The sequence below is a fragment of the Emydura macquarii genome, unplaced genomic scaffold (assembly GCF_026122565.2).
Source record: "Emydura macquarii macquarii isolate MOO-44397 ecotype Brisbane River unplaced genomic scaffold, CSIRO-AGI_Emac_v2 contig_2676, whole genome shotgun sequence".
Classification (NCBI taxonomy): Eukaryota; Metazoa; Chordata; order Testudines; family Chelidae; genus Emydura; species Emydura macquarii.
Genome location: NW_027132813.1, coordinates 38,361,106 through 38,505,284, shown reverse-complemented (window position 1 = coordinate 38,505,284; position 144,179 = coordinate 38,361,106). Strand labels below are relative to the sequence as shown.

The 144,179-nt window shown below is 42.3% G+C and overlaps 1 protein-coding gene and 1 long non-coding RNA gene across 5 annotated transcripts; both read left to right on the top strand.

Annotated features, from left to right (window-relative positions):
* Positions 1 to 42,574: 42,574 nt before the first annotated feature.
* Positions 42,575 to 45,114, top strand: LOC137164062 (uncharacterized). Its single transcript, XR_010922907.1, has 3 exons — positions 42,575 to 42,703; positions 44,476 to 44,585; positions 44,801 to 45,114. It is a non-coding gene; the product is annotated as an uncharacterized lncRNA (long non-coding RNA).
* A 32,991-nt stretch (positions 45,115 to 78,105) lies between these two features.
* On the top strand, positions 78,106 to 139,733 carry PELI1 (pellino E3 ubiquitin protein ligase 1). Of its 4 annotated transcripts, none has more exons than XM_067565244.1 (7): positions 78,106 to 78,128; positions 124,777 to 124,918; positions 126,671 to 126,800; positions 129,767 to 129,868; positions 135,700 to 135,897; positions 136,005 to 136,193; positions 137,156 to 139,733. In XM_067565244.1, exons 2-7 carry the CDS (start codon positions 124,848 to 124,850, stop codon positions 137,720 to 137,722), a joined length of 1,257 nt encoding a protein of 418 aa, XP_067421345.1. In that variant the 5' UTR covers positions 78,106 to 78,128; positions 124,777 to 124,847; the 3' UTR covers positions 137,723 to 139,733. The 4 variants fall into 4 exon arrangements, with proteins under 4 accessions (XP_067421345.1, XP_067421342.1, XP_067421343.1 ...); XM_067565241.1 differs by lacking the exon at positions 78,106 to 78,128 and adding an exon at positions 79,536 to 79,806; XM_067565242.1 differs by lacking the exon at positions 78,106 to 78,128 and adding an exon at positions 111,263 to 111,291.
* Positions 139,734 to 144,179: the final 4,446 nt, after the last annotated feature.

Genomic DNA, 144,179 nt, shown 5'->3' with positions numbered 1-144,179 from the left:
GGACCAGGCGAATACTGGCTGTCAGGAGCTGACCACTGAGACACGGCCATCTTTCCATGACTATTTTCACCTTTCTTATACCATGTAGATCTACAAATAGCTGTCGTTTTGGTGACTTCTTTCACAATCTTCCCTCCTTTCCTGTCAGAGGAACTGCATATCCTTGTCACTAAAATGCTGTTCTGCACAGTATGCGAGAGAAACATACAAAGCTAGTTCCTGGCACCCTTTGAAGATTTTTTCTTACACACATCAGTCCTAGAGATGAGACAGAATCAGTACAGCCAAGAGTCACTGAGAGCTCACAGTGTTACAGAAACTTCAGTTCACTGTCTCTCCAATGTAACATCTGCCTCCTGTGAGCAACCCTCCCACCCACTTCCCATGTGCTAGAGCTCACTACTCCTTCATTAGGCTAGCAACAGTTTAAACCAATCAGCTACGCACCTATAACTGGTGCCAACCCACTGAATAATAAATCACTTCAAGCCAAACTGAGTCAGTCAGTAGGAGAGAGATGCAAACCTGTGAGCCTGACTCAAAACACCACCTACCTTTTTGTGTACTGCCAGAGAAAAAGCAAAAAAGCTGCATGCTCCCCTGAATGTGATGAGCACATTTTCATGTCCACGAACAGGAAAAATACACACCATGCTGAGCAGACAAGATGGGTGAAACGCTGGCCCCCTTGAAGCACTGTGGGAGCTTTGACACTCTGTGTGCAGTACCCAAAGACACTCATCTTCCATTTTGTCCTTGTCCTAGTAAGACACACCCTTGAGTTTTGTATCGCGTCTCTCCCCAGTCACAGTAAACAGGATAGATTCTTTCTGCCTCAGACACATTTGTCTTCCTGGGCCCAGTTCTGCGAGGTGCTGAGCAACCTCAGCTCCAACTGACTCGACAATTGGGCCCTCCATAGAGGTGGACAAACCAAAATCTCTGATCCATGGACTGAGGGAAGTTCCTTAAGCCTGAAGGAAGTTCCAAATGTGGTGAGTCAAGCCTCTCGCTAGCCTTCCTGTCTCTCTTGACAATACAGGGAAATGGTAGTGATCATTCAGAGAACTGGATGTGCTGGGAATATCAGAGAGCTCGATCCTGCCAGGTGCAGAGCACACTGGCTGCACTACAGCAAAGCATTTGAGCTCCAGCTTAACTTTAAACATGTGTTGTCCCGTTCATTGACGTCAATGGGAGTATTTTTGTGCTTAGTTTTAAGCACAAGGCTGGATCAAAGCCAGCATGCTCAGCACCTTGCAGAATGGAGCCCATGTAGTGCAATCTCTTCTTTTCTGAACTCCCTTTGCAAAAGGTTCTAGCTTTCACTCATCCATGTGCAGTGCAATGGTTGCCATTAAAAGGGATTTGAGACACCACAGTCATTTTCCTGTTTTTAACTATAGGGAAATGCCTGCAGTATCTGTAACACCACACTCAGTGTAGTCACTTGATAGATGGTGACATTTTAATGGCAATCACAGCATTACTTTCTTTCTGTACCCTCTTAGGGACATAGGGATGGCCAGACTGGATCAGACCTGAGGTCCAGTATCCTGTCACTGACACTGGCCAGTACCAGATACTTCAGAGGAAGTTGTAAGAGCCCCTCAGGAGGCAGATGTGGGATAATCTGCCATCCCCTCCCCCCAGTCTGTCTCCACTTAATCTCTAATAGTTAGAGGTGGCATAAACCCTGAAGCATGAGGTTTAATATCCCTTCCAAAACTGTTATAATTAATTATGAGGAGTCTGGATAGGCTTGTTCATATAAATATCCAATCCCTTTTTTAATCTTGTTACATTCTTGGCCTCAACATCTTCCTGTGAGTTCCATAATCTAGTTCTATGTTGTAGGGGACAAGTATAATTCATTCTTAAAGGAGAGAAGTGTTCTTCACAACCCCACATTTCTGGAGGGCCCCTTCCTGTAATTCTCCCTCCCCCGTCTCTTCCCTCCCACTGCCATTCCTACAGCCCCTTAACAATCTTTTCCTCCCATTTGGGTCTTTAAGCTTTAGCCCTTTTCTCTCTCTTTTTTGTCCTAGAACCAGGCATCCAGCTAACTAGTGTTGATGCAGAGAAGGACACATTGTGATCCAGAAAGCTGACCAGGCAACAGGATGTTTTCTCTTTCCTGCTGGTTCTTGTCCTTTAATGTAGGCTTCTTTCCTCTCCTCTACAGTCAGCATCCCTCAGCTACCTGTTCAGGGTGTAGTGATTGTTAGGGCTCCCCTGCCTAGTCCCCACTCAGTTCCTGGACACTGTTCGCTGGAAAGCAACAGTCCAGGGTACAATCTGCAGGCACTCCACAATGGGTTTATTGGGGGTTACACTGACAAGCTTAAAACCATAACTGTACCTCCAAGCCCTTCACACCAGCTGGGCTTATTTCTCTATATGCTGATGGAGTTCCATTCCCCACAACCATAGTTCTGTACACCCATAGAACTCCCTCTATCCCTGACCATGGTTCCGTACGCCGACAAAACCCCCTCCCCGCTCCCTCTTCTTGGTAGCCTTAATTATACCTGTAGTGCCCCCCTCCTGCTCCCCTGGTATCACCCCTTCCAATATATGGTCATGTTCTGTTTTGGGGGGTGTGGGTCTGGGGGCTTTAGTACAACCCTTTTTATAGCCTATGGGAGGGGCAGGGAGCGGGGTCACATCTTGGCCATGGTCAGTTTATGGCCCCTATGTTTATTTTTCTTTTTAACACCTCCCTTCACCTCCCTTGCTTTCCCAGCAGGTTGCGTGGCCTTGCTTCGGCATCTGTCTTGAAGAGGAGTCAAAGCTTTCCCTTATTTGTGCATTCGTATATCACACCTTCACTATGCTTTGAAACATTTTAACTACATGCCTTATCTTTTCCACAGTAATAAATTAAAACCCATCTAATTGCAAATAGGCAAAAGGAATGACACTTTGTCTTTGTCATATGTCATAGGAATGAGACAATGTCTTTGTTCTTTGCTTACATGTGTATCTCAGAGACTTTGGCTTTCAGGCAGGCACACATGCTCCAAAAGCAGGCACAGAATACCATCTCAGGCAGATACACAGGCCTAAATACTTATACAAACTTAAATTGTATTCTTATGCTCTAAGAGCAATACTTTCAGAAGTGCAGAACATTTAGGAGAAGCCATGGGTCAGTGTTCTGTCTTTAGAAATGCTAGGAGGTACAGTAGATTTTACAGACCTTGGATCTGAGAAACCTCAGTGTAAATCAGAGGTAGCTAACTTCTGTATGTTAATGGAATGGCAAGGAACCCCTGATGTGAGACCAGAATTAGGCCCAATGCATGTAGCTTTAGACATACCTACAGCCACTTTGTTCAACAAGTGTGTTGTACCATATGCCAGATCCCCCTGTGTGATTCACTGGAAAGCCAGGCGGGGGGGAGGGAGGGAGCTAAGAAAGATTCTAATCAGAAGTTCTATAATGAGAGAGACAGAATGAGGTTTAGGGATAATATTGATTCCTTAATCTAATAGAGTTCCTTGTTCAGTGTTAGATTAAAGTAACCCTTGCTGAGCTTCTAGATCCTTGTTGCATGGCAGCTATAAGTACAGTATTTAGTGGGGTGTAAGAGTTGAAAATACTGAGCTTTTATTCTCCATTGATCTCCAGCTCCTTCTCTCTGACATTTAAAAAAGAGTTAAATACAGTTTTTTTTAAAATGCTCAAACCATAGGCCTAGTTTGACTTCTATATTGTTTTAACTTAATTATTTGACATGTTTACCAGCTACCACTTAAAAATCAACATTAGCATAAATATAAATTCTTGAATAAAGAGAATCAAGCACTTGCATGTAACTATGAATCATGTATCCTTGATTTTAGAGCTACATAAACATTGTCTTAATATAGAAATAGTGTATTTACTCTAATATAGATTCAATTGTCTTTCCCTTCGGTTAGTGAAAACGTCCACAATGTTCTCTGGAATCGGCTTTGCAGTTAAATCGTCTTCTGTTGGAAGACAAATCAGTGAAGAAAATCTTTCTTCTCCCATGGCTGAATGCAACCAGTTTCTAATCTATCTCATTGCAGAAAAGCTTCACTCTCATGTGGCCATCCCAACTGGCAATGTGAGAGCTAACTAGTCTGTAATAGTTTGGGTACATAATCTGAGACATTTCTTCTTGAAGTCTTTGAAGGGTAACAGGAGATTCTGTTCTTGTAAAAATTTCTCCAGCTGCAAGGTGATGATTTATGTTGAATGGCTCTGCATATTTCTACAAGAGTGGAGGAGTGCCATTTTTGTCACACCTTAACACTGAATCACATGCTCCAGCAATTTCCATTGATTCTTTTGAGAATCGTCTCTTTAACTCTGCAATTATGGCATCCAAAATAGAAAGGTCATGGGTGGCTCGTGAACCACCTGTTCGGGGAGGCTAGTCCCCTGGCCCTGCCCCTTCTGCCCCCTCTTCTGTCACAGCTCTGCCCAGGCCAAGCTGGAGGCAGCCACATAAGCACCACCCAGACCAGCCGGGTGCACCCCCATCCCAGTGCTGGAGTGCCCCAGCACCACTGGTGGGTGGCCCAAATGACCCCAGAGCCCATGCCCCAGCACTGCCCTGCCCCAACCCACCCCAGCCGTAGCCCAGCTGGTCCGCCCCAGCCCCTGGAGTGCCGCCGGCCCGTGCCACGCCACAGCACCAGCCCGTCCCCTGGCTGGTCCTGGCTGGTCCGCCCCAGCCCCCCGGAGCGCTGCCGGCCCAAGCGCTTCAGCCGCCAGAGCGCTGCCAGCCCGTACCACGCTGGCCAGCCCAAGCATCTCCTCACCCCCTGTCCCCAGGCTACCTTGTGGCTGGCTGGCCTGATGACCCATCCCAGGCCCGGGGTATCCAGTCCGCCCCCTAGATGCCAGCCTAAGTGCCCTCAGCCCCCAGAGTGCCTCCCACCCATGCTGTACCGCAGGGCTGGCCCTGGCCGATCCACCCCAGCTGCCAGAGCGCCGCTGGCCCAAGCTCTCCCAGTTGCTGGAGCGCCGCCGGCCCACATCATGCCGGCCTGCCCGAGCACTGGCCCCCTCCCACTCCCAGGCTGGCCAGTCTGCCCCATCCCCCAGAGTGCCGCCGTCCTGCGACGCACCCCAGTGCCAGCCCACCTGAGCACCAGCCTCCCCCACCCTTAGGCTGGCCTGTGGCCAGCTGGCCCATCAACCTACCCCAACCCCAGGCTGGCTGGTTCACTCTCAGGCCTCCGGAGTGCCACAAGCCCACGACGCGCCACAGCGCCAGCCCACCCCGCCTCCAGGCTGGCCGGTGGGTGGCCCGGCCCCACTGTTGGAGTGGCTGCTGGCCCATGCTGCTTCAGCAGAGAGGCCAGGGCCAGGCTGGCTAAGACTGCCTGCCACCACTGCCAAGTCCATGCGATACAGCAGGAGGGGGTGGAGTGTGGGTGAGGCCAGCCTGGCTGTCAGGGAAGGCTAAGCCTTCCCTGGCCTTACATACTGGGTGCCCATGAGAAAGGTACAACTGCTGATGCCACCTGTTTTTTGTTCAGGTCCAGTTACAGTCTTGGGCACTTCACATGCATTTGTTGCCTCTTCTACACGCTCTCTGTGACCCAAAGTTATTGGGACAATGAAGCCCCCTAAGAGCTGCCGAGGCTTTTACTGCTCTTTTTCTCTTTGGTGAGCGAATTGTGTCTTCATCTGGCACTGCAATGTCATAGTCTTGACAAAATTCGGTAATTTCTTTCCATATTTCATTCCAGCCTTCTTCACTTCTGTGTTTCTCAAGGTACACTTTCCTTTTCTCTATGATAGAGGAAGCTTTTGCAAGCGTGGTATCGATGCCTTGACATCTTTTGTGAGCAACATGAATAACTTTCATAATATGTTGAAAGATAATCGAGCATGCAATGAATGAAATTCCAGTCATGTGATGATAAAGGCCGTTTTCTTCCACAGCCCATTTTTCGCCTTGTTTACTCGGATCTTTTAGACACCGCATGAGGGCAGTACATTGCGTTTTTACAGCAAATGCACTTCTCCACTTACGTGCTCAATGTGTATCATTGGGCTACATGATCTCTTGATGCATAAGGCCCAAAGCTGTCTGCATGTCAAGAAACATCTGATGATTGGTCAGCGCCACAACTTCTCAAGTACATTTAGAGAGCCCACAGTACTTGACTTACTTTACAGCACTTCACAAGGAGAAAGTGGAGTTTCTGTGCTATGAAATGTACATGCATTGCAAATGGATGGTCTCCTTTCATTCGCTAGTGAACCCCAGCTACGTGTCCTAACATCACAGACGCACCATCATAAGACTGAGCAACTATTGGCATATTTTGCAAGCCACTTGTCTCCAAAGCGGTCTTTATGGCAGTATAAATGCCATTTGCGTTTAGGGAAGATGAACAATCGATGAAGTACAGGAACCTTTCTTTAATCTCTAGGTTTTCTGCATATCTGATACAATCTGCTCTGTTTTAAATGACCTGGCCTCATCTGCAATTATAGTAAAAAAACAGTCCTTTTCACTGCCTGTACAGTTTCTTTGCAAACCAAATCTGCAGCACTTTTTTTGAAATTCAGGGCTTGTGTAATTAAAATAACTTGCCTGCATTTTCTTGAAAGTTTCATCATACTTAGAAAAGAAATCACAAAATTCATGGAAATTCCCTTTCAATTTAGATTCCTTTCCCTCATTGTGCCCTCGAAACGGTAAACCAAGTTTTGAAAGTAACTTGACAATATCACAAACCTTAGTAAGGTAATCCCAGGTTCTCTCAATGGTACTTTTCTGATTTGCCAAAAGCTTCACTGATACCAATCCAATTTCTTCTTCAAAGCATTGCCATTTTTCCATACATTTCACATGATCCTGGGAAACAGCCTGTTTAGACAGTTTTTCAGAGATTTTCTTCCAATCCCTCACATTTTTTTGATAAATGAATTGTCCACATAGCCTATTTCAGAGTGGAAGTGATGGCAGAGAAAGCAGAATACACCGTCATGTTGAACAGAATATGCAACCCAAGGAAATTTGTGGTCATGGAAAACTGAAAAAGAATGGTTGTGTTTCCCAAACATTCACTTTGGAAAATCAGGCAGATGTGGTTGATTAGGCCATTGCTTTTTTTTCTCTCTGAGGAACAGTTACACTTCTCACATCATCTTCAGTCGTTTCTGTGCTGAGAGAACCCGTACTCCCTGCATCCAAAGCTTCTAGATCCTCTTGTTGCACTTGCGATGATAAGGTGTCCAGAGCCAATACAGGCAATGGCAGGTCCAGCCTGGAGGTGTTGTAAAACCCTGCAGTGAATCAGCCACCAACAGTTCAACAGTCACTTTCACAAAAAAAACTTCTGAATGTCCATTTTAGCTTTTCTCTGTTTTAGATAGGTCCATCCCATTAGGCATGGTGGTTTGGGTAGAAAATGTTTGTTTTTTTAATCTGAATTGTAAACTGCTGAAAAAAATCAATGTATAATTTTTTTGGGGGGAAACAACACCCCTACATGTCCGCCCCCTCCACCACCATCAATCTCCACCCCGGCCCAAACTCTGATAGCATCACTTATTTCCATGAGTAAGTACTGAATGAAAACTCTTCCCTTGGCTTCAGTGAAGGTGTTGTTTAAGTAAGGTCCTGAGACCAATATACATCTCCTGTGTCCCTTGACTATTAACAGTGTCAGGCTCAAGACTTCCAGGATTGTTGTCTTTGTGGACTGCCTGGTTGCTGATTCTCTCCCCACTCTTATCCCTTTACTCTTCATCCAGTCCTGTGAATTTACAGTGTGACATCTGATTTCCATCAGCCTGGACTGGCAGCTTGACAGTTTTCTCATGGTCTTTGTGATCTTGGGCTCTGGTTCTCTACGAAGCACACTGTAGATTTTTCTGCACTGATTTACCTCTCAAATAATGGAATATACAGTAAGAGACAAAGTGGCTGGGAGCTCAGCTGACTCCAAGTAGAAAACCAAAGAACAGTGTGATGTACTCTAACTATTTTCTTAGTGACTTTCCTCTTAGAGACTGAAATATGTTAATAGAGACCTCCAGCAAGAAAAGGAAAAGGGTCCCTCCGATCTGTTAAAGACATTTCTTCACTTTCCTTTGAAGATGCATTTGTCAGGCTGTTGGATTTGCAGAAATTATCTGTGAAGATTCCCCCCCGCTTCACTCCTCTCAGTCCTTGCTTCTTTTTATTTCACTCCCTTTGTGCTGTAGTCAGTGGCATCACTGATAAGCCAGCATGGGAGATGAAGATGATGCCTTCTGCACCACCTGTTTGTTGTCTTGCAGCACTTTTTAGCAGCAATGAGGGTGGTGCAGAGTCAATGAGGTGCAACACTGAGCCAGCTCTGCAAGGTGGAAATGCAGCTTTTTCATTTAAAAAGGTTTGAAGAGGATGATGGGGTTGGGAAGAAAGACCCTTAGCTCTTCTGTCTCCTCAGTCAGGTCCTTTCGCCCCACACCTCTTCTCTGGTTGTTTATTTCCCCTTCTCTAGTTCTAAGTGATGCTACTGGCTCTGGTTGTAACAGCTTCTCTTCTAAGTTCTGCCTTGTCCCAGTCTCTTCTTCCCCAAAAGAGCCTGCCAGTCAAACCATCGTTCTGCCTCCAGAAATCCTGCCTGTGGGCCAGTGTCAGACTGGACCTTGACTAAACATGTTGCGAGATGGCTTCCTGTAACATAAGCAGCTCCTGTCATCTCTCAGCCCTCAGAGCTAGCTGCGGTGGGTCACTTTAAACCAATGATTTCTTCCTCTATTGCTTCCATTTTCTCGAAGGTGTCATTGCTGTTTTGCTGAGAATTGCTGCTGATAGCAGCTTGCCCTTACTACTGAATGTTTGCCTCCTGCCCACAGTGCTTTCACCCCTCTTAGTTGCTCTTGTCACCACCCACTTGATGCATGTTGCAAGATTCATTCTTGTGTTCTTAGAACTTACAGTATTGTGTTAAAGATGACCAGAAAGGAAAAACAATGTTTCTGATTTATGATGTATAAAGAAAATCCTGAACAGTTTTCCCCGCTGTTTATAAGTCTTCCCCTGGAAGACTTTATGGCTAGCTGGGGAGCTATTAGGACTAGGCCCTAGCCTGCTCTGCCCTATATTCAAAGTGCAGTCATACTAGTACTAAAAACTGTAAAGTCAGCAACCTTCCTAAAAGGGAAAAAGAAACTCACTCCAGGCACAAATCTGTTTTTCAGTACAGACATCCCATTCCTCAGCGCATTCCTCTCTCTCTAAAAGTCTGGGACCAGACATGGGAGTCAACAGACCTGAGCTATTTCAGACTGGGAGTTGGGGGTGGGGAGGGAGTGAATTCCAGAGCTCAAACATCCTCATGGAGACAGACCACTTTGCCAGCATCTCCCTCGTGTTTTAAACTGAGGAAGATCCATCTCTCTGGTAAAATATTCCCAACCCATGCAGGGTTTTATAGATCAAAACTGACTGTCACGCTGTCTACAGTGGCTCACAATTGTGAGTGCCAATCTCAGGTCAGACTGTCAGAAAACAGGGAAGACACCCCAAACTAGTAGTATATTCTATAATTAGATTTCACCAAGCCAGTAACAAATGTGAATGCCTGGATCACTATATCAGTCATACCATGGAGTCACAGACAGTCCCTTTAGGTACTCCAGCCTATCCTGCCACCCAGATAAACTGGATTTAGTGATAGTGGTCACATAAACCAAAAACCACACCACATCAGGTTTGACTGATCCTTTGGGATTGGCACTCTTACCCCACATAAATTGGTACTTTGGATCTCACACCAAAAACAACACTGGCAGCCAGTTCTCTAGTAAACTAATTAAAGATTGATTAGCTAAGAAAAAAAGAATGAGAGTTACTGAGAGGCTAAAGCAGGTAAAATATAATAACAGGTGAGTCAAAGTTTGTAAATCAAAAATGATACCAGTTGATGTAACACACTGCTAGTTTCCCAAAAGTCTTTTCAGGGAACCCAGGTGTTTCAGGTGATCTCCACTTTGCATTTGGTGTCTTCCCTGTAAGAGTCCAAACAGTCAGAGATAAGGATTGTTCCTTTAAATCAGTATTTATAGTTTATGCTCACAGAAAAGAATCTGAACAATGTCTTCACCTACATGGGCCAGTAAATTTCCATTGTCAAACACAATGGCCCTTGCCTTGAAGTTAGCACTCTTCTTCATTTGCATTTCCAAAGCTCCAATCGCGTTTGATTAGTAATTTAGTTACAGGGATATATACAATCTAACAGGTAATGTAATAACAAACAACAATCCTTCGTTAGTTTTCATGAAGTTTATACATCAAGTACATTTTCACCTTAATACTAACACACACTTTTGATCTAGGACTAACTTGTTACAGAGATATACATAATGTAATGTGATAGCAACCAACAGGATATAGATAAGAGAAGACAATACCATTAACATTTCCTTTGAACTAAACAAACACACAAGTGAATTGACCTGATTACACTACAATACCTTTTCACACTCCTCTGTCCTGAGCTGGTACCAGTGTAAATAGCATCAGACTGACCCCTTAGATTTCACCTGCAAACCAGCAGCCAGTCAGTGCATCTCACGGAGCATCGGTGCCATGTACTCTTAGTAAGGAGTAATAAGCAAATTGATGCTTTGGTTTCTGAGCTGATTTACAACTCAAGCTCATATGGAGCACACTGCAAAGTCCTGGTAGCAAGGCCCACCTCCAAACGAGATGATTGCAAACAACTTCTGATCAGACAGAGGTGGATAAAGCTACCCTGATTACCGCTGCTGTTACACAATCATCTAACTGTAGCTAGAGATCCAGTGGAATCCCTCTTGCACAAGAACCCAGTTGACAAATAGTGGGCATGCATCTTCATGAAGAGAGGTAGGTATCATTCCTACCACGTCTTCTCATTGCTTTCCAGCCTTCCACCTTCCTTCTCTCATCCAGGTTGTTCATCAAGCCCTCATCTATGTCCCCATCTCTGCCAAAAAAATCAAGTGAGAGTGCTGGGTGGATTGGATGGAATAGCAGTGGTGGGCGGGGTGTCATCAATACACTGAAAAAATACCATAGGCTATCCTTCTTACCCCTGTAGTGTCCCATATACACCCAGAATAAAACAGGGGTGAAGATGGAGCTCTATGCAATTCCATCTGAGAAAACCCATAGGACAGAAGAGTGATTGACTGCGCTGAGCAGAAACAATTCAAAATCTAAACCCATTATATCCCTATCCCATCAACCTAACCTTCTCCAGCCAGCCAGGAAAAAACAAGTCAAACTTGGAGTGAAGAGTGTTGACCCTGTGACTTCAAATCTCATAGATGCTCCAAGCCCCAGGTCCCTGTTTTCTCTACTTAGTTACTGCCCCAAAAGGCTTACAATGTATCGTTTTGTTCTGTGTTCGTACAGTGCCTAGAACAAGGGGGTTCTGGTTCATGACTGGGGATCCTAGACGCAATGATAATACAAATAAATAACTGCTACTACTCCTGTCTGCAATCCCAGCATTCACCACTTGTTCTGCCCTTTTTGGCAGGCTAACCTTAATTCCAGATTTACTCCCTTACTGTGAGAAAGTTTAGCTCAGTCTCAGCTCTGACTCATGATTTTAGGGTATGTGTTTTGATCATACAGGGGAACGGCACATGTTGCATAGGTTGAAAGAAGTCAGAGCTGGATCACCTCTACTAACTCATGTACTAGTCTGTCCCAAGGCAGCTGTCAGATCTAGTACATATCAGTTATTAACTACGCTCAGCCTTGGTTAAAGCATAACTGCACACTGAATCTTCACATGCTAGAATACGGATAATGAACTTCCATCACTTCTCTCACCCTCAACTATTTTTAAAAAGGGCAGAGCTCCATGGCCTTAGAGTCATGACAGTGGGATCCTCCAAAAAGCCCAAGAAGAGTGTGACATGGAGACTGAGAGGGCTATCCACAGATACCTCTCAGGGGGGGACACACAAAGAATCTTAAAACCTAATCAAATGCTGAGGTATTCCTTGTATTGAACACACAAGTATTTATGGAGGAAAACAGATTCCTGCCTTAACTTGGAGTGTTCTATTCTTGCAGTGCAGAGGATTCTAATCAACCCTTTAATTTTCCCTCTTCTTAAAAGCTCTAGGTTGGGATGGGCCAACTGGTATTGTTTTGAAGTTGGCCAAAGGGGTCAATAAAGTGCAACACATGATGCACCTCACCCTACATTCTGAGCATGCAACACTCTGTCTGGCTTCATGCTAACTCTCCTCCTTCCTCCAATAGCCTTGTGCCCTTGTTTCTGTTTTGTTTATAGTTTCAAACATCCTGCCCAGTACACACAGCATGCAAGCAGTTGTACCGAATGTTTTTTCCAAATATATTTATTCACAGTACATAACCTCTCAAAGATACAAGACTATCTGGTTACCAGCTTCAGGATGACCGATGACGTGCAAACCATCATACTGAGCTTCAGCTGCAACTGCTGCACTTCTCTCTGCTGAAGAAATACAAAGTGGGGGACCTGGATGCTGGAATTACACTCAGATTCTCAGGCATTAGGACAGTGGAAGCTGTCTTTTTTGGAAAAGTGACATATGCCATCCTAAAGCAGTAGGGATTAAGGCAGTTCCCAAAGGCACTTTAAGGCATTTTAAAGAATAAAATAAACTAAGCCTAAAAAATAAATCTGAATCTGAAATCATCAACATTTAGAGCTGAACAAATAACTCCCAATAAAAGCTGGAGGATTTTAGCTATTTTCTGCTTGGAGATCTTCAAACAGATTGCAGCTGCTCACATTTCCTCAGTGTTCAATTATCATTTTACTTTAAGGTTACCATATTTCAGGTTCCCCGAAAGAGGACACTAGGAGAGGGGGAGTTGAAGAGGAGAGGGGAGCTGGGGGAGTACAGTTGGGGGTTTTGGAGGGGGGCTGCACTGGGAGGAGTACCTGGGGGGAGTTATTGCCGCAGGGGTACTCACTGGAGGTGTAGGGGGCAGTGTCGCTCCCTATCATGGTCGCAGGGTGGCTGGCACAAGCCCAGGACACAGTGCCAGCTGTCAGTCAGCGCCTCCCAGCAGGTTCCTCTTCCAGGGCTGGGAACTGGTTCTGTAGGAGAATGGACCAATCAACTGCGGATGCAGATGCAGGCCCAATTGGGAAGCGGACCAATCAGGGCTTTTTCTAAGCTGCAACCTCTGCTCTGCAAAAACCCCAGACTGACTCTTATTTCAAAAATCCACTCGGACAGAGAGCAGACTACCAAAAAAGAGGTTATGTCCAGGAAAATCCGGATGTATGGTAAACCTGCTTTCTGGATCAGTTGCTGACATTCTAAATTCAAGCTGGTTGTTTTGCTGAGACTGGTCAAATGAGTCACAAGGTTAAATTTGATGTTATCAATTGCTCATGGATGTGTCTTTATAAATATTAATTTCCCCCAAACATTCCTCCCAGCAAAACCCTCTCACTCAGAAGTTTGCAGAAACCCTCTCACTCAGAAGTTTGCATGAACACACAAGGGTCATGAGCACAGCAAAGCATGTGCATACTTTTAAAAAGCAAACAACTAGTTGAGGAAATCTTTTCCACTGAGTTGTATTATTTTACTACACAGGAATACAAAACAGTAAAGGTGTTTTAATCCCACTACTTTGGCCAAATGCCAAACTGAGTCCCTATCTACTTTTTCATCCGCATTTTCTATCCCATCAGATGCTCCTCCCTTCCTTCCGGAAGCCATTCTGCAGTTTTGCTGAGCCTAGCTAGGTAGCTACTCATTTTCAGAGGTAGTTGCATTTCAGTGGTTGGTGAATGAAGGCCCTCTCTATTCTACAATTGCAACCAAGTCAGAGACCCACTTACAACATGATTCCAATGTGCAGTTTGGGCTGGAAAATGAGCCATGTCCTTTAAGTGGGCTATAGCCTGGGGCATGCTGTAGATACGGGATTGGTGCTGTGTATTCTAGTCAGACATTTACAGTCTCCCGCATGCCAGTTGCATCAGCTGCAATGCCCGCTGTGTAAACAGATCTGAGCAGCTCCCAGCCTAGCCCATTCACAGCACTCTATGAAAGCCTGTGCTGTGCCAGTACAGCCAAACCTAACACAGTGTGTGTGCATGCTCATGTGGCTGCCCTGCCTATGAAACCCCCTATGTGAGGCTTAAGACTGTAGCTTACCAAATTATTTTGTAAGCAGTGAATGTTGCCGTCTCATTTCCAGTTCGCAGCACAAGTCAGTGCAGTTCCCCCACATAAACTGGGGGTCTTGCTGTCTAATTTAGGTCTATTGTGCCTCAAAGGAGCCTACCTCTGGCTTGGGAGCTGAAGTAAGCAACACTCAGCTGGGAGTTGCATCCTTCTTACACAGGCCTGTTTTCTGTGGGCTGGAAAGCAAGAAGAGCAGGACTCACTTGCCTATTAAATTCTGGACTCTGTAACACAAATGACAGAGCCATTATTCAGGCTGAGGAGGTACAGGAGTGAGCATTTACTGACCTTTTACACCAACAGTCACCAGTCTTGCTGCTGCATCATTATATTGTATCATTTAAAATATAATGCAATTATTAAGTACCACTTCACTGAGCCAGCAAACCTGAGCTTTGTTCAATGCCCTGCTGTTTTCTTTATAATTTCTAAAGCGCCCCTCGCATGATTCACTCATAAACTCACAGCACAGACGATGCATAAGTGGTTAGAAGTGACTAAGCCATTTAGGATATTAGCACTTCGGTTTCTCAAATTGTGAATCTGATTGTGTTTTCACATCCCAGCATTCACTTCAACGCCATCTGAAACTAACCCTCTGGGCTAGCAGGGCTGCAGAAGAAGACTCCCACAGCCCTGTGGGCGGCTAATTGTTCTTGGATTTTTGTTCTTGCTTTGATCTTGTATCTGTAATGACTTCTTTTCTAGGACCTATACCTTTAAATCAAAAGATGTCTTCCCCCACTACTACTGTGGCAGCTGCCAGAGACACTGTCTGTTACAGAAGAGATGCAAACACTGCATGCTCTGTCATGGAGATCCTACTTTTGTTCTTTTTTGTTTTGTTTTTGTCTTACTAGAAAGCCAGGCTGAAAGTACACAGTTTCTCTTTGTGTGTAGAAATCATAGCAGAACTGAATATTTATAACCCTACAAAGGCTGTTTCATGACTATGCTACCTGAAAAAGCAAAGCCATGCTATTAAACCAACTTACTACTGCAGAACATTCCAAACTGCCTTTTCTGGCTGCTGGTCTGTCATCGTGCCTCAATGAGTCACAGCTGAGGATGCCAAATTCATGACACACTGCTGAGAAACAGGGCAGACTCATCCCAAACTGGTGGTTATTCTATCATTCGATTATACCAAGCCAATAACAAATGTGAACTTCTGTCTCACCACACTGGTTAACAAGGAGTCCAAAATGCAGTCTCCTTATGCATTCCAGTCCTAATCTCACCACCCAGACACTGGACTTCATGATGAGTTGTTACTGAAAACCTATTTCATCAGATATAGGGACCTTCTAATCCCATGAGATCAGCCACACAGCCAGGTCAATATATAACTCAGATCTTACCCAATATTCACACAGATGCCAACCCTTTAGTAACTAAAATCTAAAGGTTTAATAATAAAATAAAAGAAGAAAGTTAAAATAGTTAATAGATCATATACATACAAATATTTGCACAGTCCTTTTCTTGGGTTTGTAGCAACGGTGGAATAAACTGCTGGCTTGTACATTCTCCCTGGTAACTTCCAGAAGATTGGAAGTTCAAAATGCTCCTTTTAGTTGTAAATCCACAGTCCAGAGAATCTGGGCAGAAAAGAGGCAAGATAGAGATGTTTCCAGGATTTTTTATATCCTCTGCCATGTGCATGGAATTTTACTGTCTCAAACACAGCTCACAGCCTCTGTTTGTGGAAAGTTACACTGACCCAAGATGGAGTCTAAGGTCTCATGAACATATGATATGTCCTTACATGCTTTGATGACTCACAGGGGCAGCCATTGTCCATATTCTTGCTAAGGCATCCACAAGAAGAGCTATCTGGACAGCTGATTCTTCTTAATGGCCCGTCAAGCTTGAATAGTCCATTCACAATGGGCTGGCGAGAATGGATGTAAACTCCCTTGTGAATGTTATCCCAGGAACAAACACATTTGAGATACAGATACATAGCCAATATTCATAATTTCAGACACGGTGATAATACATGGATTTAACCAGGATAATCATATTTGATAGACTGTAATCTTTTCATTGACACCTTACATGATACACTTCGTATAAGATTTGTTGCAACTGAGGAACAGTGGTAGCAACAATGATGCTACAAATGGTCATTTTCAATCAGACAGCATCACATGGTCTTCTCTAGATCTTGTTATTCTTGAGTAACAAATAACTTTAACAATGACTAATAATATTTTCTGAGCTAATTATATTTTCCATTAATAGCTGTCACCCTCATCCTGTACCATTTGTTTCTCCTCTGTGGCCTTGAGGAGTCTTGTGGCTGCCAACCAGAACCATAGCCGCACTAGTGGGTGCCTTCCAGCAGAGGACTCCATTTTTTTAGGCTTTTCTGCTGAGAACCCAAGGGAGGAGAAGCAGCAGACACCTTCTTTGCTGATGTGGTTTTCTGACTTTGGGTTGGTGTGTGAGAATTTTCCCAGTTGCCACAGTCTAAAGTCCCCAGACCAAGATATTTTTAAGGAGAGAATTAGAAAAACATTTTCAACCCACATTTGCATCTTCTGCTCCTTTTGGGCGATTATCTTAATGAAAGTGGATAACACTGAAACCAAATCACTTTTGGGCACTTAAGGAGACAGAGGATATGTTCCCCTCCTCATCATTCCCTCATATCATTACACCTACTTTATGTGACATATGAATTACTGACCCATACCAAATCATCTCTGTTTCATAGAGCAGATGCCTCAGAGACACTAAGGCCTCTAAGAAAAGCAGCTCCGCATCTAGCTTTCAGGCCCCCATCAGCCCCCTTCCCCACTTTGAAATAACCAGACCAGCCTCCATGTTCTTCCTCCACTAGCCACAATGGAAATACGTGTGTATCTGTGGCAGCAGCCAGGTACTACACTTATGTAGGGCTAAATCCTGAGAGGTGCAGGGAGAGTGGGTTCTGTGGCCGCTGGGACTGCTAAGAATTAGTGAAAGGCAAACTCAAAAGTCAGGAATTCAGGTTTGGTTCAGATAAGGGCCCAAGTAGTTGGATGCTTATGTGACATGTTCCAGCAAAACTCACATTGTAATAAAGAGTGGAGGGTCAGGGCCTCAGGACAAGGTCCTGTCCCACATGCCAACCCCAGGTTTGGCACGGGGACATTCCTCAGAAGCTGGGGCTGTGAGGGGAGGAATCTTCACCTCATGGTTGCACAGTGGCAGCAAAACCACACCGTGCCTATGGCCAGTTCTGAAGTAACTGAACCACTGCTGTCCCACAGTGCGCCATTCACTGCAGAAGTGATCGGTCTGGTCACCTTTCCACACTCTTGACCCCAGTGCATTGTGATCATTTTAGCCAGAAGTCACCTGCCTCTGATCTTTCTTTTTTCCACCTCACCTTTGGGGACTGTAGAGGGGTGTCTGTCACTCCTCCCCTTTTGGGATGGCGGGAGGCCACACCGCCTCACTCAATCACTGCCTACTGACAGGGGGTGAGCCAGCTGGCAGTTAAGGGAGTTGGGCCCTAGCCCTCAGGCAGGGCAGGGCAGGCTAGCAGTCTGTAGCCCCAGGCTCTCAGGCAGGGAGGGGGTTTGAGCACCTCTGCAGTCTAAGTAGGGGTTGCTGTCCCCCAGGGTGGGGGGCAGGGTGTAGGGGGACGCAGGCTCACCTGACTCCACCATGTCCCAGCCCAGGACCCTAACACCGGGGGAATGCTTCATCAGTGGGTCAGTGGGGAATCCCACCATAACATGCTGACCAGGGCGCAGGCCCCAACACAGCCAAATTAGTTGGTCACCTCTGGGCTACTTCCTACCCACTCTCCAGGTTATACCTGGGTCCACAGGGCATCTTCAGTTATTCTGGTGTAGATGACCAGCGTAGACTCCCCAGCAGGCAGGGCATCTCTGGGCATGTCAGTGAAGGCAGTGGCCTGGGTCCACGAAGTGTCCTTGGTTACCCTGGGGTAAGTGGCCAGTGGTAGTCCCGGCAGTTCCCCTGCAGGCACAGATTCCTCAGTGGGCAGGGTGCCTCTGGGCACGTCAGCAAAGGCAGCAGCCTGGAACAAGCCAGATGCATCTATCTCCCTCACTGTCCCCACCCCTACTGAGTTGGAGGCCCTGCCTTTTATACTTCCTGTCCCGCCCAACAATTTTTGGTGGAAGGGGCAAGGTTGGTCTAGCTCTTTCCACTTAGGTAGTGATGGTGGCTCCTCCGCCTCTGACTTGGAGAGAGGCCACACCACCTCACTACAGGCACATACTGTTTCTGCCCCATTAGGCTATCTCATTGCTTGAACCAACCACCTCAGTGCCACCAAAACCACATTTGGTCATCAGAGTGAGTCCCACACAAACGTTCTATGTTGTTCTCTCAGCCTAGAATAGATATACTGCATATATTAGCCAAGCAACAGAATTCAGAGTAAGAATGAGTTCATCTGTGATGGCTGGAGCCAGATTGAGAGGTTTTTCAGCTCTTCAGTTTCAGTTTGGCCTGTGATACAGGTCAGAGGTGAAACATGGAATGGATCAAGGTTCTGATTCCCAGGGGGGATGAATCCAGGGTTTTGATCCACTTAAACTCTCATTTAGAGCTAAAATGAAAACACTAAAAGGAGAAGGGGATGGGGCAGGAAAGGAAAAAGGATGGGGGAGAGGTGGGGAAAAGAAAATCAATAAAAAACTCCAAAGGAAAAACAGACTCATGGGTGGAACAATGTCTAAAGTCCCGCCTACATGCAAAAGTTGTACCATTTTAACTATACCAGTATAATTAAAGCAGCATACTCCGTGTAAAAGTGCTGATACCAGTATAACAGCATCCACACTGAAGTTGTACCAGTGTAAATATATTGGTTAAAAACCACACCCCTAAATGAAATAACTATACCAGTACAAAAGCTGCGTGTACATCAGGCCAAGGAGAATAGTGATGAAAGAGAAGCACTAGAGGGAAACAAGCAGCCTTTTAAAAAATGTTCAAAATTTTTAGAACAAAAATAATTGCAGCTGAAAATGAGGTACGAAGCTCCACTGGTGGATAGATTTCAGGACCCGAGAGCAGCCAGTGTTGTGCTATTGCAACCCAACCTAGGAAAGGTCAAAATGGAACATTTCAGAACCTCAATGGTTCAGGTAAAATAGTAGTCTTGGCCGCAGTGGTATTGTTTTTTTACTATTCTTATGGCCTTTTTGGTTCATATGGATTCTAAATCACTGTGTCTGTCCCTACCAAGAATGAAGGAAATAATATTATTCCCAGCTTCAAGTCTATTTTCTAAAGATGCATCCCTCCTGTATCACCAGATGTATGATTTTAAAAATAGGTATTGTAATTATGTGTTGTATTAAGAGATGTCACTCACTTAACTATTTGACTTTGCAGATGGAGGTTTATAAAGTATCACATAATTACTCTAATGGATTCTTCCCTCAATGAAAAAATCTATACTAAAAGGCAAAGCTCGCATTTTAGAACAGGTTATGAAAACACTAGGAAACTGCAGGCTAGATTCTACCCTTCTTCACTATGAAACAAACTCTAATAACAATAACAAAATGATAACGAAAGGTGCCAAGATGACAAAAGATTAATGAAACCTACAGATAGCTCAGTGAAGCCACTTCACTGGCCATTCAGTAACCAGGAGATAGACAAGGTGGGTGAGGTAATATCTTTTATTGGACCAACTTCTGTTGGTGGAAGGGACAAGACCTGAAGAAGAGCTCTGTGAAGCTCGAAAACTTGTCCCTTTCACCAACAGAGGTTGGTTCAGTAAAAGATACTACTGCACCCACTTTGTCTCTCTCATATTCTGGGACCAACATGGCTACAATAACACTGCAAACAACATCCAGTAACCACGGCTTTTTTTTTTTTTTTTTGCAGGCAGGTTGATGTGATTTTAACCTCAACACTAGTTTGTGACCCAGGAAAGAAACCATGCTAATAAATGAATTTCAGCTGAGCTGGTGACCTATTAGTGCTTGGTACTACCATGCAGGAAACCCACTGATAGGTTTAAACAACGAGAGGCCTGTGGCACTTTGAAGACTAACAAATTTAATTTCTGCAGGCATAAGCTTTTGTGGGCTGCAACCCACTTTGTCAAATGCAAGAAATAGAAATCAGATAGGGGGTATATATATACATCCATGGGTAAGGAACAACAATGGGAAAGGTAGGTGTTAGCAAAGTCCATTCAGTTAGAGTAGTTGAGGCCTATTCACAACCATTGATTAGAAGGTGAGAATGTGTGAACAGTGACAATTTTTTGTAATGAGATAACCATTCCAAGTCCCTATTCAGACTCAGTTTGATTGTGTCAAGTTTCCATATGAGTTCCAGCTCTGCAGTTTCTTGCTGAAGCCCATGACAGCTTATGCCTGCAGAAATTAAATGTGTTAATCTTTAAAGTGCTACAGGACTCTTGTTGTTTTTGCTGTATACAGACTAACACGGCTACCCCTCTGGAACTTTTCACACTGATAGGTTTGTCTGCCAGTCATAGCCTCCTGCTGGTAGTGGTTTAGAGTACTGAAGAGTTGTATGCTTTGTCTTTGTAGGGAGGCAGTGCCTCCCAGGCCTCATTAGCAATCCCTAGCAGCCTCGAAATTAAAAGCACTGACAGCATCTAGTGTGAAGGTGGCAGAGATGCAAAGCACCATCTGTAATTACTCCATTATTTTGGCTGGTTTAATAGCTGCTGAACATCTACTCTACCCCAGTGTGAAAAAGAGAGCATCATTTACACAACTGTTTGTTTTCACCCATTTTCAAACCATTTTCTCTATGTTGTGTGCAGGTAAACACCCGTATTTAAATGTGCAAATCGTGCCCTTTGCTCACCTTAGCACAGATTCTGCAGGAGTGTTTGGTACACACACAGAGGTGTATGTACATGTACAGACTAGAAATCCCTTGAAAATGTCCTTCATATGCTTTTATTTTCGTTATTATAGGCAGAGCTGATAGTGCTACCCCGATTAAAGTTGTCTTCTCATTACAAGATACTATTTTCAATTGCTTATAACTTTTCCAGATTTAAACCATTTGGGCTGAAATTTTCCATGGCAGAGTCTGCAACATGGGTTTGGTGGAAAAAGAGTATATGCTCATGTGATTAAAGACTGTATCATAATGCATACATACAAAAGAGGCCAAACTAAAGTTGCATGGGCACAACCTTACTTTTGGCATTTCCTAACTTTTGAGTGCTTGACTTTACAACTTTAATGACGTTTTTTTACATTTGTATGTGTAATTTAACATTTACGTTGCAGTAGTGCCTAGAGGCCAAGCAAGTTGCAGCCCCATTGGGCTAGGTGCTGTACAGACTTATAGTAAGTGACAGTCCCTGCCCCAAAGAGCTTCCAATCTACATTCTGAAGATGAGCTATTGAAAGAAACTGAGCTTAATGATTGCAGGGAGATGGAGTGGCCAGGAGAACTTAAGGAAATAAATCACAAACACACAAAGTAGAATATTTTTATAACTATTTCAGTGCTGCCTCATGTGTCTGGGACAGGAAGCAGCAGACAGCATCAGTGCTACCCCTGGTCACTATCATGTTCCCACCCTAATGCTGCATAGAGGCTGCTCAAGAACCATTTGTGAAAGGATTAAGAAGAACCTTGTTTTTGTTACAACCTCCACCCCCGATCCCCACATTACAACTAAGAATAAACACAGTCTATCAGCTACCATTGATCAGGATTTTTTTTTTTTTTAAATAGTTGTTTATTTCAAGCATAACTTCAAGGAACGTCAAAAAAACTTTGATCTCCAAAGGCTTTCTACAGTGCAATTTTAAGTGTCAGAAATGTTCAGTTTACATTTTGTTGGATGCAGATGTTATAGAGTTAGAAAAGTCTATATGTTCAGGGCAAAAAATATTGTCAGCTTAATCCCTCATAAAAGCAGATAGTTTGATTGTTATATATTTAATTATAGTGGGATGGCAGAACTAATTCTTTAGCCATTAGTAAATGTATGTATAACTGATTAATAAAAGAATAGTGACTTTAAAAAAGCATGTAACTGCAAACTCAGGCTCAGAGAGCCAAAGGGGCCTGCTTTTCAGAGCTGAGTGCTCACAGCTCCAATTAAAGTCAATGAACAATCTATGTGGTCAGCATCTTTGTAAAATCAGGGTTTAGTTGACTCTGCACCGCAGAGTGAGTTAGGACAAAGCTGGAAATAGAACCTAGGTCTCCTGTTGTGGCTTATGGAATAAAAAGGAACCACAAAGGCATCGTGGGGTTCAAATAACTGCATTTACTAAACACATATAACATGCCAGGCCTAGCTATATATATACATACTACTGCTTAGGCAGGGTTCTGATGGCTTCCAAAACACAGAAGACAGTGGATATGTCTACACTGCACACAAAGCCCGGGGTCAGCTCCACTTCCATCCACACACAAATCCATCTGACTTGGGTCAGCAAGAACTCAGGAATCTGGTTCTAGGACCATGCTAAGGGCAGGGAGGTCAGAGCCCAAGTTCCACTGAGACTCAGGTCCAAGCCCTGTCAATTTGCAGTATGGATGCAGCTGAAGCTGCAGACCTAAGTCAGAAGATTTGTGTAGTGCAGTATGGACATGTTAGCACAGCTATGAGGCTGGGTCCAGCAATTGTAAACCCAGATTTACGATGCAGTGTGGATGCTCAAGCATGGGTTTGGAAACAATGAGTCCACAAGGCTGGGTCCCATAGACAGACAGCTTAGTGTGCAGTGTAGACATACCTAATAAGGGCCTTTAGAGAGCTCAAAAGCTATTTACTCAATTGATAGGTCTCAAAATGTAACTGTAAACGGGGAATTGTCATCAAGCGGCTCAGTTTCCAGTGGGGTACTATAGGGAGTGGTTCTTGGCCCTATGCTATTTAACATCTTTAGCAATGACCTGGAAGAAACAAAAAATCATCACTGATAAAGTTTGCAGATGACACAAAAATTGGGAGCGGTAAATAATGAAGAGGAAAGGTCAATGATCTGCATCACTTGGTAAACTGGGTGCAAACAAATAATATGCCTTTTAACATGGCTAAATGTAAATGCATACATCTGAGAACAAAAACGGTAGACCATACTTACAAGGGAAGTAATGTCTCTGAAAAAGATTTGGAGATTTGGTGGATAATCAGCTGAACATGAGCTCCCAGTGTGATGATGTGGCCAAAAGAGCTAATGCAATCCTGGGATGCAGACACAGGAGAATCTTGAGTGGCAGAGAGGTTATTTTACTCTATATATGGTGCTGGCATAGGTGCTTGAACTAGAGGTGCTAGTACCCTATCCCCATGGCTTGAAGTGGTTTCCATTATATACAGGGTTTACAGTTTGATTCAATGGCTCTCAGCACCCTCACTATAAAAATTGTTCCAGCATCCTTGGGTGCTGGTGTGACTGCTGCTGAAATACTGTGTCCAGTTCTGGTGTCAACAGTTCAGAAAGGATGTTGGTAAATTGGAGAGTGTTCAGAGAAGAGTTCCAAGAAAGATTAAGTGTTTAGAAAACATGCCTTATAGTGGTAGACTCAATGAGCTCAATGTCTTTATCTTAACAAAGAGAAGGTTAAGGGGATGACTTGATTGCAGGCAAGCGTACCTACATGCGGAACAAATATTCAACCATGGCTCTTCAAATCTAGTAGAAAAGGTATAACACAATCTAATGGCTGTAAATTTAAGCTAGACAAGTTCACCCTGGAAATTAACTGTACATTTTAAATTATGTAATTAATCGTTGGAACAATTTACCAAAGATTGCCATGGATTCTCCAGCACTGACAATTTTTAAATCAAGATTGAATGTTTTCCAAAGATGTGGTCTGGGAATTGTGTTGGGGAAGTTCTGTGGCCTGTGTTACACAGGAGGTCAGATTATATGAGCACAATTGTCCCTTCTGGCCTTAGACTCTATGAATTTATGAATTCCTGTACATTACATCTCCTTACTGCCAGCTTCCAGTTCTAATGCTGCCTCCATTTAGTGGTTTGTTTGTGAGTTTGAGTCCTGAGGACTCAAATATATAGTGTTGAGGGTGGGAAGGATATTTAAAAAAATATTTTTAACATTAGATTCAATAGAACATTTTAGGATCTGACTCTGGTTCATTTTTTGCTATTTGATTTCAGAATCTGGTTTGCTTTTTACAGGTTGCTTTAAGAATTTAATAGAGTTTTCGTGATTTGGTTAATTGGAGCTTAAAGACTTGTTTTTCAAGTGTTAAGGCAACAGACTTGTCTAGTCCTTAACAGATGCAGAGATAACTCTATAATGCAGTCTTATAAAAAGAACTCTTTGAATATGCGTGGGCATCTTTACATCAGAAGTGCAGACTCTGCTGTGGCACAAATAGAACGCAGGAGAAAGGGAAATTGAGGACAGAAAGTTGGCAGGGTCTCAGTCTTTGATATTCACTTAAGTAGGGGATGCAACAGGCTCTCAGGTTCTCTGCTACCCAAGCGATGGAATGATACCTCTTTCCCAATTTCTCTTTTTACAGAGAACTTCTCAGCAACTTAATCCATCTGTTTTGTGTAGCAGGTTGATAAAAGATAAACTTCAATAAATACGGTAACTAGAATGTCACCACTTAGTCCATTTTTTCGGCACAAGTAGGGAGTATGCTGTAGTAGTTAGAGCAGGGAAATGCCTCGGGACGTCTATGTATCCACCTCACATAGGTGGTTTGATTGTTTTTAAATGGTCTCTGGTCCTTGGATGAAAGTATCTGTATTCTTAGTGCTCCTTGAGGGCGAGAGGAATTGTCCGAGCACTAGACTGGACACCAAGAACCCCTGAGTTCTAATCCAGTCTGAGGCTGATCTTCTGTGTGACTTTAGACAAGCTATTTAGTCGCTCTGCCTTGGTTTCCTCACTTGTGATGTGGAGATAATAGCACTTACCTACCACACAAGAGTGTTGTGGGGATTAGTTAAAGTTCGTGTCTAGTTGGGATCCTTGGAGATGAGGTGTAAATATTAGTTGTGTTGTGTGGGTGGCTATATATTAGGAGTGATAGGATGGGATCTAGATTCTGAGTGAGTGATGGGGGGACATGGCAACGCCTGTTTAGGGGGAGGTTGGAATGTCTTATTTCCATCCTAGTTCATTAGGTACAAGTTTTCTGTGACTTCAAAAGGTTCATGTGCTGAGTTCCTTTCCCCTCCTCTCCCATCCTAAGTCTTACCCAAATTTTCTGAGGTCCTTCCTTTCCCCTACGTCCTCTCCCCTCACTACATCTTGCTTTTTCCCTCTCTTTCCTTCCAACTCACCAAGAACTCTCTCCTTGTCTTTAACTCATGGTTCTCCCTTCCCACCACCTAATAGCTCCTTGAGTGACCCTCTACAGACTAGTTCCCAACATTGTTTCTAGGCTCAAACCTTTCTTGACTCCCATCTCCTTCTCCACAGTCCTTGCAAGCTCCCTACCTTTGGTGATAATCCAGCAGAGGTTGGGGTGGGGTCTCAGGTCTAGCACTTACTCCTTTGAACTCTAGTTGCTTTAGTCAAACCTCATCTGCTCCTGAGTGTCCCTTGTTCAGGGGTGCCCCCAAATACATTATACGTCACTCCCTCTCTCTCTGAAAATCTCAGACTCATGAGATTTGAAAATAGCCAGCCCTGCTGAGACCCTGAGACGGAATTCAGCCTATATGAGGTTAGGAAGCAATGGAAGGTCTTTCTTTTGAGCACCCTCCTCCCCCAAATCTAAAATGTCTTGGGTTCAGTTTAGTTACCAATCTAAGCTGAGGTTCAGGTAGGGTGACCAGATGGCAAGTGTGCAAAATCAGGACCAGGGGTGGGGGGTAAAAGACTTATATATGACAAAGCCCTGAATATTGGGACTATCCCTATAAAATTGGGACATCTGGTCATCCTACGTTCAGGCCACTTCTCATTGTTCCCCAGATTGTCTGCCCATTTTCCCCCAGGAAGTCTGGCTCTAAGTGACAAAGACTTTTTTGAGGTACACAGGATTTTTTTTTTTGGACAGTCACAACTTCAGCACGCCCACATGAGGTGTTGCTGGTCTAGAGAATCACCTCCTACATGTAAGAAAAGGTACCGCCAGTGGTGATGCTGGCTCAGAATTGCCTGCCTGCACGACTCTTTCACACATTGCCTTCTGCACTCAGCCCTTGCTAAAGGAGACAAAGCATGTGACATGCTAACACAAGCCAGAAATACAAAAACATTTGCAGTGAGATCAAGTGTAGAGAATACCTGCTTTTACCAAGCACAGTTTGAAAGTTAAACTGATGGGCAGAAATTAAGAGAATAAATTTCTGACCATGGGGGAAAGAAAAATGCCAGCCAAACCCAAGCAGTGCTTATGATATTTTCCCACAACAAGCTTTAAGAAAGGTGCAGATTCATAGTGTAGGAAGGTATTTCTCTCTACATGTCACAGACTTACACCTACCATATTAGAAATCATAGGTATCCCCGTTTATTGGCTACACACCAACAGATATATAGGCCAAAACTGAGAGATACAGACAGCACAAGTCTGATACTCAGAGTCAGATTGTGAATGACCCTTGCTCAGATGAGAGCATGCAGCCTCTCCCTCAATGTACACCCAGCACAATGACCAGGGGCAATCACAGTCCCTGCCCTCAGGTGGGAGCAGAGACTTCTCCTGCCAGGCTCCTCCGAGAGCACACAACACCCCAAAGTGGGTAGGGAGGAACTGGAGCCATGGCACTGCCCACTCACTCAACCTCAGCCCACAAAGCAGAGAGGGCCAGGCACAATTATTCCATGAGTGCTTCCTGGGACCGTGCAACTCCTCATTGTTTCCACTCAGGGCAGTGACTAAACACCAGAATATAGCCTCTGATGATAATACTTAGTGCTTTATCTCAGATCTCAGAGCACGCTACAAAAGAGCCAGGTATTATCCGCAGCTAATATAAACAGAAGTGCAGAGGCTTTCCCAAAATTATAACATGAGACAGGGACTGAGCTGTGAATAGAGCCCAGGGTTCCTGACTCCCTGGTCTAGGGCCTGTCCACTAGACCAGCCTGCCTCCTGGATAATTCCCTTTCGTTATTATTATTTTATTATATTGTGAGACCAGCCAGAGGCCTCAGTCAGGATCAGGGTGCCAGTGGGCTGGATGGTGGACAAACACGTAGGATGCCACAACCCCTTCCCCACAGAGCTTAAAACCAAACGTAGGACAAGATGCGACGAGTGGTTGCCACAAACAATAGGGAGGAGAAAGAATGAGGCTAAAAGTGATAAGAGCACGTGGTTACATGGTCTAGGTATGTGCGCAGCATGATAGTTCAAGGCATTTATTATATATACACAGGTAAACCCCAGGAGGTCCCTCCCAAGCCATTATCAGCTGGCATTTTCCTATAGCATCATGGCAGAAGTTGGTGTTAAGGAGGGATTTGAAGGAAGAGGCTGGTGCCTTCAAGACTAATTCAGGGAGAGTGTCTCATGCATAATGGAAGAGGAAAAGAAGATGCTTCTGGGATAAATGGACAAAAGGGTTGTTCCAGGTTGGCATCACTGGCAGAGTAGAAGGGATGAGGGAATGACTTGATAAATTGCAAGAGTGGATGAGTAGGGAGGGGCAAGGTTACATGGAGCTGAAAAGGTGAGCACTAGAACCTTCAATCTGATGTGTTGGAGAAGGTGAGTCAGGGAAGGGGAACAAAGAGACGGGTGAGGAAGGTGATTTTAGCAAGTGCATTATGAATGGATTGGAAGTGGACAGCGTGAGTGGGAGACAGGAGATGAGGAGGGCTTGGCCAACAGATTTAGATGTGCAGAGAGAGAAAAGGCCAAACCGCAGAAAATGTTAAGAAGGAAGGAGCAGCAAGATTTGGACACAGCCTACAGGATGTCCAGTGTAAGAGAGAAGGAGAAGTTAAAAGTGACCCTCAGGCTGCAGGCCTAGTGACGGTGTTGTCGACAGTGACAGAGAGAGAGGGGAGGAGTGAGGAGGCTTCAGCAGAGAAGATGAGGAGCTGAGTTTCATCCAAGAGAGATGGTCCAAGGTGTCAGAGAGATGGGCCGAGATGCAGGATTGGATAGAAAGAGACAGGGTAGGGATTGAAGAGATTTGGGGGTTGTTGGCACATAGAAGGTAGGTGAAGTTGTGACAGCAGATGAGATTGCCCAATGACAGGGTGAGAAGGTGAAGGACTAAAGGTCAGATGGACTCAATGTAGAAGTGTAAGTGTTTGAGGATGTTGGAGGGGGACTGTGAAGAGAGAAACAGGGAGATTTCAGTGTCAAAAGGAGGAGATTTCAGATGAGTCATGGGGGTGGTAGATGGCACCTACCTGGAGGGAGAAAGGAGTCACATGGAGTATTGATTAAAGGAGGCGTGGGAAGGGGGAAGAGCTGGAATTGGCAGGAGATGGAGGCAAGAAGCCCATTTCCAACTCCAAGGTTCCTTTGAGGATGAACTGTGGCCAGAGGGGTGAGGCAAGGAGAGAGCATTGTAAGAGAGAACAGCTGCACAGCAACAAATCCGGAGTAGGAGGTTGCTGGTAGTTCCCTTGTATTGCAACAGCTCAGCAAAGAGGTAGTTGATTGCAGTCCATTTCTCCACACTGTGTCTTTGGTGGCAGGAGACCCCACTGGCCCTGGTATCCACATCCCATGGTCTCCATTAGAAGCTGCAGAAAAATTGGTGCTGGGTACCACTGTGTTCCACAGACCCTGTAAATGGTTGGCCATGGAAGCTTCAGTAAGTACCAAGACATCTCTTGAGCAGGGGTTAGCCTAGCTATGAAGAACCAGAAGGGAGTCTGTCATGGGGTGATACTGGCCCCTTTAAGAGTCTTCACCACATCCCCGTCCCATGACCCTACTGCTTTTCAGCTCACTCCAGTTGGGCTTAAAAGAGGGCACCTGAGCCCTAGAGAAAAGAGAGACCCAGTGAGTGCTTTAAAACATTGCTTCCTGGGGGAAGGTTGAAGGCAGGAAAGCAAGAAGGGTTTGCTGGCTGCTGCCCCAAACAAGAGAACCAGGGCTGGAGAGCTGGGTGGGCTAAAGGCAGGAGGAGTGGCAGAGGGAGTTGTCTGAAGGGTGTAAGATGAAGAGCTGGAGCCGAGGGCTGGAGGCAGGGGAGCAGCGGAGGGGCCTACTCTCTAACATGTCCACATTGAGAGCTGGGCCCGGGGATCAGAGAGAGGGGCCAGGGGAAGTGAAGGATGCTCCCCTGGGGAGGCCAATCTCCCAGCAGAGAGGCTGTGGGAGTTCCCACTCGGAAGAGCAGCATTGCACTCCAGCTGGAAGGGCTGGGGTGGCTGTCCTGGCCCAAGGACAGGAGAGGGCTGACACAGAGCCTAGGTGTGGCAGAGGACAGTGGAGTACGGTGAGGATGCACTCCCAGCAGAGTGGGGTTTTAAGGACTACATGCATTGGGGTGAGGAATGGACTTTTGTTGGTGACTTTCGGTTATGGACTGATTTGCACTATGTTTGATACTAAACTGGGCCTGTCCCTCTTAAAAGGCCAGTGTTGCCCTGTGACACTCTCCCCCCTTTCCAGAAGCCACTGTAAGGTGGAGCAGGGCCATTACCCAAGTGCCCTCTGTTAAGCCGAAATGGAGGGAGCTCATGAGACAGAAATGTATTGGCTCTGCTTCTCTTAAAGAGCCAGTGTCACCCTGTGACAGAATCCATGGAGCCAGGTAAAGAGACAACAGGAATATCCCCTAGCAGGAAAAGGGTTCTGGTCAATTTATGTCTTATCAGGAAAGAGAGAGAAAAATGTATGACACACAGAGTTGCCAAAGACAATCCTGCTGACTAAAACAAAATTATATGAGCTAAATAGTTTCACACTATTATCCTCCTAGTTGGGCCAGCCTCATCCCTGCTATAACCCCACTGAACTCAACCTCAGGGATAGATCAGGATTAGTCTAGAGATGAATGTGGCTCAATAGATTGTGATATATCGAGGGTGGCAGGAGAATACACGAAGGGAGGTATATCAGCCCCAGGATGATCAGGGCTTTATTCCCTGTAGCCTAATTGGAGTCATGAGGGGGCAATTAGGAGCCAGCTGAGGCCAATTAGTGATCAGCCAGGTGCTCCATAAAAGGGCTCCGCCCCAAACACACAGTGCACAAGTTGGAGGGAGCAGAGGTATTTGCGGTGCGGTGCGGTGCGGTGCGAAGCAGCAGACTGAGGAGTGTGGGAGAGTGGAGGAACCCCAAAAGGAGGTACTGAGCCCAGCAAGGGGCAGCAAGAACATAGGGCCTGAGAGGCCAGGAGGACTGAGGGGGGAAAGTAACCCAGGGGAAGAGGCTGCAGCTCAAACAATACAGAGCCAGCAGTATACCGCTGCGGTTCATAGGGCCCCTGGGCTGGGACCCGGAGAAGCGGGTGGGCCCGGGTCCCTCCCCCCCTCCCCCAGGGAAGATGGGGTGATGGGCACTTTCCTGGCCCCCAACAGGAGCAAAGCACGAGATCCACTAGAGGGGAGCCGGCCATCGGCCACAAGATAATAAATATTAATATTACCTTGTATTTACATAGCACTTTCTATCAAGGAACTCAAAGTCCACTATTGATATTAATAAAATGATGTTGCAATACTTCTGTGATGCCTGTATAATTATTCTCATTTTACAGACATGGAAACTGAGGCATGGAGAAGGCAAGTAACATTTCTGGCCTGGTCTACACTGGCAATGGAGGTCAACATAATGCTGCTTCCCACTATCAACCTCAGCCTGGACCAGTCCACGCAATAAATCCATTTCCTGGATACTACAATAAAAATAAAGGACGGTCACATTAATACCACCCTATACCTAAAACCAACTGACCGCAATAAATATCTTCATGCCTCCAGCTTTCACCCTGGACACATTACATGATCCATTGTCTACAGCCAAGCCTTAAGATACAACCGGATTTGCTCCGATCCCTCAGACAGAGACAAACACCTACAGGATCTCTATGAAACATTCCTAAAACTACAATACCCACCTGGAGAAGTAAAGAAACAAATTGACAGAGCCAGATGGGTACCCAGAACTGACCTACTACAGGACAGACCCAACAAAGAAAACAACAAAACCTCACTGGTCATCACCTACAGTCCCCAACTAAAATCTCTCCAACACATCATTAAAGATCTACAACCTATCCTAGCAGATAATCCGTCTCTCGCTCAGGCAGTGGGTGACAGATCCATCCTAGCTTACAGACAGCCCCCCAACCTGAAACAAATACTCACCAGCAACCATACACCCTACAAAAAGTCCAACCCAGGAACCTATCCCTGCAACAAACCCCATTGTCAGCTCTGCCCACACATCAACTCTAGTGACAACATCACTGGTCCTAACCACATGAATCACACCATAAGGGGCTCACTCACCTGTACATCCACTAATGTTATGTATGCTATCATGTGCCAGCAATGCCCCTCTGCAATGTACATTGGCCAAACTGGACTATCACTACGCAAAAGGATAAATGGACACAAATCAGAAATAAAAAATAACATCCATAAACCAGTGGGAGAACACTTTAATCTCCCAGGGCACACTGTCACTGACCTGAAAGTCACCGTACTTCTACAAAAAAACCCTCCAAAAACAGACTTAAAAGAGAAACTGCTGAGTTAGAAATGATCTGCAAACTTGACACATTCAAACTGGGTTTAAACAGAGATTTGGAATGGCTCTCTCATTACAAGAGGTAAATTGCTTTGCTCACCCATTCTCACCTCCTACTCAATGACTGTCATTAGCCCTCAAGTACCCGGCTTTCATCCATCTCCCCCATTGTTCTCTATGCACTTGTATATCTATGTTTCCTATTTACTGTATCATTCTATTTCTGCATCTGACGAAGTGAGCTGAGTCTCACGAAAGCTTATGCCTACAAAAATTAAAATTAAATTTGTTAGTCTTTAAAGTGCCACAGAACTCTCATTGTTTTTGCTGTATACAGACTAACACGGCTACCCCTCTGGAACTGTTCCCCTAAAGTATACATCTCTACTGGCACTTAAGTTCCGCCAATCTAAATCACGGTAAAAGTTGACCTAATAAAACCACCTCCGCAAGTGGTGTAGCGCTGAATTCGAATTCCATGGGCTGAATTTGCATCAGTGTAGGCAGAGCGCAACCTAAATCGGTGCCATTGGCCTCCGGGAGGTATCCCATAATACCCTGTTGTGACCGCTCTGGACAGTCACACTCTGCTGTAACGTGGCCACGGGAAATTTTGAATTTCCATTTCCAGTTTAGACAGCGTGGAGAGAGCTTTGTAGCTGAACCGCTCATGGCAATTGCACGGCCCAAACGTGCTCCAGCATGTAGTCGACTAGAGGTCTTGGATCTCATTGGTCTGTGGGGTGAAGAGTCTGCTCTGGCTCAGTTCCGAGCCAGCAAAAGAAATTTAGATATCTATGAGAAGATATCTCATGGCATGTTGGAGAAGGGGCTCAACAGGGATGCGCAGTAGTGCCGCGTTAAGATCAAAGAGCTAAGGCAGGCTTATCAGAAAACTAGGGAAGCTAAGAGCCATGCTAGCTCCTCACCCAAAATATTCCAATTTTACGGGGAGCTACATGCGATTGTCGGCAGTGATCCCACCACTGTGCCACCACGCAACACCGATACCTCCGTAGAATCCCAGTCCAGAACAAATGAGGTGGACTCTGTGGATGAGGAGGATGAGGACAAGGAGAGCAGGGTGCAGGAGAGTGGGGTATCCGTTCTCCCTGAGAGCCAGGACCTGTTTGTTACCCCAGAGAAGCCCTGCCACACACAAGACAGTGGGACTGATCAAGATGCACAGGAAGGCACATCTTGTGAGTGTATGCGGCAAATCTAATTTTTATGGTTATGTCCCCAGTCCAGCTTCTTAAAAGGAGTTTGTGTTTTTGAGTGGATGGGCTTCCTGGGTGTTGCCAAATTTCAGTGAAGGATTACTCCCGGAACAGACTATTTATATGCAGAGGTATGCTTTGAGAATCCTCTGTAGATATCTCAAGGAAACTTTCATGTAGGTAATCTGTAATCCTTTGCAGAAGATTTCTGGGAAGGGCAGCCTTATTTCTTCCAACATGGTAGGAGACTTTACCCCGCCACTCTGCTATTAAATGAGCAGGCATCATCGCAGAACACAGCATAGCAGCATAAGGGTCAGGCCTGTACCCCGATGCTTGCTGCAAATCTTTCCTTTCCTCCTGTGTTACTCTCAGGAGACTGATATCACACATGTCACCTAGGGAAGATGGCACAAGTTTAAAACACCCGACCAATACAGTCACTCCGAGTTATTCCTCTGCCGTGGCCAGTGTCCCTGGTCGCCTCCCCAAGACAATTCCTAGTACTGGTATTGTCGCTATGTGCTTTATGGGTCGGGACACTGGTTGCCTTATGTTTTCTGCTGTTACACTTCTCCCAAAGCGCCCTCTAATCTGTTTTGCCCACCTCCTCCCAAACCTGACCTTGGAATGTTACAGGGGAGCCTGGTAATCCCTCTGCTTGCTCAAGTGGATTGTGGATTTTAGTGCTAATTAAACCTCTCCATAATGGATGCAAGGTCCCCTTGCTTACCATGTCTGGCACACCACTCCAACCCATCCGCTACTTACACATTGGAATGTGGGTCTGACTTAGCCTTGTGAACATGAAGGGGAGTTCTTTTTATGTTGTAACATTTCTTTTACTACTTTGGGTCAGCTAACAATGGCACCTTTGTGCTTTGCTTTTCTTACAGTCGACACTTTGGCCTTCAGCCCACCTTGCAGAACTCCAGCTAAAAGACTTTCTCAGATTAGGAAACGGGAAAAAAAAAATGTGGGATGACATGTTCAGCAAACTAATGAATGCCTCCATGGCTGCTGACACAGAGCTCAGAGTCTGGAGGATGTCCTTGTCTGAAAAACTAGACATGGACATGGAACACAAAAGATCTGCACAGGAGCAGGAGCGTGATACGGAACAGGAGATGTTGAGTATTATGAGGGATCAGTCCGACATGCTAAGGTGTCTGGTAGAGCTCCAGGAAGAGCAGCGGCAGGACAGACTCCCTCTGCAGCCCCTCCAAAACGCTCCGCTGCTTACTGCTTTGTTATCAGCCCCCACCTCCAAGCAGACTAGGAGGAGACTGAGCAGGGTGCAGTATGTGCTGCACTCCACACCGGTGGAGGCAAGCATAAATACATAACGGCCCCTTTATGAACTGCACGCAACCACAGTTGCTTGCACAGTAACACTTTACAATGTTTACTTATCCTCTTCCCCCGACTGAAACGGGTCACAAATAAAGCTTTGCAGCTTTAAAAAACATCTGTATTTATTCATCCATAGTTTGGGCAGGGAGAAAATGGGGTGGGGGCCACTGGTGTGGGGATGGGAGATGGGAAAGAGAAAGGCACAGCAGAGACATACATTACTGAGGTTCATTGCAAAACCGTTTTTTCAATGCTTTCTGTAGGCGAAGCGCTCCGCAGTTGGCTCTGAGTGTAGTGTTGGAATCTGGCTGCTCAAAATTTGTGGCCAGCCTATCAGTCTCCACGGCTCAACCCTAGGGGAATTTTTTACTGTTTGTTTCACACAAATTATGGAGCACACAGCATGCAGATATAACCGATGGGATGTTCTTTTCACTGATGTCAAGCCTAGTAAGCAGACATCTCCATCTGGCCTTTAAACACCCAAATGCACATTCCACCACCATTCTGCACTTGCTGAGCCTGTTATTGAAATGCTCCTTCTCGCTGTCCAGGTGCCCAGTGTAGGGCTTCATTAGCCAAGGGAGCAAGGGCTAGACAGGATCCCCCAGGATTTCCATATCCCCAATGTTTATTTTTTGGTCAGGGAAGAAAGTGCCTGCCTGCATCTTATTGAACAGACCCGAGTTCCTAAAGATGCGTGCGTCATGCACCTTTCCTGACCATCCCACATAGATGTTGGTGAAATGTCCCTTGTGATCCACAAGGGCCTGCAACACCATTGAGAAGTATCCCTTCCAGTTTATGTACTCTGTGGCAAGGTGGTCAGGTGCTAGGATAGAGATATGCATGCCATCTATTGCCTCCCCACAGTTTGGGAACCCTATTGCGGAAAACCCATCCACTATGTCCTGCACGTTTCCAAAATCACTACCCTTCTTAGCAGAAGCTTATTGATGGCCCTACACACTTGAATCACAACAGCTTCAACGGTGGATTTACCGACTCCAAATTGATTCCCAGCTGACCGGTAGCAGTCTGGGGTTGCCAACTTCCACAGAATGATGGCCACTCACTTCTCTACTATCAGAGCTGGTCTCAAGCGAGTATTCATGCACTTCAGGGCTGGGGACAGCTCCGCGCAAAGTTCAAAGAAAGTTCAAAGTTCATACAAAAGTTCTGCAGCCACTGCTCATCATCCCACATAATGATGTGATCCCACCAATCTGTGCTTGTTTCCCAGGAACAGAACTGGTGCTCCACGGACTGAAGATGATGAAGGACAGCCTTCAGCAAACGGGAATTGTTTTGCTCTATGGCTTGTTGCAGGGGGGCCTCCATAACATCGCTATTTTCCATGCTGCGGCTCCTGTCTTGCCTTTGAAAATATTGCAGGATAAGCTGTGAGGTATTTGTGATGCTCACAATGATGGTGTAGAGCTGAGTGGGCTCCATTCCTCTCCAGCAACGGCATGCGTGCGGCATAGAAAAATGGCGTGAAAAAGCGTTTGCAGTTTGTTTGGGGCAAGAAAGGAGGGGGAGGAAACACATTGCATCATGGGAGGACAACAAGCTTCCCAAAAGCCTCTGCAGCTAGTTGCACTGTAGGATAGCTACACACGGTGCACTGCTTTGAATGTCGACCCAAGCGTGGCAAGTGGGGACGCAATAGCCCGACGCAAGGAGCGTGGTGTGATCACGCTCCTGTGACTTCTACAATTTGGCAGGTGAAAGTCAATTGAAAGTAAATTGACTTCACTCTGCAGTGTAGACATACCTTCTGTGTCAGAACTGAGAACACACTCCAGATCTCCTATCTCCCAGGCTTGTGATTTAACAATGAAACAATCCTTTTCTCCTAGTCCATTGTTGGCTACTTTTGTCAGTCCATAAAGTTTTCCCATTATAAATCACAACTCTGACACTAATGAGTTATGAAATATCACACTGTTCATTATCATGTATTTCAGACATACCCATGCCAAGTGAATGTATTTTGCATGTTATTTTAAAATTGCAGTCATCTTCAAATATCTGTACAGCTGGTGTCTTGCAAAAATAAAATTACAACTGTATGGCATGAAGCGCCTGAATTTATTTTTCTGTCCTCTTCCCTCTGCCATCCCCCCTTTATTTACCTGAACATAATTAACTCCACCTGATGGCCTATTTCTAAAATCCACCAATCAAATGAAATTATTATATGATTCACCCTAGTAACATCCCTGTAGTTGCTGGTATGAGTATAGCACAATATGAGAGTTACTAACCAATTGAATTCTCACACAGACACACACACACAAATCCCATAGCAACACAAACAACAGTATAGCAACAACATCTGCTGCGCAACAGAAAAAAAATAGAAAATTCTTCTCTGAAATAATACATGCCTGGTTAAATAAGTTTTAGTCATAATAAGTGAGAAAATATCTAAGAATAATGTAAAATCTTACAATTACATAATACCTTTCATCCAGAAAGATCCACTAAGGCTTTCTAAATTGTAGGGATAGCAGTTCCTTTACACATACAACTGAATGGCAACCACTTCTGGGATGGAATGCGGCAGCTGTTTTAGCAGTGCACAGCAACAAAAATGAACAGTTCAGAACAAGAACCGAATACTGAAGTGGTGTCTAAGGCTCAACCCAGCTTACATTGAAGTCAGCAAAAATCTTTCCACTAGCTTCAATGGAAGTTGATCAAGCCCTAAATGCTATGGTGATTGGCACCTTACTAATATTTAAATAAAATACAACAATACAGCATGGCAATATGGGTGGAAATCTTGGTCCCATTCAAGTCTGTGGCAAAACTCCCATTGACTTCAGTGGGGCCAGGATTTCACCCAGGATATCCAATTGAAATTCCAGGGGAAATGTAGGCAGCCAGAATGTAATTACTCAGGTTGGAATTTGGCTAGGACAAACACCCTTACTTTGTAAGAAGTGCTATGAGATCCTTAATGATGACAGGTGGTCAAAAACTTACTTCAGTGTCTCATGTGAATCAGGCATCTCTAACCGCATAGTACCCCTAACATGCAATGCTGGACCATTGGTTTAGGTTTGACTCAAACTGAATAATACCATCCAATGAATCACTGACATTAGAAGTGGCAAATCCCGAGTTAAGGTGGTAATTCACTTTTTCTTATAAACTTGATTTTAAAATCCCATTTCCCAAATTTGCTTTAAAAGCCTCCTTTCCAGCTGAAATTTTGCTCATGTGTCTCTAAACAGCTGGAATGTTGCTTGTGTGTTCTCTAACCAAAAAAAAAAAATTCTGGGAAAGTTTAAGGTCAATAATGTGAGGCACTTTTGAGATACAGGACTATTATTTTTCACTTTCTGAAGTTTTTTTGGTCATGTATGTGAAGCCATATTTAAAACAATAGTTTAGTCTAGAAACTCCAAATTTGCTTTATTCAGTAGTGGGGAATGCAAATCTGTGTGAAGTGCAGGTGCTATTTACCATGAAACTTTGAAGTTCTCAGAATTCTGTCAGGAATTGATGGAATATTTAACTTTCATATTTCAGACCCGTTCTAGAAACTCCATCAACTGAACTGCTTGGGTTCAAGGAGTTTGCTTTAAGCATGGGAGATGACCCACTCTGCTGGCAGAGTATTTGATCTAAATACTTGTGTTCCACTGGATATCATGCATTGACTTTATATCACATCTGTAATGACAGCAAAAGATAGTCTCTCTGTGAAACAGAAATATAACAACCTATAGCAAGTTTTCTGTTTGTCTAAGTATTTATACCATGTTCATAATTATGTCTGAGTTTTCACATATAAATGTTTTTAAATAATTTCAAAAAACATAATACAAATAATAGCTTTCACTTACATAGCAGCTTTCATCAAAGTACTTTACAAAGTTGGACCCCAATCCAGCAATGTGCTTATCTCTAAGTATGTGAGTAGTCTTCAATGGGACTGCTCATGTGCTTAAAGTGAAGCATGTGCTTAAATGCTTTGCTGGACAGGGCCTTAGATATTATTTCTATTTTCCTGATGGAGGAACAGAGGAACAAAACAGGTAAACAACTTGCTCAGAGTCAAACAGCATGTCAGCAGCAGAGTTGTATTATCACAACCCAGGTCTCTCGATTCCCAGTCCTTTTCTCTACTCACTATACCATACTATCACCAAGGCAACAAATTTCTTTTAGTTGGATATGAGGATGGTTGTAAAGCTTTCTGTTGTTCATCCAGAATGAATCTCCAAACCTAATGAAATTTGCCCATCACTGGAATTTTGAAGGGAATGTCTCTGACCATGTCTGGTTCTAATAAATGAGTGAGTTGTACAATACACAAGAAGCAAGTGAAAATGCTTGAGAATCGAGCCAAAGCCCTGAGCATCCAGCCCTTATGGATCAAAGAAAGGAAGGAAGCAGGGAACCAATGGCTTTCTCCTCCCTCTCTGCCTCCCCTCCTACCAAAAAAGCAGCTGTCAAAGCTCCTGGTTCCAGGTGATTGTGTAGATCTGGAGTTAAGAAATTTAGGTTATGTACATTTCTAACTCACAAATAAAATGTTAAATAGCACAGTGTGCCTCAGGTTCCCCCCTCGCATCAAAAAGTATGGAAGTGTTTAAAACAAGTTATAGCTTATGACTTTCCTGCAGGCATAAATTTTCTAGAGGTATTGTTTGCTCCCTGTTTCTTGTGTCTTTTTATTCTGACAGTAAAGTAACATTACTTTTTATCTCCTTGTTTTGTTTTCTTTCCTGTTTAAGATCAGTAGCCTGTTCTGATAAATAATGCAGTATCTGTCTGGGCAGTTGTTTGCAATATAATCTTACATGATGCTGTGTGTGTAGTAAGAGGATAAAGAAAAACCTCCTTTACACATTTTTAAAGGTATTTTTAAGTCCTTTGTAGTCTACATACTGTTAGAAAAGTTTGTGCCAATGTTTTCACTGAGAACACCTATTTTCAGGAATGTAACTCATACCCATTCATAGAAATTTGGTTTAGTTGCAATGGTAAACTGTATGGGGGTACATTTTCAGAGTCTATGCACTGGGATCTCAATTCAGAAAAAGCACATGGGAGTCAATGGAATACATAAAATCAATGGGATTTAAGCACATTTAAGCATTTAAGTTTTTTAAATGCTATTTTGCAGCTGCATTAAATCCCAAGCAAACGCTTAAGTGTGTTCCTGAATCAGGGCCTGGGAGATCCATGCAAAATCCTATGTTTATATGAACAAGTGTGGTCACTGATCTTCTAAACACCTGTTTCCAGGAGCAATGACCCTATTTGTGTCTCAAAATGTGGGATTCTCCCTGTGCACTAGATATGTGAATATGTATGTGGGTTTCCAGTGTCACAGGGCTTGGTACATTTGTCTCAGGAGGTCTCAGGCTAGGTGCTAATTTTACCAATTGTAAAAATTAGATATTTGACCATATTGAAACAACATGAACCTAAATATTGAACCCAGTCCTGCATTCCTTGGGAACCCAGAATTCACAATAAACTCACATCAGTGACCCAGAGGTTCATCCACTGTTAAACACCTGACCCATCAGTCCAGATCATGTGTTAAGTGGAAAACCAACCAATACACTTTTTGACACCAGCAAATCTTCTATATGTTAATATAAGCCATTTTCCCCTTGGCCATATCCTTGGTCCTTTGGAAATTCCATTATCATCAAAGAAATTCAAGGCCCCTTTCCATTATATGTATGGGTAAGATAGAAGGATGATAAGAGCTCTGAGATTCTCTTCCTTCCCATTAAACTCAATGGAACGCATGATTGTGTAGAAGCATATGGCTTCAGATGCCTTTTTGCACATATGTCAAATTCCTGGGGGGGAGGGGGTGGTGTTTTAAATGGTATTTTGCAGCTGTATTAAGGAGAGCTCAGTCTGTTTTGCTTATTGAAGTGAAGAGTAATGGGTGATGGTGTGATCACTGTGTAGAAGTACCTACAAAAGCAGAATATACTTGAGACTAGAGAGTTCTTCAGTCTAGCCTGAAGGTAATTAACCATGGGGAGAGGTGTGGTGGATTCTTCCTCAATTGGAGTCTTCAGCTAAGGACTGGATATCTCTCTAAAAGCTACCCTGTAGTTTACCCAGATGTTATGGGCTTGAGACAGGAATTACTGGGTGAAAATCTCTGCCTCATGTTGTGCCAGAGGTCAGTTTAGCTAGTCCCAGTGGCCCCGTCTGGCCTTAAAATCCTTGAATCTCCTTGGGCTGTAATGGCTCCTTTGGCCCAGTAGTTTCAGCTGCAAGCAAGGATGGTGACAAGCCATGTGATCAACTAACACTTGATATGGACTCCATTGGCTCAAAGAAATACAGAATACCTTGGTCTGCAAGTGTGTCACAGCATGCTCTCTCTGTGTAAAATTATTCATGGCTAGAAGCCTTGACATTTAGAAAATCTTCTCTCATTATTTCTTCTCACAGAATTGTTGCCTCTGGGGATATCATTAATATCTTGACTGATTGTGCTTTGACCTATGAAAGAACTGGAATGATAGCAGCTCTGCTTGCAAAGTTAACTTCCAAATTTCATAGGAAGTCATGACCACAGTATGGGAAAGGTCTTGTTCATTGCTGTTTGATGACTTTGCCTTACCCCATTAATTGGTTCTAGAGTTCTGTTGTTAGTGAATGTAGCTAACAGAAGTATACCCTGCTGGCTTATTATGTAAAGGAATCCCTTTGCCCCCATACATTTTTTTATAATTTATCTCAATGGTAAATGTCTTTTCTGCACAACCCTAGTTGCTCTCATGTTCCAAGTGGCCCGGGAAGATAAGAGTAAAAGATGGTAGAAGCTTTTCTGCTCAGAGTCCATCCAGAATGATTTCCTTCTTTTCTCATTTTGTTCACATATACAACTCAATAGAAATAATACAGAATATAATTCAATGTAGTCTACATGTTTCCTCAGACAGGTGCTGTTGGTACCTCGGATCTCAATGTTTATGAAAGGAAGCACATTCCTTCTCATTTGCACAACCCTAGCAGTTAATGAAATATTGTCAGCAGGCTCCCTTTGGCTTATTTCTTGTTTGCATATGTGTAAAAACTGGGCTGCTTCTCTTTCTTTTAGGTGCTTATTGCATATGTATGTGAAAAGATTATATTTTCTTTATTTAAAACCACCAATAAGTTGTTTTTTTGACATCGACAGGTTCTGGCAGCATCACAAAACATTGAAAACAGAAGTCTGAGTAGCTGATCATATAAACCACCATCACCTGAGTAATAAGGAACAAATGTTATCAAGGTTATTTTATCCAAAGTAAAATCTTTCCACAAGCAGTGAGAGAAGCATAATGAGTGTGGAATATATATTCAGACAGACTAATTAGAAATGTGGAATAAAAATGCATTAAAAGGACATCGTCACATGATATTTAGCTCTTGTATGGCACTTTTCATATATAGATCTCCTAGTACTTTACATGGGAGAGATGGTATTGCTATCCACATGTGATAGGACTTACTCCCATCACCTGTTGGACAAGGGGGTTGGGGCCAATTAGTACACTTTGGATTGACTGACTGCCTGTTGTGTAGAGGGGGTGGAGCAGGTAAGGCTCTTTAGGCACCTGGGCCTCATAAGGAAGCAGGAATTGTCTGTGGAAAAACTCCCAGAGACTGCAGGCTTGACTTATAGAGGGGAAGCCCTGAGATAAGGCTAAAGCAGGCAAGAAGCCAGATAGGAGAATCTATGGGGAATAGGGTTAGACTACAGTGGGGGAAGCCATGAGATAGGATTAGTGAAAGGCCTTCAGTGGAGCCTGGAAGGGGTAGAAGAGTGGTTAGTTCAGCAGAGATGAGACATGCTGGAAGGTTCTGGGCAGGGGCCTGGGAACCAAAGGGAGGTTGTGTTAAGCATAAATGTGGGGGAAGCAGCACTGGGGGCCTTGGTGGAACCAATCCAGGGAAACAGTGGCAGGTCTGAAATAGACCTAGCTACTTAATACAGGGTACCTGGGCTGTAACCCAGAGTAGAGTAGAGTATGGGTGGGATTTCCCCCACCAGCCCCTGAGGAAGCCCACTGTAAGGAATATGAAGCCTAGCCTAGGGTGAGGCTGAAAAATGACCCCAAAGGACAGACTGAGGATTAGCCTGTGGGAGGGAGTTGAAGGCTCTCTTGTTTTGGGATGTTTTGTGAACTTTCAGTGGGACCTTCTTGTTGCCCTAGAAGGGGACTGAACTTCACGTGAGTTGGTTTGAGGACTGAGTCATGGTCAGAGGCAAGATTGCCAACAGGTGGCATTGGCGATGAGGACTCTTTGCAGTGCTGTCTCCTGACACAAGAGGGCACTGTGGGTGGTGAGTACACTAGCTTCCACCCTACTATACAGACTGGGAAAGCGAGGCATAGCGAGGCAAAGGGACTTTCCCAATGTGACCTGCAGCTCTGTAACACAGCCAGGAATGGAACGCAGATCTTCTGACTTTTAAACCAGAAACTTAGTACAGTGTGGGTATCTACATATATGCTGATCCCAGAGGGATCTGAGTATCTGACCAAGTGCTGTGTTACCCAAAAAGTAAAGGAGGGGAGAGATGTTCCTGTGCACAAAATGTTAAAGTCCTAGTGTCCTGGTTTTCAGAAATGCTGAGCATCCTTTTAGCACCGCTTGACTTCTCAGCACCTCTGAAAATCAAGGCCTGGCCTAAATCCAGTTAAATGACAAGCAAATCACTTCTGTGACCTCTTTCTATGCCATTGTGGACCTGACCATCATACAAAGTCATGCCATCTGCCACCTCCAGGGAAAGATCAGTACTAGACTAGCCGGTCAAGATTGAGACACTGGCAGAGCAAAACCTAGAGGCTGGTTCTCCTAAGTAATGAGAATCAGGCCCAAAGATTTGTGAATGCTCTAGCCATCATTATCAACTTTCTCCTTCATGAGTACCACAAGCTGCCAACATCTACAAGATAGCTTTCTAAAGAGACCCAAGTGTTAGCTACTTAGAAGTTGCCTTTGTAGGTCTGACCTGAATACCTTCCCAATGGCTTGGGTGCCTGGGCCCTTACAAAATATGGAGCAGTGCAATGTGAGAGTAGTCTGCTTTCTCTCCTGGCTACCAGTCACTGCTGCACTGAGAGGAAGAGTTTTTGCTTTAATCTTTAGCAGCTTGAAGAGTGCCACTGGCTTGGTTTTTTTTAAATCACCTCTTTAAGAGTGAATCTCTACCTATATGCTGTCTGACGCACTTGGTGCATGTTCCCCCACATTATGGTAAGGTGGGGAAGATGATTGCTTTCATGACAAAACAGAGCCTGAATGGAGGGATGTGCCTGATAAACCATCTATTGTTCGGTGCATGCAAATGGATCTCTTGGTGTTTAGGACTAGGGGGCTGTCATATAAAAGCTTATGAGAAATACAATGGCCAGATTCTCTGCCAAGCTGTTTCCTCTTGGCACAGTAGCTGGAAATGGGGGGGGGCACTTAAATCTCAGTGATTTTGAGAGTGGATCTACACTCTGGCAGAGACTGCTTTAACCAGTGCCAGCTGGCAATGGTTTCCAAGGGACAGAATGCCAGCTGGGGATAGCCAGAATGCAATCTTAACATCCACCCCTGCACTCCAGCACCAGGTGAGGAAGATGGCAGAAGAGCTGGGTGTGCTGGCTCTGCCATCTGAGAGCTCCCCCAATTCTCAACTGGATGGGTCTGGCTGCTTCCTGGCCCAATGGGTTTGAGAAGCTGCAATCTAATCCGTTTCAATAATCTTCAGATTGTTTTATCAGCTTCTGACATGCACCTTTGTTGCCAAAGCTCTTGTAAAAATGTTTCAAAAACTTAAGGGTGAGTAAATTTCCAGTTTAAGAATGATGCGCCTTTGGTGGTGGAGGGGTGTGGGGGGAAATTTTCATGCCATCCAAAATCAACTTGAAATTTCGTCTGTCAGCTCTAAACTATTGTTGGGATTGATTTCAGTGGCTTTTAGGACTCTTAGGTGCAACACATAAAAAGGCCTTTGAATGCACATGCAGTCCTAGGGACTAGGTCTTGCTTGTCCATTTTTGTAATTTGATATAAACAAATTACGCACACAAACTTACTCCAATGGGATCCCTTTTTCAGTGCTTGGAATGGAGACAGCTCTATGGATGGAGCCAATACTGTCAGTCCTTTTGCTGTCTTACAGACAGTCAGTGTCCTTTGACATCAGTTACTTGTGGAACAGTGCGCAGGTAAGCTTTACAGGGTTGGATCCTAACATGTCTATCTGATCTTTCTGTACTTTTGCAGAATGTTGCTAGTTATTAGCCCTCTTTAAAAGGATAGTAACTAGTTTAATTCCTGTCTAGATTATTATAATTTATTCCTTCCTTGTCTTCCCTTCAAGTTGATTCTAAAGCTACAGCAATTGCAAAAGGCATTTACTCACTTGCTCCTTTGTATAAAGGAATGGGGATCAGTGACATCCATGCTGAACTGCGCTGGTTGCTGCCATTAGAATGACCGTTACATTCAGATCTTATTAATGATGACCTACCTAGGCCTGAAGTATTTCCGGGACAGCTCCTGCTCATGCCACTAATATCAGACTGATTGTCTTTATCTGCCATCCTGAGGTTCATTAAGTATCTGAGTGAAATTTTCAAAGAGGTTAGTGGAGTAACTCCTGACTCACTAGTGAAAGTAAGAGCAGAATCAGATCTTGTAACTTGTTTGGTGTTTTAATTTTCATGCTTTTACAGGGATTAAAGTTTAAATGAATGTGGAGTATTTTTGTGAACAATTGCTTTTACTATCAAAGGATTTGTGTGGCCAAAAAATCTTAAATCGAGGAAAAGTGGGTTACTGATTGGAAGAAGGCTACATGATTGATAATCCTAATGCACCAAACAATACAATAGGTATCTGGCTCTAAACTGACTAGTGAAAACTGCTCAGTGTCCAGTTACAGACCCTGCTAGGTTCAAACCTCTTTCCCTCTACCTGTAAGCAGAGACAAGGAAGGAGATCTCTATGCTAGAGACTTACTACAGCTATGGAAGGGGTTCTTCCATCACTAGTAAACCCACCTCTCCAAGAGGCAGTGGTAGGTAAACAGAAGAATTCTTCCATTGACCTAGCAGTGTTTACGCTGGGGCTTAGGTCGGCTTAACTACATCACACAATGCATGAAAAATTTCACAGCCCTGTAGTGTGGACCAGCTCTAAATCTCAAGAAAAGATCAACTCTTAATACCCTGAAGTCAATTCAGGATACAACACAACCCAAAGTAGTTTGAGTCCCAATTTCTTAATGACCACATCTTGCCTACAGTTACCAGGGTATAAATCTGTACTAACAGCAGAACTCAATAGTAATGAACACAGAACCCACTCCTCATGCTGGATGGGGTGTGGTTGAAGCACAGCTTTCACAGAAACTGAAAATAGGAGACAGATCAGCAAATGCACTTCCTAATAAAATAGCTTGTAGGGCCAAAAGGTGGGATTGGGTAGAAAACAAGTGTCTGCAAGTTAAGGCCCCCTGATCCTGCAATTGACAGTGGGCTCACCCCTGCAGCCACATGGAACCCCAATGAAATCAAGGGGGCACCCACAGGGATGCCACTACAACACTGTGACCCATGGCCCAATCCTGCAAACTTTACTCATTCCCTGGTTAGCCAGGGTACTCTTGATGTCAATAAGAGTCCTCACCCAAACTGTAAGTGTTGCATGCCTGAGACCTTTGCCACATTTGTTTAAACTGGACATACACCCCCACCCCTGCAGTGTTTGCAACCCAAACTTTACAGAGCTATGTAGCACAATAAAAAACTGACAGAACAGGCCCGCCAACTTCCACTGGTATTTCACTGTCCATGAGCTGAGCTAAATATAAAAAGGAAGCTAAGCATCAATGGAGAAAAGGAAATATGGATTTTTATCTTTACATGTTAAAAATTCTTTCTGCTTAGCTTGCTTTTAAGTGAGCAAAACAGACCTTTATAATAAACTCAAGCAATTGTAACATACTGAAGTGACAATTCTAAGAAATGGGGTCATGTTTTATCCTTGTGGAAATTAATGTTCGTCTATGTCGGACAGCAGGATTAGGACCACATTTTTTAACCTGCCAGTGCCCTTGGAAAAGTAATAATTTTCTAAGATGGTGAAAGAAACCAGATGCCATTAGTATAGTTAGACAACCAACAACTGTTGCTAGCTACAGTCAGAAGGCCCAGCTTGGAAGGACACTGGACACACAGCTCCCATTGAAGGTGGTGGAAGTTCAGGATCAGGCCCATATTTTTCTGCCTTTCCAAAATATGTCTGCTCCGCACAACCATAAGAATGAGGAAATAGTGCACACAGCTGTGTTCCCACTAGCCATGTTAACGAAGTATCTACAAAGCAGAGTTACATATATGCTGCTGCTCTGTTAGGTTCTGATGGCTTCTGCAATAAAAGACAAGGAGGCTCAGTAGAGGGCCCCTGAACTAGTAAAGGACTATTACCCAACTCCTGTATGCTATCAAGGCTGTTGGCCTCTCCCTGGTTGTTACATGTTATGTAGAAATAAGAAAATAGGCTTTGTCTGACTGAAAATATTAGAAAGGTCTGTGCAAATCCTTCTGTGGTGCCTTTATAGGCCCTAATTCAGCAAACCACATGCATGTGATTAACTTGGAGCATATCAGTTGCCCCATGCATGCTCAATGCATGTAAGAGTCGTATTCAAGCCAAATCTCTCTCCATGCAAAGCAAAAGTTCTTGCTCTTTGAGGATTGTGTCCTTGTCAAGTTTCAGATTTCAGTCATGCTTTACTGTAGTTCTGTTCATTTTCTGTTAGAATTTTTCTTCTAACAATGGGGACAATGTGTTACTTTCCACTCTCCCAACATGAGTATTCAGATTTTCAAAAGAATTCCCTTCTGGCCAGAGACTAAGCATGGAACAATTTGGTGTAAAAAGTGGAAGTGTTAGAAATCCATGGGAAAGAAAGAGTTAGAATGGAAACTTCCTCCACCTTATCTGTATAATGGAACCTGTTGTAGTGTATTAGATCATTCTAAAATTCTCACTTTATTTCACTGAACCTGACTCTGATTGCACACTTGGACTGATAAACAAACGAATAGATCCAAAGCCGGAAGGGGTGATTGTGGTCTAGTTTGACCTCCTGGGTAATACAGGACATAGAACTTCCCCAAAATAATTCCTTTTGAATTAGGTCATTTTTAAAAAGTCCAGTCTTGAGTCTTAAAATTGCAAGCGATGGAGAATCTGCCATGACATTTGTAAATGTTTGCTTAATCCAGAGGTCCTGATTCTCCTCATCCTGGTGTAAATTAGGAGTAACTGCTGAAGTCCAAGAAATATCACATGTATAATTGAGAAAGACCTGATCTTGCAAGTTGCTGAAAGTCCTCATCTATAAAATCAATGGATTAGATCCTCAGCCGGTTCATATTGGTGTAGTTCTATTCAAGCTAATGGAGCTTTATGTACACCAGGTGACTATCTGACCCAATGACCTGAGTGTTCAAATTTCAAGGTTCTTAGATGTCACTGGGAGATGAGGATATCCACACCTCAAAGAAATGGGGCCTTTACGCCAGTATAAATCTGAAGTAACTCCACTAAGTTCAGTGGTTTCTTTGGATTTAAGGCTGCGGCAAATTCTGCTCTGTTACACTGTCTTGAAATGTTACTCAAATGCAGTACCTCTGCTACTAACAAAGCTTCATTAAACCATCTTCAAAACAACATATTCTGGGATGCATAGAGCTTAGGGTATTCATCCACTGTGCTAATTCCATAGTCCCATATGTTCTGTGATTCAACTTTAGAAACAATTTTCATATTCATACGTTGATACTTAGATACGGTATGGTGTGCTGATTTATCCTAACAGTGATGTTACTGTACTTACAAATCTGAAGCTGCTTCATGTACCTGGTAGGCTCCAGCTCGAATGCTGGCTGAATGCCATCACTCCTGAACAGGGCTTAACACTCGTTCAGCACCAAAGGGATTAAAGGAACTATTTATTATATTTTATTGTTGAACAGTAGGTTTGTTGGTGTACAAAATTCAAAGATCGTGCTGTCTCTGCCTCAAAGAACTTCCATCTAAGGCCTCAACTGATCAAAGTACTTATGCATGTGCCTAACTTGAAGCAGGTGAGTGCATGCATTTGTTTCTGTCACAGCCTGGCCCAGTCCCCTTATGGAAGAACCCCACCAGTCTCTTGTGAGAGGACCCCAAACAAATGTGTTTATTTTTTGTTTGGACTGCAAACTGAAAAATCCATTACTAACACAGTTTGACTAACAACAACTTAATGAACTCTAGTTTCTAGGCACTGGCAGTTAATTCCAAAATGTTTTCAGGTAACTGAGAGCCAAATTATGAACCTCTTCCTACCATGGACAAGCAGCAGTCCTGTTCATTGCAGTGGGACTCCTCCTTTAACTACTTGCCAGCAGGCGTGTGAGATTCACAATCTGACCCAGGATGATTGGAAAAAAATTGATATTTTTATAACTTAGTGCTTGTAACAAGGATAGGCCTGAGGCTCCATTGCTAAGGCTACTCACCCTCTGTGAGCTGGGATCCCCTATTGCAAACATTTTACAGTCAGTCTGTGATCAAAGTGGGAGCAGTGTTCATAATGCACTGGGGCAGCTGGGCTATCCTGGAAATTAGTACCCTGGGAACCATGGCTGATAAATGCAGCAGGAAGGAAGGCCCAATGTGTGCAGCAAACCTACTTGCACTGCCCTGAACTGTCAGATAGGGAAAGCAGTCAGCAGCACTTTGCCAAGAGGCCAGGAGGAAGAAGAGATTGTGGGGTGTAAAATACTGGTCCACCATCCCCAGAGGATGTCAGGAAAGTAGAAGGGGTATCTGGGACAGGGCATCTGCACACTCACTGTCCAAGTGTGCACCCAGCTCCATATAAACTGGGAGGAATTAGTTGGGGAGCATAGATAAAATTTTCAAAAGAACCAAAGGCCCAAATCCTCAAAGGTGTGGAGATCAAAGAGAATTATATGCCTAAATAGACAACTTACACGTCTCTGAGGATCTGGGCCTTAAGTGCCATTTTCAGAAATGATTGATTTAGGTACTTTGGAGTCTAAGTCTCCATTGACTTTCTTTTCCCTGGATAGCTTGGCCTTCTATGGAATCAGCATCCAGTCTCTTGGGGTTTATGTAGCTCAGAAGGCCATGGACATATTACACTGGATCAAGGCCCTGCCTTCCCCAACCCCCAGTGTTTCTAATGAAACTTCAGCTAACTTGACTTCTCTTGTTTACTTCCTTGTCTCTGGCAGCTGTGCCGGGGTGGGGTGGGGTGGGGTGGGGGCCTGCATGCCTGTTTTCCTCTCTCCCCCACTCCCCAACTGCCCCCCTGCTGTGGGGGCGGCAGATATGGCATGGAGCAGGAGTTAAAGAGGCAGATGCTCCCAGGCTGCCCAGTGGTGGGGGGGGGGGACGTTATGGGCTCTGGTCCCTGCGGCTCCCCCATTGCGCCCAGCATGGGGGCAGAAGGGCCAGGAGGACATTTGCTCCCTCTTCAGCGGGAGCCCTTGGCCATCGGCAGGCCTGAGCTGGGGTTGGTGCAGCCACCGGGCCCTGACCGCCTGTGACAGTGGGGGGTGGGGGGACTGCTCCTCCTCTGAGGGCCTGGCTGATGCCCCCCAGGCCAGCGCCCAGAGGCATGCCCCTCTCACCCCCCCCCGCCTGCCTCCCTCCTCGGTATGCCACTGGATTTTGGACAAGTCACTTAGCCTCTCCATACTTCAGTTCCCTATCTCTAAAATGGAGGTAATAGCACTTCCCTGCCCCATAGGCATGGTGTGAGGATAACTACATTAAAGATTATATTGCTAGAGCTCTTGGCCCTCAGGGTCCTAGAGATGTTTTGTACGAGTGGCCTTGAGTTAGGTTGCTCTCTGCTGCAGTCAGCTTCATGTGCTATCAGCATGACACACTCCTGCATTCCCTAATGACCCTGTTTCTGTAGGGCCAGGGAACAAACTGTAAAGGGGAACTAGAACGTTACTCCTCTGACAGCCCATAGCACTGACAATTAACTACTGGTGTAGCCCATATACAAGTCCCTTCAATGCCAATACTTTGCTTAGTGTTCTTTTCAAGCTTTAGTTTTACATCCATTATTACTCATAAACTGGAACTCATATGCAAACTTGACACAATCAAACTGGGTCTAAATAGGGACTTGGAATGGTTATCTCATTACAAGAAGTAATTGTCACTGTTCACACATTCTCACCTCCTAATCAATAGTTGTGAATAAGCCTCAACTACTCTAACTGAATGGACTTTGCTTATACCTACCTTAACCATTGTTGTTCCTTATCCTTGAATGTATATATATACCTCCTATGTGATTTCTATTCCTTACATCTGACGAAGTGGGTTACAGCTCACAAAAGCTTATGCCTGCAGAAATTAAATTTGTTAGTCTTTAACAAAGGACTCTCAGTGTTTTTGCTAGATAATATCACTGTTTATTTTTAAGAATCTTTTTTTATCAATTTAGATTTTCACAGTTGTGTGCAATTTATAGGAGGGATAGGCAACAGGGGTATCTCAGATGGTAATTTAATGAATAGGTGTTGAGATTCAAAAAGTTAAAGCTTTATAGCAGTTAAAACACACTGTTAATATTACATGTCAAAATATACAAAATAAATATCCTTAAATCAAACCAAGTTCTCAAGCAGTATTTTTCCTATTTTGCCTATCTGTAAATTTTGATTATTATAGATGGAAATATTGTGTCAGTTTGTGTGTGTTCAGCGGAATCAACATTTACTGATAAAAATCTAATCTGTCCAAGCCTAATTTAGTTGTTTCGCTTTTACTTAGTTTTGCATGAACTAGTAAACATAAATAATATAGCAAGACAAGGATGAACTAGGGATAAAAAACAGTTGAATGAAAACACATTTGTATAGCAAAATACAGACATTGCTCTCTAGCAAATAAGACTTTGCATGTATTTAAAAGTTGTAAGGGTTTAGTTTTTTTCAGTCTAAAAACCAATTTAATCAGCACAAAACCTGTTTGGTTGCTTTAATTCAGTTTAAAGTTGGCCTTGCTCTTCAGTCAGCTTAAACCTTATGTTGTTTATACTGATTTATCTTAAATCCAGGTTTAAACTGAATTGTCTGCAGAGTTTTGCACCAATTTAATTTAAATGGTTTTTAAAAACACACCTTTATTTCAATTGGGTCAACTCTGAATACAGACTTGAGGCCAAATCCTTGACCCCACCTCCTTTGTGTTACAGAGGCAGCCAAAACATAGCTAGCCCGCTGTATACCACACTTGCTCCACCCATCCACTCACCATTTAGGAGATTGGGGATGAGAGGGAGGGTTGCTGGGGACCGAGTGGAGTGCACAGCATTCTGTCTGATCCTTGTCCTTTGGGATGGTCCCTATAGAACTTTTGCAGCTGACATAACTAAGTGTAACCCTTAGGTTACTTTACATTAGGGGCTCTTTCAGACCCCAGTTGCCCCAGGAAAAGGGGAGTGGCAGCACAGCTTCCCTTACACACACACGCTTCCCCGGATGCACACTCCTTGTCTGTGCAGCATGTAATCTTGGTGCAGGTGGGACTCCAGCCGTTTGTTCATAACTAGCGGGCTGAGTTCAAAAAGGTTCTGTGAGGAAGCTCCTGAGAAATGCAGATATCTCTGAATACTGACCCACAGGCTGGGAGAAGTCGCATGCAGTAAAGGACCTAAGGAATACCACAGGTCTGCGTGCCATTGTTTCTGTTTGAGGGTGTTCTTTTTGCATTAATGCAAATCTCCCACAATACGGTATTAACACTGTGATCCAAACCCCTGCCTCCATGTGGAGAATGGCTTCCTCCAGCCAAGCAGCCCTTTGCAACTTTTATCTGCCATAGTCAGTTCCACAGGAGAGTTTGTGGTATTTGCTTAGTTAACGAAGCATTGGGCTGTACTGAGGTGTGCGTGGGGAAGAGGTAGGGCCTGTGCTACAGCAGGAGTCCCCAGAGACATTCTGGCTGGGTCAGCCAGGCTGCCTCTGTGGGAGCATGTGATTGAGCAGCAGCTCCAATGTGCCTTGAGTAGTGCCCATTCTGTTACTCCTCCCCTCTCCCTCACTCCGCTATGCTGAGCATGTCCACAAAATGACCTGCCCTGTCTGAGCCCGTCCGTTTTGTGGGAATGAAGGGAAAGCTGTAGTGATACCTGCTGAGTTAGATACTGCCATTCCTTGCCAATCCTAATCCTGCTGACGGCCAGACAGAACTTCTATTGACTTCAATGGTACCAGGATTTGTCCTCGGGTGTGCAAAGACCCCAGTGATGGCTGTCCCTGGAGCAGGTGTGCCAGGTAGCAGATAAGGCTTCTTCTTTCCTGCCTTTCCTAGCTAGCCATAATCTAATGCATTGTATGCAGAAGCACTTGGAGATACCCATCTCCCCAATAGGCTTCCTTGAGCCAGCATTATTAGCTCCACAATTACCTTATGAGCTAGCTCCTCCTTATAACGGTGTTCTCCATAATGCACCCTTCTCACAACCACCACCGCTTCCCCAAAAAAGCCCATCCCCCTGACATTCCACCTGTCACGTCTCATCTTAGGGTAGATTTCTGGGGTTTGTTTGTTTGTTTGTTTTTCTGTTAAGGCTGGAGGTGGGGGTGGAATTCAGAAAGTTTACATTATGGTATAATTAAAATCAAGCATATACATCAGCTTCCTGCCCTTGACTCTTTGAAAATGTTTCTCATTTTTCATTTATGTTGGAGAGGGTGATTTAAAAAAAAATGCTTGTGATCAGGTGTGTGAATCTCACACTGTTTGGCAGAGGATGAGTTAACTAGGAGGCCCCAGGTATTTTCTCTGTCCTGCCCAGCCATGCACTGTTCAGAAAAGGAAAAGAGTCAGCAGCTCCTTTGACAGACAGCTATGAAGAAGTAGGGCACTGACTTATCTTGCATACTTCTGTCGGTGTCTAAATATGGATTAAGATGCTTAACTTTAGGCGCGCCATTTTGAAAATCAGACCCATTATTGTTAGGCAGGTGAGCTGCCAGTATATCCCTAATAGGCACAAAGTGGATGCGAATGGCTAGTGCCAAGGGCAGAGCTCTGAAGAAGGCATTCCAATGAAGAGTTTATAGCAGGAGTGAAAGATCTGAGACACCCTGGCTGTCAGCTGTCTCCATCTCCAGCGTGGCCTGTGATTTGCTAACCTAGCCTTGAATAAGCACTCTGGTGTCCGATAAAATCTGTTTAATATCTTAGGTTGTGGGGAGTGGAGTGAAGTTTACAGGATGTTTCTATTTTCAAAACTTGATTCTCAGCTGCACCTATTTCACTCATTTACACAAACATGAAAGCACTTAAAATGTAGACACATCACCAAAGCTTTTTCTAAACTAGAGGGCCACATGAAGCTCAGAGGTCCTAAATTAATAAATGTAACAATCGAAAACACTGTTCAGTGGCTTTAATGGAAATAAGCTGCTTGGCTTCGCCCTTGAAAGTTTATGGTGTTTAAAACAATTGTAAACATGTCAGTATACATGGATACTGTTTCCATAGCAGCATAGCAACAGTTAAGGGCTTGCTCCTAAACATATCCAAAAGGAAACTAAAAATAGTTTGTCTGTTGCATCAAAATATGTATATGTATTCAGACAACCCTCCATGAAACAGGAGTCTGTGGACCTCCATCAACTTTCCTAAAAGGACATCTGCAAATGGATATTTTTATTAAATACAACAACTTCAAAAATAACAGGCCTGATTCTTTGCTGCCCACTATTCAGTATAGTCATTTCAACCCATGCAAAGTATGGGTTTCAAATCCTACCAGGTCAGAATGGTAGTGGGTTTACACCCACTTTGCACTGGTGTAAACAAAACACAAGGCAATGGAGAATCAGGCCCAATATGTGCTGAATGATTCCAAAGTCCAAGCCAAGAGGCGGTTCCAATACATTAGCTTAAAACTACTGTTCTTCCATCCCTCCCCATTACTTTGTCTCACCGTTTCTAGGCCTGCAATGGCACATTGGTTCCCACCTCAAGTGACACTGCTGTATGATCTCTGCTGGTGACACAGTCAACCACAGACCTCAGCTGCAGACTAGAGCCAAGCTAAAGGTAAAAATCATGCGATTTTTGCTCCTGTTTGGTGTGTTTTTTCTTTGGAGGGAGGGGTGTGTATATATATGAGAAAGGAAAGGGGAGGAGTTAATGTTGTGTGGGTTTTTTTAATTGCTTTTAATTTTTTAATACCCTTTGGAACAGAAATTAACTGGAAATGTTGTTAGTAAAATGCTTTATTGACATGTGATGGCAGAAACAAAGAGACTCTATAAAGCTAATGCTTTGTTACTAAGGATCTGATCCTGCTGTCACTGGCCAAACACCTATTGACTACAATGAGTCAAGCCTGACATGATTTGTGTGTATGTGTGTGTGTATAGTTGCTAAAGTTTACGTGTGTGTTATAAAAACTCTTAAATTACAGGGAGCCTTGTTGTCTCCTCTGACCTCTTCTACATAAAATAATAGGAGCAAAATGGAACAGAAAAGCCACCAGATAAGCAGTGGGGGAAAGTGTGGTGATCAGTGCCTTTGCAGCATGTCATCTCTGGCTCCAGAGATTGTGCAAGCCCCTCTTTGTGGGAATTGTGCTCTCAGGGCTCTGTGGATCTGGAGGGAACGGGCTAAGGCAGAAGGAGCTGAGACAAAGGAGATGGTCCTTCTGTACCGCATCATCCCCATGGAGTGGGCAGATGTTTCCCACTAAGATTCTGATGATGATGTCAGCATTAGCTTGTTCCAGTTGTTTCTGCTGCGGTAAGAACTTCTCTGATGGTGCTGCTGGTTGTGTTCAGAGGCAACAACAAATGGGTAGGTGGAGTGGATGGGCTGGCAACCAACTGGGAGGCATGGGGCCTTGAATGGACAGCTGTTGACTGTTTTCTGTTCCCAAAATAACTTGCTGGTTGCACTGTGAGTAGGAGGGGTGTGTGTGTGTGGGAGCTGAGAAAGTTCTCTCCTACCTTTGAAGCCTCACTCAGATAGTTTTCAGAAGCAGGTTATTGGATTAGTCAGTGCTGTGTGCTGGTATGGCGGGCACTCCCTTTGCTTTTACTCAGTTTGTCCCACTGTATTAAGTTACACAGCCATTTTCTAGAATAGGTTCCCAACCTACCCCCCTCCCCCAATGAAGTCACCAGCATTTGCCTGGGAGCCATGAGCCATCTTACACTCCCAAAACCAACACATCCTTTGAAGCAGAGGGAACTGAATGAATGTGGTTTCACACAGGATAAAGGGCTGGGAATGTTATATGTCCTTACCAAGAGATCCTTTTTTAGACAAAAACTTTGGGGATTAAATGAAGGGTTTTGCAGTGACAACATCTTCTTGGCAACTGTACAAAGTCCATTGCATTGGACAGTCATTCCTAAGATAATGTTTTGCATAACACAGTAAATAAATCTCACACTGCCAAATGGGGCAATACAGCATGCACACAACAGGAAAAGCATTTGAGAGAAAGCACTTTGAATGAAACAGTGAAGAGCAACAATTTTCTAGTTAGTTAGGACCAAGCGGTAATAATGATTTGGGAACCTTTTACAAATAAAAGCATTGAGTTGTGGAGACAAGTTGGGTACGGTAATATCTTCCTAGACCTGAAGAAGACCTCCGTGTAAGCTTGAAAGCTTGTGTCTCTCACCAATAGAGGTTGGTCCAGTAATAGATATTATCTCACCCACTTTGTCTTTCTAATATCCTGGGACCAATATGACTACAACAACAGTGCACATAACAATGGATTATACTGAATTCTGAGTTGGGTCGTATTGTACATTCTTCATGCACATTCAGAGAACGGCTTGGTACTCAGGAAAATGTGTGCAAATCCCCAACATTTTATGAATTCTAGGAAGAATTAAATCAGAAAATGTATACATGAGGTGCATTTTTATTCATTATTTCCTTTTTAAAAAGTGTCAGTCATCTGATCCCAAAGTAGAAAAGATATAGTGAAACTTAAGTAACCATTTTACCATGAATAATGGATATCAAGTGGTCAAAGTGCCATTCACAAACAAAGCTTAATCTGATCATAATTCAGATGAACTCTTTGGTAAATATTTAAAGAATAATAAATACAGTCTTAGAAAATGAGGATCTGTTAGCAAAATATTCAGTTGCTCCAGTAAGCGACTACATGCACAAGACATTATTCATAAAAAGTAACTCAACCAGTTCTATTTAGGCTAAAGATTTGCCACTTTGACTGTGTAAAACGCATTTGGGGTCAGGAATAAGTAAAAATCATACCCATCGCTGCCGATATTTTAAACTTTCAGTGACATACTATAATGGTCCCTGCTAGCAAAATCTGCACAGTGGATTTATTGTGGAAATTCATTTACAAAACAATATACTCATAAAAGTAACAGAGTGAGAAAAAGGTTTTCAATCACAACCAGTATTTGGGAAAATTGCTCACTAGTCAAATTGAAATTACAGTACAATGTTATTTCAAGGCTGTTGAGGATGATGATTGGGAGCTCCCAAATAAGACTGACAAACATTACTTATTGTGGTAACATCTTTAACTACAAATCAGCATCTGCCTACTTGTCCTTTCCTCTGCTTTTATTTGCAGTGTTAGCCCGGTATTCTGCTTTTACAAATATCACTGAAAGATTTCTTTCCATGTTTTCTGCACAACAGTGTAACTAGTAAAATGACAATAGTAGCTTGTAAACAATAAAATAAACCATAGTGAATGGGGGGAACCTTGAATCACAATATCTTACTATCTAGAAGCACTACAGTGGTGCAGCTGCACCACTGTTGCGCGTCTAGTGAAGACACTGTAGGCTGATGGGAGAGTGCTCTCCTGCCGGCATAATTACTCTGCTTCCGCCTCTTGAGGAGGTGATATCGGCGGGAGATACTCTCCTGCCAACATAGCTCCAGTGTGGACAGTGCTTAGGTCGCCATAAGTTGCATCACTCAGAGGGGTTTCTTTTTCACACCCCTGAGTGATGTAAATTAGATGGACTTAAGGAGTAGTGTAGACCTGCCCTTTGGGTCTGTGATCTTACTAGGCATTTTTTCATAATCCCCTTTTGCTGAGAGTACATTGGATGGTAATGGGCCAGCTGGCAGTTCCTTTCAGGGCTAATCCATAGCCTGAGGTAGGCTCATTATTATCCAGAATAAAGCTTCATTGGCTAACAGACAATGGGCCTAATTCTTCTAACACCACTTTCACTCCAGTGTAACTCCATGACCATTACTCCTAATGTACAGTCCTTCAGTCATTTGTTGTAATGTGGGTGCATGGAGCTCACGACCTGAATAACTACTTGGAGTTAAGATCAATCTTAGCTCATTTTTTAAAAAATTAATTGGAAATAGGCAAACAACCAGCAAGCAGACTCTGGGCTGGGCTGTGGCCACTTAAATGGCCCTGTTGATAGACATCCATGCAGGAATAGCCCTAGGCATTTTTTTTTTTGCAGCCTCTCCAGAGTGGCTGAGAGAGAGAGGGGAAAGAAAAGGCCCTGCAGGCATGGAAGGATCACCTCAGACCAGATCCTCTGATGTCATAGAGCTGGAGTAGATGCTCCTGTAACACCCTCCTCCTAGCTGCTGGTGCTGTAGTAGGTAAGGCTGGGAACAGGGTATGTTCTCATGCTTTATGCCAATCCTTTGTTTCGGCCCTTGGGGAGACTTGGCAACTGGCCCAGGGTGGCATCCAGAAAGGGATCTATTCCACTCTGAAGCTGAATGTAACCACAGTTTCTACTGTCAGATTTGGATCTGCTGCTTCAGTCTCTTTGGAAGATTTTACTTGAAGGGAGCACAGATGTACAGTCTCCCAAATAAGTTTACTCATAGATTATTTAAAGAAGACAGTTATATCTCTGAAGTCTAGAAGTCACAGTATTTAATGAAGTTTTTTGTTAGAAGTCAGCATCAAAGTGCTTAATATAATCAGTAGGGCTGAGAAGGGGCAACATAGTTGTGACACAGCAATCCCGTGGCAAAGGGTCCCCTATTCTTTACAAACAACTGTCATCTCAGGCCTGACAAACTCACTACACCAAACACATGACTTGAAGGGTATTTATGCCTAAGGGGTAACATGCGAGCTTTCGGTAGATACCTTCAACTTATCAAGATTCATAATCAGTGTGAAATATATGTATGGGTAATATTTAAGGAATACTGTGACTAATGAAAGTGTACTGTATGGTCTTAGAGTAAAAGTTAGTCACCAGGGGATAATGGCCCACTCAAGCAGGAGGGAGTTGTCACCCCTCTCTGGTTATCCAGTGGTACAAAGCAAGGGCCAGTTGTCTAGCTTTGCTCCATCCCACGGATATCAACAGAAAGCCAACAGAGACAACTGCAAACAGTCAAAACCATTTGGAGGTAAAAAAGGAACACTGCAACAGACAGGGGGATCGTCCTGTCTATGAACATAAACAAAAGATGGTTTCATTATAACACAGAGAAGGGAGAAGCACTCTGTATCCATTCACTGCGGAAACATCTTGTGGAGTGGGGGTGTTTTCATGAAAGTTTGGATGCTGGTTCCTGTGAAACCAGCCAGCTCTGCAACAGACTTAACTTTGGGTGGGAAAGCTACTGTATTAGACAAGAAAGGTAACTATTAATAACGGTAGGTCCTAGTTTGTGATTTTTTTTTTGTTTTATATTGTAACCATTTGTTATCATCACTCTTGTTTCTAGTAGAACCTTTATTTTTTCTTAAATAAACCTACTTTTATTTTATTTTAAATGCTCTGTGTTACACAGGAGCAGCGATTGAAGGTAAAACTAGTAAACTGGGGCATGCTGCTCCTTTGGGAACAAAGGATCTGTGATTTCTGTGAGTATCAGGGGCTGGATATCACAGGGGAACATTTCAAAGGGACTCAGGAACTGGGGTGCACCTATTGTTAACCTGCAAGGTGAAGCAGGGCTGGCACAGTCCAGAGGAGAGTGCATGAGTGGCTAAAAGGCTGGTGGTGGTAGGGAGCTAACACCCAGCTACCACCGGCAAGGCTCCCACTTACGAGAGGCAGGAAGTAGCATGGTAACTCGCAATCCTGGGTACCTTGAGAACTGTCATAGCAGCCAACAGAAAAATCCCTCTGACCTGGGGAACAACTGGGATGTTTTTATTGGACTGGACTGGGAACAGGCCACTTCCTTAAAGTCTCTGCATGTCCTGATTCACTGGTTGGTTGGTTTTTCTTGAATGAATGCTCTTTTCTCTGGTGCCAATCTGAACATTGCTTTTGAGGTGTTTTGGCAATCACTCTTCCAAGGCGGTGTTATTTGCCTCTCTTCTGATGCTGCTGGCATGGTGATGTGTTTTCCATGAGGTGACATGTGTAAGCACGCTACCTCATTTAACAGGAACAGTGAACAACAAGGATTTCCTGTGGAGAAAAGCTCACAGATGCTACGTGAGGTTTCTCTTCCCTCACTCCCCTTCTTTGATGACTACAGTAAGATTTCTAAACTCTACTAATTATACCATTATCCTGACAGAATTCCCCCCACCCCTCTGAAATCTTGGCAGCAGAGCTATACATGTTTCAGTGGGGGTTAGTTTGTTCACATTTTCTATCTTCTTGAATGTATGATAAAAATCAGCTGAAAGACTGTATATCAGTGCTTTCCTGGGACCTGATCAGAAATATATGGGAGCTTTTCAGTGAGCTTTCAATCAACCTCCCAAGGCTTTTTATTATGTCCCTGCAATGGGACAATGTGAGAGAAGCTTCACTTGTATGCTTTATGAGAGCAAGATAAGGAAAAAATGGCCTGAATATGCTGCTAGGAACCAGGAACTTTGGCTTTTGAATCCTAATTCTGATGCTGTGACTTCGAACAAGTCACTTCTTTATCTCACTTTTTTCCAATCCATAAAATGAGGATGAAGATACTTAGCTTCATACCTAGCAGGGGTGTTGTGAAGATTAATATTGCTCAAGTGCTTTGAAAACTGCCAAGTATTATTATTGCATAACAACTGTTGCTAGGTAGGGAAAACTTATGCTGACCAGATCCCAAGTCAGACACTGGGCCCCTGTTTGATGTCATTTGGCAGGTCAAAGTGGTTCTAGGACTGATCTAGAAAGATCCCAGTTTTGTATTTTCTGCCTCTTTATTTATATGCATTTTTTATTTTCCTGTACAACCATTTGTATGGCAGGACATAGCATGAAGGCAGCTGAACATACAAGATACACATTGTACCAGCTAGAACGTGGCCATCTGTGTGCCTGAGTACAGACTTGAAATAGGAGAATCATCATAATGCTCAGCAATTGCTGTATGTAATCGACTTCAAAGCACAGTACAGACATTAACTAATTAGTCCTCACAACATCACTTTGAAGCTATAAGTATTCTCTCTCCATTTTACACATGAAACAGAGGGAGACAGAGCTGGGATTAGACTTCAGGAGTTCCGGCTCCAAAATCCTGTGTTCAGGCCGCCACCCAGTGCTTAATTTGTGCCAGGGCTGAGCTCCAGCACCTCTGGTCTTGGCAGTTCATAGCCCCTGCACCTCTGGGCTTGCTGCTTCAGTTATGAATGTAAAAAGATTGCTTGAGCCCCAGCATCTCTTTCATTACAAATTAAGCACAGCCACCATCTCCCCACACACAACCTTTTTGGGAACATGTCAATTCAGACTCCTTCAGTCCGTTAAGCAACCAAAGTGACAGATTCCATCAGTGGGAATGCCTAGGAAGTAGTTAGTTTCATTGTATAGGAGGACTGCTTCAGCAGTTTGTTCATGCTGATATTCCCTATGAGGCCACTTCACAATTCATGCCATGAAAGAGGCCCCATCTACACTGGGAAACTGGCTATCTTCAGAAACTATTTTTGACATCTGGTCTTGAAGGCTGTTTCAGAACATATAGTTGAGCAGAAAGGGCAGATCAACCTACTTTAGTTGTTGTTGTTTATACTGCACCCTAGTATCTGAATGCCTCACAAAGAGTTTATGGGGGACAAGGAGAGGTCATTTAATTTCTCTTCTCCCTCTTCACAGTTGGGACTTCACTTGTTTTTCTTAAATGATCTCTTTTCCTTCAGTTTTGTCTTCTCCCTCTCTCCTCACTCTTGGTTTCATCCCTTTCTCCATTTCTAAGTATTATGGATTAGGATGACTACTTAATAGAGGCAGATTATGCTACACCTTCCTCCTTGCACCTCCTCTGGAAGCATCTGGTGTTGGCAACTATCCTGGCGGAGACAGGACATTAGACTAGCTGGCCCATGGATCTAGTCCAGTATGGCAATACCTGTGTTCCTATATCATCTAATTTTACCCAGTTGTCTGTCCTTCATATAAATGGTGATCTCAGACAAGCTGGGAGATGGCATCGCTTGCATTAGAAGTAAAGGAGAGAGAGAGTTGGGTGCTTTCTGAGTACAGCTGGCATTTGAGTCCCCGGTGTCCCACAATCCATCCCCCAAAGAGTTTCATGCTTAAAAAATTAGCGCGATATAAAAATAACATGCTAATTAAATGAATTAAAGACAGGGTAAATGATAGGGCTCAAAATGTAATTGTAACTGGGGAATTGTCATTTAGCAGGCGTGTTTCCAGTGGGGTCCTGCAGGGATTGATTCTTGGCCCTACACTATTTTTACTTTTATCAGTGACTTAGAAGAAAACATAAAATCATCATTGATGAAAGTTTGCAGATGACACACAAATTGAGGGAGTGGTGAATAATGAAAAGGACTGGTCACTGATTCAGAGCAATCTGGATTGCTTTGTAAACTGGGTGCAGGGCAAACAATATTCATTTTAATATGGTTAAATGTAAATACATTTAGGAACAAAGAATGTAAGCCATACATACAGAGTGGGGAACTCTATCCTGAGAAGCAGGGACTCTGAAAAAGATCTGTGGGGGGGCGGTGAGGTGTAATTATGGATAATCAGCTTAACATGAGCTCCCAATGCGATGCTGTGCCAAAAAGCGCTAATGCAATCCTGGGATGCATGAACAAGGGAATCTTGAGTATTTTGCCTCTGTATTTGGCACTGGTGTAACCACTGCTGGAATACTGTATCCAGTTCTGGTGCCCACAGTTCAAGCAGACTGTTGATAAATTCAAGAGGTTCAGAGAAGAACCACAGGAATGATTATGGGATTAGAAAGCATGCTTTATACTGACAGACTCAAGGAGCTCAATCTATTTATTTTAACAAAGAGACTGTTAAGGTGTGACTTGATTATAGTGCTAAGTATCTACATGGGGAAACAAATATTTAATAATGGGCTTTTCAATCTAGCAGAAAAGGTATAACAAAAGCCAATGGCTGGAAGCTGAAGTTAGACATATACAGACTGGAAATAAGATGTACATTTTGACAGTGAGGGTAATTAACCATTGGAGTAACATAGTGGATTCTCCATTCCTGAAAATTTTTAAATAAAGATTGGATCTCTTTCTAAAAGATTTGCTCTAGGGATTATTTTTGGGAAGTTCTATGACCTATGTTATGCAGGAGGTCAGACTAGATGATCATAATGGTCCCTTCTGGACTTGAAATTGATTTATGTAGGTAGGTGTTAAAATGTTGGTTAGAGAATCAAGCCTTGTGGTACCCCACAACCAAAGGAGCTACCCATCATCACTCGTTGAAAGCATCCTGAAAGAAAGGACTGAACCAATTTCAGAGCTTTCTCATCACTTCGTGCTACTAGTATGTCTACTAGACTGACATAGGGTAGAAGGGGAGAGTAAGGCAGAGAGAGAGGAAATGACTTGTCCAAGGTCACACAGCAGGTTAGTTCATAGCTGGAGCTTTGCTTGGTTTTCTTAAATCCTAAATCTTGCATTTGCAAATTGGTTCAAACTCCTCATTTAGGGCCTGATCCAAAACCTATTGAAGTCAATGGGAATCTTTCCATTCTGCCCTAAATTACACCTGTGTAAATCTATCAAAACATCCACACTTCACGTAAACCCCAATTCATGCGGAATAATTGAACCTCAGTGAAAATCTATGGAATTCAACCCCAAGCAGGACTGCACAGGTTCAAATGAGGGCAGAATTTGTCCATTATGGTGTAATCTCACAGTCCCTGAAGTCAACGGGAGCTCTTCACATAGAACTGCAAGATCAGTCCTGTACTTGAAGTCATTTCTATTTTCCTTTTGGCTGTGCACATTCCACCAGGATCATCCCAACCAAATATTCATTAAGAGCCTGATCCGAAAACCAGGGAAGTCAATTATTTCATTGAGCTTTGAATCAGGCACAAAGGGAAACATTTCTTGTGAATCTTGATTTTATGTTTTTGGCAAGATAGCCCATTTTTGCTGAAAAGAGAGAAATGCACTCTTATTGGGACATAGATTCCATAGAATAGAGCCCTAAGTCTTTTTCTCTAGTAAGACAGCTAAACCTTTATGATTAAGCTTCTTCCGGCCACTTAAACACGAGAGCTTTAACTGCTTTCCCTCCCCTCCCACTTATCCACCTTGTTGTCTTTGCTCTGATAAAGGAGAGGGAGCTCTGAAGGCTCCCATCCCAACCTTCTCAGATGAACTAATCTTGCAGTATTTGGTGGGTATTTTAAAGCCTCGTTTTCTGCAGTCACATGGTAATTAAGACTCAGCATTTTTTTTAAAAAAAGTACATTTCTAGCCTCCGTGGTTCAGAGAAAAGCTTAGAAATGTGAATCGTAACACCTCAAAAACCAGAAGACCAAAAAAAAAAAAAAGCCAACATTTATTCTTTACAAATCTCATGATTGTTAAGCAAATCTCCTGAGTCATAGAGTCTGGTCATGATTTCTGAACCGTTGGCAAAGCTGTGAAATGAGCACTGAATAGCTATGGGAAGTGGTGTGATCAGCTGCTGATATCCTTGTGAGGTTACCACAGGCCATAGTATCAACCAAAATCTAACTCATTCCTTTTCTTCTTTGCCAACCAAAGAAATGCAATGATTCTGTTTACAAGGATAATCAGGATTGAAATAACCTAATTATGTTTTGACAAATCTATTATTGGCCTCCTTGCCTTTAACTACTTTCATTGAGTTAGCATCTCCTTCTGCTTTGTAAATTCAACCAGCCAAAGAGGATGCCATGTTAATCATATGTTTTGAGTAGAAAAGAGTACTACTCTGTTACTGTTCAGCCAATTCGTGTGGCTTATATGATAGTTATAACAGGCCTTCTGGCATATGAAGTCTCAGGCTGAGAGTACAAGGCTTTTTCCAAAACATGAAGGGAAAAAAATACTTTTGGCTGCTTGTAAATTGAATGCAAACAAAAATATGTAGAAGTCTATGATTTCATGTGCTTCCTTGGGATGCTAGAACTCAAAAGCAGCTTTGTTACTTTAGCTTTGCACAGAGTGGGCTCCGTTATATAAACAAGAGACCAGATTCTCAGCTGCAAATGGACATAGCTTCCTCAAAGGAGCCACCCCAATTTATATCAGCTGAAGATCATGCCCCCACTTTTTTGCTGTTTTCAAAAACTGAAGGATGAGCAACAAGAAGATTAAAAATCATCCATACTGTGTACACAGCACAAATGTCTTCATTAATTTTCATAACATTTTAAAATACAGATAATACACAGCCTCTTGGCATTAGTTCATGAGAGAGGCATACCTAATCATCTGAACAGTATCCAGGATCTCTTACATTCTTATCCGGGCTCTGGCACTCCCTCACTTTGTGGTGTTGAGCTAGGTCACTTCATTTCTCTGTGTCTTGGTTTCCCCATCTGTGAAAGGTGGGTAATTCTCACCGAGTGTATACCTCATATAGTATGGTGAGGATTTATTAGTTGATATTTATGAAGTGACTTGATTATAAGTGCTAAGTATTATTACATAATGCAGCAGTCTGATATGGTAACGCAGAGGAGTAATATGTGGTTTTTATTCCACCTATTATACATTTTAAGGATGACTTATTGAACTCACACCCTTCCACTCTGCCTGTGTAGCTGTGGGCTGAGTGAAAATACTGTTAGCATGTCCTCATCTCCTGTTGCTCATTCTCGGAGGGAGGATGAGTGGGACTGCAATAAAACCAACTGCACACATTCAAAAGTCATGAGTCAGCCCTCCCCCCCCCCCCCCCAAAAAAAAACCCAAAACCCTAAGTCTGGCTTAAAAATTAGCAGAGTTTAAAAAATAATAATAAGTAGGGGGAGAAAGGGTTATTTGTTTCTGGTGGGGAGTGGGAGTTGTTCGAGCCTTTAGTGTCCATATTTTCAACCTTTTCTCTGCAACTTTGAGGGCTTAGAATGTTACTAAAAAAAACCAAAAACCTGAATCTCATGGAATTGCATGACTCCAGGAGCTGGGACTTTAGAAAAACACCAAATATTGCAGGACTCACAATAAAATCATGACTTGGCAATACTGGCAGTTAGTCTGTCTCCAAAGCCATGTTCTGTTCCCAGGCCTGCCCTTAGGACATTTACAATATCCACATTCCCTTTCTTGAGCTCTGTGATACATCTAAGATATATTCATCAGTGGATTCCTCTGCTATTGCTGTATATGATGCTCACCTGTCATTTATCCCTCCTGGAGGCTGGGTGCTATAGAATCTACACTAAGCATTACCTCATAGGTGACTCGAATAATGAAGCTGTAGCTGGAGAGGCTAATTGTGGCGTGTCATGGCCTGCAGCACATGTGCAGCTCACCCAGTGCATGCCAGTGAGGTGATTGGGTGGCCAAGCCCCGCCCCATTCTGAATCACTCTTTATATTGTAATGACTGTAACGTACATATGGTATGAGGCATGTTGACTGTGTGATGAGACAGATGGTTAGGGATAAGACGCAGTCCCTTGGAAGAAAGTGTGACCCTTGAATAAACTTTAGATCTATATCCAAGTACTGAGAAGACAATGAAATGTACACAAAGGCCTTGGAGGGCATGTCTACAGAGCCTGTGGCAGTGAGCCTCTGCCCCCAGGTTGAGAGACTCAGCCTTGTGCTTCGGTGCTAAAAATAACTGTGTAGACACAGCACTTTTAAGTTGCGGCACAGGCTGGTGTGCATTCTCCGAAGCTCACCTCCTCCCTCGCAGGCTTCAGAGCCCCAGCCACAACACCTCCACAGCTATTTTTAGCGTGAGCTCTGCCAGCCTGAGTCTGTGGACCCAGTCTCAGAGGCTCACTGCCATGGGCTGTGTAAACATGCTGCTCTCTGCAAAGAGGCAACTGACACCCGTTATTCTAGGCACTCAAGGTGAAATTCATCTCTGTGCACAAAGCCTAATCACCACTTAAGCCCTGCTTGGACCCTATTTTGAGGTGGAAGAGTGCAGCCACTGAGTATCTGCACAGAGTAGCGATTATTCCCAGGGGCTTGTCTATACTTGGAGTAAACTCAGCTGGTACAAATTGTGTCTTTCCATGACCGTGTTTGGAGTGTGCCTCAGTACACAGATGCTGTGTGCTGGCCACCAAGGACTAAATCCCAGGTACAGGCAAAGGCTTAATTCAGCCTATAAGTCCCAGGCAGATTTCCAAATAAAAATCCACCCGAAGCTGAAGGGAGCAAGGTGTGGGAAGTGTTGCCCTCTGACTCTTCTTTGCAGCTCAGCCCCCTCCACCTTCCCTCTCTGATGGATGTGAAGCCCCGAGTACAGAGCAGAGCTTCCACTGTGCCTGGGCTGAGTGAAGAGAATACAGAGGAGCCACAATGCTTCCCACTCACTGAGCTTGGGGAAGCATCTGCTTCAGTTTGCTTCCTCCCCACCACGTCCTGGAGGGTAGAATGTAGGCCTGCGGGTGTGTTTTTTGTGAATGGTTTATCACATTGCCCAGTATTAGGAGAACCCTGGCTAGAGGATCTGATGTGTTGTGAAGTTAACCCACTCACTGCCCTTTGCAACTGTGTGTGAGTTACAAACAAAGGCCAATCCTGGTGTTTTTCAAGGAAAAAGATTAGCATTTGTCTTACACATTGCGGGTGATGTTTTCAAAAGCACCTACGTCCCATTTGCAAAAGTGATGTAGGCAGTTAGGAGCCTAAGTCTTAAGGAAAAGCAATAGGACTTAGACTCCTAAGTGCCAGATTGTTAAAGGTATTTAGTCACCTAGTGGGATTTTCAAAAGCACCTAGGTTCCTAACTCTCTTTGATTTCAGTGGGGGTTAGGTGTCTAGGTGCTTGTGAAAATCCCAGTGGGTACCTGTTACAGGATGGAATGGCCAGCCAACCCTATTCTATGACATGGCCCCTTTAAGGAACAGGTGCTTAGGGGAGCAGCAGACAAGCTGGTGAATGGGGTCAGGCGTTAAGCATAGAGCTGTCTGCTGAACAGGATGAGGAGAGAGACTCTGTGAAGCAGGGCTGGAAAAGTGGGCTTCAAATGCTACACAGCTCCAGAAAGGAGGACTGTGGAATATCTTGACCAAGGGGAAGGGTTTGGGCCTGAAGGGCCACAGGAGACTGCATCTTTGTAGAGAGTTTAATATTGGACCCGGGAAGGGGAATATTACGATAAGTACTTTGGGCTGTGAACAAGTTAGTTGGGAGAAGCAAGAGGGAGGGTGGTGGGCCTGCCATGAGGGGCCATGCTCTCGGATAGCACTCTGCTACAGTACCAATCTGCCTCTTTAGGCATCTAAATACCTTTAAAAATCTGGCCCTCAGGCACTATTGAAAATTCTATTCATCCCCATATCTGTTATTTTGCTTGAAAGTGCATTGGAGGCCCTGCGACGATGCTGAGCAGGGCACAGCCAGCAAAAATGACAGGCACGGTCTCCACATTACATGCTGTGGTGATGGGTGCTATGCAAAATGCTTAAATAGCAGCCATTTTTCACTTCTGCATTTTCTTTCTGGAGAGGAAATGGGGCCTCACACTCAGTCATTGTTATGGGGACCCAATAAGTTCACAGAGATAGAATGAATTAACAGTGCCATGGCATGTAGGGAGTCCCATTGTGCTGTGAAGTATATGGGAGCCTGAATAAGGACTTCAGGATCATGCCCCAACTGTCTGACTAATATACATGGAAATGAATGAAGTATTATTCACCCAACAGACTAATAGTTTCTAATGCAAATGCCAGCACAACTGTAACTAAATGCTCCTGATGGCACAACAGTAGGATATACTTGCATTACTCTCTGTCATTACAATTTTCCATCAGAAAGTGCCCTTTGAATTCATATCTCTGCAAAACAACCTCAAGATATTGGATGTTTGCTTATTAATTTACAGCAAATTACACTTCTAACAAGTTGTGAAGAACATAATTTAATCCTCATTTGTGACCAGACTGATTGATTGCAATGATTACACATCCACTTACTGTGTATGAACACTGCCACAGGTGCAGTATACATTCATGTCAGCTAAAAAGTACAGTAATGGTAAAGATGAGATTGACTCGTTGCTTTGGTATGATTTCTAGTTCTGAAGTTGAATTGTTAAGGGACAAAATACTCTCTTAGGTTTATAATATAGTATATTATATATAATAGTTAGGAAGTATCAGATTTTTAAACCAAATATCTGATCATTATTATAAATACTGTGCTTCATATCTAGCCTTTTGTTACAGAGCTACAATCTTACATCAGCCAGTTGCATAGTAAATATTTGACTTGCATGACAACGCCGCTACTAAAAAGTTTATCTTTGACTCGCAAAGTAAAACATTTTCTTGAAACTGAACTAAGACTAATGATTTCATTACAGATCACCATGTTGAAGTGGGGTGGTTATCCAGGTAAGCATGAACTGCAGAACATCACTGTAATGGGAGCAGTTGTGCACTATGCCAGAATATCTGGTGTCAAAGGTTGGGCTCCTCACAAAATGTTTTCTGTGAAGTTGGGTTTATATTTGGGCTGTTTTAAATATAAAATCAATTAATATCAAATAAGGCAGGCAACTCAGAGCTCCCCTCTGGAGCTGCAGGGGTCACTTTTGCAGTGGAAGAGGTGTGTGGCAGGGAGGAGGCTGGATTGAGGGAGCTGCGGGAAGGTCCATCTTCTCCCTGTGTGGTGTGAGTCCAGTTCCCCAAGAATGATCTGTGTAGCTTTTCACGGGGTGAATAGGAGCTGTGCCAGGGAAGAAGTGGAGGCTACATCATCTGGGCTCTGCAGTGGGGATGTGTTGAGGCCATACAGAGTTACTTCAGCCATTAAACTGAATTAGCCTCCAGAGTGTTGCTGTGGAACCTCTTATGATATGTCTACACAGGGATGATAAACCCATGGCAGGTCCAGATCAGCTGACTGGGACACTCAGGGCTTGGGCTCTGGGGCTAAAAAATCACCGTGTGCCTCCCACTTTGCAGGGTCCCAAGCTCAGGCTCCAGCCCGAGCCTAGACGTCTACACAGTGAGTTTTAGTCCCACAGCCTGACCCCTGTGAGCCCGGGCCAGCCGTGGCTGTGCTGCAGGGCTTTAATCCCCGTGTAGACGTATCCTAAGGGTATATCTACACTGCAATTAGAAACTCGCAGACCCCCACCTCACAAGTTCCTAGAGCCTGGGTGCCAGCCTGAACTCGAAAGTCTACACTGCAATTAAATAGCGCCTGAGCCTGAGTCAGCTGGCCCAGGAGGCCAGCCGTGGGGTTTTTAACTGCGGTGTAGACGTACAGTTAGTGACCTGAGATGAGTAGTCCTTTCTTCTAGCCCCCTCTGGCATCCAGTGCCTGGCCTGCTACTCAGAATGTGTGCTGGGTCACAGAGTCTGGGCTGTAAAGCAGTTGAGAAAGACATAATATCTGAACAATAGTCCTTACTGCTTCTTACTCACCCTCTGTAGCTGCAGAAAGATCATAGAAACATATGTTCTTTGCTGGGAACAATAGAGACTTCCATGTGTCGTTTTATGTTGCCTATGACTCAGAAAGCCTGTTAGACACAAATGCCAGAACAGCATGTGGCTGTCAGAAAACAGAAACTGTTCATTTAAATATCAAAGACAATTTCAGTGCAGCATTTCCCCATGTAAGAACTTTATGTTCCAATGCAGAGAGGCAAATGGGCCTCAAATGAAATGGCTCAGCAGACATTGTATTCTATATAAGAGAGCAGGCCTAAAATTAGACCCACAGAACCAACTTTATTTTGGTTCTGAGTCTTGTCTATTTTGTTCCTGGACAAGAAAGATTCTTTTGTATTTTGGTACCATGCTGTCTAGCCACAGAGAACAGACTGGAGGGATAATGTGAAATGGACCATGATTATAGAGAAAATCAGCCCCCAAGATTTTTTGTTGGCAGGTAGCTTGGTTAAGAAGTCTGGACTTTAGTGATAGCTTCCATTGAATTTAGTGAGAGTTTTACCATGGACTGCAAGCTTCTTTTTCAGGGGGAAGTTGTTAGATGTTTTTCATGGTGAGGGAGACCATTTTAAACAAATGAAAGAAACCCCATTTTGGGGCTGCCAAACGACTATATCCTCAGGTATTTTTTAAACCTTGTAGAAAAACCTTTCAAGGATTAGGGGACTGAAACCGTTCCTATTAGAACAAGAAAAATTCTAGAAAGTTGATTGATTCTTAAGAAAATGAACAAGCAAGTTGCCAGGACAAATGGAATCAAACTAATGATTGAGCAAGGATTTCTTTTAAGATGCTGCAAAGGCAAAGGAAAAGTAGAGGTGACAAGGTGCCCCTAAAACTTAACCATAAACTCTTCATTAGCTGATAGGGAATTGGGCCCAGAAGAGAACTGTGAGCCATATGTTCCCACGGCTTGTGGACTGAAAATGTAGCAGAAGTTACTACAAAACCTGTCCCAAAATTCTGTGCACAAGATGATAATTTTTGCTTGGTCTGGCTGCTAAAACTGGCCCTGCCCAGAAAACTCTCCCAAAAGGTGTGTGATCTGAATAAAATGTGGAGGAGTCTGGCAAAGGTCAAAGTGCCATGCTGGTAAAAACACAACCCATTACTACCAAAAAGTGATAGCAAATTAGTAACGCTCTGAGCAGCAATGTGCAGTCAAAATCCACACTCACTGTGGCAAGACATAAATAATTAATTCAGTGGATACCTAAGTATGCAGGGGCCATTTGACAATGGTTTGTGAACATCACAGATTGCAAGGGTCAAGGAAAAGTTCTGTCCCCGACTATAGACACGACACACTGGATCTTTCCCAACACACTATCAGCAGGTTTCTTTAACTCTCATCCGTGGGTATTTCTGTCACCCACTAATAGTTATTATATGGTCTAGTAGACTGAGCACAGGACTGGAATCTGGGATCTCCTTAATTCTTGCTAAGGTTCTGCCCCTGACTTGCCTTGTGCACAGTTTTCACCCCACTGTGCCTCAGTTTCCCCTGCATATACTGGGGATGATAATACTGTATGTTCATGTATCAACTTCAGAGGTGGTGGATGATTTATAATTTAAGTATGTGCAGTGCTTTGAACTCAAAGTATTATATAAGTGCCAAGTATTACAAATGGTTATTATTATAACAACACAAGCATTATTTTTCCATGATGCATACTAGCTTATTCAGCACATGTTTGCAGCTTCTACTCTTTTCCTTACCTTTTTACCACAGAGGGAAACACATAGCCCAATGTAAAGAAAACAGTAAATTATCTACTTAATATTTTGTCATTGCCCACTTTTTCCTGCCTTGGTGGCAGCACTTAATGCAACAATCTCCTTCCCCGGCCTCACCACTGATGATCTGATGTCACACGCACACATGCACGCACACACGTTCATTCAGTTAGTCACACACATTTGTTCCTCATCAAGTGCACATAGGCCTCTCCCTGACAAGACAGAGAGGCATGTTCACCATGAAGTTAATGGAAGTTTTGTCACTAACTTCATTGGGAACTGGATCAGGTCCCATAAAAACAGGAAATGAGCGCTATGGAAGATATGGAAATACATCATCTCCAGGTCTTTCAGTTCGTCTCTGAAAAATCTAACGCAGAGTAAATTCAAGATCACAATAATTAGGACTGTGTCCACATGTGTTTATGTCCTCCAGCTGTGGTAGCAAAATAGGAATACTTGTACAGAGAAGACACCAGCGGCCACAGGTGTTTTTAACACTATGGGATCAATCCTGCAGGGTGCTGAGTAAATTGGCTCAATCCAGCAAAGCACTTAAGGATATGCTTAACTTTAAAGGGACTAGTCAAGTGCATAAAATTAAGCATGTGCTTAAGTCCCTTGTTGGATCAGAGCCAGAGTGTTCAAACCAAAGTGTCCCACTGATGTCTGTGGGCTTGGGTCCAATGTTATCTAATCTCCCTGGTCAGTTCTAGAGAACATGGTGGTAAAAATACATATGGCCACCATCACCATGTCAATACCAGCCCTCTGCTGCCGCTACATCGGGGCTAGCAAAGATGGGACATTTTTTAGGAAAAAGCTCACCAAAGACAAGGCCCATAATAAAAGGCATACCTGTGTCGTTTTTTTAATCCATATACAGTAACAAATGCACAGCTAGTTTCACTGTGCAATTCACATTTATTTAATCATAATTTATTATATAATATTACATATATATCATACTATATTAATTATTGTTGTTATTTGCAGTAGCACCTAAAAATCCCAGTCATGGATCAGAATCCATTTGTGCTATAAAACAGGGTGGTAAACATGTAGTTGGGAGATAAATAAGTGCTGTATACTGTTTAATTTTTCCCCTTCAGTTATTCCATCAGGAGTTTCCTTTACACAAAATAAAACATGTTATTTGAAATTAATTATACAACATAATGCTCCAAGGGATTTTATTTTTTTTATTCAAATTTTGGCAATGGATTTCAACATATGTAAAAAAAAATCTGGTTCATTTAAATTTATTTATGTATATTTAAATATATATAAGAAAGAGAAAATAAGATCAGAGGCCACATTCAGGTCATGATTTCCCATAAACCGTGGAAAAAAATAGAATGACGTCAACTGTGTTCTTTTTTTCCATCACCATAAGAAATGTACTTCAGGTGAAATACTACTCTAGTCATTTATTCCAAGTATGTATTTTGTCCAGACAAAAGAGCTATGAAAACTGATATAATAATCATCAGCAATAATGCTAGAATAGTGCTGTGATTACGAAGGCAGAGGTATTTAACCTTTCTCACTCTCTCTCTTTGTCTGCTTTCTGTATGTATGTCTCTGTTTATATATATATGCACATATACACAGACACATTTGGGCAGGATATGGCAGCTTGCCATGGTTATGATATTCACCATTATTCATTTCACTCATGAAAACAAGTACAGTTGAGAAAATACAAAGCTGCAAGTCCCAGTTCATTGTGTCTTAACATGAAACAAGTTAAGCTTTTTGTTTTTCATGGTGGTTGCTCTGTTCAGTGTGCAGATTTGATTCACAAAAAGGACTCTCAACTCCACTACAAAGTACCATTTAGGAAAAGATGAGGAAAGTATGTATATTTATGTGATCATAAGAAACACTCCCTAGTTTTCTGTGGAAGGTTCTTGCGCACATTTTATTTATTTATCCATGCAATTTTGTACACAGTGACATCAGTGAAAGAGGAAACGAAAGCTCTGCCATGTAAATAACCCACAGAAATCAGTCTCTCCATTAACCTAACCAAAGGCATGCAACAAAGCAGGGTGTAGCGTCTGAAATCTAAAGATTTTTCACCTACTCTATCATTCTGGGCCTGTCAGCCACCCTCACACCTCAACCCTCTCTCCTGGCTCCAAATATATATACCATATGCGATCCAAGTAACTCCTCTGTATCTATAGTAACATTCTAGAATCCTCACTCTTCCTCCCATCTTTGGGATGAGAGTAAACCAGAGGTCTGAACCATTTATAGTACTTATAGATCCTAAAGCACTTTTTACACAAAAGAGAGGTGTTAATCCCAAACAAACTGCAGTTTGGGTAAGGATAGTCTTCTTTCCTAAATCCCCCCTGCAGTTTTGAATGGATAAAGTGTCCTTCACTTCTCCCTGTGTAGTGCGGCTGTGTAGTGCGGCTCTGTGCTGTGGCACAGTTGCCATGTTTCGTCTGGCAGGTAGTTTATTTAATTGGGGGAAGAACTGATTCCTATATGGTGTGCACCAGTTCAGTTCAGTTTGCTTTGGGATGAACGGACAAAAAGGGGTTAAAATCTGAGGGAATGGGAAAACAATACTTCCCCATAGCTTCTCTCCTTTCCTTGGCCTGGGGAAGCTGCAATTCCTCAGTACGTCCCGCACCTTCTTGACTGGTGCAGTAAGAACGTCTCCACCTGTTTCAACCCATTTTAACTACTGTACATAAATGAATTTATGCAGAGATTGGCCCAAAAGTTTGAATTCATATTTGCACTTTCCCGGAGTTGAGGACATTTGAATCTGGGTTTTTGATTCCGGTTTGTTTCTAATATAAAATTGTTATGATTATAAACCTTAGCTGGACACTATGTAGAGAAAAAATCTCCTGCAAACTTGAAACTTCCCCAACCAGCCCCACAGAGATCTTTAATAGCAACATATCCTGAACGCTATACTTACACTCATTCCTTCAACACATATGCACCTTTCCAAGGCCTAAAGGTCAGCTTTTCAGACCTGGTCTCCATTTTTGCTCAAGAGATTTTCAAGAACATATAATTCCAGGTACAGTTTATGTCATTCAGATTTCTAAACTCCTGACTATACCCACAAGTCGGGTACTTTGATTTATAGAGCGATAGCAGGTCTAGTGCCTAGGACATTGCAGTAGGATTCAGGAGGCCTGGGTTATATTCTCAGGTCTGCCACTGACCTACTGAATGATCTTGGGCAAGTCACCGTGCCTCTGCTTCCTCTCCCAGCCTTTCTTCATCTTGTCTATGTAAGATGGTAAGCAGGACTGTTTCTCACTGTGGCTGTAATGAGGTGCCTAGCAAAACAGCCCCCTCATCTCCGCTGGGTCTTCAGGTACTACAGTAATACTGCTACCAATAATAATATAGAGCGATCTCCAAGTGACTTAGATAGCATCTTCAAATAATCAAGGGCACAGTTTTCTCTAAGCAATTTTTTGCCCCACAGAAATGGAGGCCCCTCTATGACCATTCATGAACATGAAAATTTAGCTGTGAGATTGTAAAAACGACTATGTCCCCAGCCACTGAACATTTGAAGAATTAAAGTGATAAAAGTCTTCTAAAGTTGCTTTTGAAAGAATGGCCAGGTCTACACTTAACATTTAAGTTGACCTAGCTAATGTCACTCAGAGGTGTGAAAAATTCAAACCCTTGAACAATGTAGCTAAACTGACCTAACCTCCAGTGTAGATACCGCTCATGTAGATACCTCTCAGAGAGGTGGATACAATGGTGCTAGAGTGGCACAGCTGCAGTGCCGTAGCTGTGCCGCTTTAGCATCTGTAGTGTAGACATAGCCAAAGCCTTCCCTTTGTTCTTGATTCACTAGCAGCGGAGCCATCAGCCAGGTCAAGATACAGTAGTTTGCGAGAAAAGGTTTAAAACGGTAGTAAAATAGTGAAAATGTCTTGTTATTTAAAAAAAAAAAAAAAACCTCTTAGGAATGATATGGAATTTCAAGAGTTCATATTGTATCTGCCACATGGGGCTGGTCTACCGTGGGAACTTACATTGGCCATAACTATGTCTCTCAGGGGTGTGAAAAATCCATGCCCCTAAGAGTTATAGCTACACCAATCGAACCCCTCGTGAAACAATGCTAGAATTCTTCCGTCAACCTAGCTATCGCCTCTCAGTGAGATGAATTACATATGCCAACGGGAGAACCCCTCCCGTCAGAGCAGGTAGTGTCTACACTGAAGCTCTGCTGCAGCTGTGCTGCTGTAGAGTTTCAAGTGTAGACAAGCCCATAGAGTCAGCAAGTGGAGAGAAAATGGCCTCCAAAAGCACTTTTCACATTTAAAAAGAACAACCTATGTAACTAGCCATATTATAAATTCAAGGCATGTCAACTGTGAATTCGGCACTCAGGTGGGCATGTATGAAAAACCAGCCTACAAACTCTGTGACTGGCTCCTATCACTGGCTCCTGTGTTCCCTGTCTCTGCTCCCCTGACCCCCTGGTCTCAGCCCACAGTTTTGTCACCCCTTTGTTGCACCATTTGTCCATTATTTCAGACCCTGGGCCAGATATTTCAAAGGGAAAGGGACTGATTCTGCTCCCACTGAAGTGAATGAGAGTTTTGCCATTGACTTCAGTGGAAGGAGTCTAGAAGTTAAATGATATTTGAACATTACATTAACCTATAATATATTGGTTTCATATTTTGCCAAATTAAAGGTTGATATAGAACAAACACACACACAGGCTGCAGGCTGCTTGTTTGGGGAAGTGGGATATTCTCTGCATAACAGAGAAACCTGCACATTAAATGATTTTTTTCAATTCCAAAAAAAGGTCAGCTCTGTGTAAAATGTTTTTGTTGAGTTATAAACCAAACGACACAGTGCTTTCGGGAGTGCTCCTAGGAAATTCCGAGTACCCCTGCAAGCCAGAGAGAGTTGAGGGTATTTGTTACCTACCAGGATTAGGCCCTTGTACAATAGCAGGTTTTGGGTGATGCTATAATGATATGCCTTTTCCTGTGAGCTACAGAATAGCAGCCAGGCCAGTTAAGAACTCTATTTGTAGCAGTTTTCTGTTACTGAGCCTTTTGAAATGTTCAGACATTATATTAAAAATTAATTTCCCTCTAGTTGGGCTGATTCACCAATGCCATACACTAGTGTAGGATTATTTACACCTGGGGAAAATCAGTGTAAAACACTGCCAAATCAGAATGGTGGCCTTTCACACTCACTTTCTACAAGTGCAAATACCTTGCTCAAGTCACTTTATGTCTCTGTGTATCTGTTTCTCCTCCCCTTTCCTTTGTCTGGCCAGTCAGTTTAGACTGTAAACTCTCAGAGCAGGGAACTATCTCTCATTATGTGTTTGTATAGCATCTAGTACGATGAGGTCTCAACTGGGGACTCTGGGTGCTACTGTAATATACATAACTAATAATAATAATAATTGATATTCATGCATCAGTAGCTGGGATATGTATGTTATACACATGTGTATATGTGTGTGTGTGTGTATCAACATCTCTCACTACACTCATACCATACCACCATCTCAGGTGTATTGTCACGGGAATTCTCATGAACTATTTAATAATTTCACTCTCTCAAAGTTTAAATATGTACCTCCCTGAAGCTGTTGTCAATGAGTCACAGCTGGTGCCTTTTGGATCTGAGTTAATTTCTTTCTTACCTTCTATTTTCAATATATCATTCATTGTTTCACTGTGGGGTGTCTAACCCATGTGATGCTGAAAGGTCCATTAGTAGCATTCCAGGATCCCAAGAATCAGGCCTAATTTTCATATACATATGCATCCATTTAAATCAATTATAGATACACACAATTCTTATATTTACTTGTATCTTTCTTGATGGAAAAAGGGAAAAGCTAGTTGTGTGTGTTTGCCAGGAATAAAAATCTGGAGTTAATCAGCTTTTTATTTTAATTCTACAACTATAGGGAGATGAGAGTCATGGGGTATATTTTAAGACTTCACAGGCCACACTGGGCCCTTGGGATGCACATTTTGTCTCTGATTAACTGGATGGGGGAAGGAACCTATAAAATCTAATCATAACATTTTGCATTTTTTTAGCATCTCGAAGCTCAAACATTTACTAAGTCTCATGACCCCACTCTGAGGCAGGTAAGTGTTGTTATCCCAGCTATGAATGAATTGTGGCACAGATAAGTTAAAGGACTTGCTGCTGTTCTGGACTGTTTTTTCTGGAATTGTCCTCATGTCAGCAAAGCAACTCAGCGCTCAGCGGAGTCTTAAAATAACTTTTGAGAGCCACACAGCATCATCACATGATTAAGTTTGTATCATAGCGTGACATTTGCCTCAGAAGTCAATAGCTCTTGTATGTCCAATCCTTGGGGCTCAGCAATTGGATTCGTAGCTCTGTCATGGACTTGCTGTATGGCTTTGGACAAGTCAGTCTCTCTGTATCTGTTTCTTACTCTGTAAAATGGACATCAGAGCAATAATACTCACACCCAAGACTCAGGTGATCACCTTCCTTTCAAAAAAACGAATTACAATTGTATGAAAATATAAACCCTTCCAGCTCTGAAACCAGAAGGCATCCCCCCTCCCCCCCTGTTTATTTACTTATTTGAAATCCCATGGGGTTTTTTAGACTTGTCTCACAATTTTGGAGCACTTGAGTTTGGCAGTGCTGCTCCATTCTGGCACCCCCAATTAGTAGCTACTTTACAGTGCATTGCCCTGACTCCCACAGGCAGATGCACTCAGCTAGTGCTGCATCAGGATTCCCAATCCCAATCCCAACCCATTGCCCTGGCTTCCATGGGCAAATGCAGGTTTGACACAAACAATAGGAAGTCTCCTTTGTCACACGATGTACGATGAGCGGATGGAACATATTTTCACGGGATGTTGTCATGGCCAAAAGTATAACTGGGTTCAAAAAAAGAATTAGAGGAGGGTAGGTCCATCAAGAGCTATTATGATCTGGGGCATAACCTCATGCGGGGCGGGTGGGCAGCCTCAGCCTCTGACAGCTAGAAGCAGGGAGTGGAAGACGGGGTGAATCACTCCACGGTTGCCCAGTTCTGTATGCTCGCCTGAAGCTCTGCCACTGGCCAGGGTGGGAGCCAGGCTGCTGGGCTATCTGGCCCAGGGCCTGCCCCCGTCCCGTAGCTCCTGCGGCTCAGCCAGCGCTGCACGGGGAAGGGATCCCCGCCGCCCAAAGGGCTGGGACTCTCCTCGGGGAAAATCAACCCATCGCTTTGCGGAGGGCACCAGGGATGCCACACGTCAGACCAGACCACCAGAGGCGCTGAGCACGCGCAGCCCAGCTGGGCAGTGCTCCCCCCGCCCGCTAGCGCCGGGGAGCCCTGTGTGCGCGTGCTGGCAGGCACCCAACCCACGCAGCGCCCTCGCGGGGAGGGCGATAGAACTACAGCTCCCATGATCCTCTCCTCCCCCCCACCGGGCTGGCGCGGGGTGATGAGGTCACCGCGCCCCGCCCATTCCCGTGGTGTGGAGCCGGCCGCCGCCGAGTCCGCCGACCCAGAGAGCGCTGGAGACGAGGCTGGGCGGTTGGTTGCGTTCGCTCGGGTCCCGCCTCGCCGCGTCCCGGCCACAAAGGGAGCGCTGCCCGCCGCTGCCGCCTGAGGGGAGCCGCTCTTGGGCTCCGCGCCCCCGCCCGGAACTTCTCGGCGCCCCCCTCCCCCTTTGCGGGCTCTGTTCCCAGGGGGGGCTGGACCTATAGCCGGGGGCTGTCCGTCCGTCCGTCTGTCAGTCGGGGTTCGAGCCGCAGCGAAGCGCGACGGCAGGCGCCGCTGGTGTGAGCTGGGTGAGTACCGCGATGATCGGCCGGTGCGTGCTGGGCGCGGGGGGTTATAAACCCCCTGCCTGTGGCGCCCCCAGCTGTGCCGGGCCGCGAGCCCCGCTCCTCGGCGTGGCTGAGTCTACACCTACCTGCCCGGGGAGCGTCTGCGGTTCCTCTCCTCCAAGGGGGGATTCCCCAGGCACCAGAGTTTAGCCCTCTCCCCCTCCCCCCCCCCCCAGCCCCATCCTCCGCTGGGCGTGCTGAGGAGGGTCCTTTGTCACCGAGCTGCTGCTGAGAAAGCTCATCGGGCTTTATTGGCTGCTTTTTCAACTTCATTTGTTTTTCGTCCCCAACACCAGACGCGTCTCCTGACCTCTGGCTTCATTGCCTTTAGCACAAGCCCCTGTTTAAAGGCAGTGTGTGGAGTGGCATGGGAGCAGAAGGGCAAAAACAAAACAAAGGGGAGGGGGGGTTGGTTGAGATGGTGAATCTGTAAATCTTCATTGTCCTCACTGTTTACTTAGGAAGAATCCACATAATCGATAAGGAAACTGCATCTTTATTTTATTTCTAGTGTTAAGCTTCTTTAGCGTGTCTGTACACTCTAATATTTTTCTGTGTCCTTCTGTATCTCATGGCTCGTTTACAAAGGATCTGTGATCCAACACAACTTTATTTTGTTAGAAGAAACAAAATTGTGTAACCTACAACTCCACAGTTTTTACAGGGGTAAGCAATGTATTTGCAGAGGTAAAATAATAGCTAGGAGATACTATTATAAATAAAGGACATGAAGGCAGAGGAGAGGAAGAACAGCTATATTTTTCTGATGTTATTCTTCTCCCCTTTCCCCAGTCTCTGCTTAGGATCTTTTAACTGGAACAGCAGCCAATATTTTTCTGTTGAAAATTTTCAGCTTTCTTTTAAATAAATGTGACTCAGAACCTGCAGTAAGTAGTTACTTGATCTCTGCTAAATGTAGTCCCTTGCGTGTATATGCTCCTGCTGTAATTTCACAGTAGTACTTTGTTTTTTCATATTACCTTTAAAGGCCTTGCATTTGTTTCTGTTCTGTCTGCACTGATAAATTTTAAACTATCTCACTGTAATATTTTGTAATTTTAGTTGGTGATAGACTGAACTCCAAAGGTGGCTGCTGCGAATGCAAAATGATGAATTTGTTTCCCAGTCTTGAATTTGCAAGGTGGCGGGAGGGGGAGGTTGAGTTTCCTGTTTTGTGAACATAAAATGTTGTAAGATAGAGAAGATGTAATGTCCAGCTGAGATGGATCTTTAGCACTTTGTATGCTATAGATATGTTATGAGAAACCTACACAGTTTCCTGTGCAAGTTTCATGGATTATTTATTTTTATGAGTAGAACATGGTTCATATTAAGAAATGTGTGTTTTGTAATCTTTTATATGTAAATAATTTTTCTTTTAGGCTAAGATTTTTCAAATGTGACAAGTGATTGTGGTTGTCTCAATTTTTGAGTGCCCAACATCAAGCCTGATTTTTGAAAATTGCTCACAGTGACAGTCAGACCCCTTTGAGGCCCTCTTGTTGGGCATCTAAGGCTACGGCTACGCGGCATCAACTGAGTGGTCAGTGAAGACCCGCTCAGTCGATCCAGAAATCGACGTACTAAGACCATCTTCACAAGTGGTGTACCACTGCGTCGACGAGAACACGGTTCCCATCGGCGCAGTGCAGTGAAGATGGCATGCAGAAGAGAAGTAGAGAAGTCGAAGGGAGTTACGCAAGCTACGCAAAAAACTTGTGTAACTCCAGTCGACTACCTCCAAGTTTCGGTGGCAAAGTGTAGACAGGGTCTAAAATTGCCCAACTTGTTCATGAGAAGTGCTTAATTGGGTGCAGGTAATCAGATCTAACTTGATTTGGTATCTTCCTCATGCAGCTAAAGTATTGGGGTATAAGAGGTGCAGCAGGTCAGTGGTCTAGGAATCATGGAAGTTGTGTGGCCTGTATTCTATAGGAGATTCTGGTTTTGGAATCTGAGTTGTGCTAGCATTTTACTTTTGACATCAGAGTTCAAAAATAATTATTTGAGTTCTAAATTAAAATGAGTTTTTTTTAGTCTTCGCATAATCCTGATTTCAGTATATTAGGAAACCATTGTACAGTTCAACATCAGTGCTATTTGCTTCTCCCGTCAAGAAGCCCAGAACTGAAAATAGAGCTGTTTAATGTCAGGACTGAGGTACAATGGTAGAGCTGTGTAGGACAAGGGAGTACATCTGCCTCAGGCCAATAGTATTTGTACCTCCCTTTCATGAGTAGTAAATCTAGTCTTAATATTTTTTCTACAAAAGAAGAAAAAAGCCTTATTTAAAAAGAATTGTGGAATACAAGTAAGCTAGTTTGAAAACTAAGGCCATGTCTAAACTACAAAATTATGTCAACCTAACTTACATCAGCATACAGCCACTGCAGTTGACTAAATCGCTTGTATGCATGGACACTTGACTTCTTGTGTCAGTGGTGCATGCTCTCACCAGGAGCGCTTGTATTGATGTATTGTGGATATGGGGCGTTGTGGGCCAGCTCCTGAAAGTCAGTAACAGTCAGTGTAATCAACTGTGTCAACCGAATTACATCAACCGTGATTCTACAGTTCTCAGGGAGGTGCTGTTACTAAGGCCATGTCTACGCTGCCACTTATGTTGGCAAAACTTATGTTGCTCAGGGATGTGAAAAAAAACACCCCGTAGCAACATAAATTTCGCCTGCATAAGTGGCAATGTGCATAGCGCAATGTTGGTGGGAGAAACTCTTTCGTCGACATAGATACTGCCTCTCATTGAGGTGGTTTTATTATGTGGACAGGAGTGCTCTCTCCTGTTAGCATAGAGCAGCTACACAAGTGATAGGACAGTGGTGCAGCTGCATCGGTACAGCTGTGCTCCTGTAAGCTCACTAGTGTAGACATCCTCTCTATCGGCATAGAGAGGTTATGTCAGTGGGCGCCGATTTAAGTGAAGATACTTCCTTAGCTAGGTTGACTTAAAGCAGTGTACATTGATCTAACCCTGTAGTGTAGACCAGGACTAAAGCCGTTTGCAGGTACTGATCTGTTCATTGATGGAAAAATAGGATGGAGAATTGACGCTGACTTTTCTGTTTAGGGGCAGGGTCAAAAATCAAACTCCTCCGAACATTAATTTCAAAATGCAGTAAAGTAGTATGCAGCAGTTTCTTCAAGGCTTAAACCTTTTGTAGCACATTAGCTATTATGAAGTACATTGTGCTTTTTCAGAGGGGTAGCTGTGCTACATGACTCTCGTTGATTGTGCTGTTTGTACTATAAAGGGGCTACTTGGGCACTCAGTACCTACTGCTTAGGTCACAAAAGCTCTCTGACTATAGATGGTATTTAGAGAGGAAGCCCAGCTTGTTTATTTCAAGACTTTCATTCCTTAACCTCTAAATTCACAACTGCGCTGACAAACTGTCTAAGGAAATGACAGTGAAGAGCTGGTGTAGGAACTAGGTCAAGCACTGCTAAATACTGCTGAAACAGTTTGAGTGGGGAAAAGTGAGCATGTTTCCGTCTGATCTAGTTTGTTTCATTTCAATTTATTTGTCACAAGATACATGTGTATATTGCATAGTGCAATCAGAGGCCATTAGTTTCACTGAAATTGGTGTTACCCTGGAAATACCAAATCAAGAGTGCATTTGGGTAAACCGATTAATGGTGAAGAAGGTAAGAGTTTTGCATTTGTCTTAAGGGCCAAATCCTGTGAGATGCCAAGCACCCACAGTTCGCATTGAAGCCAGTCAAAGTTGAGGTCGCTCAGCAGCATGCAGGATTGGACCATATGTTCCTTTCTTTTCCTTCCCCTCTGTGCTGCCACCACCCTCCTCCTGGATGTTATTAGATTCTGAAATGGTTGGGGAGAGGAGCAGCAAGGAATTGGCAAAAACACACCCGACACGCATGTTTTCACCCCACCACAAAACAAAATGTAGTGGTATACTAGACCTCTCAAACTCGGTCAGGTCCACTGGAAGAATGTTAATCAGCACAAACTACTTTAAAACAGTGTTTCTAGTGATACTGCTAGTACTGATGCATTCATTCAGAAATCATGATGTTTTATGTTTTTATTCTGTCCTTTGTTTTTTTTATGGGAAACTCCTGAAGAAATGAAAATTCCTTTATAATAGGCCCGAAATAGCATTAACAGGCTTCAAATGTAATTATAAAAGAACTGAATCTTGGCCTGTTGCATTTTTCCACTTAAATGCAGTAAAAATCATATGTTTCCAACATAGAAAAATAATAGTCTTGAATGAACCCGTGGTAGATTCAGTAAAGAGGCATGTTAAAGATAATTTGAAAATAATTAAATGTATAGTAAATCACTTTGAAAAACTCTGTATACTATGATGGATCCCATTGGAAGACAGACATATGCCACGTGCATTCTAACCATCTTCCCTTCTGCTTCACCTGTCTCAGATCTGAATATAATGACTGGCCTGTTAGGAAGAGAGTATTTAGAAGTCGCTGGCTTCATAAAGTCTTACCAAACCTTTTGATAGAATGGTTCTGGGCAAAATAGTAATTTCCTTTAGAACCCAGCATGTTCTGTTTAACCTCTAATAACGTACAGCTAAATCAGGTCCTTGCTGTCATTGGGACTGGTGCACCCTAGGCTCAAGATGAAGTAGGTGATATGTTTTCCTTCCCAAGAGCACAATTTATACACATACACACCCATCTGATCTCTAATCCTGTGCCAATATCTAGAATGTGGCCAGCTGTCTGATGTGAACCACAAACGCTCCCCCTCTGCTTTTCTGGTGGAGCAGCTGCAGCAAAATTCAGCTGTGCATCCCACAGAAGCTGATGAGGCTCTTGGTATGGCCCCTTCTGCATATTGGCTGTTCAGCAATATCAGCCATGTTGTGTTCTGTCCAAGTACTAATATTTAGGCCTGTAATTCATTAATCATATAACCATCCATCTGATCAAAGACAGGGTTAAGACTTGATCATGGTCTGTTAGTACTGACACAGAGAATATTTCTGATGATAAAGAGCTATTTAACCTAGCAGACAAAGTGAGTGGCTGAAACTAGATAAATTCAGACTAGAATTGAGGAGCAAATTCTAAACAGTCAAGATAATAGACTACTGGGCCAGTTTACCTAGGGAAGTCTTTAAATCAAGAGTTGAGTGTCTTTCTAAAATGATATTCTCTAGCTTAACCACTGGGTAAGGCGTTCAGGTCAGACTAGATGATCATAATGATCCCTTCTGGCCTTAAAATCTATTAATCGATAGGAATCCTTCCTAATCAAATGTGTCCCTTTTAAGCAATCCACTATAAATGATGATAGCCTCCCTTGCTCAAAACATATTTAGCCATTTGTCTTTCAAGTATACTTTTGCAATTACATATCCTATTGTTCATCTTCAAAATCCTTTACACACATTAAAAAGCCACCTCTTCCCCATGAGCTAAGATACATCCATTTTACACACTAGGAAGGGGAGTAGAAACTGAAGCACAAAGAATAGGGGCCTTATATTGTGTCCATTAATGGCAAAGCACATACTGATTTTAATGGGGGTGTGGGACAGGGTTAGACCCTGAGTACTTTACCTCAGGCCATTCACTAAATTTGTGCCACAACCAGGATTAGAATTTAAGGAGCCAGAAACTCCAGATCTTGTGTTTAGATCACACCTGTCCATTAAAGGCTGTAAATTTGCACCATCTGTGACTGTTTTCTCCACCCTGAATCATTGATCACTGTGTGTGTTGGTCATCAGTGGTGTTAAACAGCTAAAATGGGGGGTTTGTAGCCAATATAGCTGTAAACTTCTGAATACTTCACTTAGATCCTCTGTATTCCAAAACAAATAACTCCGTATTAAATTATAAAAGAAATGGCCTCTAAGAAGCTCTCAAGAAGGATGATGGGTTTTATTTCTCAGTGCACTTTTAGATTCTCTTTGCACATTGATCGCTACTCTTTTGTATCTATAATGCTACCTTAATATACCCTTCCTATTTTTCTGAGGTCTTTACATTTCACTATGCCATTTATACAAGGATGTAGATTGCTTTAACTATGTTTTAACATGAGGTTCAACTGGGAAAGTCTGACAACAGAACTGTCACTTCATGTAGCTAAACTAAATATGGTTAGGAATCTTTTTAAAATGCATCACAAATGTGGCTTACTATAGAGTAATTCACTTCCTTTCAAATAATTTATAGCTTATTTTCCTTCTATTATGCACCTCCTGGGATAAATTGCTAATTCTAAAAATATGTCAGTTCTGCTGTTTCCCATCATCTGTTGTAACTTTTTTTCTTCTCCTTCATTTGGCATTAGTTTGCTTTTTCCCTGAACTGTTTCAAATACTCTAAAGAATATTTAAACATGGTAGAAAATAAAATGCAGCTAGTAATTCAATTTGCTGTGATTGAGTCACTGTTGTATTTCAGTGGATAATCAAAGATGACTTTAAACTTGCATTGCTAAATGTGGGAGTGTACAGTATGTTTAGTGCAATAGACATTACTTACTATTTTAAGTGAGGTGTGTGTATATATATTTTTTTGTTCATTTTTCAAATGAAATGCATTTTTGGAAGTGTAGGGTTTGACACTTGTTTCTGAGTTGAGGGGAGAGACTGTTAAGTTGTCCAAAACTTCGAGATTTTTTTTTTTGTCTATAGTATTTGTTCTTTTATGTAAGAAAAGCCTTGTATTTCCATGTATATAACCAGAGTCCAATAGCACTGCTGCTGCTTTGCTGTTACTGAGACAACCCTCATTGTAATTCAGCTGCGATTTTTAGAAAGGTAAATACCACTTTCAGAACACCCAAAAAAAAAAATACAAATACAAATTTCACAAATCCATGTGATTATTGCTTGGCCCAAACTTGTTGGTTGCATATCTACTTAGAAGATAGTCTTCCTATCTCAGAAAATGAATATACTTTGGCATTCTTTCTTCTGAAATTGACTGAGTGTAGATAACCTGGGCTCAGTCCTAGACTACAGCCCTGCACATCTACCCTAACTTCTGCTATAAGCAACGTATAATTGAGGGAGTTTTGTGTTTGGAGGAAGGATGGATTAAGATGGAATAATCAATCTCAAACTCTAGTGAAAGTTCTACTGTACATGTGCTCAGCAAGTGTGACCTTGAGCAAATGTGACTGTAAAGTGACTTGTATAGTGCTTTTGCTTCCCCTCCCCTCCTTTTTTTTCTTCATAAGAGTATAAAGAAAGTCTTGGTGTATGAGGTTTTCTTTTTCCAGAGAAGATATTTTCAACTTTTTTTACATGAGAAATAACAGGTTTTATCTACTCAATTTTTGATAGAGAATTGGATTATTGAAGACCTAGTGACAAGACAGAGCTATTGAGAGGGGAATGGATAGTAGCCAAACCAGTTAACATATCTTTTAAAGACCTATAACTCACATTCCTGATATATATATCTGGGAGGAAATACATTTGTTAAAGATTCACCCATGCCCCTTCAGTTAAGGGCTGGGAGATATTCTGTGGTCCTCCAAGGAGACGTCCAGCAAAAACAGTGCAGACAATTTAATGTTTCCATATATTTCTAAGATAAGATCTTTCAGGACTTATTTTAAAGAAGTATGAAGTGTCATTACTGAAAATTCTTCTTTTACCTATTCTTCCAACATTGGCCATACAGGAGATCAAAATTCTTGAGCTGCCATAAAACAGGCTGACAGAAAGGAAGAATTTGCTTATCTGAACTATGTAGGTAGGAGCCTCATCCATTTCCTTCCTCCCTCCCTTCCTTCCCGAGTAGTAATTTCAGCAAGCAAGCAATTAGAATGCTCATGCTTATTGGATAATGACATGTCCATTGTAATGTTTTTGCCCATGCTAATATAAGTAAGCACATTATCATATGTAATTGATTGTTCACTTTGTATTCTGGAGCTGGTAGAACAAGTTACATAATGTGTTAGAATCTACATTAAAATCCTAAACAAACAACTCATTTCTTTCCCTGGTTCTGCCCACAGCTTTCTGAGTAGCAGATGTGAAACAGAGTAGATTCTTGCAAATGGCACACTGTTGCTGGGGAAAACTGTCTTCATGGGTTTCCTATAATCTAGTCGGCTTCAGTAAATGTATTTAAAAGTAGCTTTACCTTTTGCACCTGTTTCTGACTCCTGCTGCCAATATTTGAAGTTTCATAATTGTATTTTTCCTATTTAAAATCTTCCCTTGCTGCTCTGAAAGACCAACACATTGAGTAGAGGGAAATCCCTGATTATACAGGGGAAACTGTCTGTAAAAATAGAGAAATAATATCTGTCTCTGATCTTTCTTTCAGTTATTGAAATCGTGAGTTACACTAGTTTTTGGAAAGGGGCAGTGTCTCTATGAACAGCAGCAGAGAGAGGAATCTGATCCAAGATGGTGAAGGGAGAGTTTAACCCTTGCCTTTTCTTACAGCTAGAGAGGCTGGGAATGAGGAGAGCAGAAGTGTATATGTGGTGGGGAGAAGTAAAGACCTCATATCTTCCAACAGATCTCAAGCTAGCAGACATAGTGCATTAGATAGCAGATGCCTGATACACTTCACAAGACCCCACAGTAGCAGACACTGACATCAATTAAATAGTTAAGAGCCTAGCAAGGAGGGAATAAGAACAAGACTTATTGTGGCCCTTTTATGTTTGTATAGTGTTTTGAAACCATATGAACACTAACACTGTGGTCTTAAAGGGCCAGGTTGTGCAAGGAGAAGTAACGGTTCAAAAAGCATCCTGTCTTACTGCATCTCTCTCATACTGGCCAGGCACAATCTGAGACCTGGTCTAAGCTAAAAAGTTAGGTTGACCCACCTATGCTCCTGAGTGATGTAGTTAAGCCAACCTAACCCCCCAATGTAGATAGTGCTAGGTCGATGGAAGAATTATTTCGTCAACCTACCTACCACGTGTTGGGGAAGTGAGCTACCTATGCCAATGGGAGAACCTCTCCTGTTGGCCTAGGTAGTGTGTACACTGAAATGCTACAGTGGTGCTGCTGCAGCTGTCAAGTAGTGTTTCAAGTGTAGACAAGCCCAGAGTCCACTCACTCCTAGCACCCCTTGGGGAGCAAGACCTCCCAATAGGAGATTGGGCCATGATCTTTTCCTCGACCTCTTTTATGTTACCAGCCTCTTAAAATGGCCATCATGAGAGTGTGGACATGCTCAACCCTGACTCCCTAGGAGCTATCCGAGGGATTGTTGTCTCCATGCCTATGTAAGCCACATAGAGCCCTATGAGGTGAATGCTTTTATCTCCATCTTACAGCTGGGGAACTGTGGTGCAGAGAGACTAGATGACCTTAGTGCCCTGCTGTGTGATGACTTAGGGCTTGTCTACATTTAGAACATTACAGGTGCTGTTAGTGCTTTGGCGTAGACACTATGCCAGTGGAAGAATTCTTCCATTGGTGTAAGTAATTCGCAGTGGTAGATAGTGCTACAGAGTAATAATTTCGTCTACCTGTCTACACTGGGGGTTAAGTCAGCTTAACTATGATGCTTGTGACTGAATTTTCTAGTGTAGACTAGACCTCAACTGTACTGTGCCTCAGTTTCCTTATCTTTATTAAAATAAGGCTGATGGTAACTACCTCTCGGGTGTGAGGTTTAATTCACTAATGTTTGGAAGTTGCTATAGAAATACAGATTGGTATTCAATTACTAACTAATCTTCAGCACTCTGCTCTAAGGTATGTAAAATGAGGTACAAACAGAGGTGTGAAGCCTGATATATGAACTGATAAAGCTCTTGAATGGAGTCTTATGTTACAACTATCTCTTGTTTGCTGTCCCTGTTTTTCTTTTGTATGCTGTGCTGAACAATTGGTGGAGTTTGTGGAATTGTGAACAAGAGGCAGGTCAAATGATGGCACTGAGCTTCTGTTAAGTATTTGTCTGAGGCCTGGTCTACACTAGAGAGAGTTGTCTACAAAGTCAGCTTTTGTTGACAAAACAGTGCTGGTGTACACACTGCAACCACACACACACACCCCCGTCGAGAAAACTGCCCCGTTTTTTCAACAAAATAAAACCACCTTGACAAAAAGCATAGGGCTTTTGTTGGCAGATCTAGGGCGATGCAGTGTCAGTGTAGACATTGCATCCCCTTACAGCAGTGGAAGAGCTGTCATTCAGTGAAATGGACAAGTAAGCTGAGGCAGCTGGTTCCTGTTTCTGGCTGGGAGCAGGGGGAGAACCCCAGCTGCTGCAAGCCTGAGGCAGCTGGTTCTCAGCTCCTGGCTGGGAGCTGGATGCTGGGGATGGGGCCTGTGGACTCCTGGCAGGGAGCTGAGAGCTGGGTCTCTCAGCTCCCCACACTGCCCCTTAGGTTGGTGGAAACGCTCCTAGTGAGGATGCACTCCACCAACCCAAGCAGAGCAGTGTGGACATCATCAACCACTTCTGTAATTATAGCGTTTACTGAAAGTCGACATAAGATATATTTTTTCTAGTGTAGACAAGCCCTGACATTTGGGAGGAAAGAACTGCATTTGTAATATGGTGAAGTTTAACATTGTATATAACCGTTGTCACTATGGGAATGGATTATAAAATGGCAGGCGTTGATTCCCTTCCAATCAGCATGTATTCATTACAGCATTTAATAAAATATGCCAGTTAGCTTTAATGCAGTCATGCCCTTGGAAGGATCACCTTGATTTAATTTTTTTTAAGTGCATTGAATGGAAACAGTCAGAGGTGCTATTTGTTCTTCAAAGCCTAAGTGCTATATTTCTAGCTCTTGGCAGACGTTGTCCACAAGTACTTCATGTTCCACTGGATTTATGCCAAATTTAACGTACTGCATGTACTGAAAGCATCAAAAACAGACCTCCTTTAATTTTAGACTCTGCAGCTAACATTATTATTGATTTTTCTTAGAGCTCCTCTGTCCTAACTACTATCATTTTTAATTTCCTTTCCTTGGAGGACTTTGGGAATGTTCTGTCAGCCCTTACTGATGTAACTTCCTCCATAGAAATCAATGGGACTATTTGTGAGTAATAGCTGCAGGATTGGGCCCCAAATTACCTGATTCTCAATTTGTAAAGGTAAATGAACATAATGAATTATTTTGTTTAACTCCTGTCTTTCATGATGAAGCTGTGTGCTCTATGACTAAGGATAGTCCTGGAGACAAAAGACCCTCGGCTATCCTGCATTCTGAAAACCTTGAGGGACCCTTCTGATAATTTAGTCTGACTTCCTTTCATTATTTTTGTTTATGATGGTAGTGCCTAGGAGCTAACAAGAACAGGGCCCTGTGCTGGTATACTCATGCATTGTACAAATATATAACGAGAGCCCCTGCCCCAAGACTTTGCAATCTAGATAGACCACATAGAGTAGGAGAAAAGGATAGCACATACAAGTGGAGTGAACAGGGGTGGTTATAGGAGGAGATTGGCTAGATGGACAACCAAGAGTAGGGAAAGGGCAGGAAGGGTTGGGGCAAACAGCTAGTCAGTGCCAGGGATGAAATATTACGATCGCAGTCATCTTCAGTGACTGCTGATCCCTGCCTTGCAGCTGCTACTGCCAGGTGTAGTCTCTGACAAGTTCCTCCCAGCAGTTTCATTCTTGAGGTCATGTGGCTGGGGGAAGTGGGGATGCCACATGTCTCTGAGTGCCCCCAAGAGCCTGGGTCTCCCCTCCACATTTCCAGGTCTGGGGTGGCTGTAGGGGAGGAGTTGACTCTAACTTGACCCCATTTTACTTGCTACCCCAGTGCAGCAGTACACACTTTCATGTATTTAGGACCTGATCCTTAGAGGTGCTGTGCACCTTCAACTCCCATTAATGCCCATGGAAAGTGAGGGTGCACAGCATCTCCTATCAGTAAGCCTTTAAAGAGTAGGGAGTTCAGTTTCTCAGTTCAGTGGTGGCCGAGGATCCTACAGGCCTTATTAACTCCAGTTATTCCAATTGAAATGCATGGGAATGTATTGGCAGGAGTAAAGGATTGCAGTTTGGCCCCTAAGATGTCTCACAATGTACCATATTCTAAGCTGTGAGGCAGTTTTACTAAGGAACTTTTGCTAATGTTAGTGTACAAATTCAGCTCTTAGGCCAGTTTTCACAATTATTGGTCTTCAAATAATTTCCAGAAATATTTCCAGAAATTTTGTTCCTCTAAAAAAGAGAATTGCTGCTGCAAGGTTTCAGACCTGATTAGGCTGAAAATGATTGTTTGCCTCCTCCCTCTTTCCCTTCCATCTTCTAAACTGAGACCTCCTTCAGAGCATCTAGTTGTCCTGACTCACAGGTTCCTGAGCATGGCAAAACTGAACAGAATAATTAGCATATGGAAAGGATGATAGGATATGACTCAAATTTGCAGAAGGCAGAATAAGAGTCCAGACAAAACAAAGTCTGCATTTTGGCAGGGGGTTAGACTAGGTGACTCTTGCAGTCCCTTCTGACCCTATGGTTTTATGATTCTAAGAGATCATTGTGATTCCACTCCTGTGGTCTAGAAACTGAATTCAAGATTTTAGTTTACTGCAGTATTTGAACATCTGTTTTGTTTTCAAGTTTAATTTCAATGCATTAGCCCTTCAGATGAACTAAGTTTTAACCTTGATATGCATCCTCACAGGGTCTTTAAGTGCTAAGTTCTTTATTTTAGTTACTCATTAAACTGGTAATAGAATATTAAGGTTGCACAATGAAGCAAGTAAAAGTAAACTAGAGTTAAGTTGCGTGCACAGCCTTAGTTCTGTCCCCTTGTATGCATACTTGATAGGAAGGTTATAATTGCATGTTCACAAGTTATTTCTCAAATAATGCAATAGAATTCTGTGCTGTGTACTACATCCTTCCACCTGCATACATTTTTTTTTTTTTTAAAAAGGACCAAAACCAAAAATGCTTAAAGAACATTATGAGGTTGCAAAGTCCAGCACTTGAAAGGTGGAAATGCCAGATTTATGATTGCACAAGGGGAGAGAGAGAGTAATAGTGTTAAGAATCAATATCAATATCTCAACCAAAACTGATCAGAATTCCATAGTACAAAGAAAAGATTCTTCTAACCTGAGGATAATTCCTCTGCTAACAGTGGAAAACTTTTCCCCTGCAAAAATTTTTTTGTTATAATGGAAAGCATTAGGCAAGCTAATATAAGACCTATCTAAAGACAAAGGTTGCACTGATTTAATTATGGTTAAATTGAAACAAAAGTTGTGTAGACAAGGCCTGCAGGATCATTATCAGTTCTTCCTGTAATGCCAGATCCACTCAGGTGTGTGTGGTAACACTCTAATTGTCACAACTGCAGCTTACATAATGTATAAGCAGTCCTTCTACTACACAAGAAGGGATGCTTTCCATTTGTTCCCACCCCAGTTGTCCAGCACATTGATGCAGTCCTGTTTCTTCCGTATGCCAAGCTTCTGTTGGGCCTGTTAATTGTACCTGGATCTCTTGCATGGCCTTACAAAAGCATTAGGCCATTGAAGCTGCTGACAATATTTTAATTGTAATAGTTTTGTTGCGCTTTCACATGTGTGAAACTTTAACATGCTACTGTTTACCTTCTTTGAAAAAAGCTATTTATTGTGGAAACTGGAGTAGAGTAGACTTACCCTTACCCAGCATTGTTAGGATTGACAATCATCTTGTGGTGGGGTTTTTAAGTTTCAGAAGTCTGTTTGTAAATCATTAGTAGGTTGAAACTGTTTGTGTCAAGTAAAGCATTCTGGATAACAGGAGCATTTGAATTTGTGGAACACCACTGCACTAGAATATTGATAGAACACAAAGCATTTACCATGTTGGAAAAGACAAACTAAGTAACAAAATGATTGCTTTCTTTTAAAGTCTGGTGTGTGCTTACTGGAATAACTCAGCAGTAGACAGTCAGTTCATGTTAAGTTTTGTGAAATCTTATGCCCCGTCTACACATAAAACAGCTCCTTGTTGACAATTTTGAACAACAGCCCTCCCCAGTACTATCCCCTCTGCCAATTAGCCCTGCCAGTGGTGCTAACTGTTTAGCTGCTGGTGTGGGTGGACATGACCACACCTCCTGTCATGGTGTTGAAAATTGTTTTGTCCTGTCTCCACTAATAACTAAACTGAATGCTGCAGTAGAGGGGACCCCTAGTTGACAGTTTTCATCAGTAATAGGTCATTTTCCTAAAGCAGATGGGGCCTTAGATTACATTCCCTAAATCCTAGTGGAAGTGCAGTTACCAGTCATATTGTTCTTGGACATAGTGAGCTTGCATTCACATGCAGCCTAGCAGCATGCATTGCTATAATGTCAGCTATCTCCCACGCTTTTAATCTTCTCTTCATTCAAGTTTTTAGTTTAATGTGATACATATAGTGTTCATTCATCCAAGATGAACAGTTTTGTCCATTACCTGCAGTCCAAGTACATATTAGAAACAATGTTCTCTGATTAAATGCATTCCTAGAACTCTGTTGGCAACAAGTCATTCAGTTACCTCATAGGATTTTAGTTGAGATGGTATGTTTATATATCAGTAGTTAAGTGTTAGATCTACATGTATTTGTATTGCCTTATTACTCACAATCTTTAACCATACTTAATGCTGGGCAAATATTATAGTCTTGTATGAAAGAAGGGTGGGTGGGAAAAGTATAAATGGAGGAACAGGGGGAAGTATCATTAAAGTGTATTACTTTAAACTTAGAAAGCTAGTATAATACAGCAGCTTCTAAAGCATATCGTGTACCTGCTAGTGGAAGACCCCCAATGCTGATAAACCCAAAACATGAAAAGAAGAGGCATGCTATGCTATATAGGATTGACACCCTCTGCTGCCCTACTACACTGATTGACTATACAATGGATCCCCTTTGCCAGCAATATTCGGTTCAAACTTTTTGCCCTTGCCTTCAAGGTCCTGCGCATCTCTGCCCGTCTGCATCTCTGGTTTCATTTATTCCCATAGTCCTCTTGCCTCCTTGCTCTGCTGATGGTGGCAGCTTTCGCATCCCCTCTGTCCAGTCTGTTCACTTATAACTGCTCAACCTGCTGTGGTATCTGAGAGCCTCTCAAAAGGGAACTAAAATCACAGTAGGCCCTAGGTCTGATCAGCCTCTTTAATTCCCCTGGGATAGCTGAGGTTATATAGTTGTTTCACCCTACACTTGAAACTTGGCCCCGATCTACCAGACTCCCTTGTCTTATTATTCAGATCATGCCTAAAGAGTCACTTCTTATTCAAAGCCCACAAATCATAACCCATGTCAGTCAAAGAGGGAAGCAGCAAGTCAAAGAGGGGAGGGCAAGAGAAAATTACTCTAGTTGAACCATCATGGCAGGAACACAACAACTTTAATTCAGTGTGATCCTTTTATTGTAACCACATCTTTTGCTTTCCCTTGTCCTCTATCTCCTCTCCATCATTCTTTTGCTCTTACACAAATTAAGCTCCTTGGGAAGGGTCAGTATGCCTTACGTGTTCTGTAAAGCATCCGGCATATTTTTGATAATGTACAAGTAATAGGACAGGGCCAAATTCTGCCCTAGATTTCTCTGGCTTTATATCAGTGTAATTGAAATCAGAATTTTGTTCACCATGATCAGGTTAAATACTGTGGGCCAGATTCTGCTATCCTTACTTATGAATAGAACCTTACTCCATGAGTAGTCCCATTGCTCAGTGTGAAGAAGCGTATTAGAATCTGTCTGTTATAAATGAAAAAAATTAAGACAGTCCTTCAAAGGCCAAGAAACTTAGTTCTGACTGGAACTCTAAGTTCACCCTCTTGCTCAGCATGCAGAGTTCATGATACATACAATGACATGGGATCAGAGAGACACCAGCTATTGATAGGTTTTTTTAACCTCAGGTTCTCATTGAGAAATGAGTTCTGGCTAAAAATTCTATAGCATGCTGTGACCCATAATTTTTAATATGGCTTTCCCTGTGTAACATCCTCCTACAAATTTCACTTCTACCAATTTCTACCATATTTACCCCCTGCCCTTATGCCTCACCAGATAATTATTTAAATTAGGTCAACTGTGATTAAATATTAAAAATTAATTGATCAAACAAGCAAAAAGTTATGGGACGAATGCCTCAAATTAAGAGTTAGTGATCAGTTTTGCCCCCTGAAACCAAGGGAAATCACTGAAAAGTTGGTGAGGGGACCCAGTAGTGACATTAGGCCCAGTTCTAACCTCACCAGTGTGAAACTGGTGATACTATTGAAGCTGATAATGTGACTCCAAATTCTCACTAGTATTAGTATGATCAGATGAGGCCCATGAGCTGCCATAAGAGGAACATGGAAATCAGGGAGTTGGAGGCCAGGTTAGGTAGGTGAAAATCCTCTTGGTGCCAAAAAATGCACCTAAAGTGATAGCATGAGAATGTCGAATTCTCTTCTCTTGAGCTAGTTTTTACACCCAATTAATATTAATGAAAGTGAGAGAAGAGTCATACCCATTGTATTTGATCTCCTCATTTAAAGGATTGAAATCTGTTTTGGGACACAATTTTGGAAACGTTTTTGTTGGTGGTATATTTTAAATATCAGTGGACTAGAATGGGTAGGGCCCATAACAGTGATGCAGATGAATTCTGAAAACCGTCACAATTTTTTTTATGATTAAAGGTGTGAGTGCTTTGTGGATGCAGTTCCTTGTTTAAAGTGCATGAACTTTTTAAACAGTCTGGGACAAGTCAATATTGGGGACAAATCGCTTTAAAATATATACTAAATTAAATGTAGAGTGTCAAACTTATTTTATTAAACATCTTCAGTTTTTGCCACTGTTAGACTCACATTTGGAACACATGCTTACAAAACTCTCTAAATTATATATATATGAGTAAAACTCCTCTTGCTCCTTCTCTTTCACATTGGGAATAAGACATTCTGCCAAACCTCTTGGATGAGTACTACATAGCTCATTAAGGCCTTGTCTTCAGTTAGTTTTGTCCTCAAAAGTCAGCTTTTGTTGACAAAACACTGGAGATGTACACACTAAAATGCTCCTCCCGCTGACACAATAAAAGCATCCCAATGAGAGGCATAGAGTTTTTTTAAGCAAAGTTAGATCGACATAGTTCAGTGTTGACACTGTGCTTGGTTATGTCACTGTAAAAGGCCTTCAGGAGGTGTGGCACAATGCCCATTCTGACCTCTCTGGTCAGCAGTTCGAACTCTGCTGCCCTACATCCAGGTACAAAGGCACCTGCCCTTCCCCTTTAAAGAACCAGGAATTTTTGAAATTCCACTGCCTGTGATGTGAGTTCTCTCCACAGTGAGCAAATATCTTCCCAGCTGACCATGGCAGCGGCCCTCAGCAAAAGTTCTTCCACTTGGAGCACACCAAAGTTGTTGAATCTGCTGGATCCTTGGGGAGAGGAGGCTGTGCAGTCCCAACTCCACTCCAGCCATAGGAACTTCGATATTTACAGTCAGATTTCTCATGGCATGTTGGATAAGGGCTAGGAACGGGACACGCATCAGTGTCATGCAAAAGATAAAGGAACTGAGGCAGGGAGGCAAGGGAGTCAAACCGTTGTTCTGGTGCTGCACTGAAGACCTGCCACTTCTATAAGGAGCTGAATGCCATCCTCTGAAGTGACCCCATCTCCACTCCGAAGAGCCCTGTGGATGCTGTGGAGGGGCTAGAGACAGCGGCCAGCAGACTCCTCCCTGAGGATGAAGTGATGGACGAGGAAGTGGAGTTGGAGAATGAGATGGGACAGACAGGGTCGTCCAGTACCATGGTGAGCCAGGACCTCTTCTCGACCCTGGAAGGTTCAAGCCAGTCCCAGCACTCCGTCTCTGGCGTGCAGGAGAGGGGAACTCTGGTAAGTGATCGTTTTGAGTTGATACTGCTTGGTTACATGAGGTAAAGCTGTCCTTGCTTTGTTATATGCTAGAAGTGGGTTAAGGGATAAAAATGTACAAGACTAGCTGTTTGCTTCTTTTCACGTTCCCCTGTGCAGCTATGCAGTGGGATTGAACAAAGTGTTAAAGCACACCAAGATTTCACAAGAATCCTCCAGAGAGATCTCTGGGGAACTTTTTTCTGGAGGTACTCCCCAGTCCTCTGCTGAAGATTCCTTGGCAGAGCTGCTTTGTTCTTTCCTCTGTTGTAGGAAAATTTCCCACGCCAACAGGCAATCACTTGTGCAGGGACCAGAACAGCACACAGGCAAGCAGCATAGGGACCGGCTCTAAAGCTGCACACGTACAGGAGATGCATCCTTTCTTCTTCTCAGGAGTGATATATCGGCTTCAGTGACCCCCTGCCTGTGGAAAATGGTGGCAGAATTTACAATATTGTCCGTAGTCGCTTGCAGTGTTCCCCTTTAAACTACCAAAACCCTTTGTCCCCTCTGGAATACCTCTGCCCTCACCCTCAGGGCAAAACTCCCCATGTTTAGGGTGTTCATCGAGCTGTGCGCTTGCCAAGGGAGAGTGAGAAAGAGGTGTATTTTACTATTATGATTTGATTCTCTGAGAGCACTAACAGTCATGCTTCTGTTTGTTTCCTGTGCTTCTGCAGATGTGGCCTTCAGGGGAATCTCTGCACACTGGCGGAGTGCCCCCGCCAGGTAAGGAAGCGACTGAGGAGGAGCAAGGAGGACATGAAGGGGTAGGCTAGGTCTCCCAGGATCACTATGGGCATTTCAACATCCCGCATTGGAATCTTCTGGTCTGAGAAAAAAGTCCTTGCTTGCAGCTTTCTGTACAGGCCAGTGTTCCTGAAGATGCATGCGTCATGCACCTTCCCTGACCACTCCTGTTGATGTCAGTGAAACAACCCAGGTGATCCAAAAGTGCCTGCAATACCTTAGAGAAGTACCCCTTTCTATGGATGTATTCTGTCGCAAGATGGTCCGGGGCCAAAATTGGGATACGCAGGCCATTTATTGCCCCGCTGCAGTTAGGGAATCCCATTGCTGCAAAGCCATCCATTGTTTCATGCTCATCCCCAAGAGTTTCAATCCTTCACAGCGGGATGTGGTTAATGGCTCTGCACGCTTTTGTTTGTCTCCCCAATGGTGGACTTCTCAACTCCAAACTGATCAGCGATGGACCGGTAGCAGTCTGGAGTTGCCAGCTTCCACATGACATTTGCCATGCGCTTCTCCACTGAGAGGGCAGCTCTCATTTTCTTGTCCTTGCACCTCAGTGCTGGAGTGAGCACCGCATACAGTTCCAGGAAGGTTGCTCTGCGCATCTGGAAGTTCTGCAGCCACTGTTCATCATCCCAGATCTGCATAACCATTTGATCCCACCATTCAGTGCTTGTTTCTTGAGCCAAATCATGACGGTCCATCTTGTGCAGCTGCTCTGTGAATGCCGAAAATAATCTGGTGATGTTTCTTTACATGGTACACAGCAAGGCAGTTACCATGGATTTCTGTTCAGATTCGGAGTTCATGATATACTGCATGATCAGCCGTGTTGTGTTCATAATGATGGCCACAACAGTAGAGAGCAGTGCAGGATCCATCCTTTCCAGCAGAGATGGCAGGTGCGCAGTAAAGGAGCCATTGAAAAATGGCACAAACATAGTTGGAAGCCCATGGAATGATGGGACAGAAAGAACTGTCATGGTACATTGAGCCCACACCCATGATGCCCCGTGATCCACTCTTTCTCACAATTCTAGCTGCAGAAGTTTGGCTCAGTGAGGTTGCAGGGAGGGTAAGGACAGAACTCAACTCACAACTCCCTCTCTCTATTCCAACATGCTTTTACTGGAGAACTTATTGGACAGTATCCCTAGAAATGTAGACCCATCACCTGTTGGTCACATGGACTAAAAGCCTCAGGCCTATTTTTCATAACATTAAATCCAAAAAAACTCAACACTGCACTACATTATTCCACCAAGAAATGCTCCTTCCTCTCCAATGGGTTGCATGGCTAGTCCAGCAATAGTAAGATGTAGTTTGCTTTTTTAATAATGGCTTTATTTATATTATCCATTTTAAATAATGAGTTTGGCATACTTGAAAGTCACAGAAAGAAGGAGATTTCACTGCAGCATTCCTATCTGAGCTAACTTTTATAAGGTGTGAATAAATTTTTCTTTTATGGAACATCATCAGTGTGTGCCACAGTTGCATTAACATCTTTGGAACACTTTGTGATTATAAATAACTATTCCAACAGACTTGAGTTCTATGGAAGGATGCTATCTTGGCAACATATTAGCTGTTTCAAATTATGCTGTGCTTTACTGGTGGGAAAAGGATTCCATATTACTTCCAGTTCCCAAAGAGGCCTTACTTGTGATCCTTGATTTCTATCTGCTGCGGCATGAATGGGGACTTTGACTTTAAACTTTTGATAACTCTTTAGATTAGTCTGTCTGTGTAGCTGCATTTGCTTAATTTTGGTAAGGCTCAGTCTGGGGCCCGTCTACACTACCACTTACTTTGGTATAATTTATGTTGCTTGGGGGTGTGAATAAGTTACACTGACTTAAGCACTGGTGTGCACAGCACTATGTCAGCAGGAGTGCATTCTCATTGTCATAGAGCATCTTCACCAGACATGCTGTAGCACGTAGCTGCATTTGAGTAGCTGTGCCGATGTAGCACTTCTAGTGTAGACTTGCCCTGTATCAGAGTATTTGTGTCCAGTTTAGGAAATAGTACATCTGGTTCCTTCACCACAAAAAGCTATAGTCATATTAAATTTTTCTTCTTTTTCTTTCTTTGATGGTTGTACACCGTTTATGCTAGCTAACTTAATCAGTCCTTTTTTGTTTTAAGATGTGGTGAATGAAACAAGTGATGTGGGCAGGTGCCATTTTTGGGGAGTGACTAGCAGAGAGAGAAGTTAGTAGTAGTTAGAAAAAGCATTGTTTTATTTACTGTAAAAAAAAAAAAATAATAAAATTAAAAAAAAAATTGCAATGAGGGTTTCATTTCACAGCCAGTTAATTAGAACCTGGGTTGCAAAGAGTGTCCAGAATCATGACCACCCTTCCCTTTCCATAGTGCTGAATCTGAGAGTTGCTAGCTAGATGGTGGTTTTTCTTGGGAGGCAGCTCCCAGTATGGAAAAAGTTGAGAGCCACTAGTTAGTCTTAATACTCGAATTTGCAGCTCTTACTCACATTGAGCGAGACTCTGCTTGATCAGACTAGTGTAAATCTGGAATTACTCCATTGACAGATCAGCATTTGGCCCATTAAAGCCCCAATCCTGCAAGCACATACATGCTTAATTTCACTGTTGTGTGAAGTTACTCTCAGGAATCCTGGACTGGGCTCCAAATATCATGAAACACCCTGTTTGAGGATCTGACAGTTCTTTTTCCACTGTGACAGAAGCAGCTCAGTGGTCCACCATTGTTCCCTAGACAACCGATTTCAAGAGCCACTTTTTTAAACCATTCTCTACTGTGAGTTTTCTGAGTCAGTAGTATGCCTGAAAATTGCTCTGGTTGTTGCTTCTTTGTTCAGTGAACATTAGTTGTTTGAACTGGGAAGTACAGAGCAATATATATCATGTTCTAATTGAGTTACAGTACTTTAAAACATTTTCTCCTAACCAGGGTTCAAAGGAGGCAAAATACTAATACTAATGCAGTGCTCACCTATCTCCCCTACATGCAGTCTTTGTGATCTGCAGTGTTGCATTGTACTGTCTATTGGTGTGTAATCTGAGTCCATATTACTGGACTTCTGGTAGAAGAAGTGTCTTGATTCAAAAGTAATGAATGGCTTCAGAAATAAGACATCACTGTGACCATAGTGCCAAGCCAGGGATTTCTTCTTCTCTCCATTTTAGCTGATTTTGTTTAAATTGCCAGTGCTAATCCCATCAGCAGTTAGAAAAGTGATGTGCTGGCAAGAACTCTTAGGGGCTCCTTATTAAAACTCTCACCAAATTTTGGGGAGAGTTGTGGTGACTTTCTTGACTATGAAACTTGCTCCCACTGCTAAAGAGAGCTGGTCAAATTATTTGTAGTAGATGATTTACCTGACAAATTCCAGCTTTTTGTGTTCTGTTTGCAATCAGTTTATAAACCGATGTTGGTTTCTAGTAATAGGTTTGTTGGGTAGTTTACACACAATTCTGGCTTTGGGTGTCAACAGTTGTTTGTTTCTGCTGTGTGATTAGTCACCTGAGACCATATGTACACTACAGGTGCTACAGTGGCACAGCTATGTTAGCGTAGCTATTCTGTCATAACCCTTAGTGTAGATGCAGCCCACACCAACAGTTTTTTTTTTTCTATTGCAATAAGAACTCCACCTCTCTGTTGACCTACCTGCATCTACATGGAGTTTGAATTGACATAGCTAGGTTGGCATAACTGCGGCCCTGAACACCATAACTTTAAATTGTAGACAAGTGCTAGGTTAAATGGCATTTTCCTGCCCCTCAAATAGGTGATGGACATGTCTTAAACAGGCAAAAAACAAATAGCAAATGAAAAATAGTAGAATATGAAAAATAGAAAAAGTGGAATTGCGGAACTGCTAACTGTGGTTTGTAACTGATCACTTAAATCCGTTTCTGTACTAGCCATCAATTTTTTTAAAAAAATCTCCAGAGGTGATCCTAGCAATTATAGTCCAGTAAACCTAACTTCAGCACCAGGCAAATTGGTTGAAACTATAGTGAAGAACAGAATTATCAGACACATAGATGAACACGTTTTGTTGGGGAAGAGCAACACAGCTTTTGTAAAGGGAAATACGCTCACCAATCTATTAGAATTCTTTTAAGGGTGAATAAGGGTGATCCAGTGGATATAGTGTACTTGGACTGACAAGGTCCCTCACCAAAGGCTCTTCAGCAAAGAAAGTAGTCATGGGATAAGAGGGAGGGTCCTCTCCTGGATCAGTAACTGGTTAAAAGACAGGAAACAAAGGGTTGGAGTAAATGGTCAATTTTCAGAATGGAGAGAGGTAAATAGTGGTGTCCCCAAGGGATCTGTACTAGGACCAGTACTGTTCAGCATATTCATAAATGACTGGAAAAAGGATAAACAGTGAAGTGGCAAAATTTGCAGGCTATACAACATTACTCAAGATAGTTAAGTCCAAAGCAGACTTTGAAGAATTACAAAGGGGTTTCACTAAACTGGATGACTGGCCAACAAAATGGCATATAAAATTAAGTGTTGATAAATGCAAAGTAATTTACTTTTGGAAAACATAATCCCAACTGTACATACAAAATGATGGGGTCTAAATAAGCTGTTACCACTCAAAACAGATCTTGGAGTCATTGTGGATAGTTCGCTGACAATATCCACTCAATGTGCAGCAGAAGTCAAAAAGGCCAACAATGTTAAAACCATTAGGAAAGAGATGGGATAATAAGATGGTAAATATCACAATGCCACTATATAAATCCATGGTACATGCACAACTTGACTACTGCATGCAGTTCTGGTTGCCCCATCAAAAAAAAAGTGAAGGACAACAAAAATGGAAGTTGCACCATACTCTTAACCATGTGACCAGAGATTAAAAAGACAAAACTGGTCAGCTAGGAAAAGAGACGATTGAGGGGGACACAATAGTCTATAAAATCATGAATAGTGTGGAGAAAGTGAATAAGAAAGTGTTATAACTTTTATTTATTCCTTCACATAACACAAGAACCAGGGATCACCCAAAGAAATTAAAAATAGGCAGCAGTTTTAAAACAAACAAAAGGAAGTACTTCTTCACCCAGCGCACAGTTAGCCTGTGGAACTCTTTGACAGAGGATGTTGTGAAGGCCAAAATTATAACTCTCTTCAAAAAAGGATTAGATATGTTCATGGAAGATAGGTCCATCAATAGCTATTATCCAAGATGGTCAGGGATGCAATCCCATGCTCTGGTTGTCCTAGCTTCTGACTGCCAGAAGCTGGGAGTGGACAATGGGAGGATCACTCGATAATTGTTCTGTTCCATTCATTCCCTCTGAAGCACCTAGTATTGGCCACTATAGGAAGACAGGATACCGGTCTAGATGGACCATTGGTCTGACCTACTATGGCTGTTCTTATGATTTTTACAGTGAATAGCACTATTCATAAGCAGACACTTTACAGGCAAACACTTTTGCACAAATGTTTGTGAATAGTGAATAAGGGCACAAATGTGTTCAAAGTGAACAGCTGTTTGAAATTAAAACAAATGTTTATAAACACTATGTGCATATCATTCAACTAGCAATGATGCTAAATTATCTCCGACAGAGGTGGCTTATCCCTGAGGCTCAAAATTTATTCCTGAAGAGCCTGTTTTTTGTTCTTGGAGTAGATCAGATTGCAATAAATGGCTGACTTAAAAAGAAATTCCTAGGGGGGAAACCTCTCCCCAAACCATTCTACAAGATTTACACCCCAGCCCTTCTTTGGAAACCATGCTGTTCTATTAATTCATACTCAGTGTAGTGTTTAGGAGCGTCATGTAATAAGGTGCTTTTGACAGACATGAAAGTTTGAGAGGTGCCTGCTCCTTGATTGAGAGTTTTTTTTTTTGTTTGTTTTTTTTTCTTCTTTAAGTGTGTGGTGGTAGTGGCGGGGAAATGTATAGACTTCCCAGTCATTGACAAACCTCCCTTCTCTCTCTGAGCAAAAGCCTCCCTAGGACACAGCTATATCATCACCAAAGAGGAAATTTGTTGCAGCAATCCCTTGTGCTACCAATATTTCAGCATCACTGAGCCACATGCAGTGTTGGAAGGTGCTGCATAAACTTCACCACTCATCTCTGCTGATAAACTTCAGTACTAACCTGTAATATGCCTTGACCTCACTTGAGTTAAGACTTTGAGGTAACTTTGTGATACAAATGAATATCCAAATTTAGCCATGTTGGGACTTAAATCATGTCTCAGTGGGCCAATATCCTAGTGAACTATCCTTAGACTTCGCAGAATAAGATAAGAATTAATTTTTATTTTTTATAATTTTGACCGATAATATGGATTTTTATTTTAAAGCATTTTTTTCTATTTTTATTTAAACATTCACAGCTATGCAAATTATGGTGGGAGGGTCAGACTATAATTTTTTAATGACAGACACTGAGATTCAAGAAGTTAAAGCTTTATGACCATTAACGCAACTTGTTGACATCACATGTTAAAGTATACTAAGTAAATATCCTTTAATTAAACTCAGTTCTCAAGCAGTATTTTTGTTTGTGCCTATCTGTATATTTTGATTATTATATGTGTGTGTGTGTGTGTGTGTGTGTGTGAGAGTGTGAGAGAGAGTGTGAGAGAGAGTGAGAGAGAGAAATTGCCCAACATTTACAAATTAAAAATCGAATCCTTCCAACTTAAACTATTCTCCAGGCGCCACCCCTGAAAGTTTTCTATGGGTAACATATTTTGTAATCTATACTGGATGGTGTGAAGTGTCACATATCAGATGTTTTAAAAAGTGATTTTGGTCACTGTAATACCTCTTATTCTGAGGGCCAGGATGAGGTGGAAGAAGCATTTGGACAAACCTGTTTGAATCAGCTTCTTCCCTGGGGCTACATTTGCAACATGATCAATTATTCTCATGAAAACGACTGAACTCAAGTGCTGAGTTTTTAGAATTTACTGGCATCTAGGCTAAATCTTGGAATTTTCACTTAGAGAAAACTCCCAGTGAGTTCAATGGACTGAGTAGGGACTTCAGGATTTTTCTCTTTGGAAATAATGTATGTTAAATGCCTGTTGAAAATGCTAAGGACCAAATTCTGTTCTCAATTTGAATTTATGCTGTGTAATTCTATTGACTTCAGGAGAGGTACTTTTATATTTACACTGGTAATGGGAGCAGAATTTGGCTCTCATTTGGTTTCCTTAGGAAAAAAGTGCTCTAATACAGTGGACTTGAACATCACAGTGTACTGGTGCCTAAAATGTCCCTCTATCTTAACATTCTGTACTGAGCATTTTGTCTGACTTGCTGTCCCCACCCACACATCCATGAAGACAAGTGGAGGAACAGCAGTGAGACAAATGGATTTTGAGAACATAGTTATTTTAAAAAACAAACATGCCATTTTGGTGGAGCAAAAAGTATTCACTTTTGACAATTGCACTATTCCACTGTAAATGAAATGAATACTTCTTCAGTGAGGAGTAAGCAAACCTTTGAAAACAGGAAAGCATGTGGAGAGGAGCCTTCCTACCAACTACACAAACCCAGAGACCTTGTCTCCAGGGATGGTTTGGGAGAAAAAACCTGAAGTAGTTGGTGATGGAATGTTGGTGCGTGTTTTTTATCAGCTGTCCCACACACTCCGAGGATAAATATACGTTTGTTCCTTAGTGGATTGGTGACTTAATTTATATGTGGAAGGCAAATATTTTTTTTGCATTTACTGTAATTGGAGATGGAGAAGGGCAGTTGTCTGATCTGTATATGGGTGAAGGGGGATCCTAAGTGGGGCCAGTGCAGTCTCCTCTCTTGGTAGCTACCTCTTGGATTTTGGCTGAAAGTGAACAGGGGGAGCAGCAAGAGAAGGGCATTAGCTGTCTACTCAGCAAGCACCGTTGGCGGCCGGGAGGATATATTGTACGGGGAATCCTTGCTGGATGCATAAGATCCTATTTGGGATGTGGCCTGGCCTCACTTGTGTGTGTCATGTGAGAAGCTGATCACTTGGCATCCCTGAATAAAAAGTTCACAGTACTAAGAAACCACATATGGATTGTCAATTCCCACTTGAAACCCTAAATTCAGTTGTAAAAGTACACACAAAGTTGTATGTAACTGGTAACAGAAATTAAGATTCGTTATCAAGTTTCTGAACTGCATTGTGCTCCCATTGTCGTTTGATGCTAGTAGATTAGCACCCTGTGCAAACATATTTTGTGCTAATTTTTCATCCTAAGTGGTTGTTCCTCCAGGAAAGCTTGAAAATATTCAAAAATTTGCATTGTTTAAGCTTGGCTGCATTAAAGGCATTGGGGGAGGAGGAACTAACTCAACATTACTGAACCTCAATTTTCAGCTGAAAATGACTGGATTTTTGTCCTGACCGTATAATATAATATATAATTTAGGGATTAGAATCCTCCATTAAGATTCTTACTACTGTTTGGTAACTTCTTTACATTTTTTCTCTTTTGGATATGGGTAGACATCGTGGATAGGTGAACAAGTGGTTGCCGCATCCTCTCTGGAATTCAGTGGTCTGTATATTCCTATATGCAGCAAAGCTCTTATCCAAATCAAATTAGAAAGTAGTAGTATCAGGGTATGAAGTAGTAACATTTTTCTATACATGTGGCATATAAGTGAGGGCAATAGAGATAAAGGAAAGAAGAGATTACAGAATCAGAGGCAAAGTGGCTCTTCTCCAACCTTAATAGAAAGGGAGAAGATAAATAATTGAGAGAACCTTTAAAACATAGGCACCAGTGCTGTTTGTAATCTCTTGGAATCAACTGGTTGCTATGGAATGGTGGTCTGTTAACTTGATAACTTCAGTATGCAAGATAATTTAGTCTTCACTAGCTAAATAATTGTGTATAATGTAGACACAGTGGACGTGTACTAGAGACTGTCCTTGTTAAGTAACGTCCTGCCTTGAGAGACAAATGCTTTGGTTCTCAGAAGGCCACCTTTGTTAAGCAACCCATATTTATTGCTCTCTGGAGGCATTGCTTAAGGCATACCACTCTGTACACATGCACACAATGGTAGAACAGCCTTAAAAATATTTGAATGGTAAAATATTAAATATATAAATACTAGAAACTTGAACAACCATTTTAGCTCTGCATCCATGCTTCTCCACTCTGTGACCCATCTCCTTAACCTACATATGGATAGCTAGTAGCAACAGAAATGTATTAGCCTTCTGTAGGGAACTGGGCACCCTTGACCTGCAAAGTGTGATTGAGGTCATGGTACATATCTGGAGTATATATGAGTAAATGGGTCCTGCACTTGCATGTGGAGGGTGAATGAGTAAGTATGATGATGATCTGTACAGAAAGGGTGGGTGGTGTTTTGGATTGCATGTAGAAGGTAAATGAAGAAATGTTGCCTGTTGCCAAAGGAAGGTGGGATTGAAGAGAAGAGCTCTTTGCTCTATATACTGGGGGGGGAGAGGCTGTTTGTGTAGCCATCTCATAAAGGGAGAGTGAATTAGAGGAGGGTATATGGTTGACAAGTGGCTCATAGTGAACTGGTAGCTCATACATTAGTATCTAAAGTGTGGGAGACAGAGTGGTAGGGGTGTCTGGCTCATACTGGTAATATACTCTCACACTGTAGTTTTTTGGTAAGGGGAGTCTCAAGAGTGTCTACCCCATGAACAGTCAGACCATCTCTGCTCTTCTAGAGTGCCAAAACAGGCATGGATGTTTCTAACGCAGACGTATCAAACTCACTTAGTGGAGCTGGCCATATTCCATTTTTACCTATGGTCTGTGGGTGGAATATAAATTTAGAATAGAACATTAGCTTCGATCTACAGAGGCATTTCCACTGATGTCACTGGGAGGGGTGCACAGAGAGCAAGGGTGGAGCAGGCCTTTTATGTAGCAACTAAAGGTGGGACTTTCAGAAGTTCTGACTGAGTGTTGGCCTAACTCTGCAATACTAGAATCATTGGCTTCAGTGGGAGATTTATCATTAACTTCAGTGCAAACAGGCTAAGTGCACAGAGCTTTAGAAAATCCCACCCTAAACCTTGTAGTCATTACTATTATTTCTTTCTGTACCTTGTTGTCTCACTCACATCACTCAATGTGTTCTCCTTCAGGACCAGTGCAAATTCTGACCTTTGTTTCATTTGCTTCACCATCCTGCATTTTCTCTTCCTGATCATCTTTCTTTTTTCCTTCCTTCTGCATTTCCTTCTCTGCAGCAACTCCCAATTCTTGCCCCTGGGCTTCATTCCCGCTCCTTGTCCGTCCATCTGCTAAAATGATCAGCAATGAAATAGTTTGTCATTGGGCTTTAGAGTTAATACCTCAATGAGATTAATGGTGGAATGAGCAACGAGTTCACACCTGTTGGGGCCATTGTTTTCAGGCTTTCTACTCACAAGGGGAGATAACCACTATATTGATTTGCCCTTGGATCATATATTCAAGATTTTCCTACAACCATGATGGCTAGAATCTTGCTACTCATAAAATGAAAGCTCCTATTCTGAATAGATCATGCAAACTTATTAAGCAAATCAAACCAAATAAGCAAATCAAAAAAGACTGATTCATCCTGAGCCAGGTGGCAAATTAATGGAGTCAGAGTAAGAGTCTCTAGCAGGCAGGATTATCAGCCTCCAGGTAAGAACCTCTTTCTGCATTTAGGATCCATTCCACAAAAGTGGCAGAGATGTCTTGTGGAGAGAGATTTTTCATTATCCACATTGCAAACAGTTCACAGATTCTGGCCCGATTGGCAGCATCTTTGCTCAGGGAAAGGTTCAGAATATAAATAGGATGGGGATATGAAAAGTGAGGGCTCATGTTATCTGTTGGAAGTGGGGTTGCACAACAGAATTGTGCTATGCTTGGCTCCAATTAGTGTTGCAAATGGCTTTGCTTTCACGAATGCCAAATTAATCAAAGGATTGGTCTACACACAGGTTTTGTACCACTATAACTGTATCAGTTTGAAACTGGTGGTATTAAAGCCATACAACTCCCTAATGTGCATGAAATTACACCAATAGAAAGGTGTTTATAAGCTGTGCCATTATATGGTACTGTTGTTTCATATAGCTGCATCCACACTAGAGACTGTCCTGATATTATTTTGGGTTTTAAACATATCCCATAAAAACATTGCATAAAACTTTTGAGGATAATGAGGAACCTGTGAGATCAGTTGAAAACAGGATTGGATTTTTCCCTGTCTCCTTATGCCAGAGGAAGAAAGATTTATAGCCATCAATGAAAGATTATATTTATTTGACCAAGAAATAAGGTTAGTCTTTTTCACCAAACAGATAAGATATGTTGGGCCAGAGTCTGATTTCTGTTACCCTGGTACTAAATCAGTGGGTCTGGATCTCCCCCCAACTTTGCACCATGTCTAGTCATTTATACTTGGGCAAAGCAATTGGAAAGTGAGTGTTGGATAGTAGATACTACCATTCTGATTTGGTTGGCAGGTTCTTACATCCACTTTGCTCAGATGTTGTTAATCACTCAAGACGTAAGGCAGTAAAGAATCAAGCCGATTGATTTAACAGTTGCTTCAGATTTACTGGAATAAGGGCTAGTCTACACTTACAGCTGTGCCACTGTAAGAGCGCTTGTGTAACTGTGTTGTGTCGGTGGGAGAGCTCTCTCCTGCTGATAATAAAACCACGTAAATGAGAGGCGGTAGTTATGTTGGTGGGAGAGCATCTCCCGCTGACATAGTGCTGTCCACACAAGTATTTATGTTGGCAAAACTTACATCGCTCAGGGGGGTATTTAACACCCTGAGCGACGTAAGTTTTGCCATCATAAATGCTAGTTTAGACAAGGCCTAGGAGATGAGATTAGAACCTGGGCTGATATGTGCAGATTCCTTCTTTCCAAATGTGTGTGCTATGGAGTGAGTCAGAAGCAGCTGGCCAAGTACAGTCTGATGTCTGAAAGCGGATAGACGCATCTATAGGTGTGTTTAGAGCAAGTAAAGGTCAGAGTGTATCTGATTTAAAACAGGACTGGCAACACCTAAGGGCTGGTCTACATTGCGAAGTTAGGTCAACTTAACTACGTTGCTCAGGGCTGTGAAAAGTTTCAAACCCTATATGATGTAATTCAGATGACTTAAGACCAATGTAGACACTGCTAGATCAGCAGAAGAAATCTGTATACCTTGCTATCACCTCTGAAAGGTGGGTTTACTACAGCAATGGAAGAACTCCTTCCATGGCTGTAGCATCTAAAGTGTCACAGCTGCAGTGTTTCTGGTGTAGACGTACCCTGAGGAGTTTCCCTTTGTTGCTGTCTTAGTAGCTACAGTGTTAGGGAATTGTTTCTGATGTGGGAGGTGAGGAAAGCTAGTTGGGTTAATAAGTGCTAATTTAAAAACCAAAACCTCACAGTATAGTCTGCATCAGTACAGTTATGTAAGAATGACAAGAAATAGAACAGTCCCTCTGAGACGCCAATCCAGAAGAATTGCTAGGGATCAGACTTGTGTTGAAAACTGTATTCTACATCCTCTACTTCCTTTTCTTCCTTTTCAGTACACCAATTAATTTGTAGAGAGGGGTAAGTGAGGTGTGAGCTCTGTTTTCAGCCAATAGTGTGTCGTGCAGTGGAGTGTTTTTCCTAGCTTGCGTAACACAGAGCCAGCCCCTGTTTCAGTCAGCATGCATTACCAAGTGCTTAAGTAAACGAGCACAGAGCAGAGGCAGTCTGCGAATTGCTGAGGTTTGAAAGATTCTCTTGAACTCTGGATTTTTTCTTTTTATTAAAGAAGGCTGGCTTTTCGTCATACCCCACTGCTCCCCTAGTATACCGTGTGGAAATACAGGAAAAATAAAGAGGTACTGGTAAGTGCCTGGATCTAGTCTTTTATTTTAATATCATCTTTGTCTTGTTTTTTTAAAATAAATAAATAAATAAATAACCTACTAAGTCCAACAAGATTTGCAAATAAGTGAGTTTTCTTCTGAGAGTAGCTGGAGAATAATTCAAAGCATTTTATCTAACTAAGTTTTCTGTTCAAAGTGATATGAGGAAATCTGAGATAATAGGCAGTGCAGTGTTTAGAGGCTTCTTACCCACTTATAAGGAGAGGCTTTCAAAGTGTAGGTTATACACTGCGTGTCTTGTGTTTGCAAATAGCTTAAGATGACTTTGGGGCATCTTGATCTACAACGTAGGAATGAGAAATGACTCAATCAGTTGTTGTCTAATCAAACGATTACAAACTGCAATCTCTAACCAAAGTCTATTGAATATTTAGCTTCTTTGTATCATGCATTGGTCTAATCAACAGTTGAAACTTAATTTATATCCACACCTTTTCAATTAATATTAAGGGGGCTATGCATATTCATTATTGCTGTTAGAACATCTGTTGTCTAAATAATAGTTATATACATATGTTGCCATGTTATTAATTGAGTCAGAAAGCATGAAAAAAATCAGAGCTTTCTGGTCCAGATCTTCAGAATAAGCTTTCGGATGTGGTTTTGTGGTGGGGGAAGATCTTTCTCCATATATTTTAACTCAGGGTGCATCCCCCTCCCCCAATGTGATCAGTCACAAAAACATTAGCAATCTCCATCCAATATGCAAATACTTTAATAAATTGTCCTTTAAAACATTTTTTTTTTTTTAAATTAAATCTTCTGTCAAGCACATAAAAACTGAAGAATTTTTTCAGGTGATCTGATTTAATTTCTGGACTGCTTTTCCTTGCCTCAGCAAAGATGACTCGAAGGATATAAAGGACACTATCCTGTATAGTATGAAGCTCTTCCTGGTCTCTGTCTTGGAGAATTAGTCCCTAACTGTGGGTGTTTGTGCAAGTGGAAAAGCTCTGCTTTTTAACTGGTTGCTTTTTGCATAGGATGAGGATATGTTAATGAAGAAAGAGAACTGTCTTTATAAATATGGACCTGGGTATGTTGTCATTTATTGCTTTTTGTTTGTTAAATACATTTATATAGGATAATATATTTGCTTAGCACTGTCACAACTTATATTAAGTCTGTTGGGTAACTGCTGCAAAAGAGAGAGCGTCTCTTTTTTTTTTTTCTTGAAATTGTATGAACTACATGACCAGTGCAACCAACAGCTGATGCAGAAACCTGAAAGTGGAGAACCTGATACCATGCTCTTTACCGTGACAGGTTACTCATGAGTAGTTTTTACTCTTGTGAGTAGTCATATTGACCTAAATGAAGTAGTTCAACTGAATAAGGTTTGCAGTATTTGGCTGCATGAAAAGCTCCTTAGCCAATTTATGGGCTTTGTGCAGAAGTGGTGTTGATTGTGTCGTTAGTTTGTCTTGAACCTGACTTGGTGTGCATGGGAAAGGAGGGGTAAATTGCATATAAATGTACACCTTGTTGTTAACTTAAACTTTTCCTTATAAATTAGGTTAGATGGCAGTATCACAGTGGCAGCTTTAAAATAGCCACCTTGTGCTAAAAGATATTGTTCTCAGCTTCCCACACAGTGTCTCTGAATTACATCACTTATCTGTGGGAGGACATCGTGGTTTCCTCAGAAGAGGATCAGCTGTTACTTTTCATAACTGAGAAATATACTGGATTTTTAGAATATTGCGTGGACTATTATGTAATCTTCCCCCCCCCCCCCCCCCCCCCCCCCCCCCCCCGTGTGCTGTTTGCACAGTTGATCAGATTCTGATCTCAGTAGTGTAAATTCATAGTCATGCTAGTATGACTGTGATCAGAACCTGGCCCAATGTCCTTAACAATCTTTCTTCCATCTTTTGAAGAGAGATTTTTTACTTCTACATCTCATAAGCAAGGTACAAAATATTTTTAAAACTACTTTGTGTGATTGGTATGCAGAACCCCTGGAGTACCGCCTAGTAGCTGGGATACACTGAGCCCTCCTCTCTCTGGCCAGGTTTGGGCTCCTCCTTACACTGTGATGCTGTGACAAGCCACAAACCTGTGACAGGTAATGCACTTACACAACCATCCACAGGCCAGGGCCACACCCATCTTAGTTCAGTGAACGCTTTCCAGCCACTCACAAACCAACAATAGCGGGGCTTCAACTGGCTGCCCAGCCCAGGAACCCAAGACTGTACCATCTTGCCCTGGTCAAAAGCCTAACCATTGAAGTTTATTGTCCAGTCTGCCCTTCCCTCGAAGTGGAAGCAACATGCACCAGCTTTTGTTATTAAGCAAAGTTGCCTAAACACTTCACTCAAAAACTGGTTAAGATAAAACATCAGATAAATGTATCAACTAATGAGTAATAAATTTTAAGTGATTATAAGTGGCAAGTGTAAAGAGATAAAAAGTAATTACCAAATGTAATAAACATAAGATTGCAGTCTAAATTCTGTTGAACCATGAAATTGACATGGCAGCCCTGGCTCCCTGTGGGGAGTGGATGGAGAAGTGCCCAGTCGTCTTGCCCAGCTCCCAGTTAGGGACCAGCTGCTCAGCTTTCAGGGGGGCTTTCTAGTCAATTTCAGCACTCCACTTGACAAGAATGACAGTCCCACAGCCGATGTAAGGTATACAGTGTCTACTTCGACACTGCATCACCCTAACTAAGCCGACATAAACCCTACACCTCTCGTTTAGGTGGTTTTATTATGTTGGCATAGCAGGGGAATTGCATCAGTAGGAGGAGTACTTTAGTCTGTAGGCCTCCTCTGGTTTGTCGACAGAAGCTGACTTTTGTCAACAAACCTTTATTGTAGACCAGCCTTCAGTGATGTAGACGTATCCAAAGACACTGATGCATCTTCAGATGCATTTATACAAATGGAACAAATTATGGGACTATGGCACAGATTTGTCAACTCTGTAGAAATTAAGGGTGTTTAAATGGGTGAGTCAGTTTTTTTATCAAGACCAAGGCAATAAGTTTACTCTTATATTTGTGATTTGACCTTTAGTACCATGTTTTCAAGGTTAACGACCTACTAATCGATCTGTTTTACCAAGAATATTTTAGGTTTGCTGCTCTAAATAAATGATTGTAGTAGAGTCTCCAGCACAAAAGCTGGCAGATCTTGCTGATGTCCTGTGTAGGAAGGGGACTACCCACTGCCGAAGTTTGGCCTTGTGATTTTTTTTTTAAGTTACTAATATTAAAATGTTGAAAATAAAACCAAAATCCCTCCTGTGTACATAGTGGATGATTTAAGCTTGTTTAGTTGCTGGTGGGGGAAGGGAATACGTAGCACAGACTCTGAGAAAAGGGATTAACTATGGGAAGGTAAAAGACTGTCCTTGACACTAAAAACAAGTGTGCACCAAACTGTGGTGCTCTTTTAGGTACTGAAAAAAATCAACATTTCTATAGGGAGAATAATATTCTTCCTTTAGAATGATAAAATCATGCTATCAATGTTATCACTTCACACTTATTACCCCCAGCTTTACTCTCTAACTACCCAATACCAAGGGGTGTGAGTTAAGAATGGTATCTGTCTCAACTATAAAGCAGAATATAACTTTAAAGCCAGAAAGCTCACAAAAACTAAAATTCAGGGTATATATGTGAATGAGTTTTTTCATTTGGAGGAAAAGAGAAAAGCATTGAAAATAAACTATAACCGTAATAGATGCATGCATTAGAATATATTATTTGTTTTGTACTCTGAGCTTCATAATTACTTAAACTGATATCACCATTGTCTTTATTTAATAAGCTGTCTGGGAAAAGTTATGAACAGGAAAAAATAATTTATTGAAGCTTAATATTCACTAGAATTTATACAGTATCCCTGATGGGCATTGTGCTTTATAATAGTAATTTGATGCCTCAAAAACCGTTGTAATCTAAGGGCCTGATTTGTCTGTCACTGACACTAGTGTCAATCAGGAGTAACTCTGTTGACTTTCATGAAGTTACTGTTACTAATGATAAGCAAATGAGGTCCATGATATGAAACAAGTTATCACCTTCATGAGGCAAAGTATCAGATGAAAAGATACTGGTCTGTCAAAAATTGGGATTCATATTTTTTTAAATTAATGCATGGTATCATAGATGGCATTCTGCCTTCCAGAATAAATATATGCTGACTATCTCAGAAGCATGATACAGTCCTTTCATGTGTGTATGTTAATATCTTTTCCCACACACCTTTGTGTCTCCCCAACCCACTCATCAGATCCAACAAATGGGCTGATGGACTTTCCCTTATCAATCAGGAAGACAGGTAGTTTGCAGGGAATTCAATTTTTCATTTCATTATGCCTGCTTACTTTCTCTCCCTCTCTTTCACCTAGATTTAGTGTTTAAAGTGTCTTTCTGCTGAAAAAACACCAGTGGTAGCATAGGAAAAAAAGCACATTGGCATCTTAATCCATGTACATGGGTAGCAGTTTTTAAATCCAGAAAGCAGGTCTACAATTTCAGTGATTAGGGATGAGGATGTGAGAGGAAATGCCGTATTTGACTCCTTTGTAAGAATTACTGGGAAAGTTTGGAGCCCTGATCCTACAAACTTCGTGCACATGATTAGTCGTGTTTAAAGTCAATCAAACTTTCCATGAATTTAAAGTTACACACATGCATAAGTGTGTATTTGCAAAATTGGAACCTAATTATGTGGGGGTTTTAGTCATGTAACCACATCACTGAACATGGAATTCCCTTTGTATTATAAGAGCAGCTTTGTTTTTGGGACCAAGTACTTTTGTTTACAAAAACTTATATATTAACTTGTGGTGTCACTTATTTTACACCAGTGAAACTCCATTGCGTTCAATGTAATTTATCCCAATATGACAGATCAGAATCAGACAGGTATGTATGTAATTCACTAGTTTGATTTCACTTTAGCTGGGCTTGCTGCTTATAAATGAACTGAGATACCTAAACTAAGGCTTTGTCTACACTAGCACTTTTGTCGGTCGGGGGTGTGTTTTTGTTTTTTTTTCCCACACCCCTGACCGACGTAAGTTTCCCTGACAAAAGCACCGGTGTGGACAGCGCTTTGTTGGCGGGAGACTCTGTCCTGCAGATGTAGCTCTGCTGCTTGTTGGGGGTGGTTTAATTATGCCGGCAGGAGAGCTGTCTCCTGTGGCATAGAGCAGCTACACAGGAAACCTTACAATGGCACAGCTGCAGCAGTACAGCTGCTGTAAGGTCTGTAGTGTAGACATAGCCTAATTGATTAACCTGTTCTAAATGAATATGAGAAATGGGATATGTAAGTGTTGCATGGTTTCCAGATACAGCATTAACATTGTACAGAATTTTATGGTGCTTGTCAATTGCAAGGTCTGTGGGGCTTTGTTTCATCTTTCTAGTGGATAGAAATAAAGATTTAGAGCTTGTAGGTAGAACATGAAGAAGAAAATATTGCAATGCTGAGCGATATCAGTTAAAACAGTCTGCTTTTGCTTCTGAATCAGCATTTTTTTTTTTTTTTTTTTTTTTTTTTTTTTAAAGAAACCTCTGTCAATGAATATATTGTGTTTTGGTTTTTTTTTTTAATTGCAGCATTTTAGAAAATGCTCATCTGGCACGGACTACAGTTGCTAACAGCCCATAATGCTAGCTCTGTGTTTAGAAAATGATGGTAATTTACTACAAAGAGACTTTTATTCCAGTATTTTTAGCTCACAGCAGAGTATTTAATGAATCTATGCTTGGGCTCATTGAACTCACCGTTTTTTCCCCAGCATGTTAACCATTAAGATGCTACCAGTTTGGTTTGCATTTTTGAAAGTTGTGTTTTGAGTAAGTAGTTCAGTAGACATTATTTGATTAACTTCTCAAGGTGCTGTGCACTAATCCATTCTCCCTCTGGTGTCAGTAGACCTCAAGGTACAGCTGGTAGAAAAACCACAGAGCTTGGTGGTTCTTTTTCCCCAGCAAAATTGAATTTTCAAATAGTTTTGTCAAATTTGGTAAACTTCAACCAGTTCCCCTTCAAAGCACGAATGCATTTGTTGCATCACATCGCTAGTCAGCCAAATTCTGCTCTCGGTATAAACGTAGTCAGTGAAGTTGGTCCAGGTTTCCATTGGTGTTAATGAGAATTTGCTTCTTAGGTAGGTATGTACTGCTCCCACAACATATGGTTTGATACAAGTGTGCTAGCCCTTATGTGGTTTGAAGTACTCCTAAATGCATGTATGTCTAACAGAAATAACGTCTCCCCTTCCCTGTGCCTACCTATAACCAAAAATCCATGGGGACAAAGTGGGTGAGGTAAGAGTTTATCAGACTAACTTCTGAACACTAACAGAAGTTGTCTCTCACCAAGAGAAGTTGGTCTAATAAAAGCTATTACCTCATTTTCCTTCTCTCTAATATCCTGGGACAATACAGCTACAATATTGCATACAAAAATCGGAGTATCTGCCTGTCCTAGCAAGAGACAAATATTTCCATGATTGAGATGAAGTTCGAAAGGGGGGAAGAAAATTCTTAGGAAAGTTGCTTTGTCTTTTAAAAATATGACATTATTTAACTGGGTCTGAGTTTGACAGCTTTGGAGACCTAAGGTCCTCAGTCTCTCCACAACACACTTATGCCCTGGACAGCAGCAGTGAAAGCTACCCAACACTTGTGGCTCTTCCCTACTCTGGAGAGGCCAGTTCTAAGGGTGAAGGTATCCTCTGTTCACCATGACAGTTCAGTGGTTAGGTTTCTCTGCTGAGTCTGCCAATAAGGATGCAAATTAGTGTCACTTGTGATTGTATCTTTTGTGGTAGTAACAGCTGTCCTTTAGGAGCTGACTGAGATCACCTGCTCATTACATATATATCACCAAACAGCCATAGAACAATGGTTTTCAGCCACTGCGAGCCTTGCACATACATATTCATGAGTTGCTTATAGGAATAATCCTACTGAGTTTAATAGAACTACTCACATGCACAGGGGTTTGCAAGATTTGGCCCCTTGGCTGTATGTGAAGCAGTGATCTTGAGGTGAAAGGACATGTTCCTTGTTCCCAGCACTCTGAGTTGTCAAGTTGTCTTCTCTTCTGAACTTGTAAATGAACAAGGCTTTTGTTTTTGGAGTAGAAATTTTATGTTCATGATCAAAGTTCTGCAGCTGAGGAAGGAGAACGGTTGGTGAGGAAGACATGAAGAGAATTTTAAAGTAGCCTGTTTGTACGGTATCTAGCACAACGGGGTTGAACCAGGTTGTAGCCTTTAGGTGCTACTGCATTAAAAATTGTTAGCTTTCATGTAAATCCTTCAACTCATAGATTGGCTGCCCTAGAGGGTTCTGTCCCTGAAGTGCTACGCATGCCATATATCCTAACAAAAAGAGACTTTGAGAAGGGTGTTAGCTAAGAAAGCTTCAAGTCATTCTGTCTCCAGTCTGATTAGTTGTTGGGAATCTGAGAGGCAAGATCACCACACAAGAACCTTTACAGGCTTAGAAAATAGAAAATCGCTTTCAGTTCTGTATTGAACTGTTCTAGATGGTAAAGCTGAAGAAAGTTTCCCCAACATAAAAAATTACTGACAAGGTTATAGGGGCAGGAGATCTGATAACCAGGTGGTGAGATAACTACTGAGTTTTCAGCTTCCTGTGCTGAAGATCTTGACTATTAATTGTGCCAAGATGATTGAGCTTCTAGATGTGAGATTTCAAGGAGACTACTGAATTGTATTTGTATAATCTTACATTAACCTTGCTTGATTCTCTTTCAAAGACTTACTTGTCTAGATACGAAAGATTAAAAAGGCGTATTATACTGATCACAGAAATGCAGGAAATTGAGAAAGAAAAGGCCTATTAGACTGGATTTACCTATCCTGCCAGGTCAGGAGGGTTTCCTACAGTAAATCCTTAAGTACTTTGTCCAGTTCCAAATGATTGATGCAAATAGGCCTCCACCACTACCCTGGAGAGATTACTCCACAGCCGAGAAGATTCATTAGGCATTATATTGAGTGCGGTGTTTTTCAATTTATGAAATTCCAGCAAGACTTAGAAATTTCATTGGAAGACTTTGAGACATGATTAAGGTTCTTGCAATTCTTGGTGAGGAGTCCACAAGAGGTCACGGTAAAGGATTTTTTTTAGAAAGCCATAAATTATTTTAGTGTTTTCTTAAAAACAAAGATAAACTTGACAGGCTTTGTCTACACTGGGATTTCAGCCACTGGTGCAAACCCCTAGAGTAGAAATGATTTGCACTGTTGTAAATTGTGTTAGAGGGGCAATAGGAGCTTAAACTAGTGTGGCTGAAATTCCAGTGTAGCGCATACCCAGGTTTCACTGCAAATGGAGGGCCAAATTCTGAGTTGATATAAATAGTGGTGTAAGTTTCATTTTAAAAATACTCAGGGGAATGGCATCACAGGAAATACCATTAACAAGGGGAGTGAAGGTGCAGGAGAAAGCTGAAGGCCTCCCCTTTGGCTTCCTTAGTATGTGTTACACCCACTTACACTGACTTACTCATGTGTAACTTACGCCAACATGTATGCTGGTTCTGAATTTGTCACTGAGGGCCTGAGTTTTGTAGGTGCTTGACTTTGATTGGAGTTGTTGGTGTTCAGCATGTCTGAAAAGCAGGCCATCCATGTGCAATTGACAGAAGTTTATAAGCTTGAATTCAGCATAAAAAGCTGGAGAATTTTAGTTCAAAAACATTCATGCAAATTACTGCATTCCTCTGACAATGGAGGAACAATTGTTCCCATGATCACAATAATTGGACTTGTAATTCTTGAATTTTTCCCCAGGGAAATAAGATCTTAATATGGTCGTATACCCACAAAATGAGTTTGGTTTAGATTGCTCTTAGCTTGACAACAAAAATGGACTAGTGTGATTTAGATTTAGGTGTGAACAAAATATTTTTGTACTGTGGTTTCCAAGTTAAAAGATAACTCTTTAGCAGTCTGAAGTGATACATCAAAAGAGACTATTGTCTTGGCTGAACTGGTATGAAACAAGATCCACCATTTTGATCAATGGTAGGAATCTTTATGGTCTCTGTTCTGTAGTGCTCTTTCCCAGAAAGAGGTTGCTTGGCCATCTGTTTAGGTAATTCTTTAAAGGGGCTTATTCCCCTCTCAGTATGCATGTGTAATTCCCATTAAAGCTAGTGGAAGTCACAGGGTCAGAACCTGACATTGGGGCTGGGAGCTGCATTTTTCCTGAGCTCTCCAGAGAACACACATTATTCAGGTAACACATTAGCAAAGGGAGAACATTCCAGTCCTCTTCACACTACACAGCAAAACCAAAACTTATATCTTTCCCACATCCTCTGATGCTGTCAGCATGAGGCAGCTTTAAGTATGCTGCTCAGTCCTCTGAAATGGTACTGTACCTTGCTTATTTGGAAAATCTTGGTATTCAAATTTTATTTACCACCCCCATTATATTTACCAGTCCAGTAGTATTCTCATTGGGCAGTATTGCAGATTCCATGGTAGTTAAATGACTGAGCAGCAAATGTCAAGATTTTAATGACCTCCCTTTTACACTTCAGAGGAAAAAATGTGCAGTGCTGACAGTGACATGTGATGGCTTAGGAAAAAGTGACAGCAAGAAGCGAGGACTGAACTTAGGAAGCATAGAGTCCGCAGAAGAGATCAATCTGCATTTTACAAATGGGTTAGTCATTAAAAAGAAGATTAGAAATGTAGGTGTGCCATTTTTGACTTTTAAAGGCTGTGAATAGTTGCTTGTAACATGGTTTTGTCCAGATGAACATGGAGGTAAATCCATTTTATATTGAGCAATGCTCTTCACAAGGAGAAACAGTAGAGAAAGCAAAACAGCCATAACTGCAATAATATAATAAATTGCATTTCCTATCATAAGAGCTGGTGACAGGCTGTTGCTCTGAGTGTTTGGGTTGTATCTTGCTAATGAGCCCTATCACAGAAGATGTGGCCCCAAGGAGTCCTTAGTAGTTTGTCTCTAGCAGAGCTGTGCTGTCAGGGAGTAGGGGCAATCCCACTGGGGACCAGAGCTGGTGTGTAGGCACAGTGTCTCCATGTTGTTGGCTTTTATCCTCCTGGATTCTGTTCACCATGGGTGGAGTGGGGGTGATCTGGTCTATTGATGGGATGTTAATGTAAGTGCTGTTCAGTGAGTAAGGATTTCAGGCCTGAATCCTAAACTTGTAAGTTATTTTAAAAAGAAATCTTCCTTTTAACCTTTTGAGGTAATAGCAATTAAACATCCCCACATGCCTGCCTGTACTAACTTTGATCATTAAACAGCAGGCAGTTTTCTTTCTGGATTGTGATTTGATAGAATGGGGAATTCCTAAGGAGTCATGGCCAATAGTCTCAAACCTAGGTGCCTGAAGTTAGGCTCCTAAATCCAGGTTTAGGCTCCTAAATAAAAGTGCCTTGATTTTCAAAAGGTGCTGAGCACTTGCAGCTCTTTTTGAAGCTAATGAGAGCTGTTGGTGTTTGCACCTTTTGAAAATCAGGTATAAATTACATAAGCACTTAAATTTGAAATGTTTTGCCCTAAATTCTTTGGTCTCCCATAATGGAGGATTGACTCTTTCAGTATGTTACTAGACATGACCCAGTGTTGTTGGGCTGTGTGAAGGGAAAAATCAAGTGATTGAAAACATTAAGGTAAGATTATAAATTAGTTGTATATATGGAAAAATTGAGTGACTTAAATTTGACTCTCCACCTCCAAAATAAATATGAAATAAATCTCTCAGTCCCAACTGTTAGCATTACCTGTAACGTAACCTATGACATACCTATAACACAGACTTGTGGAACTAGGTTACTTGAACTTAATATCAAGGGCATTTAAATATTTGCCAGTAAACTGTAAAGGGCATGCAGAGCTTCATTTAGTAGGGCCCAATCCTGCATTGCTGAGCATTTCCTGATAAGCGCTGAACACCTCACTTTTGTTCAGGGTGCATGGCGTTTTGCAAGAGACACTGTGCAGGCTCTGTCCCTAAATGGTTACTGTGAGTATGTTCAAACAAGTCTCTTAATTTAGCTGGATTTGTAGCTACTATGTATGTTACTTCTACTTGAGGTCATTTCCACCCTGTGTTTCAGGTTAAATATTGTCATTTAAAACTTTTGCCTTCCTTAGTGTCTTTTCAAGTGAAAGATTTAGGTTCTCACTTTGGTCAGCTTAAAAACTGTTGGCTTGTGGTTGGAACATGGGACTGTGAATCAGAATACCTGGGTTCTGGACCCCGCTGTGCTGCTGAATTGCCTTGGGTATTTAATCCATTCTGCCTGAGTTTCCCTATCTGTTAAATAGGGAACAGTTGTTATCCCCATCTCAAGAATGTGAGGATTCATTTAGAGTTTATAAGGAGCTTTAAACATGTGAAGTCCTATGCAAGTTCTAGGCTCCTGTGCACTACAGCAATACAAATTAATTTTATTTTATTTTTAATCCTAAATTTGTTTTGTTGGGGTGGGAAGATGAGGGCTTGTTACTTGCACAGACACGTAGGTCAAAGGGATGAGTTGCTGAGCTAGCTGGCTGGGATGATTTAGTTGGAGTTGGTCCTGCTTTGAGCAGGGGATTGGATTAGATGATCTCCTGAAGTCCATTCCAGCCCTAATCTTCTATGAATCTGATAGTTGAGTGGATTGAATTTAGCATGAGGATCTCTTGAGTTCAGATCTTTCCTCTGTCGCTCACTGTCTGTGGAGCGAGTCGCTTAACCTGTCTGTTTCCCCACTTCTGTAATGGGTATATTATTTACTTAGACCTTGTCTATACTAGTAGATTGTACTATTTTAACTGCTTGAACTGCTTTATTCCACAGAAATAAACAGCTTATTCCATATAGGGAAGGGGGTACAATGTACCAATGTATGTACTTCTATATTTGTATAACTGTAGGGCTTAAACCAGTATAACTATTGTGATTTTTAAAAAAAAATCTCACACTCCTAACTGACACAGTTCTACGGGTTCTCTTTTTTCAAGTGTAGATGTGGCCTTACTCAGCTCACAGGAGTGTTGTGTGGATTAGTCAGTGACCAGCACTTTGAAAATACAGAGCACAATATCAGTGGTTAGTAATTTCTTATAAAAAGGAAACCAAAATGAATGTGTTACTATTTGGATGTGCTGGCTAATGGAAAGCTATAAAGGTGGGGGGGAATGGCTGGCATCAGTTCTTCCACATGTGTAATCAGCCGATACCAGTGAAAAATGTTTCAGGATTCCTTGCAGGGTTGCTACCCAGAATAGTTGCTTTTGGTTCTTGGGCTGGGCTCTGCTGCCTGGTGAATAATACAGATCACAGGATCCTCTTTGTGAGATACCACTAAACAAGCTATGTTGCCAGCTTGTCAAGGCCAGGCAAAAAGTAAAGAGATATTCTGAGGTATTTCTATAGAACAGTTGACCAGGCTATGGTAGGAAAAACTCAGTGAGAATCATTCCCTAGAAGTATGAGACCTGTACTACTAAAGAGGATTCTCATTAACATGTGGGGGAATAATTCAGGGCATTTTCTGCAAATAACAAACTGATACTGTGTCTACATTCATACCCCTATGTGTTCTGTCCAGAATTAGTCTAGTGAATAAGTTTATTGGAAGGAAAGTTTGCAGAAATGACAAAATTTAAGGTAATTTAGAGAATCCATGGTAAAACAGTTGAGATTTTGATCACAGGTATTCACATGGGAAGTCAAGTTCTAAGAGTTAAACTCCTCTAGTCTGGAGACAAAAGCAATACCTTGTGACTTCTGTGTCCAGTCAAAACTCTCACTATAGCTTCATTACCAAATACTTGCACCTAACTGCTCACAGTCAACAGTCCATGAATTATTATTCAGCAAATAATTTTGAATCACAAATAAATTTGATAAAACTTTTTATGTGCTCATGGACAATTAATTATCAGAAAAGGGGCTAATTTCTTTAAATACATTCTTCATTCCATTCTTCTTACTAGACAACTACTTGTTTTGAGGAGTTTACTCAAAATATCACCAAGTGCAGTTCTACACCACTTATGTTAAATAATCAGGAGGAATGATGAAAATTATACTGCTGATCTGTTCTGTCATGGCAACGTTAGATCCTATTACCACACTTAAATTAGTCTCTTTATCGGCTGTATTTTGGTGATTCCAGGAGTTACTTGAAGGCAACCTACCTGAAATTAGTGTGTGTATGCTCTTTTTGTTATGTACGGGGCAGAAGCAGTTATTGAAGACAAACTAAAACATGGCAAAACCGTGTATATGAAATTATTTCAGTATTGCAGCAGGTCAGGCAGACCAAAACATAGACAGGTGTAACAGTATATGGTTATGCTGGATGTGGAGGCTCACTTAAGCTGTTGCATATGCTGATTTGCAGGCTATAATTAATTTCCTTGACATCTTGCTAATTTGTTCTTCCTTTATTTTACAGGAAATAATGAAAAAAGTCTGCCAAGGCTCTTGATCAGAAAACTGGAATTTGAAAAGTCACTAACTAAGCTCATGTTTTCTCCTGATCAAGAAAATCATCCATCTAAAACACCAGTAAAATATGGTGAATTGATTGTATTAGGGTAAGTGTTTTCTTTAGAAATGAGAGTGCATAGCAGTGAGATCAAATGTTAGCTTACTGAAGTGCCTCTGCAATGAAAAGTGAGCCAGTCAGATGCAGTTTTGATAGGGCTTTGAACTGTTGTGTGGAAGACCTGGGTTTGATTTCCAGCTCCATTCTCTTGCTTTCCAGGCCAGGCAAGCTGTGGCATTAAATCTCCAGTGCACTAATGACCTTTTCATAGATCCTAGGCCGTGGCTGGCAGGACAGGATCTTTGATAACATAGGAGGAAATCATCCTTTTTAAAGTCTTGTCTAGACTAGGATAAACATGTTTTATAAAACATGCTAGCTAACATGTTTTAGACCCCAGTGTAGACTAGGCAAATTGTACTATAATACATTAGCTAATCAATTTGATCTGTGGGGGTGGAATTGCCCCTGTCTACAGTCGGGTGTTAAAACATGTTAACAAATACATTTTATAAAAACATATTTTCTCTTAGTCTAGATAAGCCCTAAGTAGAGGAAAAGGGTGTTTGTTTATCGGAGGTCTTCTCTGAAAAAGTAATCCTTTTGCAGTAAGTGTGAATCAGCAAGGTCCTGCTCTTGCTATACAAGCAAATTATTAAAGATAAAGCTATTTGTAACCATAAATCTTACACACTTACCACTTTAGGGCCTGCTCCTGCTCCGTTTTGATGTTGGAGTGAGCAGGATTGGGCCCTAAATGCGCACACATGGTTTTCCCTTGTTTTTCTGACTGCACCCTTTAATTCTGTACACCGAGAGAGGTCTATATACCATATTCATTTATTCTCAGACTTGAATAGTCCTGTGCAGCTTTCTAGCTGCTTTTTTTTCATGGAATATTTAATTATCACAAAGACTGTTCACAGTGAAACTTGATTTTTGATTTACAACACAATTTTTAGTAGGGCTGTCAAGCAATTTAAAAAAATTAATTGCAGTTTTAATTGCACTGTTAAACAATAGAATACCATTTATTTAAATATTTTGGATGTTTTCTAGATATTCAAATGCATTGATTTCTTTTACAACACAGAATACAAGGTGTACAGCGCTCACGTTATATTATTTTTATTACAAATATTTGCACCGTAAAAGATAAACCAAAGAAATAGTATTTCATTTCACCTCATACGAGTACTGGAGTGCAATCTTTTTATCATGAAAGTTGAACTTACCCATGAAGAATTATTATTACATAACTCCCTTCAATTGAGTGAGCCCTTGTTTGCAATGGGGGGGCGGATTTTACCTCAGGGACTCAGTATGTGGCAGGGCAGGAGAGGCTGAGCTCACCCAGCCCCTGTTCTCTAACTTTTTGTGCTGGTGACCCCATTGGGACTGAAAAATTGTGACCTCCCCTTCCCCTCTCCCCCAACCTCCCAGAAAAAATTGTGATACTCCTCCACTCCCTCTAGCCTCAGCCCCAGGGGGCTCAGGGCTTCAGCCCTGCCAGGTAAAGGGCTTGGGGCATGGGGCTCTGGGCTTCAGCCTGGCTGGTGGCTTGGGGCTTCCACCCACCTAGGGGCTAATGGCACAGGGGCTCCATCCCAGTGCAGGGTGTGGGGGCTCTGTTGCATCCCTCCCTATCCAGAGGTATGTGATTTAACGCATTAATTTTTTCTTCAGTTAATTGCAGGCATTAACTGCAATTGACAGTCCTAACTTTTAGTAATCAGTCCAAATGTATTTAAAAACCATTATTCTTCATATATTGTATCTTGTGTAATGGCTTTTTTTGCAGGTATAATGGCTCTCTGCCAAACGGAGACAGAGGAAGAAGGAAAAGTAGGTTTGCTTTATTTAAAAGACCCAAGGCAAATGGGGTGAAACCCAGTACTGTGCATATTGCCTGCACTCCTCAAGCAGCAAAGGTAAGCTTGACAGCTTGTTAGTTGTAGGCTAGATTCTGCTCTCTGACACCAGTGTAAATCAGGAGCTCACTCTGAGGTCATTGTAATTACACTGTTGTAAAACTGGTGTTGGAAGCATCAGGCGCTGTGTGGGAAAGGGATGGGAGGTGTCTATCCCAGGCTCTGGGTGCCTTTCACTTAGTGAAAAAGAAACAATATAACTCAAACAAGTTCAGTGCTCAGTCCTCACCACATAACACAAATAAATGGGTGTTTGTTTATTAACGTCTAGGAGTTAACCTGGAAAACGTTTTCCATTTGTTTTTTCTCCAGCGCCCGCTACCAAGGTGTACTTCAGATTTCCTGTTTTCACAGTCTGTGTAACTTTAGGGATAGATCTGTGCTTCATGTGGATCTGCGTGTACTACACTTCCTCACTGGCGTGCTCAGAAAGTTCATTTCTGCTCCGTCCACTTCAAGTGGAGGTCAGCCCCAGATGGCATAAGGGGGGGTGAAAGGAGCAGAGTTTCACAAAAAGAGTTGCCAGTTCAAAATCAAATTTAAGATTCTTCCTAAGAAGGGGAGAGGGGAAGGTTTTAAACACAGAGAGGGGTACTGATGAAGCTTAAAACGTAAAAGGTGATTCTGACAGTTGAAAGAACAATCGTTACTTTATCTGGGCTCCATGCAGACTTCACATCTGGCAGGATTCGTTCCAGTGGGAGTATTTCCAGTGAGCTACTGAGTGCCTTCAACTCCCACTCAAGCCTATGGGAGCTGAGGATGTTCAGCAGTCTCACAGGAGGTATTCAGGGTCAGACCTAGGATTAAACACATTGGAGCCAATGGGGTCACATTCTCATAGGTAAGGGGTGTAGTATCTGATTCTGTTAGCTTCTCTAAATGCTCTGACAATGGGGAGTATCAGTTCATAAAACTTTAGATCTGGGAATTACATAAAATAGTGGAGTGCTTGTTTAATTTGGGAGAAATATAAAAGGGTTTTAGTTCTGGGGCTGTAATTCAGTTGTTGTGGTCACAGTTCCTTTTGTGAGTTCACTATTCTCCAGGCTCACAATTACTTCATTCACAAGCAGACAATGAAGACATACTTGTTCAGTTATAAACAACTAATCATTGTTGTGCCATTTTTGACTTGCAGAAAGCTCCAAATAGCCCACAGCCCTGGATGACAAACTGAAAGTTTAATCTATTTTGCTAGATATTTTGCATCCTGTATTGTGTAAATTTCCATTTCCTTTGTTTTGCTAGTTGCACTTACTGCTTTTTGTCCAGGTAGCTTACTAATTATTGCATGATATCAGTGAATAAAAGGACTGTTAAAATGAAACTCACTGTTTTTTTTTCTTTGCTGTTGCAAAAGTTCAGGATGAGGAGGTTTTACCAGCAGCACATTTGTATTTTTAGCCTTTGCCGTGCTTAATCATTCTTTGCAGCTTTTGTGTCTAGGCCAACATGTGTCTAACAGTAGGGATGACTAATGTGTCTGTCATATAGCAACATGTGTCTTGTTGCAGTGTGTTGAAGGAACCAGTTGGTTCTGTTTCTGAATCAGTCCTGCCTTTATTTTTTTTTCCTTCAGTGTGTGAGCAGATTTCCATGTAATCTGCATCACTGCAGGGCTGCAACCTTTAGTGTATTAGCACCTATGAGTTTGTGTAGTCATCAAGCACAACAGAAGGTTGGCAATGTTCCTAAACCTGAGCATAGTGTTTGTAACCAGCCCATCTTTGGGGGTAGTGTCAAGCTGCAGCACCCAGGGGAAATCCTGGAGGGGATGGGACTCAAAAGGCGCAACCTCTTCAAGTATTCTGTAGATATGCAGCAGGCATGTAAGCAGCGTGCCATGCTCTATCATGGATTGCTTCACCAGGACCAGTAGAAGGGAGCAGTATTGTGCTTCCCAGGTTGCAGCGACTGATTTGTGTCTGGAACTGGAGGAAGGTATACCATGAAGAAAGTTCTTTGAACCTTCACCCCCTGCCCTCCATGCACCTATACAACAGCCTGGCATAACCTGGCCCTTAATGTTATTGCAAGCCACGTAGCTTATTTGTTATCTCTACAAGTAGAGCTCTGTAGTGTCTGTCTGACACTGGCCTGTGTTGTGGTCTTTTTATAGAGAGAGGATAGCATGTACTTTTTTCCATAGTTGGTTAACTCCACTGGATGAAGCATAGGAGGAGGCTCAGGGTCCACCCCTTGCAGCAGTGGTAGCCAGGAGTGTTCAGGCACTGCAACTATCGGCAGCCATTGAGAGGAGGAATTAATCAGAGCAGGCTCCTTCCACACTTACCTCTGTACATTACCCCATACGGAGTGGTTTCAGTCTGTCCCCGAGCTCTAGATATTAGTGTCTTGCGTAGCCATGTAGTGAAGATAGCATTTACCTAATGTCTTTTTTTTCAATTACTCCTCACTCTTGATCATATCTTGGATAAATCTCACTTCTTTGTTCCAAAGCCAAATGATATTTGAAATAATAACTAAATGGGAGGTTGGTGATAATAAAACATTTTGAATTTTCCAGTTTGGGGGCCAAATTCATCTCTCATGGATTTACTGTGTGTTCTGTGAGCAGTGCTGAATCAGACCATACCCCACTCATTCTTCTTTGGGTACCAGATATGGGTGGAAATCTGAGTGTTGCAGTTTTTGCCAAGACATCCTAGTGATACCTTTTTTAAAATGCAAAACCTCTTGATTGCTAAACCTAGACCATTTAATTAAGACTCAAATGGTGTACTATGTGAATGGGTCATGTTTAAAATCAGTGTCTGTCTAAAGCTAAGCCACATAATTTTTGTGCCTTTTTCTTGCAATCTTTTAACTTACAAAATAACACGAGCATTGACTTGTCAGTCTAACTACAATAACTCTTCTATGTTTAACCTGATCATTCCTCTTTGTCAATTGATTAGTGTTTGTTTTCCTTTATGATGCTCAAATATTCTCCTTTTCTATAGGCAATAAGCAACAAGGACCAACATAGCATATCATATACCTTGTCTCGGGCCCAGACCGTGGTGGTTGAATACACACATGATAGCAACACTGATATGTTTCAGGTATGTAAAGCATGTGCAGTATATATTTTTCTTTCCATTATAAGAATATAGCACAAGACACCCTCTCACTTGACTCTTCCAGTGTTTGAAGGTGAAACGTGTTTTGTGACTAATCTGCCAGAACCAGGAACAGGGTTCTAGTCATCATTTTGTCCTAGACATCCTTAGTGGCTGCGGGCAAGTCATTTAACTTGTCTGTCTCCATTCCCCTCTATAAAATGGAGAGTAAGGGATAACTGTCTCACAGGGGAGCTTGAAGGAAAATTCATGCTTACAAAGTGCTTTGACAATCAGCCATTAGTAGGTGCAGAAGAAATGCAAGTGTGACTGGTTGGACCAATAGCTATTTTCTATTATGAAAAAAGAGCACAAACTTTTTCAAAAAAGTCCAGTAATATTTAAGGGTAATTTCTGTACTGTACTATAGGGCCCACTTCTGATACACCATTGTAAATCCAAAGTTGCTCTGTTGCCTTCAGTGGAGGCTGCATACACAACAGATGTTCCACAAACAGAATTGGGCCCACAGTATACTTTCATATCTCTTATAACTTCCTTCTCTTTTGAGAAGAGGAGGATTTTGTTTTTGTTTTTTTTTAAATGAGGGGTGGTTTTTTCTGATCTCCACTGACTGAATCCTGTGCTGAAGTTAAACTAATTTTTGGATAGCTCAGTCGTGGAAAAGGGTTTTATTGTTGCAGAATATGGCCATGACATCACTTCAAGATCCTAGAAGGGAGGAGAGACCTGTACTGGGTAGAGGAAACTGCTGTGCAATCACAAATACCTATAGTAGAGCAAAAGGACTAAGAGAAACTAACGGAAGCACAGAATCCTAGAAATGTAGGGCTGGAAGGGACCTCAGGAGGTCATCTAGTCCATCCCCCTGTGTTGAGGCAGGACCAAGAATACTTAGATCATCTCTGACAGGTGTTTATGTAACTTGTTCTTTAAAACCTCCAACAGGCATTCTACAACTTCCTTTGGTGATATATTCCAGTATTTAACTATCTTTATAATTAGGACATTTTTCCTTATTTAACCTAAATCTCCCTTGCTGCATATTACGCCCATTACTTCTTGTCCTATCGTCAGTGGATATGGAGAACAGTTGATCACTATCCTCTTTATAAAAGCTCTTAATATGTTTGAAGACTTGTCAGCTCTGTCTTCAGTTGTCTTTTCTCAAGGCTAAATGTGCCCAGTTTTTTAATGAGTCTTCCTTCATGAGTCATGTTTTCTAAACCTTTTATCATTTGTGTTGCTCTCCTGTGGACCTCTGTCCAGGTTGTTCACATCTTAGTGTGGTGCCCCAAACTGGACACAGTACTCCAGTTGAGGCTGCACCAGTGCTGAGTAGAGAAGAACAATTCCCTTCAGTGTCTTAAATATAACGAACATTCCTGTTATTACATTCCAGAATATTAATCTTTTTTTGTAACTACATCACACTGTTGACTTGTATTCTATTTGTGATCCACTGTACTCACCACATCCTTTTCTGCAGTATTACTGCCTAGCTAGTTGTTCCTCATTTTGTATTTGTGCAAAATGCTACAAGGACACCCTGAAAGTATAACTTAAGAAGGGAGGCATTGACCCCACAAACTGGGAAGAGCTGGCTGGCAATAGGCTGCAGTGGTGTCACATCATACATCAAGCCTCAGCCCGTTTTGAAGAGAATCGCCTTGCTCAAGAGGCAGAGAAAATGGCAGAGGAGGAAGGAAAGTGTACAGCATCCCAGCCAACAGTTGTACTCTCTCCAAGCAACCACCTGTCATGTGGAAAAATCTGTAGAGCACAAATTGGATTCTTCAGCTATCTTAAATCTTATCTGTGACTTTTCCCTGACCATCATCCTTGTGTTGAGGGATAGCTGCCACTGATTTGCGCATTTGATTTTTTTTCCTTCCTAAGTGTAGTGCATTGCATTTGTATTTATTGAATTTCATCTTGTTGATTTCAGACTAGTTCTCCAAGGGTATTTTGAATTCTAATCCTGGCTTGAAATCCCTTTCAGTGTGGTGCCATCCACATATTTTATAAGCATACTCTCCTCTCCATTATATAAATCATTAATGAAAATACTGAATAGTGTGGGACCCCACAAGATATGTCCTCCCAGTTTGACAGTGAACCACTGAGAACTATTCTGAGCATGGATTTTCAACCAGTTGTCTTATAGTAACTTCACTAGACCACATATCCTTGGTTTGCCTATGAAAATGTCATCTGGAACTGTAAAAAGTCTTACTAAAATCAAGGTATAAAATTTCTACACCTCCTCCCATCCACTAGCCAATAACCCTGTCACAGAAGGAAATTAAGTTAGTTTGGCATGATTTGTTCTTGACAAATCCATGTTGACTGTTACTTATCACTGTACTATCCTCTAGGTGCCTACAAATGGATTGTTTAATATAATTGGTTGAAGTATCTTTCTGGTATTGACGTTAGTCTGACTATGATTCCCTGGGTCCTCTAAAGAGGGAGGAATAACGATAAGCTATCTTTGTAAAAATGTTCTTCAGGCAGTCTGTGGTGTGAAGGCTTCTTTAAAATCACCTGTGGCAGGCCATGTGGACTGATGGGTTCTGCTGCCTAGAAAGCAGAATACATGCAATAGAAGAAATATATTAACACCCCACATCCCCTCTAGCAAACCCCTCTATCCGCCACCAAAAGACTACCTAGAGTACCTAATCTCCTTTCTCTCACTTTTGCAGTGTTGTTCTGAGTTATAATATAATCCACTGCACCATGAAAATTGGGGTGTGGCGAGGGGGTTGTCTGTCAATTCCATAAATGGCTATGGAATTGGAGAGCCCAGGAAGCAAGTTACTGAATTCAGTAGCACCCCAGTCATTTAGATCTGGCTACCTGAATGTAAATGGAATGGGGTGAAAACTACCCTTTTATTTATACTCTACAAGCATTGTAACACGTCCAACTAACAGAGCAGTTAGTTTCATGCAATCCCACTATAGTCAAAGGGGTTGAATAGGTCTGCACTGAATGCAAGCAGTTGGCTGAATTCTGAATTCTGCCACCAGAAGAGGGGGAACTATCTTTTTGGCAAATGCACTGAATGTAGATGAAACCACCCCCACTATGACTATCTTCTCAAGAGTGCTTAATTAGAGCAGGCTGCTATTTTTCTCATCTTGTTCTATTGTGGCAGGGATATTTCATTGTAAACACAAGCTTCTCGTACCTTATCTCACCTAGTAAGCAACACCCTGCTTTCCAATGCGCCATCAGAACTGGAAGGCTAACTAATATGTCACAGGTGTTCTTTCTACATCTGTACTGCCAATAGGTCCTAAATCTGGTGTCAAGAACTGGAATGTGTGGTGGGCTCATGAAGCCACTAGTGGCTCAACCATTTTTCTTTCCTGATTAAAGGGATCGCTTTCTCACTATTTTGATGCTGATCTGAGGCTGACTGCCTCTAGGGGAAAGCCCTGTCTTCATCTGTTATGACTTCATCACAATTTTTTTTTTTTATTGGCTGCTTTCTGCCTCCTGAATATACCAAATTTTAGAGGTCCTCAAGGAACCATTTCCCTCACCTTACATACTCCAGAATGGACCATCTCAAACAAAAAAAATCACATTCTCAACACACTGGAAGAAAAAACTCAGGAAGCCTACCTGAAGAACATTCAGGAAACCCAAAACGATAAACCAAAAAAGTGACAACCATCCAACACAGAAACAAAAAGTGGAACCAACTCCAGCTCCAGAGAAACCAAGATATCAGGTCCCACTACATGGATGCTACACAACACCCCAGCATCATCAACCTATTAAGACTCCCCTGAACTGGAACTAAAGTATTATACTCTTGTCAGGTCTGACATACTCACTATACCTCTCACACTGGTGTCATGATATTTATTTAAAAGGTGATGTAATATATCATTTGAAATTTAATAACACTGGTCATCGGTGTCATTCTGAAAGGTATGAATTAACACTGTATAAGGAATTATGGGTATTTCTTGATATTAGGCTTTGCAGTCTGTGCCCAAACAAAGGGAGTAACATGTCTTTCCCTGATAGGAGGCAATGTCACAGCTATTTACCTGTCTCGTAGGTAAATTAAGCCTGGTGGAATCAGAACAATGGAAGCCCCATTTGCATACAGGGAGATAGAAAGTACACAGGAAGGGAAAAACATGAGGCCATCCTATCTCTTGAAATAAGGTCATTGAACTTTGGAAGATATAAGCAAGACTGAAGCCATCTCTGGTATCCATTACTAGACAGACACAAGGGGCCAGAGCTGTTGCAAGCTGAGAAAGATGGGGCCTTCAATCAAGGATGGGTTGAGGTCTGGAAACTGAATATAGGTGAGAAACTTGCACAGGCAAAGATTTTTTTACTTAGGTAGTCAAGGGAAACCAGCCCCTGGTGCTTATGTGGAAGGTTCTGACTGATAGGTGTCACACTTCAGGTGTCTGACTTTCCATCCAACTTTCTAGAACACTCCCACACTAGCATTAGCTTCCTGGACACCACGATCAGTTTCAACAATGGAACCCACAGATGACTGTATACAAGAAATCCATGGATCACCACACCTACTTTCACGGATCCAGCAACCACCCCAGACAAATTAAGACCTCTATCTACAGCCAGGCACTCAGATACCACAGAACTTGCTCAAAATAAAGTCTGGGATGCACACCTAAATGCACGTGACACCTTCACTTAACAAGGAGGAAGTAGATTGCGTCATGGAAAGGGCCACCCAAATATTCTGGGAGAACCTGTTTCAGTAGAAGGGGGAAAAAACCCACTGACCACATTCCCCTAGCTGTCCCCTACAGCCTCACACTAAAATCCATATGGGATATCATCAAACAGTTACAACCCATATTTGATGGGGACCACATCTTAAAGAAATCTTTCCCAAGCCTCCCTTCTGGCCTTCAAACAATCATCCAAGCTTGTCAGGTTCATCAGTAACAAGTGCCCAACCAATTAGGACATATCAACTCAAAGTGACAACAGATGCGAAACCTACAGACCTATCTCCACTGCTACAGTGATCTATACCACCCACAATACACTTGTTAAGACTCATGGGTTCTATACATGCCTATCATAACCTGTAGTGTACCTCATCCACTGCATCAAATGACCCAACAGCTACTCTGTGCATGAAATCAGACAATCACTATGCTCTCAAATGAACTGCCATAGAAAACTAAGACAAAAACACCATATCACCTGTGGACGAACACTTTTCATAAAGCAATCACTTCATATGTGATCTCAGTCCTCATCCTAAAGGAAACCTGCACACCTTCAAAATGCAAGCTTGGGAATTTAAATTCATAACGCTGCTAGATGCTAAAAACCATGGACTTGGAGATGCTCACTTACAAAAATTGTAACATACCCCATTTCCTGCCAACACTTAATTGCATTCTTCATTTTAAGTGGTCTCTTACAGTGTGTGTGAACCAATTATGCTTAACAATCTGTCCCAACTTACATTTAGCCCAAACACTTTTGTTACCTTCCCTAGATCTGAAGTGGAGCTCTGTGAAGCTCAAAATCTTGTAGCCTCCACCAACAGAAGCTGGTCCAGTAAAAGATATTACTGAGTCTCTCAGAAAGGTGGGACCAAAATGGCTACAACAATGCTGCAGTCAAATTAGAGGTGGAATAACTTACCAGTTCAGAGGGGGCTAGGGTCTTCAGTGGTAAAATGCCTTTAGTTTCTGAAAGGTCATGGTTTATTCTTGTCCATTTTAAAATGTTAGGTTTAAATATTTTGTACTGTAGCTTCTAAGTCATGTGTGTTCTTCCCTCCTCAGATTGGCCGGTCAACAGAGAGCCCTATAGACTTTGTAGTGACAGATACGGTTCCTGGAAGTCAGAGTAATTCAGATACACAGTCCGTACAGAGCACTATATCGAGGTTTGCTTGCAGAATCATATGTGAACGGAACCCTACTTTTACAGCAAGAATATACGCTGCAGGATTTGACTCATCAAAAAACATCTTTCTTGGGGTAAAGAGACACTTTCTCTTCCCAGCTCAATGCAGGCTTATATTAAAACTAATTTATACCTCAGAATTACAGATAAATGGAAGCTCTCTCACTGTCATCCTTCATAGGAAAAAGCTGCCAAGTGGAAGACATCCGATGGACAGATGGATGGGTTAACCACGAATGGAGTTCTTGTTATGCATCCACGCAATGGATTTACTGAAGACTCCAAACCAGGGGTGTGGAGGGAGATATCAGTGTGTGGGAATGTGTTCAGCCTCCGTGAAACCAGATCAGCTCAGCAGAGGGGCAAAATGGTAAGTGTAGTGAATATCACTTTATGCTGCTTGTTTGATATGGGTACACTGTTTAAGGCTGTAACCTAGGGGACACAAAGGCCAGGGTATGCTTGATTCACATAAGCACTGTAGTGCCTTACTCCATATTTAGTCACATTCATTTTGGTTCATGGCGTAAAGCTACTAAACCTTAGTAAGACTGGCAGAATCTGACCTTAAATTAGTTTTATTGCACATCTACATTGCTGTGCAAAATGTAGTGGCTCAATCTAGCATGTTGGTCTGTGAGCAGCAGAAGCTTTGCTACATCATGATGTGGGCTTTTAAAAAAGTTTGTTAGGAAATAGCTTAACCCTCCTTTGTCACTTGGATCTTTCCTCAAGGGTTTCTTTTTTTTAAACAGTTTACCCACAGTTCTTTGGGTGTTTCAGAGTTTAATGTAAACCCTGGTCTAGAAAAATTCCATAGACATAAAATCAGACTTGTCTTGATACTTTTTTCCTTAGTAAAAAATTTTTTAATCCAATGTTTCATTTGTTTTAAGTTGTGCTGCATTTCTTTAGGAAGGTTGGTGTGCTGCTTGCTCTGTGTGTGCATATGCGTGTGTGCATACACTACCCCATCTTAAATCTAACGTTGTTTGCTCCCGTGGCAAACTATGGATCTTCCTTCAATTGGCTTAGCTGAATGCACGGTCAGGAAGGAGCTGATGATGATTGGGCACAGGGGTGCCTTTGGGTGCTGAGACGTAGTTAATGGTGTCTGATTTTCAAATAGTTCTGAGCGCCTACCCTCTATATATCAAGCTCTTTTCAGGCATCTCAGATTAAGCACTCAAAATCACTAGTCACTTGAACCTCTTGGCCAGAGCTCTCTAGCAGGGTTTTATAGCTAAACCGATTGTATGGATTTGAAGAAAATACAAGTAACTTTGTGACATCTATGCATTCTCTCTTCCTCCCCTTCCCCCCCCCCTCCAGGTTGAGAATGAAACTAACCAACTCCAAGATGGCTCATTAATCGATCTGTGTGGAGCAACATTGCTGTGGCGTACTGCAGAAGGCCTTTCACGCACTCCTACGGTGAAGCACTTGGAAGCTCTAAGACAGGAAATAAATGCTGCCAGGCCTCAGTGCCCTGTAGGGTTTAACACATTAGCATTTCCTAGTATGAAGAGGAAAGATGTTGTAGATGAAAAGCAACCATGGGTGTATCTGAACTGTGGCCATGTACATGGCTATCACAACTGGGGAAACAAAGAAGAAAGGGACGGGAAAGATCGAGAATGTCCCATGTGCCGCTCTGTTGGTCCCTATGTGCCTCTATGGCTTGGATGTGAAGCTGGATTTTATGTAGATGCAGGACCTCCAACTCATGCATTCAGCCCATGTGGACATGTGTGCTCTGAAAAGACAACTGCATATTGGTCCCAAATTCCTCTTCCTCATGGTACTCACACTTTTCATGCAGCCTGTCCGTTTTGTGCACATCAGCTGTCTGGCGAACAGGGTTACATCAGACTTATTTTCCAAGGACCTCTTGACTAATAGTGTCACCAAGGACTTCGTTAACCTTATAAGCTAAGCGATTCTGATTTTAAACAAACTGTTTATTTCATATTCTCTGTGCTTTGACAGTTTGCATTAAAATGAAGAACTGTTTTTGTTATGTTACAGCAGCAGAATCCCTTCTAGATGAGGAAAAGCCTGGAAACCAAGAGATTATGGGGAGGGTGGGGAAAGTTCCTGACTTTTAGTGTCTACTTTTAGGGAGGGGAAGGGAATTATGCACAGTGAAATTCAATGCCTTCAATTTAATGGTTTTGAATGACATGCCCTTGGTGTTTTTAAAAGTTGCTTTTTTTTTGTGTAACTGAGGGTAAATCTGGTCAGTTCAAAATACATTAGTTTACAGCTTGGATGCAAACATTGTAAAATATAGCAACATGTACATTAACTTTTTCTATTTATCTTTATTATTGAAATGTATCCTATGGCATTTTGATAGAGGAACAGCATGGTAGCAGTGTGTTATATCCATTGACTGGATGCATAGAATAGTTCTGGGTGGGGAAGGTTAGAAGAAAATCGTAGAACCTTTTTTAAATCTAGAGTACTATTGAGTTCTTAGAGTAGCCAAATGCTTTTTAAACAAAATTAATACAAATTACATTGATGTAAAAATATGCTTTAACCACACAAAAGGTAATTATGATGGACTTTTAAAAATGTCTATCCATTGGGTAGGACTATAATAAAAGAACTGGTCACAAGAAAACATTTACCTGATTCTTTGAATATGCAATTTTAAACTAGGTTAAGGATTTTTCTCACTCTAACTAATCTTTTATTTACCATTAGCAATGTTTGAGGTTTTTTATTTAAACAACAAAAAATGAACAACCAAGACCTCATCTGCTCTTCGCAGTTGGAAAGAAGCTGTGAATTAGCCAGAAAGCTGATAGACTAAAAGCAGAATGTTCAATTTAAAGAAAATTATTCAAACTTCGTGAAAACTGATACGCAGGGTGAGTAGGTGGTACATTGGCTTTATACACCTGCCTTTCAGCTCCACAGAGCTGGATACAAATATGCATTTAGGGATAAATGAAAGAAAATTACTGCCTAGGACCTAATGGACGTATGCCCACATCCCAGAACCATCGTGTAATTTGGCACAATTGGCAGTCTGTGCTCAGGAAAAGCTCAGGTTAAAATTTAGTTGTATTTGTGGCGCTTGAGGTGGAGGAAGCTTGCATAAAGGTTACTCACACCATGGCTCATTTAAGTCAATTTTTAGTTTCACTTTCAATACCTCTCCCCCCAGATGCTCCCTTTTTTTGCGCGCCCCCCCCCCCCCCAAACAATCCCTTACCAGAAAAGGCTAATGCATTACATGGAGCTTGATGCTAATCTACCATGCTTTGTGACAAATGTTCAAATGATCCTTTTAGGATTGAGGTAAGCTTTTTTTTTTTTAAACTAGCTTTTTAAACTTGTTTCTCTATTTTGGGTTGGAAATATGTACTGTATAAACTGATAGTAGCCAATTCCTCTACCCTGTAGCATAACTTTAATTTATCCTATCACAAAGTTGTTCTGAACTTTTCTTGGTAAAAACAAACTGAATTGTGTTGTTTAGAAGTCATGAATAATTTACTTCAACTGTCAAGAATTGTTTCTCCATTTTAAAAAGATATATATTGTTTGGTTCACTCAGGAAATTTGTCAGGAAACCTGTATTATAAGTTCAATTAGCTGTCATGTATAAGTAACTGTTATTACTCATTTCAAAGAAATATAATTGATTTTGACATTTTTCAGGTTGTCATGCATTAAGTAATGAGACTTATGCAATGAGGAATCCCTGCATTGTAGTGGTTCTAATCATTTATATTCAGACTATATATACTGTAGCTTAATTTTTATTTTCAAATTAATTTATTCAAACTATGTGAGTAAACACTTTTCAAAAATAGAAATTACAGAGTTGCCTATTGCTCTGTTGGATTTGTTTCTGCTCATTTGAAAAAGGTTAAATGGAGATGGAAAGGTTAGGGTATTTTCTGAACAGTCATTTAAAAAAGTATCTCCCTCACTTTAAGCATGTTCGTTTCACTTATCTTGAGAGCACAGAAATCTGATGATATGACCACCAGGTACTAGTAAAGGGTTTGAGAGAGTTGGCATGATCATGGCTTGGATAGCCCCCCCTTGTGGAGGGGGGTTCCTCTCCAAATTTTGGCAAGGATGGAAAAGAGTGATGGTTACTCACCATCTCCCCTCCTTGGCATCCCCATGGATGCTCCTCTGTGGGTGCTTTATTCAGAAGAGGATAGCATGGGAGATATGGCTCTGCCTCACACTGCACCCAGACTCCAAAGTGGAAATCCAGGCAGAGGTAAAATAGCATATCTCCTTCTGCATCTCTCTTGAGGCTTGTCATTCTGGCAGCTCTTCCCTTTTTTTAAAAAAAACCCAAGCATTTGACAGCCCTAGTGCCTGTGCTAATTGGAGCTGCTTCAGTTATTGCCTTATATAGGCAAGTTGTTCTCTCTTGGATAGTCCTGGTCCAAACACTACATGGTGGTGTAAGTCAAAACCAGCCCCTGAAATATCTAACTTGCAGCCAGTGTAGGTTGTGTTGTGCACAGTCAACAAGTCTAATCTCAAGGTGACAAGGCATGGATGGCTAGGGCAATATCTAACTGGTTTGGTTACATTCTCCTGAATGGACTGAATCCAGACTATTGCTGCTCCCTGGGCAGGTAAGAAGCGATGTAGTCTGAGGAAAACTAAAATAAAGCCTAATTACAAGAAAACCCTGCTTTTAAAAAAAAAAAAACCTTTCAATTTCCACGTAATCAATAAGGCTGATTGTTCCCTCTAGCCCTGATTCTGGTGCTGGCAGTGAGGATATGAAAATTGGAAAAGGAAACTATTAAAACTGAGTGCACAGGAGCGTTAATAATTTAAAGATGTTTGATTGCCATTAAATCCATTTGAATGGGTACTTTTTTCAAAATCCATTCCAAATCCTCCTCTAAAGGGAATTGAGGGCAACATGTTCACGTTTTGCAGTGCCTATCTTTACAGCAGCATGTAGGATATGTGTAGCTATGTGCTGCAGTGAAAAACAAGCTGCATCCACCCTTGTGTGAAGCTACACATGACAATGAAAAGCTCTGGCGGGGAGGCAGTGGGGAAAGGCTCCTGCAGCTCCCAGCAGCTGGGGAAGGCTCCAGCCATGGGACACTACACTGCTAAATATAGCAGTTGGACAAAGAAGGCACTGCTTGGATGTATAGAAAGCCCTGAAGGATATGTACCCTACAGTTCTTGTATGTCTTTACTTGCCTAAGCAGTGCCTCAGCATCTATGCTGCCATTTATACCTGTGCTAGCTGAATGTGCAGTATCTATACATGCTACCATAGGCATAGCCTTTGTGCTGAGACAGCAGCAGGTTTCTGGGAGAGAAGCTGCCGGTGGGGGCATTCACAATCACTGTCACACTTGCATTGAAGTTCATTGCATATGTATTTTGTTTGGTGCCCTGAATGTTACATGCTGGCAGCAGCTTAGTTGTGCTTAAGCTTCAAGAAGATCACATTTTTATCCACACTATTCTTCTGGTCTCTGGAAAACACTTCAGAATAAGGATGAGAACTGCAGCATGGGTAGAACAAACCATCTTTCTGTGCAGCCTTATATTAAATCTCTCCAAGGCCCTGCTATAGGTTGCACACTGTCGTTCCAACCTCCAAGAGTATATTGGTTTTTGTTACTCCTGTTCTTGTAAGCAGGCAACATGTTGAAATGTGTCCTGTTCTCTGACAGCAGGATTCTTGTGTGTTTGAGAAGCAGACTTGACACAGTGCCCTACTCCAACGCCTGTGAACCAAAACCTAATTGGTTTCTCTAATTTTGGTTGTAGCAGTCTTGACTGTTCCCTCACTAGAGTCCTTTCTAAGGGCTTTATGTTGTCCGTTTTGAAATAGTACAGCTATACTAATTTCTTCAGTTTCACATGCTGCGTAATCAAGTTGTAAAATGAATGTAGAATTAGGCCTGATTCCTTGGGGTAAAATTTTCAAAAGTGCCAAAGTGACTTAAGATCCTAAATTCCATTTTCAAAATGTGTGTAGGCACTTAAAGTCCCAGTGTCTTGAAATGAAACATATGCTCTGAAGTCACTTAGGCACTTTTCAAAACTCTGCCCTAGCACTTGGTTCTTAACACAATCCGCTTGGAGGTGAGGGAACATATTTGTTAGTAACAGCCAAGGGTATTCTGGGGGTGGCACTCATGTTATGCATGAGATTTTTCCCAATATGCAGGCAGGTGGGCCAGAGCTGTCAGATCCATGAGCATTGCAAGAGATGTGTGACCTTGACAGCTCTGTTTGCAAAGCAGCAATAGGCTTCCAGCTTGAGACTAAGGTCAGGCTCCGATGGAGGAAAGGTACAGGCCTGTAGCCTGCTCAGGGCCTGATTTATCCCCACACCAGGACCAGCAGAACCAGGAGTGTGTACTCTCAATAAGCACACAAGTAAGTATGTCAAAGATAGAGATGGGGGTACACAAACCACCCTGGATCTTGGGGGTATCTTGAAAAAAAACCCACACAGGAACCAATTTATACATGTGGTGGTTAATGCAACTCGTGCCTTAGGCCCCCTCTGGCAACATGGTTCTGCTAGAGAACCACCTGAGTTCATTGCACAGAACTGAAGCTAGTCTGTGAGCTCGCCCATAGAGTGTTTTCTGAGTACTAGTTTCAGGAAGATTACTACTGATCATAGGCCACCTTTACTAGCAATGAATAGTACATGTCTATGCGCACACAGCCTCACTGATTTCAATGGGGCTATTCATGTAATAAGGTACTACCCACTGAAAGCAAGGGTAGCACAAGTGGGCCCTATATTAACTTCCATCCCACAACAGACTATCAGAGTTTTCCAATCTGTACTGGCTGCTCTTGATGGCACTTGTGTCCCCCTCATGGCACCCACCTCAAGGGTTGAAGTAGCCCTGGAGTGCAAGAAATGGTTCCATTCCATCAAATAGACAGACCCCTGTTATTACCAAACACCTCATTAGAGATGTACTGGCACAGACTCCAGGCACTTGTCATGAGGCAAATAATCAATCAGGTTGTAAGCACGTAGAAGGTAAGGTGATAAGTGACCATTACTCTGAATTTGTCAAGAACAAATCATGTCACACCAGAGTAATATCTTCCTTTGACAGGGTAACAAGCCTTGGGGTTAGGGGTGCAGGAGCAGCTGTGATGTATCTTAACTTTAGTAAGGCTTTTGATACTCTCACATGACTTTCTCAAACTAGGGAAATATAGCCTGGATAAACTACCATAAGGTGGGTGCCCAACTCAGTGTAATTATTGATGATTTACAGTCAAGCTGGAAGAGCATATTCAGTGGGGTCCCACGGGGGCCTGTCCTGGGTCCAGTCCTGTTCAATATCTTCATAAATGATTTGGATGATGACAGAGAGAGTAAGTACACTTATGAAATTGGTGGAAGATGTCAAGCTGGGAGGGGTTGCAAGCACTCTGGAGGACAGGATTAGAATTCAAAATGATCTTGACAAACTGGAGAAATGGTCTGACATAAATAGGATGAAATTCAATAAGGACAAATGCAAACTATTAAAATACTTAGGAAGGAACAATCAATTGCACAAATACAAAATAGGAAATGACTGCATAAGAAGCAGTACTGTAGAAAAGGCTCTGGGGGTGATGGTGGATCACAAACTAAATATGAGTTACAAAGTAATACTGCTGCAAAAAAAGCAACCATCATGCTGGGATGTATTAGCATGGTGTCTTGTAAGCAAGACCACGAGAAGTAATTCTTCCACTCTACTCAGCATTGAGAAGGCCTAAACTGGAGTACCGTGTCCCGTTATGGGCACTCCACTTCGGGAAGGATGTGGACATATTGGAGACAGTTCAGAGAAGAGCAACAAAAATTAATAAAGGTCCAGAAAACATGACCTCAGAGGAAAGATGGAAAGAAACTGGGTTTGTTCAGTCTGGAGAAGAGAAGACTGAGCGGGGGCATAATCTTTAAATATGTATAAGTCATTATAAAGAGGAGGGTAATATAGTTCTTCTTAACCACTGAGGACAGGGCAAGAAGCAATGGGACTAAATTGCAGCAAGTTTAGTTTAGTGCAGCAATTGCAGTTTAGGTTGGATGTTAGTAAAAGCTTCCTATCTGTAAATACTAGAATTAATTGCCTAGGGAAGTTGTGGAATCTCCAATATTGGAGGTTTTTAAGAACAGGTTAGACGGGTGGGCCGGCTAATATTTAGTCTGCCTCAGTGCAGGGGACTGGCATAGATGACCTATCCAAGTCCTTCTAGTCCTACGTTTCTACAATTCGATTACTGTCTTCAGTTCTATTGAGGGCAGTCTTAGTGCTTCCCCTCCGTCAGTGGGTAGGGAAAACAGGGCTGAGGCCTGTGTAGAAGT

Excerpts from the sequence above, each read along its gene's own strand:
- PELI1 (XM_067565244.1), top strand. The coding sequence starts at position 124,848 with ATGTTTTCTCCTGATCAAGAAAATCATCCATCTAAAACACCAGTAAAA. Across the intron at positions 124,919-126,670 it reads GGTGAATTGATTGTATTAGG|GTATAATGGCTCTCTGCCAA; the intron begins GTAAGTGTTTTC and ends CTTTTTTTGCAG. Across the intron at positions 135,898-136,004 it reads CAAAAAACATCTTTCTTGGG|GAAAAAGCTGCCAAGTGGAA; the intron begins GTAAAGAGACAC and ends CATCCTTCATAG.